Raw genomic sequence first — 144179 nt, 5'->3', positions numbered from 1 at the left:
CCTACAGGTACATGCCCCTGTCATACTGTGGCCAGAGCACATGCAACTAAGAGTCCAGGAATTGGCTCATCTACTCCTATGGGCTCAGTCTGTACCTCTACCCCTTCTATTGGCACACAGGCCTGCATCAGCATGGTGAGTACGGTCTGTCCGGCATGCAAGGTCACAGTGGCTTCTGAGGGTATGACCACTTTGCCGAGGAGCTGGGAGGTAATTTCTGGACCTGACTCACTTGGATGAGTTGTTGGAACTCTGTTCGACTAGCATGATATCTGGTTACATGATTCCAGTCACCCCCTTACCGTCCGTCAGCCACAAATTCGTCTACCTCCTTGAAGATGTTCATCCCCAGGGTCACTATGGGCCACGGGCCCATGGTGTCTTTTACCAACAAAATCCCTTTTCTTCTCAGCTCTCTTCCGCACATCTAAACAGTCATCCACCCCAGCCACTGGGATAGGCAACTGATTGGCAGCCACCAGTCTAATATTCGTCTCTTTCCTAGACCGTCCGGTATCAGGAAAATAAATTTGAAAATACTCTTCTGGCATCGTGATCACCTGGGACCCTGTGTCCATCAAGCAGTGGATGCGTTCCCCATCAAACTCGGCCCAGGTGATTGGCCTTTCAGAAACAATATCATTAGAGTCTTCCTCTACCTTGTCCAAGGTATGGGGCCCCATGGTGTGCTTCTTGACTGTGGGGCACATTAGTTTAACTGACAGCTTTTGCTTTCAATGCCCCAGCTCGAATAGTCCCTTGCCGCCGCAGGTCCAACACTGCACTCTATGTTCTCCCAATAGGCGATGAACTTGAGATGACGGGCCAGGTGGGGGAGGATATTCTCCTTCATCTCTTCCTCTTTATCGAGTCGGGGTCACTTCTCTACAAGTTACCAGATGCTCCATTTATGATGTGTAATTCTCCTTGGATGTCGCTGCTCTCCTAATGTAATTCTTGGGAACAGTCAGGTTCCCTGTTAGCTACTTCCGAGGGTGTGGCCACCTGGTGGCTCCGGACTATGCCTGTTAGGGAGGATGCCTCTCTTTATCAGACTCGAGCATCAGTCCCGACTTCCAGGAAATTTATATCAGGAATAGATTGTAGCCGCACTTTCAGGGTCTTTCTTAAATAGGAATTTCTCAGGCCTGCAACTAATTGATCCTGCAACATTTCGTCTAAAGGCCCTAGCACCTGGTATTGTTCCTGAATCTTCTTGGTGATATAGGCCGTCACTTCCTGCAGGGCATTGACATACTACGCTGCAGTCTCGTCCTCCCTTTGGACCCATTGGAATAGGCACATCCGTAAATTGCCAAGGTCAGTAATTTCACTGTGCAAGTCTTCTAAGATCTTAATCACCTTATCTACAGTGTCGCAGTCCTTTGGCTGTCGGTACATAACTGTCTGTCGCGCCTCTCGATCAAGGGTTAGTAAGCCAGCTTTGGTTGTATGGAGCGGTCATGGAATACAAACACAACATGCTCCGCAGTCTCAGAGTTTACTGAGCATGGCCCCAAGGGGAATATTTCCCCTTGTGAAGCCCGTTTCAACCTGGTCCGCCATTTCCACACTGGAATGTTGAATCTTGCCGACTACTTCAAATGTAAAGCAGGTGACTTGATGCAACAGCAGAGGGACCAGATGAAAACATCAATTTATTTCTTAGATTAACAATATGAAATGTTAGCAGAGATACTGAAATTGACAAATCTCAAAAGAGCAATATTTACAGAGTATTCGACAAGCAATGGTATCATAGTGGTATATGAGTTAGTTACAATAAGGAAATCCTAAATAAGTTCTGCTCCTAAGGTCCAAACTGGTTTTAGTGAGGGGAAGGGGTAAACACAGAAATTGGCAGGAACAGTCTCTGGGAACTGCTGCGGCTCCCTGGGCCTTAATTAGGCCACTGCTCCATCTTATTAGCTGCATATCTCTCTTACAAAGTCTATTAACGATCTCTGGGCTGCTCTAGCATCAGCGGGACCTTGTCTGGTCCACAGCCCTCCCTCTGCCCACGCCTGGTACTGTAAGTCCATGCTGGAAGTGATGACCCATTTCACATGTCTCCGTCAAGGGGGCCCAGGCTAGAGTCTCTTACTGGGTGTTCTCAGGGCTTCTTTGGTGCTGGACCATCGACGAGCGTCTCCTTGGTCGGTAACAGTGGGGGGCTGGTCCTAAACTGTTTACTGGTGCAGTCTGGGTCGGGAACCTTGACCCGCATAGTTTGGGTCTTCCGTGCTTGATAGTCGTCATCTAAGACCAGGCCTGACTGGTATCCGCGGCTGCAGCCTGTTATCTTGGCTGCTGGAACTGCAGCGAGAGCATTTGTCACCTCTCTTGGCACCAAATCTCCTCCTTTTTTTGGCACCCTGACCTTTTATATCGAAAGCTGGCATCATAACAGTCACCTGATTGGGCGTACTGCCTAATTCTCCTTGGGAATAGTTTTGCAGGGTTTTGTTCGAGTCTGAGTGTTGCACGGCTTTGCAACACTTTGTCTCCTATGCTCTGTTCTCCTACATATACACAATATTTCTTATATGACAGGACTGTACTTATGCTTTTTATTGCCCAAAGCTTAGTTTTTTGGTATGAAATAATAAGGAATTACTTTATTCTGTTTGGTGGTTCAAAAATATAAAATTTTTATTGATTGTAGTGTGAGAAAGTACTTTCTTTACAGCACAGAGATATTGGCATTTGGACCACTAAACAACCTCATTCATGTGAAATCACTAGGACAGTTGTGGAAAATCATATTGATAGTATGCGAAGGTAACTCAGTCCAACAGTGCCCACCTCTGTGCCCCATAACAGCACCAATTACAATCCCCTAGCATAGGTGACAAAAATTGCTCACCATTAAAAGCCACTGAATCCCCAGTAACATTCACAGATGCTAATACTAATCATAGACTCCCCACTATTAACTATAGACCCATAGTAAATGATAGTCAAAGTCCTCCATTATTATTTATAGTCATAGACCCCACTAATAAACTGCCTTTTCATTCAGTAACTGTGCTGCCACAGATCCCCAGTGCCATTGACCACCTTTCCCCATTAAAAAATACTATGAGGACTCTGGCAGTGGCAATAAATCAGAGGTGTAGTCTGAACACATCATAGCATAGGAAGTGTTACTTCTATAGCGGTCTTGGACAGTTGAAAATCTTCAGTATCTTATGCTTAAAAAAAGTCATATAAAACTCTTCCAATAAGCGTATATTGTAGATCAAGGAAACAGACTTTCCAATTGCCTTCTCACCTATCCTGCAGCACTAATAACAAACTACATTATGCATCATGAAGCTAAAAAAAAAGAAAAGAAAGAAATCATCATAAAGCTATAAAAGATAGGAGCTTTTTGGTAATTGTCCCAATATGCTGAATAGACATGAACTTGAATGTAACCTTCAACCTTCATAACAGTGAAACCTGCTGCCAATATCAGTATGTATAATGCTTTAATAGATTTCAGATTCTATTAGTTGTAAAAAAAACACAGTTTCTCTGTTCATTGCAAATTGCTCAAAACTATTCCCACTTTGCACACCAGGAAATTCACTTATATATCTTGTCTTTCATCACTTCTGGAAACTTAACCTCAATTTCCATACCTCTAATGCCATACTGCTGAATATTCATGCTGAATAAATCAGAATGAAAGTAATCATTTAACATGTCCTACTATTTGAAAAGAATTATGAAATACATGTTCTATTATGCTTCCTCATTGTTACTGCTCATTGTTACATCATTTTATACAATTTATAGCAGGTAGCATTTTATTCAAAATGAATCTAGCACTACTTGTGTCTTTATCTCTTACCTAAACCACATATTTAAAATAAGTAAATGCTCTTTTAAAAATAACTACGGTAAATGTTATATTTTTTTCAACATACAGGCAGTGATCATGAAGGGAAAGTCAGACACAGGATGATGTGCCTATGATTTTGGAAGGTTTTTTTTGTTTGTTTGTTTAGGTACTTTAACGGTTATTAGATATTAGCTAGGTATTAAGAGCAGAAATTCAAAAGACAAATGGTCTCTTAATAATCCCAGGGAGTTGATCATGTACTAAGGATGTGTTAGTTGTGGCCAATCATTTGTGATGTGAAGCCCTACTGGAGTATGGCCTAATAGGCAAATACACTGTGTGCAGAATTATTAGGCAAGTTGTATTTTAGAGGATTATTTTTATTATTGATAAACAACTATGTTCTCAATCAACCCAAAAGACTCATAAATATCCAAACTTAATATTTTTGGAAGCTGGAGTGTTTTTTTTTTAGATTTTGCTATCTTAGGAGGATATCTGTTTGTGCAGGTAATTATTACTGTGCAGAATTATTAGGCAACTTAATAAAAACCAAATATAATCCCATCTCACTTATTTATTTTCACCAGGTAAACCAATATCAGTGCACAAAATTTAGAAATAAACATTTCTGACATGCAAAAACAACAAAAAAAAAATAGTGATCAATATAGCCACCTTTCCTTATGATGACACTCAACAGCCTTCCATCCATAGATTCTGTCAGTTGCTTGATCTGTTTTCGATCAACATTGCGTGCAGCAGCCACCACAGCCTCCCAGACACTGTTCCGAGAGGTGTACTGTTTTCCCTCCCTGTAGATCTCACATTTTATGATCGACCACAGGTTCTCTATGGGGTTCAGATCAGGTGAACAAGGGGACCATGTCATTATTTTTTCTTCTTTTAGACTTTTACTGGCCAGCCACGCTGTGGAGTAGTTGGATGCATGTGATGGAGCATTGTCCTGTATGAAAATCATGTTTTTCTTGAACGATATCGACTTCTTCCTGTACCACTGCTTGAAGAAGTTGTCTTCCAGAAACTGGCAGTAGGTCTGGGAGTTGAGCCTCACTCCATCCTCAACCCAAGAAGGTCCCACAAGTTCATCTTTGATGATACCAGCCACTACCAGTACCCCACCTCCACCTTGCTGGCGTCTGAGTGGAGCTCTCTGCCCTTTACTGATCCAGCCTCTGGCCCATCCATCTGGCCCATCAAGAGTCACTCTCATTTCATCAGTCCATAAAACCTTTGAAAAATCAGTCTTAAGATATTTCTTGGCCCATTCTTGATGTTTTATCTTATATTTCTTGTTCAAAGGTGGTCGTTTTTCAGCCTTTCTTACCTTGGCCATGTCCCTGAGTATCGCACACCTTGTGCTTTTTGATGCTCCAGTAATGGTGCAGCTCTGAAATATGGCAAAACTGGTGGCGAATGGCATCTTGGCAGCTTTACGCTTGATTTTCCTCAATTCATGGGCAGTTATTTTGCGCCTTTTTTGGCCAACACGCTTCTTGCGACCCTGCTGGCTATTTGCCTTGAAACGCTTGATTGTTCAGTGATCACGCTTCAAAAGTTTGGAAATTTCAAGACTGCTGCATCCCTCTGCAAGACATCTCACAATTTGGGACTTTTCAGAGCCCGTCAAACCTCTCTTCTGACTCATTTTGCCAAAGGAAAGGAAGTTGCCTAATAATTAAGCACACCTTATATAGGGTGTTGATGTCATTAGTCAACACCAATCCTCATTACAGAGATGGACTTAATTGGTAGTTGGCTCTCAAGCCTATGCAGCTTGGAGTAGGACAACATGTATAAAAAGTATCATGTGATCAAAATACTCATTTGCCTAATAATTCTGTACACAGTGTAATTAAAGTATACCATGGGTCTTCTATCAGGTTTCAGATAGCAAAGATGGGGTAGTCTTCAAACTGAGAAAGGGAGATCTTTCCGTCTAACACCTTAGATGCCACAATAAATAGCAACTGAAGAGCTTAAGCACCACTCCAGCGATTTTATTGCAGTACTGGACTACTGCTACTAATGTAAGGTCCCTGCACTTAGTCTTATACTTACCTGTCATCGTCTTCATCTTTTATCCGCACTGCTTCCGTCTGTCTCCAGCAGGTTGTGGCTCGCCAGATGGCTCAGTGTTTATTGGAGCAAGCTAGAGGTCACTTTTTGATGCAAGTCTATGAGAGCCTCATTCTGGCTCTCATAAACTTGCATTGAGTGCTTGTGACCATTACCTCGGACTTCCGGGTTGTCAGAAGTTGCGGTCACAAGATGGCGGCACAGGACCAGTGGGACACTGGGAAGAGCTGAAGACAGCAGGTGATGAGTATGATAGTAGGTGCAAGGACTTTAGATTAGTAGCACCACTCCAGCTCTGTAATAAAAAAAACTAATATTTTATGCTAATTTATTACATCGCCCAGTAAACAGTAGTAAAAATAAAAAATAAAACAAAGCCAGAGTTGCTGTTTTATGTTTAACTTTTTCAAAATCTTATATTGTAAGAGTTACGACTCTTACAATATAGAAAGACATAGAAGCATTTTTTGTTAAAAAATATGTTTGTTTTTTTTAAATAATAAATTATATGATGATGTGTATTTGTGTAGTGAGGGAGGGAGTGTGTGGCCTAAAGATATCAAACCCCTTCATCAAGGTGTGCAGAATTACTTTGCAACTTCCTTTCCTCAGGCAAAATGGGCCAAAAAAAAGATTTAACTGACCCTGAAAAGTCAAAATTTTTTTATAGAGGGATGCAGCACTATTAAAATTGCTAAGATATTGGGATTAGTGATGGGTGAGAACTAAAATGCTCGGGTGCTTGATGCTCGGGTTGAGCAAATTGGAATGCTTGGGTGCTCGACCCGAGCAACGAGCCCAATGTAAGTCTATGGGAAACTCGAGCATTTTTCAAGCGGCTACCCCCGGCGGTCTGCTGAGGGCCTAAAAATTGCCCAAATCAATGGGAACAGTGCTCAAATGACATGGAAACAGCATGGGGAAGATCCCTGGAAGCATTTCTGACGGCCAGGTTACTGCAGTCAACAACGTTGTCAGAGGTATTATGCCACTTTTACGGACTCACAATAAAACATACAAAAACAAAACCAAAATGGATTTTCCTGGGAAATATGTTAAGGAACATCCTTTCCAGGGTAATGACTTGTATATAAGGCAAAATAAATAGCCAGAAACAAAAATACTCCTCCACACATTGGACTATGTTCACACGTAGCGTTTTTGATGCGTTTTTGCACTTTTGCATTGCTTTCAACCAAGACAAATGCATTCACTGGCAAATGTAATTTTAACATTTTACAACCTTATCTGGCCATGTGGTGTGTGAGACATCATCAGACGCATGCATATGTGGCACCAAAGGAGTCCGGTTGCCACAGTGGCATTGCCTCCTTCACAGGGGGTGATGCCATGCCTGGAAGCAATCAGGGGTCCACTAGTCAGTTATACTAGCATGCAACACTTTCCTGGCTCCAGACCAGCAAGGGGAACTCCTCCCCTTAGCTACTGGAATCTGGAGGTGGGGTTAGTTACAGTTAGTGAGAGGAGTTGAATACAGGACAGCGACAAGGAAAGACCTGGGGAGTGGAGCTGCACTGCAGTTCACCCCAGAGAGGAGCGTAGAAGAACAGGACACCGGAGTCCGAGGTTGTGGGGCACTGAAGGCCCAGCAGCAGAAACTGGAGGGCAGGAGACTGCAGGTCTCCTGGCCCCATCAGACGCCCGGAGGCTCAGCAGCACATAGGGCCCAGCACGGCGACACTCCAAGAAGGTCCGAGCTGCCTGCCATATGGGTGAGCACAAAGACGTTTTACTCAGGGACGAGGGCCACAGCACAGCTATAAGCAGCAGGGCCAAAGAGATTAGCGCAAAGGGAAGGCCTCCAACTTCACCTGGTGAGGTGGATTCCCAACTTGCTTCCAGGCCACCCGGACCTCTACTACCAGCTAGTACCCGTGCCCCCAGTCTGCCTAACCACCGCAAGCAAAGATAAGAGGAAACCGCCATTAAGTTGTGGACTGATTATTAACTGCGCCATGCCCTGCACTACACTGCACAGCAACATCTATCACATCACCATTTCCTGCCCTGGAGCTAAGCTCTGCCTGTGGAGAGCTGAACCAACTCTGCTGCGTCATCATCAGCTCCAGTGGATCTGCACCGCAGAGGCGGCTCCATATAGCTGCATACCACAGGTGGCATCACAAACATTATATATAGAAACTCTATTCCCTTTTCTTTAAAACCCCTTTTATTGACCGCCCAGGGTAACGGACCGGGTCACCGCCACTGTGACATCCCCCAGCTTCGACCGACCCAGCTACCAAGTACCCGACGGCCCAGGGGGCACGTCAACTTGGCGTCACGAACATTAAATATAAAAACTCTATTCCCTTTTCTTTAAAACCCCTTTTATTTACCACCCTGGGTCATGGACCGGGTCACCGCCACTGTGACATCCCCCTGCATCGACCGGCCCGAGTACCCCACGGCCCAGGGGGTGCGACACATACAGTGCTGAAAAGACATGGGAACAGCATGGGGAAGACCCCTGGAAGCATCTGACTCCCAGGTCACTGCCTAAAAGTGTGCCCATCACAAGTGAATATGGCCAGGGACGGTACAGAGCCAGTCCACAGCTTGACAGTGAGTTGTATTTCACCACAGCCACATTTTTTAGCTTGGTGAAAGGACTGACTTCTGGGAAACCGTATCTACTCCAGCTGTCATTTTTCCCAGGAAGTCCTCTAAAGCTGTTTGCACTTGAAATGTGGCCTTTTAGGCTCGTGGAGGCGGAAGCTTTTCACAACCTCATGGCGGCGGCAGCTGGGTGTCCATACTCGGTCCCCAGCCGCCACTATTTCTCCTGGTATCGTCTCCGCCTTCCACAAGCAAGGGTCCCTGAATATTACTGCTGGTACTTTTCTGTGGGAATCTGCTTGCCTCCTACCAGCCTGTAATATTTCCAGTGAACTATGGTACGACAGCATGGTATTAGCACTGCCACCAGTACCAGTAGCGAAGCCATCCCCAATTTCCTTCTCAGGAATTCTATTTGGTAGACTGAGTGGCTGCCAAATACATTAGTTTCTCACAAAGGAGCTGAAAATAGAGTGGCAGTAGGTGCAAGTTTCTCCAGCCTGTTAGATATCAGAGGGTGAACGGCAGCACATTGGCTCAGTGGTTAGCACTGAAGTCTTGCAGCGCTGGCATCTTGGGTTCAAATCCCAGCAAGGACAACATCTGCAAGGATTTTGTATGTTCTCCCCGTGTTTGTGTGGGTTTCCATCTCAGTAAAAAAGGAGCCATAGACTGTCCGGGAACCTTCCCACACACTTTTCTTAGCCAGGACTGCTTTTTGCCAGGGTTGGACAGTCCCACAAGAGAATCCTCGGGTGGGCCCTGGCTTCTCCATCAGGAGAGTTCATTATAGCGCAAACTTTGCAGCAGCTATGGGGCACTTGAGCGGAGGAGAAAAGTGAGCCCTCAGAATCAAATCCTCTGGTGGGCCCAATGTTTTTCAGTCTGAAACTGCTTCTCAGTGGGAGTTGTATTTCGCCACAGCCATATTCTTTAGCTCGGTGAAAGGACTGGCATAGAGAGAAACCGTATCTACTCCGGCTGTCATTTCTCCATCACCAGGTTCCGCCCATTGTCACACATGACCATGCCTGGCTGTATGTTCAATGGTGAGAGACACAGATCAGGCTGCTGTGTTACAGTTTTCAACAACTCTGCAGCGCTGGGCGGTTTGTCATCTAAGCATTAAGCATGTTATCTTCAGCACAGCCTGTTGCCGCTTGACCAAGGCAGTGCTGCAGTGCTTTCAGCTTGTGACTAATGTGGTCATTTCGGAGATGGATGCCGAACTGGAGGAGGAGGTGCAGGAGCTGAACAATGTGATTACATTGAGGTTACATTGGCGACTTTGGTTTTTATACTAAAGAAAGATCCTACTGTTTTGTTTTTTTTTACTTTTTCTTTTAAGCCAAATGCATTCACCAGGAAATGTCATTTTAACATTTTACAACCTTATCTGGTCATGTGGTGTGTGAAACATCATCAGACATGCTGTTTAATTTATGATGGAGGGAGTCTGAAAGTCACAAAGCCTATTCTTGTAGGGCCGTCAGGCGGCCCTTACTATTCTTAAAGGGCCAGCAGTCGGCCCTCACTATTGTTAGAGAGCCATCAGCCGCCTATGCTTTGTTGTTCCCATTAATTACAAGTGGGTCTCCTATACTGTCATTGTGTATGCAGTGACTGCAAGGGCTGCCAAAAATTCAGACGCAACCCAATACCCCTTTGAAGAGACAGAGAGGAGGGTCTCAGTAAAAAAAATGTTCCCATTATAAAGGAGCGGGTCTCCTGTAGTGGTAATGCCCATGCTGTGACTGCAAGGGCTGCGAAAAATTGGGAAAAACCCCACTAACAATTTAAAGACACATAGAGCAGGGCCACAGAAATGACATGTTTCCATTACAAAGGAGCGGGTGTGCTATACAGTTATAGGGTATGCAGTGAGTCCAATGGCTGACAAAATTTAGGAAAAACCCCACTAACAATTTAAAGACACATAGCGCAGGGCCACAGTAACGACACATTCCCATTAGAAAGGTGAGGGTCTCCCATCCTGTTTGCCAATGCCCTTTGCAAGAGATGTAGAGGGCCTCATGAAAAATGTTCCCATTATTAGGAAGTGGGTCTCCCATAGTGTTTGCCTATGCAGTGAAGCAACGGCTGCCAAAAATTTGGAGGCATTCCAATGCTCCTTGCAAGACACGTAGAGGAGGTGATATGGTAGATATGGTGGTGAATGATATGTGACACGTGCTTGTGTATTGCGGGGACGGCACATCGGGAGAAATAGTGATGGCTGGGACTGAGTACCGAGGTACGGCCATCACCATCAGGTTGCGGAAAGCTTTCATCTCCACGAGCCTAAAAGGTGACATTTTGAGCGCAAGCAGTCGCGAAATGCATGAATTTAGTACTGAGGCCTGAGGGGCGTTGGCTGCGTATTTGCGCTTGCGTTCCAAAGACTGGGGTAGGTGTAGCACCCCGAGGGCTCGGCTGCTACAGGGGTATTGCACCTCGAACCAGAGGTGTGGTATTCCACTCCCGGGTAAGGATGGAGTGTGGACTAGAACTCAGTTAGCTGCATGCACCACACACACCCCATTTCCGAGGAACAGACCGACGGTACTCCCACTAGAAAGATGTGCAGGTACGACAGCTTCTGTTCCTGGCTGGAGTGGGGAGGGGGGGGAGGAATATCCCAGTGGTGTAGGGGCAGATGGGAGTGGGTTTCTGGGCATAGGAAGGAGCCCATTGGTTGCTAGTCACCTGGGCTCGGGTGTCAGAGGGAGTATAAAAGGTGGGCACCATCTTAGGAGTGAGTTCAGTCAGATAGAAGAAGAGTGAGAAGAGGAGTGACAGGGAGCAGCAGCCCTGTCTGGGTGCTGCCCCTGGAGGGAGCAAGAGTGAAGAAGAAAGGAACAAGAAGCAAGGAAAGAATGAAACATAAGGAAAGGCCCAGAGACATGAAGCAAGAAGGAACCCGAACACGCTAGGAGTCAGCGGGTGAAGGGTTGGCAGATCAGGGTACCGGATCCCAAACTGGTGGAGGCCAATTATCCTCAGCCAGGAACCGGAGGTCGTGGCCACGTCTTGGTGCGACCACTCACTACACCCACCACGAAGGCACGCCGCATAGGGTCAGGGAGACCGGAGAAAGGTTTCGCCACCAGAAGGCCCGAGGAAGCTGGACATGGGTGGGTCCCTAGTGGGGACGGCAAGAGAAAGGAACGGGGAAAGGAGTTCAAGGTCACACTCTGGAACTGCCTGGGGGTTGGTCGAGCCCCGTACCTGGTGGACGCAGCATGGCTCGGGTCGTCATCACCTGCAGGACTGACGTTAATAACAACTGTGAGTAAAGCATTGAAAACTGCAATCAGTCTCTGTGTTCCATCGCACCACCAGCACCATAGGTACCGGGACGCTCTTACTATCACTCCCTTCACCCGCACCAGCTGCCCTGAGGCTATACCTCTCCCATTGGGGGTTATACCACCATAGCTGCACATTTATACCATCGGCCTCAGCGGACTGTTTAGCAGTGGCGGCCTTGCGACCGCAAATCAACGGGTGGCGTAGTCGGACACTAATACCATCATACCAATAACTGCCACTTAGTTTGACCACCCTGGGCACGGACCGGGTCACCGCCACGGAGAACTACAACCCCCAGCGATCCGGTTCCGGGTATTCCCCCTGCACAGCAGCAGCGCACAGGCCCAGGGGGCGCGTCAACTTTGGCGTAGTCGGCAGGATCGTTACCAACCCGCCACAAACGGGTATTGCGTGCCTGAAGAAAACTGCACATGTACCTTAAAAAAGAAGTCTCCCGCCATTTCCAGAAGTTTCCCGCCGTCCGGAGTCGTTTCCCGCCATCCGGAGCCGATTCCCGCCATCAGACGCCATCTTGGACCGTTTCCCGCCGTCTTCTGCCTTCTTCCCGCCATCCGACGCCATCTTCTGCCTTCTTCCCGCCATCCGTGGAGCTTTCCCGCCATTGGACGCCATCATGAGGACACCGCGCGGGAAGAAGAGGGGCGTGGACTCCGAAAGCCCGCGAGAATTGAAGCCCCGCCTCACGTCCGGACGTTGCGTCGGGTCCTGGAGGGAGCCCAGCGACGCCGACGTCACAGGAGCGCGACGGAAGGTCCTCGACCCTGACGATCCACTGCGGAGCCGCGGCCTACGGAAGAGGATCATCGCAAGGTAGGCCACGGTCCACCAGGGGGGAGGAGGATGTCGGATACGGAGGAGAGCTTCACTGCCGCAGCCACCATCCAGCACCGCGTCCATCCCGAGAGGCAGCAGAAGCGGATCGGAGGCCGAGGACGACGCCGCGGGGGAGGCCGCAACGACAAGTAAGGGGGACGCCGTTACTCCGGGCCCTGAGGCCGCGGACCTGCCCCTACCTCCCGCCGCGGAACCCGAAGCGCTGGGTGCCGCGCCACCCGCCGTGCCTCCACCACCAGCAGTCAGCCCTCCAGCAGCAAGCTCTGCAGCGGAGCCTCGCCCTGGACCGTGCTCCCCAACATCGGGCACGATCAGAAAGTCACCGGCCAGGTTAAAAGGCCGAGTGCCCGCGGGCGCTGCACCCCAGCCGGGGCCCGCCAGGACCCCCCATACAGCTCACGGTCCCCGAGTCACCGGGACTGTTGTTAAGTTTCACATGGCATGTGGCTGGGGCATCATCTAAGACCCGAAGACCATGAGCCAGGTGTTTGTAAACAGAAGCGATGTAGAGTCCCACCTACCGGAGGGGCACAGTGGACGGGACCTGGTGCCTGGAGATACAGTCACCTATACCAGGCATAAGGGAGTGAAGGGATGGTACGCCCTTCATGTCCACCGGGTCAAGGAGGAGGAGGAGTTATCGTACCAGGAGGAGAAGAAAGAGGGCCCGGACGGGTCTGAACCTGAGGAAGAGGAAGGAGCGTGTGGAGGACACCGTAAATCGTAAACGGTAAAAGAGATGTAAATAGTTACCCGATCGGGTATAAGGACTGTTGTGGGACTGTTTCCACAAAGAGTGTGGTCCCCGTTGGGACAGAAGGAGAACTGTTGCCTGTTTTGCCCTAATCCCTAACCTGACCGAGGACTGAGAGCGGTCATCCTTTCCCTCTACCTGGCTGAGGACTGAGAGCGGCCGACCCTGTACTTAGTTGCGCTTCCTAAAGCGCCCCCTATTGGTTTTGTAAGAACCCTTCCCAATCTCAAGATACAGTGACTGTTGCACTTTATTAGGTCGTGAGTTGCACAGCGGCCAGATCCCAAGAAGTCAAGAATGTTGAAAATGTTTTATATGAAAAATGTCTAAATGTGAAAGTTTTATAATGCTGCTAAAAGTAACGATGCTGAAGTTTTGTATATCGTGTTTTCTACAAAAGAGTTCCCGTGGCATTAGCAAAAGCGTTGATATCAGTAACGTTAAGAGAAAGAAGAAAAGAGTATCTCCCATAAAGGGATGAGTTTTTGGTTAACGTCTTATATATGAGTGCACTTTAAAATTTTTGTAAGTTCGTAATAGTGTTGAGCCACCCCCGTAGTGTTCGAGTTCGGTTCGGTTCGTCGAACACCCGTGTGTTCGCCGAACTGTTCGTCGAACTGTTCGTCGAACACCTTCGAACACCGTTAAAAACAATGGCAGGCAAACAAAAACAAATAGAAACACATAGAAAACACCTTCAAAGGTGTCCAAAAGCTGACAAACTGCTCAGAAGACATAACTAACACATGGAAAAGTGACAAGTACATATAGTCATGCGAAAATAAAAGAGGTGGAGGAGTAAAAGGAGGGGGAGACACAGATATAGGCATGTCATGCCCTTCTAAAATCCAAAAAGTGAGAAGCCGACACGGCCAGTCCGCTCCTGCCCATGCCACCTCCGTGTCGCCGGGTTTGTGCCAGAGCCGCGGTGAACCCTGACGGCCAGCCCCCCTCTCCCAATACTGGTGCCTGTCCGCTGGTGGGTCGAGCGAGCCCCCCTGTGGTGGAGGCAGCTCTAAGCTTTTTAATTTAAATTGTCTCTCTAATTTGAATGAATACACTTTAAATCCATTTACAAGGATCTATTGGAGGGCAAGTCTCATGCCAGCAGCCGCGTAATTCCAGCTCCAGTAGCGTCCACTAAAGCTGCTGCAGTTAAAAAGCTTTTATAAGGATCGAGCTCGGCTGTCCACCGCAAGGCATCCTACTGCCAGTCCCAGCCCCTATGCCTTGGGGTGCCTCCTGATGCTCTTCACTAAGTATCCCATGGTCCCGAATCATTTCCTTTGAAAAAATTAAGTTTCTAAACTACAGGTGGTGTAGCTTGCTTAACAGCCGGGATAATCCGCTGACTAGCAGACACTGCTACTAGGCACAAAGTATTTCCTGGGCTAGATGCAGTTAAAAATTTGTAATTAGATACTCTCGTTGGATGCTGAGAAAGCATTCCATAGAGTCTCCTGGCACGCCATATATGATTCTCTTAAAAAGCTTGGGGTAGGGGTCTAGGGGACCCTTTTATAGCCAAAATCACGGCCCTGTATCGCAATACGTCACCTAGGCTGAAGATAAATGGAACTGTAGCACCTGAGGGCTCGGTTGCTACAGACGTATTGCACCTCACCCAGAGGTGTGATATCTCACTCTCAGGTAAGGATGGAGTGTGGATCAGGACCCGACACCTGCATGCATTACACCACATTGCCGTGGGGCAGGGCGACCAATATGCCCCTGAGATGGGCACGACAGTCCCTGTCCCTGGCTGGAGTGGGGGGAGGGAACACTGAGGAAGGGGAACCCTGTAGTGCAGGAGCAGGGAGGAAGCAGTTCCTGGGTGCATTGAGAATGGAGTATAAAAGGTGGGCACCATCTTAGTTCAGTGCAGAGAAGTCTGAGCAGAAGTGGCAGGGAGCAGGGGCTCTGCATGAGCTCTGCTCCGGAGGCGGGCCTAGTAACAGAGGCCCAGGCCTGGAAGAGGGAGAAGGAAGGAAGAGGAGCGGAGAAGGCTCCAGGAACGAGGAATGAAGGGATCCCAGGGGTGCGGACGGGCGAGTCGCCACCGCACGCCCGAATCCACCTGCGTGGAGGGGTCAGGCCATAGGGGGAGACCGGTCCCCGAACTAGTGGAGGCAGGAAACGACCCTCAGCTAGAAACCGGAGGCTCTGACATTTTATGTGGCGCAGCCCCTCGCTACACCCGCTAGGAAGGCACCACATAGGGTCAGGGAAACTGGCGCCAAGTTTACCAAGAGGAGGCCCGAGGCAGCCGGACAGAAGTGTTGGTAAGAAAGGCAAGACAAAGGACACACAAAGGGGGTCCTGTGAAGTGCTCCAAAGTTATCTGGGAGTTGTCTGAGCCCCTCACCTGGTGAGCACAGTACGACGTGGGCAGCCGTTACCTGCAGACGTGGTCTGGATAATAAGAACTGTGAGTAAAGGCCCTGGACTGCATCACTGACTCCGTGTCATTACTGCTGCTGCCCTGCACCATCACCCCCATCCTCCGCATACACTGCCCTGAGGCTATACTCCTCCCGTGGGGAGTTATGCTACGCTCTGCTGCACCCACAACACCAGCCTCAGCGGTCTGCCCTGTAGCAGCGGTTCACTCTGACCGCAATCCACGGGTGGCGTAGTCGGACATTTAAACATCAAAACCACATAAATAGTTCCGCCACTGGTTTGACCGCCCTGAGCCACGGAACCGGGTCGCCGCCACGAAGACTACAACCACCAGCATCCACCAAAAAGGGTCCGGCTCCGGGTGTCCCAAGGCCCAGGGGGTGCGTCAGAACATTTTCATCACCTTTCACAATCACCAATGGGACAAGGCAGGGATGTCCTCTGTCCCCTCTCTTATACATCCTAGTGACGGAGCACCTGCTCTCATCAATTCGCCATAACCCCAATATTAGGTGGATTGAGGTGGGAGGCACCGAGTACAAGTGCTCTCTATTTGCTGATGATGTCCTAGTATATATCACTCAATCACATATATCCATCCCTGCTGTTATGGCTGAAATAGATCACTTTGTTACATGGTCAAATTTTAAAATCAATGCAGCGAAGTCTGAGGCCCTCGATGTCTCCCTCCCCAAATCCATATAGGATTCCATCCAGTCCAACTTTCCCTTTGCCTGGCCCTCACAGGGTATCAAATACTTAGGAATTCCTATTCATAGAGACCTCTCCCATCTATGTTATCTTAATTTTGGGCCCTTTATTGAACAACTCCATACAGACCACGGTTGGCCAGTTAGAACTGTAAGATTCACTACGTGAACCGCTGGTGTTTTGTGGAAAAGCACATGTACACTGCGTTCCAAATTATTATGCAAAAAGTGTTTAGGAGTGATAAGGGAAGAATTTGTTTGTTTGTCAGTTAAACTCATTGATGGTGATGTGTGTCAGGGCTCTTTATATCACTGCAAGCAATTGCAGACACCTGTGCTAATTAGTTTGGCAGGTGTGTCCAATGAAAGGCAAGACTACTTAAGAAGGCTCTCTCACATTATTAAGCAGCCTACATTTTCTGCCAAAATGGGAAAGAAAAAGGATGTGTCGGCTGCTGAGAAGCAACAAATTGTGGAGTGTTTAGGTCAAGGCATGACTACAATCAACATTGTGCGATGATCAGGATGAAGTGTCTTGGCAATCAAGAAGTATGTAGCTGATTCACAGTACACACGTGTGCGTGCTGATAAGGGCAAATTGAGGACTCTTTCCTACAGGCAATTACGTCAGGTTGAAAGAGCAGCGGCCAAAAAGCCTTGTCATAGCAGCAGACAAGTTTTTGAAGCTGCTTGTGCCTCCAACGTCCCCCGAACAACAAGATGCAGGGTCCTTCAGAGGTTTGCAGCTGTGCATACGCCATCCTGTCGACCTCCTCTATCCACTTCACACAAGCAGAAACTGCTCCAGTGGGCCAAACATTACATGAAGACTGATTTCAAAACAGTTTTGTTCACGGATGAGTGCCGTGCAGCGCTCGATGGTCCAGGTGGATGGAGTGGAGGATGGCTGGTTGATGGACACCCCACGCAAACACGGCTACAGCGCCAACAAGGAGGAGGTGGAGTAATGTTTTGGGCTGGAATCATGGGGAGAGAGATTGTCGGCCCCTTTAGGATCCCTGAAGGCGCTAAAGATGAACTCCATAATGTATGTGGATTTTCTCAAACAGCACTTCCTGCCATGGTTCAAGAAGAAGAACTGTGTATTTCACAGCAAGATCATTTTTCTGCATGATAATGCACCATCTCATGCTGCACATAAAACATCTGCATCTCTGGCTGATATGGGCATAAAAGGGGACAAACTTATGGTGTGACCCCCATGCTCCCCTGACCTCTACCCCATTCAGAACCTTTGGAGCATCATTAAAAGGAGTGTCTATGATGGCGGGAGGCAGTTCACATCTAAGCAACAGCTCTGGGAGGGTATTCTGTCCTCATGCAAAAAAATTGAAGCAGAAACCATCCAAAACCTGACAAATTCAATGGACGAGAGAGTTCAGAAGCTCCTTTCGAACAAGGGGTCCTATGTGAAAATGTAACATCACCTAGAATAAAGTTTTGAGTTGAAAACTGTTTGATTTCAGTTTCTAACAACCTGCTAATGCTTATAATTTCAAAAATGACCATTTTTTTGGTCTTTATTAAAATGAAAAGGTTGATCGAAAAGTTTGGGGGATCTAAGAGTGTGGCAACCCAGTAGCCATGATTACTTCGAATTCTGACAATATGAGGGTCATGCTGCAGGTAGTGCAGCAAGAAGGCACTTATGTGTCTTGCGCATCTCGGAGCCCCAAAATTATTTTCCGGGCTAAATGCAGCTAAAAATTATTTTTAATTTTAAATCTGGTGAAGCTTTAGTATAGATGGCCTAATAGGATCAGTGCTGCACACTGCTACAAAGCCCAAATTATTTTCCAGTCAAGATACAGATAAACATGATTAGTAATTTGAAAGCTTAAAACGGTTGGTAGGGTGATTTTAACCAATCATCAAGCTTTTACTCTCCCCAGGATGACACAGGGGTAGAAAAGTCGTTTCGGATCCATGATTTGTTCATCTTTATGAACGTGAGTCTGTCTACATTATCAGTGGAGAGCCGCGTGCGCTTATCTGTCAGCACACCACCAGCAGCGCTGAACACACGTTCAGACAGAACGCTGGCTGCGGGGCATGACAAGATCTCCAAGGCGTAAGTGGCTAGCTCCGGCCATTTATCCAGATTGGAAGCCCAAAAAGAGCAAGGGTCCAGTGACACAGTCGTGGCTTCAATGTTTACTTGGAGATACTCCTGTACCATCGTCTCTAGGCGTTGACTATGTGTCAGACTTCTTGTCTCCTGTGGCCTTGCAAAGGATGGGCTAAAAAAGTGGTGAAATGATTCCGCAAAATTGATGTTACCAGCAGATACTGTGGTTCTGTTACGGTTTGAGTGCTGAACACTTGACGGTCCCATGGTTGGCAAGTTGGAACTGTGAGATTCACTACGTGCACCACTGGTATTTTGTGGAAAAGCACATGTAAGATTCTGCAACAGTCTCTGCTGATACTCCTGCATGCGTGCATCCCTTTCTATGGCAGGAATAATTTCTGCAAATTTACTTTTGTACCGGGGATCTAACAGTGTGGCAACCCAGTAGTCAGGATTATTTCTAATTCTCACAATTCGAGGGTCATGTTGCAGGTAGTGCAGCAAGAAGGCACTCATGTGTGTTGCGCATCCAGGAGCACCAAGTCCCTGTTGTGTTGGTGGCGAGGTAACAATCATGCTTCCTTCCTCTGTCCTCTCCCCACAACCTCGCACAACAGAAATGTGATCAAGGTCTCCCTCATCTGATGAGTCTTCCATCAGTTCGTCCTCCACTTCTTCCTGGGCTCCTGCACCTTCCTCACTAGTTTGGCTGCTACCATGCGCCCTGGTAAAACCATCTCCCCCACCCTCACATGCCTGCCGCCTTGGTGCTGCCGACCGTCTGGACCTTGCAGATGTTAGCCCTTCCGCATACAACTCCTCCTCCTCTACTTCCTCCACCTCCTCTTGTGCCACCACCTGACTCCGAATTCTGTTTAACATGTGCTCCAGCATGTAAATCACCGGAATAGTCATGCTGATAATGGCATCGTCAGCACTAAACATCTTCGTCGCCATTTCAAAACTGTGCAGAAGGGTGCATAGGTCCCTGATCTGAGACCACTCCTCCAGCGTGATTTGCCCCACCTCTGAATCTCGTTGGCCCAGGCTATACGTCAGAACGTATTGCACCAGGGCTTGTCGGTGCTGCCACAGTCGCTGCAACATGTGCAGAGTTGAATTCCACCGGGTAGGCACATCGCATTTTAGCCGGTGAACTGGCAGGCCCAACGACTTCTGTAGAGATGTAAGTCGCTGAGCTGCGGGATGCGAACGGCGGAAGTGAGCACACAGCGACCGTGCTCTCTGCAGAAGGCCATCTAGTCTGGGATAGTGGGCTAAAAATTGCTGGACAACCAGGTTCAACACGTGAGCCATACAAGGCACGTGTGTGACATTGCCCCGGCGAAGGGCCGCACCCAGGTTTGCAGCATTGTCGCACACGGCCTTCCCTGGTTTCAGGTGCAGTGGAGACAACCATTCATGAAATTGGTTCTCCAGAGCTGACCACAACTCCTCAGCTGTGTGACTCACATTTCCCAGACATTTCAATGTAAAAACCGCCTGATGACGTTGAGCCCTACTGCCAGCATAGTAAGGAGGTGTGCAGGATCCCTTCTGCGCAGTTAGAAAGCTTGTGGCATGACCAGACAGGCTTTGGGTGCAGGTGGAAGACCGAGAGGAGGTTGAGGAGGCAGAAGCAGTGGAGGAACTTTGACATAAAGAGGATTGACGCACAACTCGTGGGGACGGCAAGACTTGGACAGCAGCCCCTTGTCCTGCTGTCACCATAGTTACCCAGTGCCCAGTCAGCGACATGTAACTCCCCTGTCCATGCCTACTCGTCCAAGTGTCTGTGGTGAAATGCACCCTGTCACACACAGAGTTTCTCAAAGAAGCGGTGATGTTGTGTGCGACATGCTGGTGGAGCGCAGGCACACCTTTCTTTGAGAAGTAGTGCCGACTGGGCATCTGGTACTGGGGCACTGCGACGAACATAAGGTCTCGAAAATCCTCTGTGTCCACCAGGCGGAAAGGCAGCATTTCTGTAGCCAAGAGCTTGCAGATGGTGAAATTCAACCTCTTAGCTTTCTCATGGCTAGGAGGAAATGGTCTTTTACTTGTCCACATCTGAGGGACCGAGGGCTGGCTATTGTGCTTAGACGGGGTTGATAAGGGTGTCCCCGGCAAACTGCCGGTCTGTGAGGAAGATGCAGGCGGACATGTTAGGTTGCCTTGATCCAAAGGTGGTGCTATCGATGTCGGACAGCGCTCAACACCAGCTGGTGTTCCCACCTCCAAAGAAAATGATGACCTGCCAATCACGCTGGCTGTTGCGGGTAAAGAGGTGGCAGGTCTGCGCCCCAAAACAGGTGTGACTGCTGTCCCCCCAGTCACAGAGGATGAAGAGGCCGCGGATGCACAAGATATGGCAGACGGTGGTTGGCCCGGCCGGCTAGGCCGCATTGTAGCACACTGAGCTTCCCACTGCAACTTATGCTTCATGTCCATGTGCCGGTTCATGCATGAAGTACTCAAACTATGTATTTTTTGGCCTCTACTTAGCTTTTGCTGACAAATGTTACAGATAACACGAGTTGGGTCATCTTTATCGATCTGAAAAAATTCCCAGGCTATGCAAGGCTTAGCACCCATGCGACCTGAAGAGCCACCACGACTTGTGGTGAGAGGCAGAGTTGTGTTTGAGGATGCAGTTGTTGACGTGCTTCCAGTACTACGTCTCTGTCCAGGAAGGCGCAACCTGACCTCGTCGTCACTAGCATCTTCCTCCACCTCCTCTGCTGACCTCATCTCTTGGCTGACTGTGGGTTGACAGTAAGTGGGATCTCCAACCTCATCATCATCACCCTGTGCGTTATCACACCCGTCGTCCTCAGAGCCAACCTGTTCCTGCCCTGACAAAAAACTAAAGTTGTCGCTCCAATCAGGTATTTGAGTCTTATCATCGTCTTCCTCATTGTCTCCACCAACAGGAGTTACAGTTTGGGAATGAGGGTCTACATTATGGTCAGAACCTTCTGCGTCTGGTCCTGGATCCGACTCATAAAGATTCTGGGCATCAGTGCAGATCATTTCCTCGTCTGGATTCACAGAAGCGCTGGAGTCGACCTCTGATTCCCAGGCTATAGCATGAGTAAACAGCTCTGCAGACTCAACCATCTGTTCTACCTCATACTCAGACGGGCAGCTGGAGATTTGGGAGCTGTGAGGAAGCAAGTGCGATTTGGGTGACACCTTTGAGGACTGGAGTATTTGTGATGTTGAAGTTGATGTGGAGGAGAGCCCACTTAAAGGAGCACTTGATATCCGTTGAAGCACCTGCTATTTTTGTGCCTCATCTGGAATTTGTAGCGATTGGCGTGGCCGTAAGAAAGGGATCTTATCACATTGTTCGCTAAAAGAAGTAGACATTTTAGTTTGGCTGCAAGATGGTCTTTCTTCTGCAGATGTTACTGTTGCTTTAACACCTACCCCACGGACACAACCTTTTTTCCCCTTCCCAACACGCCTATTCCCCTTTCCACCAGCAGCAGGCCTTTTTCCACTCATTTTGGTGGTTAACTAATTCACAACTCTGGAGTTGTTTGCACAAAAGAACAATGGATGGTAACCGAGCAGAGCTGAGTGGCCAAACTGTGGTATTAGGCCAAAACTATTGGCTGGGTTAGATGCAGAAAAAAATTATATTCAATTTGCAACCTGATGGAGGTCAGTATAGATAGACTAATACAACAAGACCCACACACAGCTAGAAGCCCAATATTTTTTCAGAGGTAGATGCAGAAAAAAATATATTCAGTTTGCAACCTGATGGAGGTCAGTATAGATGGACTAATACAACAAGTCCCACACACAGCTAGAAGCCCAATATTTTTTCAGAGGTAGATGCAGAAAAAAATATATTCAGTTTGCAACCTGATGGAGGTCAGTATAGATGGACTAATACAACAAGTCCCACACACAGCTAGAAGCCCAAATATTTTTTCAGAGGTACTGTAGATGCAGATAAAAATTATTTTTAATTTGCAACCTGATGGAGGTCAGTATAGATGGACTAATAGAGAAAGTCCGACACACTACTAGAAGGCCAAATATTTTTTCAGAGCTAGATGCAGAAAAAAATTATATTCAGTTTGCAACCTGATGTAGGTCAGTATAGATGGATTAATAGAACAAGACCCACATACAGCTAGAAGCCCAATATTTTTTCAGAGGTAGATGCAGAAAAAAATATATTCAGTTTGCAACCTGATGGAGGTCAGTATAGATGGACTAATACAACAAGTCCCACACACAGCTAGAAGCCCAATATTTTTTCAGAGGTAGATGCAGAAAAAAATATATTCAGTTTGCAACCTGATGGAGGTCAGTATAGGTGGACTAATAGAACAAGTCCCACACACTGCTAGAAGGCCAAATATTTTTTCAGAGCTAGATGCAGAAAAAAATTATATTCAGTTTGCAACCTGATGGAGGTCAGTATAGATGGATTAATAGAACAAGACCCACACACAGCTAGAAGCCCAATATTTTTTCAGAGCTAGATGCAGAAAAAAATTAGATTCAGTTTGCAACCTGATGGAGGTCAGTATAGATGGATTAATAGAACAAGACCCACACACAGCTAGAAGCCCAATATTTTTTCAGAGCTAGATGCAGAAAAAAATTATATTCAGTTTGCAACCTGATGGAGGTCAGTATAGATGGATTAATAGAACAAGACCCACACACAGCTAGAAGCCCAATATTTTTTCAGAGCTAGATGCAGAAAAAAATTAGATTCAGTTTGCAACCTGATGGAGGTCAGTATAGATGGACTAATAGAATGATGCTATGCCCAAAAGATTTTACTTCACTAGGTGCAGTAAAAAAATTGGTATTCTATACACAGGTGGTATATCTTGCAACACAGATAGGCTACTCCACTGACTAACACACTCTGCAATAGGCCAAAAAGGATTAGCTTTGCTAGATTCAGCCAAATGCTGTGAAAAAAACTTGCACAGCACTGGCACAGACCTGCCTGGCAAAAACTGATAGGAACTGATGTAACCTAGTCCTGAAAAGGACTCCAATTACAATTAGTCTTTACTCCCACAACCTATCTATTTAAGAGCACAGACTTGCCTGATAAAAGTCATAGGAAATGCTGTAACCTAGTCCTTAAAAGGACTGCAATCACAACTATTCCCTACTCCCAAGCTATCTGTATATTTGTGCGAAAATTGGCTTGAAATTAACAAGGTATAGCGCACACAGCAACAGCGGTGCCGTCTAACACGCATCTGCAGCAGTGAGAAAATGGTGGCGACGGGGAAAATGGCTTGGTCTTATAGGGCAAGGACATGTGACATACACTGCCAATGACACATGCCCTTGCTTGTGTGAAAAAAAGCACTTCGCTCCGTGTGTGCGCTGCTGATAGGCTGACAGATTGCACCTCCCCACTGTAAATGCGGGAAAGAGAAAAAAAATGGAGATCTTCATTGTTCCTGCAGAGATCCATCCCCTGCCCCTCCCCCCACCCCGCTGTACACTCAAACTGCGTATTAACATTAATTTTCATCATTACTGAGAAAAAATCCAGTTATGATTTTGGTGCACGAACAGTTATCGAACATAACCTCGAACAGCCGAATTTTTATCAAATTGTTCGTGTTCGCCGAACGGCTCGAACACCGCCCAAAACAGCTCGAATTTGAGATTGGCGAACAGTTCGAGTAGAACAACGCTCATCTCTAGTTAGTAATTGTTTTGCTCTGTTTCAGCCCGAGGACGTGCTGTGGTTTACCAGGGGGGAATGTAGCACCCCGAGGGCTCGGCTGCTACAGGGGTATTGCACCTCGAACCAGAGGTGTGGTATTCCACTCCCGGGTAAGGATGGAGTGTGGACTAGAACTCAGTTAGCTGCATGCACCACACACACCCCATTTCCGAGGAACAGACCGACGGTACTCCCACTAGAAAGATGTGCAGGTACGACAGCTTCTGTTCCTGGCTGGAGTGGGGAGGGGGGGGAGGAATATCCCAGTGGTGTAGGGGCAGATGGGAGTGGGTTTCTGGGCATAGGAAGGAGCCCATTGGTTGCTAGTAGTGTTGAGCCACCCCCGTAGTGTTCGAATTCGGTTCGGTTCGTCGAACACCCGTGTGTTCGCCGAACTGTTCGTCGAACTGTTCGTCGAACACCTTCGAACACCGTTAAAACCAATGGCAGGCAAACAAAAACACATAGAAACACATAGAAAACACCTTCAAAGGTGTCCAAAAGCTGACAAACTGCTCAGAAGACACAACTAACACATGGAAAAGTGACAAGTACATATAGTCATGCGAAAAGAAAAGAGGTGGAGGAGTAAAAGGAGGGGGAGACACAGATATAGGCATGTCATGCCCTTCTAAAATCCAAAAAGTGAGAAGCCGAGACGGCCAGTCCGCTCCTGCCCGTGCCACCTCCGTGTCGCCGGGTTTGTGCCAGAGCCGCGGTGAACCCTGACGGCCAGCCCCCCTCTCCCAATACTGGTGCCTGTCCGCTGGTAGGTCGAGAGAGCCCCCCTGTGGTGGAGGCAGCTCTAAGCTTTTTAATTTAAATTGTCCCTCTAATTTGAATGAATACACTTTAAATCCATTTACAAGGATCTATTGGAGGGCAAGTCTCATGCCAGCAGCCGCGTAATTCCAGCTCCAGTAGCGTCCACTAAAGCTGCTGCAGTTAAAAAGCTTTTATAAGGATCGAGCTCGGCTGTCCACCGCAAGGCATCCTAGTGCCAGTCCCAGCCCCTATGCCTTGGGGTGCCTCCTGATGCTCTTCACTAAGTATCCCGTGGTCCCGAAGCATTTCCTTTGAAAAAATTAAGTGTCCAAACTACAGGTGGTGTAGCTTGCTTAACAGCCGGGATAATCCGCTGACTAGCAGACACTGCTACTAGGCACAAAGTATTTCCTGGGCTAGATGCAGTTAAAAATTTGTAAGTAGATATTCTCGTTGGATGCTGAGAAAGCATTCCATAGAGTCTCCTGGCACGCCATATATGATTCTCTTAAAAAGCTTGGGGTAGGGGTCTAGGGGACCCTTTTATAGCCAAAATCACGGCCCTGTATCACAATACGTCACCTAGGCTGAAGATAAATGGAACTGTAGCACCGAGGGCTCGGTTGCTACAGACGTATTGCACCTCACCCAGAGGTGTGATATCTCACTCTCAGGTAAGGATGGAGTGTGGATCAGGACCCGACACCTGCATGCATTACACCACATTGCCGTGGGGCAGGGCGACCAATATGCCCCTGAGATGGGCACGACAGTCCCTGTCCCTGGCTGGAGTGGGGGGAGGGAACACTGAGGAAGGGGAACCCTGCAGTGCAGGAGCAGGGAGGAAGCAGTTCCTGGGTGCATTGAGAAGGGAGTATAAAAGGTGGGCACCATCTTAGTTCAGTGCAGAGAAGTCTGAGCAGAAGTGGCAGGGAGCAGGGGCTCTGCATGAGCTCTGCTCCGGAGGCGGGCCTAGTAACAGAGGCCCAGGCCTGGAAGAGGGAGAAGGAAGGAAGAGGAGCGGAGAAGGCTCCAGGAACGAGGAATGAAGGGATCCCAGGGGTGCGGACGGGCGAGTCGCCACCGCACGCCCGAATCCACCTGCGTGGAGGGGTCAGGCCAAAGGGGGAGACCGGTCCCCGAACTAGTGGAGGCAGGAAACGACCCTCAGCTAGAAACCGGAGGCTCTGACATTTTATGTGGCGCAGCCCCTTGCTCCACCCGCTAGGAAGGCACCACATAGGGTCAGGGAAACTGGCGCCAAGTTTACCAAGAGGAGGCCCGAGGCAGCAGGACAGAAGTGTTGGTAAGAAAGGCCAGACAAAGGACACACAAAGGGGGTCCTGTGAAGCGCTCCAAAGTTATCTGGGAGTTGTCTGAGCCCCTCACCTGGTGAGCACAGTACGACGTGGGCAGCCGTTACCTGCAGACGTGGTCTGGATAATAAGAACTGTGAGTAAAGGCCCTGAACTGCATCACTGACTCCGTGTCGTTACTGCTGCTGCCCTGCACCATCACCCCCATCCTCCGCATACACTGCCCTGAGGCTATACTCCTCCCGTGGGGAGTTATGCTACGCTCTGCTGCACCCACAACACCAGCCTTAGCGGTCTGCCCTGTAGCGGCGGTTCACTCTGACCGCAATCCACGGGTGGCGTAGTCGGACATTTAAACATCAAAACCACATAAATAGTTCCGCCACTGGTTTGACCGCCCTGAGCCACGGAACCGGATCGCCGCCACGAAGACTACAACCACCAGCATCCACCAAAAAGGGTCCGGCTCCGGGTGTCCCAAGGCCCAGGGGGTGCGTCAGAACATTTTCATCACCTTTCACAATCACCAATGGGACAAGGCAGGGATGTCCTCTGTCCCCTCTCTTATACATCCTAGTGACGGAGCACCTGCTCTCATCAATTCGCCATAACCCCAATATTAGGTGGATTGAGGTGGGAGGCACCGAGTACAAGTGCTCTCTATTTGCTGATGATGTCCTAGTATATATCACTCAATCACATATATCCATCCCTGCTGTTATGGCTGAAATAGATCACTTTGTTACATGGTAAAATTTTAAAATCAATGCAGCGAAGTCTGAGGCCCTCGATGTCTCCCTCCCTAAATCCATATAGGATTCCATCCAGTCCAACTTTCCCTTTGCCTGGCCCTCACAGGGTATCAAATACTTAGGAATTCCTATTCATAGAGACCTCTCCCATCTATGTTATATTAATTTTGGGCCCTTTATTGAACAATTCCATACAGACCACGGTTGGCAAGTTGGAACTGTGAGATTCACTACGTGCACCACTGGTATTTTGTGGAAAAGCACATGTAAGATTCTGCAACAGTCTCTGCTGATACTCCTGCATGCGTGCATCCCTTTCTATGGCAGGAATAATTTCTGCAAATTTACTTTTGTACCGGGGATCTAACAGTGTGGCAACCCAGTAGTCAGGATTATTTCTAATTCTCACAATTCGAGGGTCATGTTGCAGGTAGTGCAGCAAGAAGGCACTCATGTGTGTTGCGCATCCAGGAGCACCAAGTCCCTGTTGTGTTGGTGGCGAGGTAACAATCATGCTTCCTTCCTCTGTCCTCTCCCCCCAACTTCGCACAACAGAAATGTGATCAAGGTCTCCCTCATCTGATGAGTCTTCCATCAGTTCGTCCTCCACTTCTTCCTGGGCTCCTGCACCTTCCTCACTAGTTTGGCTGCTACCATGCGCCCTGGTAAAATCATCTCCCCCACCCTCACATGCCTGCCGCCCTGGTGCTGCCGACCGTCTGGACCTTGCAGATGTTAGCCCTTCCGCATACAACTCCTCCTCCTCTACTTCCTCCACCTCCTCTTGTGCCACCACCTGACTCCGAATTCTGTTTAACATGTGCTCCAGCATGTAAATCACCGGAATAGTCATGCTGATAATGGCATCGTCAGCACTAAACATCTTCGTCGCCATTTCAAAACTGTGCAGAAGGGTGCATAGGTCCCTGATCTGAGACCACTCCTCCAGCGTGATTTGCCCCACCTCTGAATCTCGTTGGCCCAGGCTATATGTCAGAACGTATTGCACCAGGGCTTGTCGGTGCTGCCACAGTCGCTGCAACATGTGCAGAGTTGAATTCCACCGGGTAGGCACATCGCATTTTAGCCGGTGAAGTGGCAGGCCCAACGACTTCTGTAGAGATGTAAGTCGCTGAGCTGCGGGATGCGAATGGCGGAAGTGAGCACACAGCGACCGTGCCCTCTGCAGAAGGCCATCTAGTCTGGGATAGTGGGCTAAAAATTGCTGGACAACCAGGTTCAACACGTGAGCCATACAAGGCACGTGTGTGACATTGCCCCGGCGAAGGGCCGCACCCAGGTTTGCAGCATTGTCGCACACGGCCTTCCCTGGTTTCAGGTCCAGTGGAGACAACCATTCATGAAATTGGTTCTCCAGAGCTGACCACAACTCCTCAGCTGTGTGACTCACATTTCCCAGACATTTCAAAGTAAAAACCGCCTGATGACGTTGAGCCCTGCTGCCAGCATAGTAAGGAGGTGTGCAGGATCCCTTCTGCGCAGTTAGAAAGCTTGTGGCATGACCAGACAGGCTTTGGGTGCAGGTGGAAGACCGAGAGGAGGTTGAGGAGGCAGAAGCAGTGGAGGAAAAATGACATAAAGAGGATTGACGCACAACTCGTGGGGACGGCAAGACTTGGACAGCAGCCCCTTGTCCTGCTGTCACCATAGTTACCCAGTGCCCAGTCAGCGACATGTAACGCACCTGTCCATGCCTACTCGTCCAAGTGTCTGTGGTGAAATGCACCCTGTCACACACAGAGTTTCTCAAAGAAGCGGTGATGTTGTGTGCGACATGCTGGTGGAGCGCAGGCACACCTTTCTTTGAGAAGTAGTGCCGACTGGGCATCTGGTACTGGGGCACTGCGACGGACATAAGGTCTCGAAAATCCTCTGTGTCCACCAGGCGGAAAGGCAGCATTTCTGTAGCCAAGAGCTTGCAGATGGTGAAATTCAACCTCTTAGCTTTCTCATGGCTAGGAGGAAATGGTCTTTTACTTGTCCACATCTGAGGGACCGAGGGCTGGCTATTGTGCTTAGACGGGGTTGATAAGGGTGTCCCCGGCAAACTGCCGGTCTGTGAGGAAGATGCAGGCGGACATGTTAGGTTGCCTTGATCCAAAGGTGGTGCTATCGATGTCGGACAGCGCTCAAGACCAGCTGGTGTTACCACCTCCAAAGAAAATGATGACCTGCCAATCACGCTGGCTGTTGCGGGTAAAGAGGTGGCAGGTCTGCGCCCCAAAACAGGTGTGACTGCTGTCCCCCCAGTCACAGAGGATGAAGAGGCCGCAGATGCACAAGATATGGCAGACGGTGGTTGGCCCGGCCGGCTAGACCGCATTGTAGCACACTGAGCTTCCCACTGCAACTTATGCTTCATGTCCATGTGCCGGTTCATGCATGAAGTACTCAAACTATGTATTTTTTGGCCTCTACTTAGCTTTTGCTGACAAATGTTACAGATAACACGAGTTGGGTCATCTTTATTGATCTGAAAAAATGCCCAGGCTATGCAAGGCTTAGCACCCATGCGACCTGAAGAGCCACCACGACTTGTGGTGAGAGGCAGAGTTGTGTTTGAGGATGCAGTTGTTGACGTGCTTCCAGTACTACGTCTCTGTCCAGGAAGGCGCAACCTGACCTCGTCGTCACTAGCATCTTCCTCCACCTCCTCTGCTGACCTCATCTCTTGGCTGACTGTGGGTTGACAGTAAGTGGGATCTCCGACCTCATCATCATCACCCTGTGCGTTATCGCACCCGTCGTCCTCAGAGCCAACCTGTTCCTGCCCTGACAAAAAACTAAAGTTGTCGCTCCAATCAGGTATTTGAGTCTTATCATCGTCTTCCTCATTGTCTCCACCAACAGGAGTTACAGTTTGGGAATGAGGGTCTACATTATGGTCAGAACCTTCTGCGTCTGGTCCTGGATCCGACTCATAAAGATTCTGGGCATCAGTGCAGATCATTTCCTCGTCTGGATTCACAGAAGCGCTGGAGTCGACCTCTGATTCCCAGGCTATAGTATGAGTAAACAGCTCTGCAGACTCAACCATCTGTTCTACCTCATACTCAGACGGGCAGCTGGAGATTTGGGAGCTGTGAGGAAGCAAGTGCGATTTGGGTGACACCTTTGAGGACTGGAGTATTTGTGATGTTGAAGTTGATGTGGAGGAGAGCCCACTTAAAGGAGCACTTGATATCCGTTGAAGCACCTGCTGTTTTTGTGCCTCATCTGGAATTTGTAGCGATTGGCGTGGCCGTAAGAAAGGGATCTTATCACATTGTCCGCTAAAAGAAGTAGACATTTTAGTTTGGCTGGAAGATGGTCTTTCTTCTGCACCTACCCCACGGACACAACCTTTTTTCCCCTTCCCAACACGCCTATTCCCCTTTCCACCAGCAGCAGGCCTTTTTCCACTCATTTTGGTGGTTAACTAATTCACAACTCTGGAGTTGTTTGCACAAAAAAACAATGGATGGTAACCGAGCAGAGCTGAGTGGCCAAACTGTGGTATTAGGCCAAAACTATTGGCTGGGTTAGATGCAGAAAAAAATTATTTTTAATTTGCAACCTGATGGAGGTCAGTATAGATGGACTAATAGACCAAGTCCCACACACCGCTAGAAGCTCAAATATTTTTTCAGAGCTAGATGCAGAAATTTTTTTTATTCAATTTGCAACCTGATGGAGGTCAGTATAGATGGACTAACAGACCAAGTCCCACACACTGCTAGAAGCCCAAATATTTTTTCAGAGCTAGATGCAGAAAAAAATTATTTTTAAATTGCAACCTGATGGAGGTCAGTATAGATGGACTAATAGACCAAGTCCCACACACCGCTAGAAGCCCAAATATTTTTTCAGAGCTAGATGCAGAAAAAAATTATATTCAATTTGCAACCTGCTGGAGGTCAGTATAGAAGGACTAATAGAACAAGTCCCACACACTGCTAGAAGCCCAAATATTTTTTCAGAGCTAGATGAAGAAAAAAATTATTTTTAATTTGCAACCTGATGGAGGTCAGTATAGATGGACTAATAGACCAAGTCCCACACACTGCTAGAAGCCCAAATATTTTTTCAGAGCTAGATGCAGAAAAAAATTATTTTTAATTTGCAACCTGATGGAGGTCAGTATAGATGGACTAATAGACCAAGTCCCACACACTGCTAGAAGCCCAAATATTTTTTCAGAGCTAGATGCAGAAAAAAATTATTTTTAATTTGCAACCTGATGGAGGTCAGTATAGATGGACTAATAGACCAAGTCCCACACACTGCTAGAAGCCCAAATATTTTTTCAGAGCTAGATGCAGAAAAAAATTATTTTTAATTTGCAACCTGATGGAGGTCAGTATAGATGGACTAATAGACCAAGTCCCACACACTGCTAGAAGCCCAAATATTTTTTCAGAGCTAGATGCAGAAAAAAATTATTTTTAATTTGCAACCTGATGGAGGTCAGTATAGATGGACTAATAGACCAAGTCCCACACACCGCTAGAAGCCCAAATATTTTTTCAGAGCTAGATGCAGAAAAAAATTATATTCAATTTGCAACCTGCTGGAGGTCAGTATAGAAGGACTAATAGAACAAGTCCCACACACTGCTAGAATCCCAAATATTTTTTCAGAGCTAAATGAAGAAAAAAATTATTTTTAATTTGCAACCTGATGGAGGTCAGTATAGATGGACTAATAGACCAAGTCCCACACACTGCTAGAAGCCCAAATATTTTTTCAGAGCTAGATGCAGAAAAAAATTATATTCAGTTTGCAACCTGATGGAGGTCAGTATAGATGGACTAATAGAATGATGCTATGCCCAAAAGATTTTACTTCACTAGGTGCAGTAAAAAAATTGGTATTCTATACACAGGTGGTATATCTTGCAACACAGATAGGCTACTCCACTGACTAACACACTCTGCAATAGGCCAAAAAGGATTAGCTTTGCTAGATTCAGCCAAATGCTGTGAAAAAAACTTGCACAGCACTGGCACAGACCTGCCTGGCAAAAACTGATAGGAACTGATGTAACCTAGTCCTGAAAAGGACTCCAATTACAATTAGTCTTTACTCCCACAATCTATCTATTTAAGAGCACAGACCTGCCTGATAAAAGTCGTACGAAATGCTGTAACCTAGTCCTTAAAAGGACTGCAATCACAACTATTCCCTACTCCCAAGCTATCTGTATATTTGTGCGAAAATTGGCTTGAAATTAACAAGGTATAGCGCACACAGCAACAGCGGTGCCGTCTAACACGCAGCTGCAGCAGTGAGAAAATGGTGGCGACGGGGAAAATGGCTTGGTCTTATAGGGCAAGGACATGTGACATACACTGCCAATCACACATGCCCTTGCTTGTGTGAAAAAAAGCACTTCGCTCCGTGTGTGCGCTGCTGATAGGCTGACAGATTGCACCTCCCCACTGCAAATGCGGGAAAGAGAAAAAAAAATGGAGATCTTCATTGTTCCTGCAGAGATCCATCCCCTGCCCCTCCCCCCGCCCCGCTGTACACTCAAACTGCGTATTAACATTAATTTTCATCATTACTGAGAAAAAATCCAGTTATGATTTTGGTGCACGAACAGTTATCGAACATAACCTCGAACAGCCGAATTTTTCTCAAATTGTTCGTGTTCGCCGACCGGCTCGAACACCGCCCAAAACAGCTCGAATTTGAGATTGGCGAACAGTTAGAGTAGAACAACGCTCATCTCTAGTTGCTAGTCACCTGGGCTCGGGTGTCAGAGGGAGTATAAAAGGTGGGCACCATCTTAGGAGTGAGTTCAGTCAGATAGAAGAAGAGTGAGAAGAGGAGTGACAGGGAGCAGCAGCCCTGTCTGGGTGCTGCCCCTGGAGGGAGCAAGAGTGAAGAAGAAAGGAACAAGAAGCAAGGAAAGAATGAAACATAAGGAAAGGCCCAGAGACATGAAGCAAGAAGGAACCCGAACACGCTAGGAGTCAGCGGGTGAAGGGTTGGCAGATCAGGGTACCGGATCCCAAACTGGTGGAGGCCACTTATCCTCAGCCAGGAACCGGAGGTCGTGGCCACGTCTTGGTGCGACCACTCACTACACCCACCACGAAGGCACGCCACATAGGGTCAGGGAGACCGGAGAAAGGTTTCGCCACCAGAAGGCCCGAGGAAGCTGGACATGGGTGGGTCCCTAGTGGGGACGGCCAGAGAAAGGAACGGGGAAAGGAGTTCAAGGTCACACTCTGGAACTGCCTGGGGGTTGGTCGAGCCCCGTACCTGGTGGACGCAGCATGGCTCGGGTCGTCATCACCTGCAGGACTGACGTTAATAACAACTGTGAGTAAAGCATTGAAAACTGCAATCAGTCTCTGTGTTCCATCGCACCACCAGCACCATAGGTACCGGGACGCTCTTACTATCACTCCCTTCACCCGCACCAGCTGCCCTGAGGCTATACCTCTCCCGTTGGGGGTTATACCACCATAGCTGCACATATATACCATCGGCCTCAGCGGACTGTTTTGCAGTGGCGGCCTTGCGACCGCAAATCAACGGGTGGCGTAGTCGAACACTAATACCATCATACCAATAACTGCCACTTAGTTTGACCACCCTGGGCACGGACCGGGTCACCGCCACGGAGAACTACAACCCCCAGCGATCTGGCTCCGGGTATTCCCCCTGCACAGCAGCAGCGCACAGGCCCAGGGGGCGCGTCATAGGGACATCTGAACGGTGCGCTGGGACAAGGACGTGGACGTGCTTGCTAATGGTGCTACTTGAGGGTAACAACAGGTGCAGGGCAGGAGGCATCTTTGCATGCGCCATGGACAGAGGATTGGCTTGCACGCACAGCAGCAGAAGAAGCAGTGGTGACACCCGCGAACAATGTTACTGGACCCTAGGGTTCGGCCACTGAGTCGGGTGCTTTGATGCCATGTGCTTGATCATGCTGGTGGTGGTCAGGCTGGTAGTTTTGCTACCCCTGCTGATACTGGCCTGGCAGGTGGTGCAAATGATCTTTTTGTGGTTATCGGGAAAGTCTTTAAAAAACAACCAGACTCGAGAAGACCTAACAGTTGTATTGTCAACTTCCGTCGTGTTGATGTTAAGGGGAACGGTTGCCCGCTTTCTGTATGCAGCCACCACACTGCTTCTTCCTGCCTGTTGTGATGCTATGCCTCCCTCCCCCTGTGTGCTGCTGTCCTTGCTCTGTATGTCCCCCTGCCAGGTTGGGTCAGTTATTATATCATCCACCACCTCATCTTCCACTTCCGCACCCTTGTCCTCCTCCTGACTTTCTGGCAATTGTGTCTCATCATTGTCCACGTCTTGTGACAGTTTCCCACTGTCGCCTTCGTGTGACTGTTGCTGCTCAAATATTTGGGCATCGCTACATGCAATCTCCTCTTGCCCCACTTCAAGTGGACCGAGCGAGAGGCCCGAATCTATAAAAAAAACTGTACAGCTCTTTGGAGTGTCCAAGTGTGGAATCAGTTGTCTCCGGGCACTCAGCATGGTGGGAGGAAGGAGGATCAGGGTGAGGAATATGAGGTCCAGACTCATGGCTACTGAGACTTGACCGTGTGGAAGACAGAGTGGTGGTGGTGGTGGCTAAGTGACTGGAAGCATTATCTGCTATCCAGCAATAACCTTTTCAGACTGCTCTGTGTTCAATAGTGGTGTTCTGCGGTCCACTATTAATTAGGACAGGAAGGTCGAGCGTGAAGATGTGGGTGTTTGTTGTGGCACAATTTCTGCTAGCCCACGGCCTCGGCCTCGTCCTCTGCATGCACCATCATCACCATCATGTCCAGAGTGCCAAGAGTATGCAAAGCAGTCATCAAAGCAAAAGGTGGCTACTTTGAAGAACCTAGAATATAAGACATATTTTCAGTTGTTTCACACTTTTTTGTTAAGTATATAATTCCACATGTCTTAATTCATAGTGTTGATGCCTTCAGTGTGAATGTACAATTTTCATAGTCTTGAAAATACAGAAAAATCTTTAAATGAGAAGGTGTGTTCAAACTTTTGGTGTGTACTGTATATTTGATCTGTGTGACGGACAAACCACAGTTTTAAATAGCTTGCCTGTAGGTAACTATTTTTAACAGCAACCTTGTGTCAATAACTTCGCTGACACACTGCAACAAAATTTCAATGGAGGCCAGAAATGGTTGAATTATCAGCGCAATTATATGTGATCCGTGTGACGGACAACCCACAGCTTTAAATAGCTGGCCTGTAGGTAACTATTTTTAACACCGACCTCATGTCCATAACTTGGCTGACACACTGCAACAAAATTTCAATGGAGGCCAGAAATGGCAGAATTTTCAGCGCAATTATATGTGATCCATGTGACGGACAAACCACAGTTTTAAATAGCTGGCCTGAAGGTAACTATTTTTAACAGCGACCTCATGTCAATAACTTCGCTGACACACTGCACGAAAATTTCAATGGAGGCCAGAAATGGCAGAATTTTCAGCGCAATTATATGTGATCCATGTGACGGACAAACCACAGTTTTAAATAGCTGGCCTGAAGGTAACTATTTTTAACAGCGACCTCATGTCAATAACTTCGCTGACACACTGCACGAAAATTTCAATGGAGGCCAGAAATGGCAGAATTTTCAGCGCAATTATTTGTGATCCATGTGACGTACAAACCACAGTTTTAAATAGCTTGCCTGTAGGTATCTATTTTTAACAGTGACATCGTGTCAATAACTTCGCTGACACACTGCAACAAAATTTCAATGGAGGCCACAAATGGCAGAATTTTCAGCGCAATTATATGTGATCCGTGTGGCAGACAAACCACAGTTTTAAATAACTGGCCTGTAGGTAACTATTTTTAACAGCGACCTCGTGTCAATAACTTGGCTGATACACTGCAATAAAATTTCAATGGAGGCCACAAATGGCAGAATTTTCAGCGCAATTATATTTGATCCATGTGACTGACAAACCAGAGTTTTAAATAGATGGATTTTTAGCGCTATAATATGGAAAGGATCTGGCTGTATTCTGCAGTGCCAACAAGCAAATGGAGCAGAAAAATGGTGTTCTCTGGATTGCTTTTTAAGCAAATGATCAGAATTATGATCCAAAAAAAATTATTCCTGGCCCCTGATACCTGGGGTTATTTCTGTGTATCTGTAAAAGCACCAGCAGAAAGAACTGGAATGGACCATCTTGCTATATGTACTGCAGTCTGCCACATACACTGGCTGCCTGCCTAGCACTGATATCTATGCAGCTGGATTAGTCCTCAGAAGGACTGTTAGTTGAGATGGATATGTGTATAATATGTTGTGGTATACTACACTAACTAAAAAACAAGCTCATCTCTTCCTAGCTCAGCAGCACCTCTTCCTACACTACCTGATTCCGGAGTAGAATATGATGAGCATGGCAGCGCCAGGTCAGATATAGACCTGATGACGCTGTGTGGCCAGTCAATCCCTGTGATGCCACAACCAACATGGCTGCGGCCTTCCAGTGTGTGGCAGACAATCCCTGCATGTTCATTGGTGCTCTAAAGAGCTCCAAACATGCAGGGATGGGACCCAAGCACCTGCCGAGCAATCCCAGAAATACTCAGCGAGTGCCAAGCATCTCGAGCAGTGAGACGCTCGAGTGAGCACCGAGCAGTAGCGAGCATGCTCGCTCATCTCTAATTGGGATGTTATCACAGAACCATCAAAAGTTTTGTTGCAATAGTCAACAGGGTTGCAAAAAATGAGTTGAGAGAAGAAGACGGACATTAACCGCCAAAACTTTGAGAAGAATCAAACTTGAAGGGACAGGAACCCATTATCCTCCAATTCTGTAATATTCCAGAACCTCAACCTCCCTGGAGTGCCCAGAAGTACAAGGTGTTCAGAGCTCAAAGGCATGACCAAGGTAAGGAAGGCTGAAACACGACCACCATTGAACAAGCCACAAAAGTTGAAACGACAAGATTGAACCAAGAAAGAGCTGAAAACACTTTTTCAAAGGTTTTGTGAACTTAATGAGATGAGAGTGACTTTTGACAGACCAGATGGATGGGCTCGTGGTTGAATCAGTAACGGCCACAGACCTCCTCTTCGACTCATAAACCAGCAATGTGGTGGTGGGGCACTGCTATAGGCTAGTAGTTTTAAAGATAAGCTATTTGGACCTTTTTGGGTTGAAAATAGACTGCCAAACCTACTGCCAGTTTTTAAATGACATTTTCTGCAAGTAGTGATACAGAAAAAAGTCTGAATCTTTCAAGAAAACTATAATTTTTATGCAGGACTGTGTGCCAGTACATGCATCGAAGTACTCCATTGCTTGTCTAGCCAGTAAAGGCCTTAAAGATGAAAGAATAATGACATAAACCACTTCCTCAACTGACCTAAACCCTATTGAGAACTTGTGGACCCTTCTTATGTGGGAGCTTTATAGTCAAGGAAAACCCTAGATCTTTCAGAACATTGGATGGCTGTGGTTGGTGCTGCCCGAAAAGTTGATTTTCAACAGACTGAGAAACTGACAGACTCCATAGATGAAAGGCTTATGACTGTTATTGAACATTTCTACAAAAGATAATAAGAATAAATCTACCCTGTATTTTATAACCCAATTGCTCCTGAATATGTCAATACCCTACATTTGGTTATGCACCACTGAGTGGGCAAACGCCATTACTCAGAAGGGAAGGAGCTGTATGAGGACTTATGAAGGACAAGTTGTTTTATTCGTTCATTTTATTGGGTTCATGTGACTTTTTGATTGTTTTTTATTATATCTTTTGTATGACAATGTGACCTACTCTGCTTGTACAATTATTAGACAATTTGTATTTTTGATTATTAATTTTATTATTGAACAACAGTGCTGTTAGTCAATCAAAAGGTTAATAAACCTAAACCCTGAATATTTAAAAAAGTTAAATTGGGGTTTTGTTTTTCTTAGGCGAATATCTATGTGTGCATAATTATTGGGCAATTATTAGTGTGCAAAATTATTATTCATCAAAATTAAAAAGGATATACATTTTTCATTTTCACAGAACAGTGGTAAGGAAATCTGCCAAACACCTTTGTAGTAAAAAATAGAGATGAGTGAACTTCGCCAATCTCAAAGTCGGCCCAAACATTGCACATTCGGATTCTGTTTGGATTCCCAAGCATTTTCCTCAAAATAGGCAAAATTCTGCCGAAGGTTGGTAAATGATCAAGCTTCCACTAATGCTTTTGTTAAGACTTTGGCTAGGATAGTGATGCTGCATGATTAGCGAGGGGATATGTTTGATTAGGGGTAGAGGTGGGGAGAGGTCAGAGGAGCATCGGACTGTTACTCTTTTTTTTTTTAAATTAACCACTTCCCGACTGCCCACTGTAAATAAACGTCGGCGTTGGTTGGGCACTATGCAGCGCCGACGTTTATAAACGGTCGGTGGTCCTGCAGCGCTCAGGACCCCCAGGGTCCTGCAGGCACTGCGGTTGGGGTTCAGATCAGTAGCAGTGACAGGGGACATCATTGGGACCTGATTGGATCAGGTCCCAATGATTTTAACCCTTTGCTATCTTCTAGATGCTGCAATCTATAGCGATCGCGGCATTTAGAAGATAGTGAGAGGAGAGGGGGTTGTCCACTTACCTCTCCGACGGCCCCCTGATGTCTGAGAGGACCTGGCGTTGTCATGGCAGCTGGAGGTCACATGACCGCCTCTGGGTCTGCCATGTACAGTGTCCTGCTAGGCTCAGCCTGCAGCTGAGTCTAGCAGGAGATGATGACAGTTTTACACTGTCAGCAGAGTTCTCATGCAATGCAAAACATGTCTATTGCATTACATGAGAACAGTGATTAGAAAAATAAAAATTAATGTCCCATACAGGGACTAAGTAAAAATATTAAAATAAAAGTCTAAAAAATGTTTTCAAACTGTTAAAAAAATCACAAAATAAATAAAAATAAATAAAATATTAAACCAATAAATTCATATATTTATGCAAAAACAAAAAAAGTACACATATTTGGTATCGCCGCGTCCGAAACAACCCGATCTATAAAACTGTCACACTAATTAACTCCTTCTGTGCACACTATAATAAAAATAAATAAAAAACAGAGCCAAAAACTATGCTTTTTTATCATATCGCCAAACAAAAAGTAGAATAAAATGCAATCAAAAAGCAAAATGGAAATAAAAATGGTACCGCTGAAAACGTTATCTTGTCCCGCAAAAAAAAAGCCGCCATACAGCTCCATCAGCCAGAAAATAAAAAAGTTATAGCTCTCAGAATAAAGTGATGCAAAAAAATTATTTTTTTTATAAAATTGTTATACGGTAAGTGTAGTATTGCTGTAAACGTACTGACTCAAAAAATAATGCTACCTATCACTTTTACCACACGCAGAACGGCATAAAAAAATCTCAAAAAACAATTCCTGAATTGTTGGTTTTTGTTATTTTTACCTCCCAAAAAATGGAATAGAAAGCGATCAAAAAATGTCACGTACCCAAAAATGGTACCAATAAAAATGTCAACTCGTCCCGCAAAAAACAAGCCATCACATGACTCTGTCGGCCGAAATATGGAAAAATTATAGCTCTCAAAATGTGGCGATGCAAAAACTAGATTTTGCGAAAAAAAGCGTCTCTTAGTGTGTGACAGCTGTCAGTCATAAAAACCCGATATAAATCTGGTATCTCTGTAATTTCACCGACCCGAAAAATAAAGTAATCTCATCACTTATACTGCACGAGAAACGGTGTAAAAAATAAATAAAACCAATTCTTCACCTGCTACTGATTTGTTCATTATGTCTCGCAAAGATCGCAGTAAGACTCTCCTCACATTTATCCTGCACTCTGCGCTGAGCACTTACACCAGAGTTTCCATGTAAATCACTGAAATACATGATTCAGACGGAACCCATGACGGAAGAATCCCTGTAATGAGGCAGATATAGGCCACTTTGAACACGTCTGGCCTGTGATCCCACGGTGTCAGTTTTTTTAGGCGTGCATAAAAGTGCGGTTGGCCACAGTTTTGTGTACTTCTGAAAAAAAGGACACCGCTAAACAGAGGCCAAACGGAGTCCAGAGTAACTCTGCTGCCTCATTACAGTGAATGGATCCCGCAGGGGCTTCATCTGAATTACATCACTTGGAAATTTAGATGGAAACCCCGATGTAAGTGCTCAGCATAGAGTGCCGGATAAACAATATGTAAAATGTTCCCAATAAAAGCTTCAACTCAGTCCTCAAAAAAAGCTAGTCCCCACTCATGTCCGTTATCTGTTAAAAATATAAGGGACTTCCAAGTTACTGGTAGCAGAAAGGCTCTGGAAAAGCAAAATGGCCCTTGCCCCCCAAAAGAAATTCAGAAAATGTTGTGCTCCCAAATCCAAATGCCTATTCTATAATAATTTGTTCTCCAATTGTCAAATAGCGCTCCGTCCCTCCCAGATCTCGCCCTATGGCTAAGCGGTACGGTACAGCCACATATGAGGTATCGCCACGTTTAGAAGAAATTGTCTGACACATTTCGGCACCATTTTTACCCATTGCCCTGTGTGAAAATGTAAAATCTGAGGGTAAAACATTTTTTTGTGGTAAAAATATAATTATGGTATAAATTTAAAAATTAAAAAATACTCACCATTTCCCTAGATGAATTCCTTGAGAGGTGTAGTTTACAAAATGGGGTCACTAGTGGGGGTTTCTGCTGTTTTGGCATGTCAGCGACTCTTCAAATGTGACATGGTGTCTGCAACCTATCCCAGCCAACATAGCGCTCCTTTCTTTTCCGAACCCTGCCGTACACCAAAGCAGTGGTTTTCCCCCACATATGGGGTATCGGCGTACTCAGGAGAAATTGCACAGTAAATTTCATGGTGCAATTTCTCCTGTTACCCTTATGATAATGCAAAATTAGGGGATAAAAACATTTTTGTGGGAAAAATGTGAAATGTTATTTTTATGCCTCAATATTACAAGCTTCTGTGAAGCAGCTGGGGGTGCAAGGTGCTCACCACACATCTAGATAAGTTCCCTAAGGGGTCTAGTTTCCAAAATGGTGTCACTTGTGGGGGGTTTCAACTGTTTAGGCACATCAGGAGCTCTCCAAACGCAACATGGCGTCCGCTAATTATTCAAACAAATTTTACATTCAAAAAGTCTAATGGTGCTCCTTCCCTTTTGAACCCTGCAATGCGCCCAAACAGTGGTTTTCCCTCACATATGGGGTATCAGCGTTCTCATGAGAAATTGCACTACAAATTGTGTAGTCCATTTTTTCCTGTTATCCTTGTGAAAATAAAAAAATTTGGTCTAAAATAATATTTTTGTGAAAAAAAGTTAAATGTTCATTGTTTACTTTCACATTCCCCAAATTCCCGTGAAACACCTGAAGGGTTAATAAACTTCTTGAATGTGGTTTTGAGCACCTTGACGGGTGCAGCTTTTAGAATGGTGTCACTTTGGGGTATTTTCTGTCATAAAGGCCCCTCAAAGTCACTTCAAATAAGATGTGGTCCCTAAAAAAATGTTTTTGTAAATTTTGCTGGAAAAATGAGAAATCGGTGGTCAACTTTTAACCCTTAGAACTTCCTAACAAAAAAAATGTTGGTTCCAAAATTGTGCTGATGTAAAGTAGACATGTGGGAAATGTTATGTATTAACTATTTTGTGTGTCATATCTCTCAGATTTAAGGACATGAAAATTCAAAGTTTGAAAATTGCAAAATTTTCAAAATTTTTACCAAATTTCCGATTTTTTCACAAATAAACGCAAGTGATATCGAAGAAATTTTACCGCTATCCTGAAGTACAATATGTCACGAAAAAACATTCTCAGAATCAGGGGAATCCGTTGAAGCGTTCCAGAGTAATTACTTCATAAAGTGACAGTGGTCAGAATTGAAAAAAATGGCCTGGTCACGAAGGCAAAGACAGGCTCTGGCACGAAGTGGTTACCTTAATGTGTGGAGATTCCGAAGTCACATGTCTGTCTCTATATAAAAATTGGACATGTGGCATCAGCGCCATTTTGTCAGTGTAATAACATACTGAAGCGTCTTCTGCTGCAAGTAGTCAGATAGTTACAGTTGAAACCAGAAGTTTACATACACTATATAAAAAGACACATATGCATATTTTTCTCAATATCTGACTTGAAATCAGAGTAAACCTTTCCCGTTTTTGGTCAATTAGGATTTCCATTGTTTTTAATATTTGCCAAATGCCAAAATAATGAGAGAGAGATAGAAAGTTTTAAGGCATTTTTATTACTAATTGAAAAATCAAAAGTTTACATACACTAAGATTACTATGCCTTTAAACAATTCTGGACTGCCCATATGATGATGTAATGTGTTTGAAAGATTCTATCATGTGTTTAGAAGCTTCTGGCAACATCTGAGTTAATTAGAGACACACCTGTGGATGTATTTTAATGCACACCTGAAACACACTGCTTCTTTGTGTAGCATCATGGGAAAGTCTAAAGAAATCAGTCAAGATAACAGGAAGAGAATTGTGGACTTGCACAAGTCTGGCTCATCCTTTGGTACAATTTCAAGTTACCTTAAGGTGCCTCATTCATCTGTACAAACAATTATACGCAAGTACAAACAAGATGGGAATGTCCAGTTATCATACCGCTCAGGAAGGAGACTGGTTCTGTGTTTCAGAGATGAACATGCTTTGGTCCATCATGTGCATATCAATCCAAGGCAAAAGCAAAAGACCTTGTGAAGATGATGGCGGAAGCTGGTAAGATTGTATTAATATCCACAGTGAAACGAGTACTGGATCAACATGAGCTGAAAGGCCACTCTGCCAAGAAGAAGAAGCTCCAAAAGAAACATAAAAATGCCAGATTAATGTTTGCAAATGCAAACAGGAACAAAGATGTTAATTTTTGGAGACATGTTCTGTGGTCTGATGAAACTAAAATTGAACTTTTTTGGCATAATGAACATTGCTACATTTGGAGGAAAAAGGGAGAAGCTTGGAAGCCTAAGAACACCATCCCAACTGTGAAACACGGGGGTGGCAGCATCAAGTTGTGGGGCTGTTTTGCTCCAGGATAGACTGGTGCATTTCGCAAAATAGATGGCATCATGAGAAAGGAAGATTATGTGGGAATACTGAAGCAACATCTCAAGACATCAGCCAGAAAGTTAAAGCTTGGGCGGAAATGGGTCTTCCAAATGAACAATGACCCGAAGCATAATGCCAAAATGATAACAAAGTGGCTTAAGGATAACAAAGTCAATGTTTTGGAGTGGCCATCACAAAGCCCTGATCTCAATCCTATTGAAAATTTATGGGCAAAGCTGAAAAGGCAGGTGCAGGCAAGGCGACCAACAAACCTGGATCAGTTACACCAGTTTTGTCAGGAGGAATGGGCCCAAATTCCGACCACTATATTGTGAGAAGCTTGTGGAAGGATATCTCAAACGTTTGACCCAAGTCATTCAGTTTAAGGGCAATGGTACCAAATACTAATGAAATGTATGTAAACTTTTGACTTTGCAGCAAGTAATAAAAATGCCTCTCTCATTATTCTGACATTTGGCAAATATTAAAAATTATGGTAATGCTAATTGATCTAAAATGGGAAAGGTTTATTCTGATTTCATGTCAGACATTAAGAAAAACATTCATATGTGTCTTTTTATATAGTGTATATAAACTTCTGGTTTCAACTGTAGTAGGCGGTTTATTTTCAGCTAGTTCAGATAGATAGGATCCTATGTCAAATCATCCTTTCAGCATATCAATCCTTTGTGCTAATTGTGTGGTTCAGCCAGCAGTCCACATTTCAGCATCTAAATCCTTTGTGCTAATTGTGTGGTCCAGACACCCGTCCACATTTCAACATCTAATTCCTTTGTGCTAATTGTGTGGTCCAGACACCAGTCCACATTTCAGCATATAAATTCTTTGTGCTAATTGTGTGGTCCAGACACTACTCCACATTTCAGTATCTAAATCCTTTGTGCTAATTGTGTGGTCCAGACTAGGCATGAGCGAACATTTCAATGTTCGGTTCGTAAAAATTAAACGAACAAATTGATATTCGCCGAATTTATTTGCCGAATGTTCAACGAACATTTCCAAATCCCATAGGAGTCAATGGGGGGACCAAACAAATGCATAGACAACACCTAGAAACGGGACCAAAAGCTGCAAAAACACATCAAATTAGGTGTCGACACCAGGGAAGTGCCATCAATTGACCCAGAGTACAAGTACTGTAATTATTATTACTGTGACAGCGACATTTATTCAGTTGCGCATTACATGTCAAAAGGGGTCACCAACTGGTACAACAGGAGAGAGGACCCTGGGGGGGTGCACTTTCATGGACGTGGTTTGTGAAACCACTGTGTCCCGGACCCCGGAGAGCCTGGTAGGGCGTGACTAAGCGAGCACCGGACTGTTCACTAGAGCCTCTGACGGTGAGGTTAGACTTAGCTCCCGATGAACACCAGGTGCCACTCCTGAACAGACCAATGGACAAGCAGCAGCTGGATCCAGCAGGACAGACTAGATGGTGCAGCAGGCAGAGTCTGTATCAGGAGTGCAGCAGGCAGAGTCTGTATCAGAGTGCAGCAGGCAGAGTCTGTATGAGAAGTGCAGCAGGCAGAGTCTGTATCAGGAGTGCAGCAGGCAGAGTCTGTATCAGGAGTGCAGCAGGCAGAGTCTGTATCGGAGTGCAGCACGCAGAGTCCGTATCGGAGTGCAGCAGGCAGAGTCCGTATCGGAGTGCAGCAGGCTGAGTCTGTATCAGAGTGCAGCAGGCAGAGTCTGTATCAGGAGTGCAGCAAGGACTTGTACGCAACCTTACATAGACTGCAGAACAGGAAGGTTCCACTACGGCCAACTCAATAAATGGAGACCCAATCAGGATTCCCCACATTTAAAAAAATTCGTGGCAGACACTAGCAATGTCTAATCAATTTCACTACAGTAGAAATAGTGTAAATAAGACCCACACCTCTTCCAGTACAGCCAACCCAGAAGATGGACACCTAACCAGGAGTATTCACATTGCCCTAAATGAGGGCCTAACACCACCAAAGTGGCATCAATGTCATCAGGCTACAAGCAGTTTAATGCAGACCCATACCTGTCCCACTACAGCCAACACAGGAGATGCAGACTCAATCGTAAGAGTTTACATTAAAAAAAATAGGGCCTAAGACCACCATTTCTGTGGCCAACACATTGGATATGGTGGAGTTCAACCTTTTAGCTTTGTCATGTGTAGGATGAAACAATCTTTTATGTGACCACAACAGCGGGATTGAGGGCTGGCAGCAGTGCTGAGAGAGGGCAGAGTACGGTGAAATGGACAAACCGATAGACCGTGAGTGAGGTGCAGGCAGAGATGTTACGATGGATTGAGAAACGTGTGATGTGCTCAGAGAAACAAGCACAGCAGGCATGTCCGCTTCACTTACAGCTGACGGCCTGTCACTCAGCCTAACTGCAGTGAGTATACAGCTGGTTCTGTCGGACACCTGCGTGACACAACTTGGCATGGTAACCGAGGAGGAAGAAGAAGCAGCAGAGGTGTTTGATGGGGCGGCTGATGGTTGTTTATTGAAAATCAATTTAGAGTTTATCACGTTTGGGTACCCGTTTGGAGAGAACAATATCTGCACCAAATGCTCAATTTCACTACAGTATAACTATAGAAATGCATGGAGACCAAAACCTCTTCCACTACAGTCAACCCAATGGATGGAGACCCATTCAGGATTCCCCACATTTCCAAAAATTAGCGGCAGACTCCAGCACAGTGTAATCAATTTCACTACAGTAGAAATAATGTAAATGAGACCCACATCTCTTCCAGTACAGACAACCCAAGAGATGGAGACTTAACCAGGAGTGTTCACAATGCCCTAAATAAAGGCCTAACACCACCGAAGTGGCATCAATTTCACTAGAGTATATGTATTGCAAAGGAGGCAAAATCTGTTCCTCTACAGCCAACCCAATAGATGGAGACCCAATCAGGATTCTTCACATTTCAAAAAAATTAGTGGCAGACACTAGCAATGTCTAATCAATTAGAAATAGTGTAAATAGGACCCACACCTCTTCCAGTACAGCCAACCCAGGAGATGGAGACCTAACCAGGAGTGTTCACATTGCCCTAAATTAGGGCCTAACACCACCGAAGTGGCATCAATGTCATTAGACTACAAGTAGTTTAATGAAGACCCAAACCTGTCCCACTACAGCCAACCCAATGGATGGAGACATAATCAGAATTCTCCACATTTCCCAAAATTAGGGCCTAAAACCTGCAGCAGAAGCAGCAGCAGCAAGAGCAGTGCATATCACATATCACAGACTGAAATTTCAAGAGATCAATGCAGCACACTCAAAACGACAACATCGCCTACTCTGTACAGTCTGCAATTGGGGTGCAAAAGTCCTTGGAGATCCATGACTTGTTCATCTTGATGAAAGATAGGCGGTCTACACTTTCAGGGGACAGTCGGGTGTGCTTACCCGTCAAGACACTACCAGCAGTGCTGAAGACACGCTCAGAGAGAACGCTGGCTGCCGGGCATGATAAAACCTCCAAGGCGTGAGAGGTGAGCTCAGGCCATTCATCCATTTTTGAAGACCAAAATGTAAAAGGGTCAAAATCCTCCCTGATGGTATTCATATTAAGCTCTAGATTAGAGATGAGCGGTGTTCGAATAGAACTGTTCGCCAATCTCAAATTCGAGCTGTTTTGGGCGATGTTCGAGTTGTTTGGCGAACCCGAACGATTTGCAAAAAATTCGGCTGTTCGAGGTTATGTTCGATAACTGTTCGTGCACCAAAAGCGTGTCCTGCATGTCTGGTGCTATTTAGAGCACCAATCATGCAGGGATTGTCTGCCACTCACTGTAATGCCACAGCCATGGTGGTTGTGGCATTACAGTGATTGCCAAAATCGATGGGAACAGTGCCAACAGTGAAACATGAAAAGCCGGCAATTCAGCAGCGGCATACACCGGTACCCGACAATTTAGAAACGAAAGAATAGAGCTTCACACATAGATTAGATAGATAGAAACATGTCAGCCACATATATACGAAGTACAGGGAAAGTGCTGCTTACTGTACTTGTCATTTAGCGTAAAGGATTTATCAAAAAAATAATAGTGTTTTCATGCACCGTCTCTTTAAAAAAGCCGGCCGGCAATTCAGCAGCGGTACCCGACAATTTAGAATAGAAGGAATAGAGAATCACACATAGATTAGATAGATAGAAACATGTCAGTCACATATATATGAAGTACAGTGACAATGTTGCTTACTGTACTTGTCATTTAGTGTAAAGGATTTATTAAAAAAAATAATAGTGTTTTCATGCACCGTCTCTTTAAGAAAGCCGGCCGGCAATTCAGCATCTGTACCCGACAATTTATAACAGACAGAATAGAGCTTCACACATAGATTAGATAGATAGAAACATGTCAGTCACATATATATGAAGTACAGTGACAATGTTGCTTACTGTACTTGTCATTTAGTGTAAAGGATTTATTAAAAAAAATAATAGTGTTTTCATGCACCGTCTCTTTAAGAAAGCCGGCCGGCAATTCAGCATCTGTACCCGACAATTTATAACAGACAGAATAGAGCTTCACACATAGATTAGATAGATAGAAACATGTCAGTCACATATATATGAAGTACAGTGATAGTGTTGGTTACTGTACTTGTCATTTAGTATTAAAATAAAGGATTTATTATTAAAAAAATTGGCGTGGGGTTCCCCTTAATTTTAGGCTCTAGCGGAGGTTAAGCAGACAGCTGGGGCAGATGTTTGAAGCCTGGGAAGGGGGTAATACCCACGGAGCTTCCCAGGCTACTAATATCAGCCCCCAGCTGAATACATAGCCTTTACTAGCTATTAAAATGGGGGACCCCCCAAAAAAAATGACGTGGGGTCCCCCCTAATTTAATAGCTAGCAAAGGCTAGGCAGACAGCTGGGGGCTGATATTAATAGCCCAGGAAGGGAGCCATGAATATTGGCCCCCTCCCAGGCTAGAAACACCAGCCGTCAGCCGCCCCAGAAATGGCGCATTCATAGGATGCGCCAATTCTGGCACTTAGCCTCGCTCTTCCACGCTGCCCTGGTGCGGTGGCAGGGGGTAATAGGGCTGGGGTTGATGTCAGCTTATAATGCCAGCTGACATCAAGCCCAGGTTAGTAATGGAGAGGCGTCTATAAGACACCCCCATTACTAACCCCATAGTCAAAGTTAAAAAAAACACAAACACCCAGAATAAAGTCCTTTAATTGAAATAAAGACACAATTCTTTATTGTTCTAAATTAAACCATACTTACCGTCACGCCCATTCCAGCTGAAGCCAACGATCTCCTGTAATAAAAATAAAATAATAAAGCAACCTCATCCTTACCTTTCCATGGTTCCCACGACAGCTTCAGCTCTGCTACATCGAGATGACAGGCTGGACCGCAGCAGAACGCTGCCATCCAGCCTGTCATCCCGCAGACACTGAGAAGCGTAGGCTTGCTTGCGCTCCACATTGTCTCTCTGTGACGGCATAAAGATGAGCCGAGGTCATGTCCAATGAACTCGGCTCACCTCATGCACGTCACTTACAGCGTGGGAGAATTCTCACGCTGAAGCGCTGAGTGCAGGAGAATTTTCCCACGCTGTCAGTGAGGTGCATGAGGTGAGCTGAGTTCATTGGACATGAGCTCACCTCATGCACGTCACTGACAGCGTGGGAGAATTCTCCTGCACTCAGCACTTCAGCGTGAGAATTTTCCCACGCTGTCAGTGACGTGCATGAGGTGAGCCGAGTTCATTGGACATGACCTCGGCTCATCTTGATGCCGTCACAGCGAGACACTGAGGAGCGCAAGCATGCCTGCTCTTCTCAGTGTCTGCGGCATGACAGGCTGGATGGCAGCGTTCTGCTGCGGTCCAGCCTGTCATCTCGATGTAGCAGAGCTGAAGCTGTCGTGGGAACCATGGAAAGGTAAGGATGAGGTTGGTTTATTATTTTTCTTTTATTGCAGGAGATCGTTGGCTTCAGCTGGAATGGGCGTGATGGTAAGTATAGTTTAATTTAGAACAATAAAGAATTGTGTCTTTATTTCAATTAAAGGACTTTATTCTGGGTGTTGTGTTTTTTTTAAATACTTTACTAGAAATTCATGGCGGTCATGTCTAATACTGGCGTGACCCCATGAAATTTGGGCTTGGGGCCAGCTGATAATACCAAGCTGGCCCTAACCCCTTTATTACCCAGTGAGCCACCGCACCAGGGCCCTGGATGAGTTGGGTACAGCGCCAGAAGATGGCGCTTCTATGAACGCGCCTGATAATACCAAGCTGGCCCTAACCCCTTTATTACCCAGTGAGCCACCGCACCAGGGCCCTGGATGAGTTGGGTACAGCGCCAGAAGATGGCGCTTCTATGAACGCGCAATTTTCCGGGGTGGCTCCCACGCTGTCAGTGACGTGCAGGAGGTGAGCTGAGTTCATTGGACATGAGCTCACCTTATGCACGTCACTGACAGCGTGAGAGAATTCTCCTGCACTCAGCGCTTCAGCGTGAGAATTTTCCCACGCTGTCAGTGACGTGCATGAGGTGCGCCGAGTTCATTGGACATGAACTCGTCTCATCTTTATGCCGTCACAGCCAGACACTGCAGAGCGCAAGCATGCCTGCGCTTCTCAGTGTCTGCGGGATGACAGGCTGGATGGCAGCGTTCTGCTGCGGTCCAGCCTGTCATCTCGATGTAGCAGAGCTGAAGCTGTCGTGGGAACCATGGAAAAGTAAGGATGATGTTGCTTTATTATTTTTCTTTTATTGCAGGAGATCGTTGGCTTCAGCTGGAATGAGCATGATGGTAAGTATGGTTTAATTTAGAACAATAAAGGATTGTGTCTTTATTTCAATTAAAAGGACTTTATTCTGGGTGTTTGTGTTTTCTTTTAACTTTGACTATGGGGTTAGTAATGGGGGTGTCTTATAGACGCCTCTCCATTACTAACCTGGGCTTGATGTCAGCTGGCATTATAAGCTGACATCAACCCCAGCCCTATTACCCCCTGCCACCGCTACAGGGCAGCGTGGAAGAGCGAGGCTAAGTGCCAGAATTGGCGCATCCTATGAATGCGCCATTTCTGGGGCGGCTGACGGCTGGTGTTTCTAGCCTGGGAGGGGGCCAATATTCATGGCTCCCTTCCTGGGCTATTAATATCAGCCCCCAGCTGTCTGCCTAGCCTTTGCTAGCTATTAAATTAGGGGGGACCCCACATCATTTTTTTGGGGGGGTCCCCCATTTTAATAGCTAGTAAAGGCTATGTATTCAGCTGGGGGCTCATATTAGTAGCCTGGGAAGCTCCGTGGGTATTACCCCCTTCCCAGGCTTCAAACATCTGCCCCAGCTGTCTGCTTAACCTCCGCTAGAGACTAAAATTAAGGGGAACCCCACGCCAATTTTTTTTAATAATAAATCCTTTATTTTAATACTAAATGACAAGTACAGTAACCAACACTATCACTGTACTTCATATATATGTGACTGACATGTTTCTATCTATCTAATCTATGTGTGAAGCTCTATTCTGTCTGTTATAAATTGTCGGGTACAGATGCTGAATTGCCGGCCGGCTTTTTTAAAGAGACGGTGCATGAAAACACTATTATTTTTTTTAATAAATCCTTTACACTAAATGACAAGTACAGTAAGCAACATTGTCACTCTACTTCATATATATGTGACTGACATGTTTCTATCTATCTAATCTATGTGTGAAGCTCTATTCTGTCTGTTATAAATTGTCGGGTACAGATGCTGAATTGCCGGCCGGCTTTTTTAAAGAGACAGTGCATGAAACACTATTATATTTTTTAATAAATCCTTTACACTAAATGACAAGTACAGTAAGCAACACTGTCACTGTACTTCATATATATGTGACTGACATGTTTCTATCTATCTAATCTATGTGTGAGGCTCTATTCCTTCTTGTCTAAATTGTCGGGTACCGGTGTATGCCGCTGCTGAATTGCCGGCCGGCTTTTTTAAAGAAAGCGTCTTCTGAGCAGTTTGTCAGCTTTTGGACACCTTTGAAGGTGTTTTCTATGTGTTTCTATGTGTTTTTGTTTGCCTGCCATTGGTTTTAACGGTGTTCGACGGTGTTCTAAGGTGTTCGACGAACAGTTCGACGAACAGTTCCTCGAACATCCCGGTGTTCGACGAACCGAACCGAACCCGAACACTACGGGGGTGGCTCAACACTACTCTAGATACTCCTCCACCATCCTCTCCAGTCGTTCACCATGTGTCAGACTTGTACTCTGTTGTGCTGGTGCACGTGCTGGTGCAAAAAAATGTGTGAAAGTGTCAAGGTAAAATATATATTATAGAAAATCAATTAGTTTATTTTAACAGATTACCTACCTAATCAGTGTGAATCAATATAGAGATGATGGAATAATCTATGTGTATGTATCTATGCAAATGTGTATATGCACATGGATTATGTTAATAGTTAATGAATATATAACTAACAGATTCTGTTCTAATTTGTAGACATGAACAACTAAATGATTTCCTGGGAATGACGTATGCATATGCATGGTTGATAACAGAGAGATTCATGTCGAGTTGGCAAAGATGGAGCTGAAACACAAACTCACTTCCTCCCATCGGAATTCCTAAGGCGTTACTCAGACCAAGAGATACATAAAAGAACAAATTACAGTGTGCCAAATTATCAGAAAAGAGCAATAAATTTTACTAATCCCACCTAGAAGGAGAATACTGTATAACCCCATGTCTATGTAATAAAATATGCCATTTGCGTGGTTCAGTCTCTGAGTGAAGTTTTTCAACCAGATTAGCAGATTTGGTTAGTTAGCTTCTCTGCATGCACTCGGACATCTTTAATTTGGAGGAGAGCAGTTACCTAGTGTATCTTAAATTGCTGAAACCTCCACAAATGGTGCCGTGACTCGGATCACACTCGAGGGGAACTCTAGGTCTCGGGGTGCCCATCACCGGACCACATACGGATGAGCCGGGACTGCTCAAAGCGAGAGCCTGATCAACTCTCATCACTGAATACGGAAAGTCTGCAGATTTAATGAAGCCGTAGCACTTACTCATATTTTGAGCGGTCTCTGGTGAGTTTGTGGTGTCTAGATTGGCCCATAGGGACAGCCCCGTGCGACTGGTCGGGTCCCCACTGTGTGATTCCAATAACTCTGGTGTGTAGTCGCTCCTGGCTAACTGCTGCTCTGTGGAATCTTAGGCATCCCGTCCCATTAGAATGATCTTTGTACGCAGGGGTGTACACATATACACTTGAGAATTTAGGAAAATTTCTTTGTTTATAACGTGGGCACGCGGGGAGTGACATTGTTGCTGATAAGTCATGTATTAAGTCGTCATTAGGACGCGGGCGCGCGGGGCAGACCATTCCTCTATTAAGTCATGTAATAAGCGTGGGACACGCGGGGAGTGAAGTTACTGATAAGTTGTGTATTAAGACGTCATTGGGACGCTAGGCTAATGAATCCTCTATTAAGACGTGGAATACGCGGGGAGCCAACTGCATCATTAAGTCGTATATTAAGACTAGGACATGGGTGCGCGGGGTGTTCATTGCTTCATTAAGTCATAAAAGAATCAATTCAGATCTTGGTAGGGAGTGTAGGGACCTGTTACAATTCTACTTGTGTATCAGCTGCCTGGTCTGATCATAAGTCTAAGGGGACGGAACGCCTGAGCCAAAATCATGAAAAAAACTAAAGACATTGTGTCGCTGGGGTCGCTCGATCTGGTGCGACAGGACCACAAAGATATAGTTGCTAGAAGAGAAGGAAGGAAATATGTAGAGAAAACCAAAAAAGTAATGTCATTGTGCAGGTTGTCCCCGGGGTGTAGATTACAGTACAAGATGTTGAATGAAGCAATTTGTGAAAACCTCGGAAAACTGGCAGATAATGCGTCGTTGCAAAGTGAATACATGTGGAAAAAGGCTGCACTGAGTTTATCGAAAGAAGGGAAAAAGTATGTGCAGAAACTTAAACAGTTAACTAAAATATGCGAGCTACCAGATAAGGGCCGGTTACAGCCGCTGGAATGGCAAAAGAAAAAGGGCAAGCTAGAAGATAAAGGATTGTTACAAACAGCCTTGGCTTGGTATAGAACAGCAGAGAATTTGTCAAAAGAAGGGTGGGTGGAGGAAGAAAATACAGACAATAAGGGAAAGACGCCATGTTATGTGTATTACAAAGATACATACTGCTCTCCAGCCACCGCCCGATAATGGCGGAAGGGGGGGTGGACCTGTACAAATTGCAGTCAGCAGAATCCTGATAATAGAGATACTTCTGTAGCATGCGGGGCACCATGTCCCAGACTTCACACTGTTCCTCCCCTCCCCACCATGCCTCCGCCACCGCCCTATAATGGCGGCGCAATGAATTGTTGGCGGTGTTCTAATTTTGGCCAGCAGAATCCATTGTCAGCAGATTATTGTGTTGCATGTCACGCGCCCCGTCCAGGAGGCCCTGCCTTGCTATTACCCAAGCCACTCCTAGTGCCACATCCTCATCTGTTATACCTATGTCCGCCCAAAGTTTCAACCCTTCTTGCAGCGGCCATGTTGCTACACCCATTGCATCACCTCCGGCCTCTGACCAGATGTCCCTTTCGGTGGCGGCCATCTTGGCGCACCCTTCCTGCAGTGTGCTTCCTTCCGGTGGCGGACATCTTGGCGCACCCGGAATACAGGCCACAATACACACTACACCCGGAACATCAACAGCAACATTTACTCCTATATCAGTGTGTCCGGTTGTCACTCCGGATGGTGCGTACTATGTCCCAAAAGACTATGTCCCTCACTATCTTCATTTGCCCAACGAAACTCTTTTTAATAGTCCGGAGTTCCGGCAGGCCCTTAACCAACGGAGAAATAGTGTTGAACCGGAGGAGCCGTGGCATGAAGAGGTGGCAGCACCACCACCACCATCAGCGTCCACACCAATAAGCGATCCAGAAGGTAAACCGGCTCGTGTGACATTTCGTACACCAGTATCAGAATTCCCTCCGGATCAGGAGGATCCCTGTGCCATCCTTTCAGATGAAGAATACCAACATGTGTGGAAACCATGGACAGAAAGAATGATTTGGAAGTCATCAACAATACTCTCAGAAGGTCTGGAGGATCTGGTAACACAGCGGGTGGATGCAATAGTTAATGCAGCAAACCCTAGATTACAACATAGGGGAGGAGTGGCTAAGACTATTGTGCGAATCGGAGGTAATGCTATTCAGGAAGACTGTAACAGCATTGTACATTCTTCAGGACCAGTCGAGGAAACAGACCTGGTAGCCATCAGACCAGGGAAATTACCATGCAGGCTTATCATTCATGCAGTAGGTCTAGTATATGATGAAGATCATCATGATTAGTGTGTGTCACAACTTAGAGCTACAATCAACAATATTCTGAACTATGTTGGAACAAGGAACCTTACTTCTATTGCTCTCCCTGCCATAAATTCTGGAATGTATGGATTTCCTATGCAAGCCTGTGCCCAAGCAATAGTCCAAGCTATACAGGAGTATAGAGGACTAACTACGTCGGAGGAGATAAGACTAATCAGTAATGACTATCATAAATCTCTAATTCTCACTAGAGCTGTTGAAAGTGCCACAGCTAGATCAGACTCACTCAGCCGCCAGATGACCTCAGAAGATAACCCGAATGAACTATTTCCTGGACGAACAAGTCCTCCTCCTGTGGCTGTGTTGCCAGTATCTCCCTCAACATCTTCTCAGTCAGAATCTCCATTGCCAGATTTACAGAATAGATATGTGGCATTCACACCTTCACAAGTTTATCGCGTGATTAGTCAACTACCTGACCCAGACAGACACCCTATGGCGTTCTACAGAAGAATCAGACAAATTCAACAAACTTATTCAGCCACTTGGAAAGATCTTCATGAAATCACTAGCATTAAAGCGGGAGATGCCTTCTGGCCAATAGTTCAAGTAGCTCTGAATGACAGACAAGTGACAGACAAGAAGACTTACCAATCAAGAGGAGCTTTTTGTCAACAACTGTCAACAGTAATGGGCCAAGGAGAAGCTCACAGACTCATCTACCAGTGTATCAGACTGTACTCAAGAATCAGAGGAGATTGTCAAAAAATTTTACACCAGAATCTATACTCTGTTCAAGGATCAAGGGTTCGATGAAGGTCAGAGGATCCAACAGAATCTGCTAGTCACTTCATTTGTTAGGGGACTCAGAGAGGAAATCTCAGCGAAGCTTACAGACTCCAGACCAGAATATGTGGACATGTCCCCGTGAAAGGTACTCCTCATTGCTAAGGCTATAGAGAAACAAATGTACAGAGGACCGAGTTTAAGACTAAGGGAACCAATCTGTTACCGTTGTAACCAACCGGATCATTTCAGAAGAGGATGTCCAGAGAAAAGAGAGAATCCTTTCTATGGCTCAATGCCACTCTCCTACAACCCGCAATTTAAAAGAAGAGATTCTCCACGCTACTAAGGAAATCCACTGTACTCCCGCCAAGAGTATAGACAGCCATCACGGCAGCCACCAAAGAGAGAGTATGAAACAATGCCAAGAGAACCTGTGCAGAATTACAGAGACCAGCCACCGCAACAGATGTACCAAAATAACAGGGACCCACCACGCCGGTTTGCGGGGCAAGACCAGAATTACCCCGCATAGGACAGTGGCAAACCCCTGCTCACCTTGACCTCAGTTGAAAACGCCCCCACTAAATCTGGACTGATTTCTACTCTCAAAATTGATGTAAAGGACAGAACTTTACCTTTCCTAGTAGACACGGGTGCAGCCAGATCAGTAATACAGTCAAGAGATTTTCCCTATGAATCGTTTATATCTAATGATTTCTTTTCATGCATGGGAGTGGATGGAAAACCACACATCCCGACTAACATTTCCATTGCCTATTGGGAAAGAACAGAAGCTGCTGGCCAGATTGCTCGTTTCAGACACCTGCCCGCTTAATTTGTTGGGAGCAGATCTACTCCAGAAGTTAAATGCTCAGATATCATATGATGAGAATGGAATGCATCTAGATGTCTCTACTCCGTTATCATTAGAGAAACAAAGAAAGGTACATGCCCTCCCATTGTGTGTCATCCAATTTGCAACAACCACCATACCACAGCATTATCTTGACTGCATACCACCTGAACTCTGATCTCAAGGTCCTGATGATATAGGCCGGCTGCCTGTCCCGCCAGTCCAAGTTTTCCTGAAAGAAGGTGCCCGGATTCCAGACTCCCACAGCACCCACTGAAAGCAGCCCAAGAAGCGTCATTAGAAGCCCAGAGCCAAGAAGTACTCAAGAAAAGAGCATTAATTCCCTGTGTTTCTCCTTCTAATACTCCATTGTTTCCAGTGAAGAAGAAAACTGCAAGAGGAGAACTGGATAAATTCAGGATGGTGCAAGATCTTAGAGCTGTGAATGCATTTACAATCCGGGAGACTCCAGTGGTGCCAAATCCACATACATTTCTCAGTGAAATTCCCCCTGAGGCAACGCATTTTACAGTAATCGACTTGGCAAATGCCTTCTTCAGTGTGCCTCTGCATCCAGACTGTCAGTATCTTTTTGCTTTTACTCACGCAGGAGTACAGTACACCTGGACCATTATGCCTCAAGGAGCTCAGAACTCCCCTCATCACTTCACACTGGCCTTAGCTACCTGTCTCCAACCCTGGAAGAGTGAGAACCCTGAAGTCACATTGATACAATATGTCGACGATCTACTCCTCTGTTGTCCTGACGACCAAACTTGCCACAGGTTCAGCTATTCTTTGCTCCAACTTCTGGCCACCATCGGATGCAAAGTTACTCTGCGAAAGCTACAATGTTGTTGTACCAAAGTTGTATTTTTGGGTCATTGCATATCCCAAGGTACCAAGCATCTCACTGAAGAGCAGAAAGCTGCCATCCGTGACATCCCATACCCGAGAACTGTCAAACAACTCCAAGCTTTCCTGGGAATGGTCACATACTGCGGCAGTGGATCCCTAACGCGTCAGCTCTCATGCAACCTCTATATGATCGGGTCCACTCTTCTGAGCTTGACCTGCATTTTGACCAAGAAACTGAAGATGCAATGGACCAATTGAAAGAACTCATCATTTCAGCCCTTGCACTGGGGATTCCCAACTATGAATTTCAATTCTATTTGTCTCTGAAGCATGTGGCCATGCCTCAGGAGTTCTGGCACAGAAACATTGAGGCCACATGAGACCCATCGGATATTATTCCAGTAAATTGGATCCAGTGGCGCAAACAGCTCCAACATATCTCAAAGCAGTGCTGGCAGCTACAGAACTCCTCCACAGAACAGCAGATGTTGTACTTGGCCATCCTACAATTATATTAGCCCCTCATGATTTGAAAGCTATCCTTGCACAAACCCACCACAACCATCTATCTTTGCAACGTCATGTCAGAATCCAATGTGAGCTCCTTTTACCAGAAAATATAGCGCTTTGGAGATGTACTGTCTTGAACGCCTCCACTCTGCTTCCTCTGTCAAGGGGGGACTGCTCTGAAGACTTAGGGGGGTCCTCAGAAGACCATGAATACCCTGATTCAAGTGACCATGATTGCCTTGAGGTCATGAAGGCAGGAACCTCTCACCTACCTACTGTCTCTGAGCAGCCACTGCCTGAAGTGGATCTGATACTGTATACTGATGGGTCCAGATACGCAGATGAATATGGAACTTACCATACCGGATATGCGGTGGTGTCCCCACCAACGGTTGTTTCTGCTGGACCATTGCCATCTTATATGTCAGCTCAAGAGGCCGAATTGTATGCTCTGACCGAAGCCTGCGAGTGCGCAGAGAGTCGAGTGGCCAATATCTACATGAACTTGAGGTACGGATTCGGGATTGCCCACCACTTTGGCCTGATATGGGCCCTGAGGGGCTACAAGACAGCCAGTGGAGCTCCAATCCGGAATGCAGCGGCAGTGAGAAGTCAGCTAGAAGCTCTGAAGATACCTAGGCAAGTGGCTGTGATCAAAATTAAGGCTCATGGGAAACTGAATTCAGAGGAAGCCAAGGGGAATCATCTGGCTGACATTACAGCAAAGCAGCAGCTATGGAACCAATATTTCTAGAGGAAGCAGAGGTGTCGGGGGGAACGGAGGTGTTTGTGCTTACCAGAAGTCAGAGACAATGAGGGGATGAGGAAGAAATGGGAATGAGAAATTTGGGGTTGGAAGAAGAAAAGGAGGAAGATGAAGAGGAGCAAAGACAGGAAGAGAATCCGACACACAGTGGACCAGCAGAATGCGGTAACGGAAGAAGGAAAACAAGGATGGATCGGAGGGGGAGGAACGTTTTGTAATGACGGAATCTGGAGAGTGGGAAGAAGAATATGCCTGCCATGAGCACTATATCCTGCAGTGGTTTAGTGGGCTCATGGAAAGGTACATAGAGGGAAGAATCAGATGATTTCAGCTATCAATAAACTCTATATTGCACCCAAGATCTCAGCTCTTGCTACAAACTATACTAGGAGCTGTGAGATTTGTAACACTTGTAATCCCGGAAGAACAGAACATGTGAAAAAAAGAAGAAATTGGCAAAGTCACAGTATCCTTTCCAGAGAATCCAAATTGATCATATGCAATTACCTGTCACACTGTCACAGAATACTGGAGGTAGGGGGCCTAAGCTGACCCTAAGCTGGGACCCTGACTAACCCCTCAACCTGGAGGTACTGTTAAAGGTACAGAGGTCCAGGCCGCCAGCGTAACCCCTACCTCCTGAGGATCCCTGCACCTAAGTAATCTAGTCCTGAGAAGGACCCCGATCACAACAATAGGGAACCAGAAATAATATGCCCACACACAGTATTTAGACGAACGAGACAGTACAAGGGAAAAACCAAAACCACCTTGCATACAACTTCTACACAACTACAACAGAGGGAACACCAACGGGAAAGGAGATAAATGATAAAGCGAGGAAAGGGAAAAAACACTTCCAAATACACTTATCTCAGCAACTCCAAACACCACGATCCGCTCTGTAAGTCTGAATGAAAAGCTTTCACCGACACCTCCCAAACAGACCTGCAGGAATATAAAGGAGTCTCACTAAAGAAGCATTGATTGCAGCTGGGCGAGGCTGGACCTCAGCTAGCCCAGAGAGAGAGAGAATTAACTCCTACACTGCCGAGAAAACACAAAGCACCAACAAGTCAGCTGCGAGAAGTCAGGCTGTGTACTCGTGACGATCTTCGTGGCAACACACCCGTGACAGTACCCCCCCTTCTACGAGGGGCCTCCGGACCCTCAGGGCCAGGTTTATCCGGGTGAGTCGAGTGGAAGGCCCGAACTAATCGGTCTGCGTTAATATCCGATGCAGGAACCCACATCCTCTCCTCAGGACCATACCCCTTCCAATGAACCAAGTACTGAAGGGACCGGCGATTAAAGCGTGAATCAATAACCCTCGATACCTGGAACTCCAAGTTACCATTGACAACCACAGGAGGGGGAGGTAAAGGTGACGGTACCACCGGCGCCACATACCTCTTAAGCAATGATCTGTGAAACACGTTGTGAATTTTAAACGTAGGGGGGAGGTCAAGACGGAATGCCACCGGATTAATAACAGAACTGATTCTGTACGGCCCGATGAACCTGGGACCCAGTTTCCAGGAGGGAACCTTAAGTTTAATATTCCTGGTAGACAACCATACCTGATCGTTCACACTTAGGTCCGGACCAGACACTCTCCTCCTATCAGCCATACGTTTGTATCGGTTCCCCATAGTATTCAGATTCTTCAGCACCCCTCTCCATACTGAAGCGAGAGATGAGGAAAATCGTTCCTCCTCCGGAACCCCCGAAGAGCCCCCCCTACTGAAAGTACAAAACTGGGGGTGAAAACCATATGCCCCAAAAAACAGGGACTTACCAGTGGACTCGCTCCGCCTATTATTGAGAGCAAACTCTGCCAGAGGTAGGAAAGAAGCCCAGTCCTCCTGGTTCTCTGACACAAAACACCGAAGATATGTCTCCAAGCTCTGGTTCATACGTTCCGTCTGACCATTGGTCTGAGGATGAAAAGCCGACGAGAATGACAAATGCATCCCCCGCCGAGCACAAAACGCCTTCCAGAACTTGGACACAAACTGAGACCCCCGATCAGACACCACCTCGGAGGGTACCCCGTGAAGCCTCACAATCTCCCCAATGAACACCTGCGCAAGAGTTTTAGCATTAGGGAGAGCCGGAAGAGCGATAAAATGTGCCATCTTGCTGAACCTGTCCACTACAACGAGTATGACCGTTTTACCCGAAGACGGAGGGAGGTCCGTAATAAAGTCCATAGACAGATGAGTCCAAGGACGCTCCGGGATCTTCAAAGGTAAGAGGGCCCCAGACGGACGGGTATGTGAGGTCTTAGAGCGCGCACAAACCCCACAGGACGCGACAAAAGTTACCACCTCTTTATGTAAGTTAGGCCACCAAAACCGACGCGAGAGGAGATCCACAGTTGCTTTACTCCCCGGGTGTCCTGCAAAAACTGAGTTATGGTGTGCCTCGATCACCTTTTGTCGCAACTGATCTGGAACGAACAGTCTCCCCGAAGGTCCAACAGGGGCGTCCCCCTGAGCCTCCAATATCTCCTCCTCCAGCTCAGAGCATACTGCCGAAACCACCACCCCCTCCTGAAGAATAGGAATCGGGTCGTCCGTATTCCCGGCCCCAGGGAAACTGCGAGATAAGGCATCCGCCTTTACATTTTTAGACCCAGGACGATATGTAACGACGAAATTAAACCTGGTAAAAAACAATGACCACCTAGCTTGTCTGGGATTCAGACGTTTAGCGGACTCCAGATATAGCAGGTTCTTGTGATCGGTGATGACGGTGACCGGATGAACTGCCCCCTCCAAAAAATGGCGCCACTCCTCAAAAGCTAACTTAATGGCCAAGAGTTCCCTATTGCCGACATCGTAATTCCTCTCAGCGGACGACAACTTTTTAGAGAAAAAGGCGCACGGATGCCACTTACCAGGGGACGAACCCTGTGACAATACTGCTCCCACCCCTACCTCGGAAGCGTCTACCTCTACAAAGAATGGCTGAGACGCATCAGGTTGAATGAGTATGGGTGCCGAGGCAAAACATTTTTTCAAGGAGGAGAATGCTTGACAAGCCTTGTCAGACCACCTAGAAAAATCCGTCCCCTTTTTAGTCATGTCTGTGAGAGGCTTAACCATGGACGAGAAATTACGAATGAACTTCCGGTAATAGTTAGCAAACCCCAGGAAACGTTGTAGTGCCTTAAGATTCTCCGGCCGATCCCACTCAAGAACTGCCCGCACTTTCCCAGGGTCCATACGAAAACCGGACGCTGAAACCAGGAAGCCTAAAAACTGGAGTTCCTGTACGGCGAACACACACTTTTCCCACTTGGCATACAGTTTATTATCCCGCAAGATCTGTAACACCTGTCTAACGTGCTCCTGATGAGACACCAGATCCGGCGAGTAAATTAAGATATCATCAAGATATATGACAACAAACTGTCCCACCAGGTGGCGAAAAATATCATTAACAAAGTGTTGAAACACCGCCGGGGCATTAGTCAGACCGAATGGCATGACAAGGTTCTCATAATGCCCCTCCGGAGTGTTAAAAGCCGTCTTCCACTCATCCCCCTCCTTCATCCTAATCAGATTGTACGCCCCCCTGAGATCCAACTTAGAGAACCATTTGGCGCCCACGATCTGATTAAAGAGATCGGGAATAAGTGGGAGCGGATACGGATCTCGGACCGTAATCCGATTAAGTTCACGGAAATCCAGGCAAGGGCGTAGGCCTCCATCTTTCTTCTTAACAAAGAAGAACCCCGCGGCCACCGGTGAAGATGAAGGTCTAATATGCCCCTTAGCCAGACTTTCAGAAATATAATCCTTCATGGCCTGCCTCTCAGGACCAGAAAGGTTATACAACCTAGCTTTAGGTAACTTGGCCTCAGGGAGCAGTTTTACAGAACAGTCATACTCGCGATGAGGAGGTAGTTCCTGACACCCATTCTCCGAGAATACATCCTCAAAGTCCGCCAGAAATGGAGGTAAGACCCAAGGAGTAACCGCACCGATGACCGTGTTCATGCAGTTTTTATTACAGAATTTACTCCATTGGCTTATCTCTCTGGTTTGCCAATTAATAACCGGGTTATGCTTAGCTAACCAAGGAAGGCCCAACACTATAGGAGTGGGAAGACCCTCCAACACGTAGCAAGACAACAGTTCTTTATGTATTGCCCCCACTTGAAGTTTTACACCATGCACAGCTTGCAAAAAACTTCCCTGACCGAGAGGCCTGGCATCGATCGAGAATATGGGGATGGGTTTAGCCAACTCACTCAATCGCATACCTTGAACCCGGGCAAACCGAGCATCAACCAGATTAGCCCCGGCCCCACTATCCAGAAGAACAGATATCCTCTCAGTTCTCGTACCCACCACCACCTCCGCCGGTACGAGAAACTGAGACGAACCTAGGGACGAAATACCTACTCCCAGATTGCCGTCCACCACACAACCTGGGATCAACAGTTTTTTCGACGACTCTTTACTCTGCAAGGGACGGGATGGACACCCCCCAATAAAATGTCCCTTTTTCCCGCAGAGGAAACACCTTCCTGTCTTATGGCACACCACCGGTCCCCTTCCCCGAAATGATGTCCCTCCTAATTGCATAGGCTCCTCCGGACTGACCAGGGGAACCACCATATGAGGGGACCTTGTAGGAGGTGGAGACATTACAGGGGGTAGAGTTATCCCGCACCTCTCCCGAAGCCGTCTGTCAACACGAATAGCAAGGGCCATAGCGGCTTCCAGTGACGCGGGAGAGTCATACTGTGCCAACACATCCTGTAATTTGTCGGATAAACCATGACAAAACTGGCTCCTAAGAGCCGGGTCATTCCACTGGGTGTCCGTGGCCCACCTACGGAACTCCGAACAGAATTCCTCCGCCGGACGATCTCCCTGCTGAATCCTACGTAACTTAGACTCAGCAAGGGAGATCCGATCTGGGTCATCATATACGAGTCCCAGAGCAGCGAAAAACCTATCCACTGACTGGAGAACCGGGGAGCTGGGGGGAAGAGAGAACGCCCAAGATTGAGGGTCCCCTTGTAGGAGCGAGATGACAATTCCCACCCTTTGTTCTTCACTGCCCGATGACCGAGGCCGCAGCCGAAAGTACAATTTGCATGCCTCCCGGAAAACAAAAAACTTGTCCCGCCCCCCAGTGAACTTGTCAGGGAGAGCTACTTTAGGTTCTGGTCCGGCTTGCTCCAGAGGATGCAAAACCTTGGACTTAACGTCCGCCAGCCCCATGGACAAACTCTGCAACTGCCGAGCTAGACCGGCTACTGGATCCATGGTAGCTGGAGAAAACTAAGTGGGTCGGTGAAAATGTCACACTGTCACAGAATACTGGAGGTAGGGGGCCTAAGCTGACCCTAAGCTGGGACCCTGACTAACCCCTCAACCTGGAGGTACTGTTAAAGGTACAGAGGTCCAGGCCGCCAGCGTAACCCCTACCTCCTGAATGTCACACTGTCACAGAATACTGGAGGTAGGGGGCCTAAGCTGACCCTAAGCTGGGACCCTGACTAACCCCTCAACCTGGAGGTACTGTTAAAGGTACAGAGGTCCAGGCCGCCAGCGTAACCCCTACCTCCTGAGGATCCCTGCACCTAAGTAATCTAGTCCTGAGAAGGACCCCGATCACAACAATAGGGAACCAGAAATAATATGCCCACACACAGTATTTAGACGAACGAGACAGTACAAGGGAAAAACCAAAACCACCTTGCATACAACTTCTACACAACTACAACAGAGGGAACACCAACGGGAAAGGAGATAAATGATAAAGCGAGGAAAGGGAAAAAACACTTCCAAATACACTTATCTCAGCAACTCCAAACACCACGATCCGCTCTGTAAGTCTGAATGAAAAGCTTTCACCGACACCTCCCAAACAGACCTGCAGGAATATAAAGGAGTCTCACTAAAGAAGCATTGATTGCAGCTGGGCGAGGCTGGACCTCAGCTAGCCCAGAGAGAGAGAGAATTAACTCCTACACTGCCGAGAAAACACAAAGCACCAACAAGTCAGCTGCGAGAAGTCAGGCTGTGTACTCGTGACGATCTTCGTGGCAACACACCCGTGACATTACCCAAGAGTGGAAGATATCAATATGTTCTGGTGGTGGTGGATATGTTTTCCGGCTGGACAGAAGAACACCCAGTAGCCAACATGACTGCTAGAACTACAGTGAAAAGGCTTCTGGCAGAACTTATTTGCAGATTCGGGAATCCAGAAGTGATTGAAAGTGATCAAGGACCTGCCTTCACTGCAGAAGTTACCAAATCAATCTGGGAGATGATTGGGGCGGATGTGGGCCTGCATACTCCTTATCATCCTCAAAGTAACGGCAAAGTTGAAAGGATGAATGGCATTTTAAAAAACAAAATTCTTAAAGCCAGTAAAGAATTGTCACTTCCATGGCCGGAGGTGCTGGCTATTTCCCTATACTCAGTCCGAAATACCCCGAGACAACCCACAGGGCTCACACCATATGAGATCTTGTTTGGGGGGCCACCTAGAATGGGTCGATATTATCCACAGCAGCTTAGTTCAGGGAATGCTAAGCTTGTGAAGTTTGTTGTCGGACTTGCTAAACAGTTAAAACTAACACATGCTCCAGTGTACTCTTCTATTCCAGACTCAGATCTTGAACCAGGTACTCACAGCATCCAGCCTGGAGATTTTATCTGGATAAAGAATCAGGTGCGAGGCACACTGGATGCCAGATTTGAAGGGCCCTACCAAGTGCTGCTGTGGCACCCCAGGGGTCTGGTTACCACAGTAATAGAAATATTACGTCTGAGAGCAGGTGGGAGGTTTCTCTGGTCAGGAGCCCTAAGGATGCAACACCACCCGCCCAGACCTGGGAGGGGAGGAATCTGCCCTTATAAACTGGGTCTGGGGCGGGATTAGGAGAGAGAGTCCCAGACAGAGACGGAGTCTGGTCTGGAGGACAGCAGACACAGGGAAAGGAAGAACCAGGAGCTCTGTAGGAGCAGGAGTGAGAGCCAGGGGCTGGAAGCCAGATAGCTCGCCCTGGCTGGAGACACTAATACCGGACACGGAGTCCGAGGCTGTGGGCAGAATCCAACCGGCAGGGGATTCCAGGTCCTCTGGCCATAGAAGCCCGGAGGAACGGTCACAAGCAAGGGACCAGCACCGCCGTCGTGGAGCGGAGGCTAACAGAAGGCCCCAAGTCACCGGCCATACGGGTGAGCACCACACGGTATACTCACGGGCTACTTCTACCCGCATACAGCAAGGTAGCCAGGAAAGAGTGCAGATAGACGGGGAGGCCTACAACTCCACCTGGCCAGGGGAGATCCTACTTGCTCACAGACTGACCAGGCCCCTACTGCTAACCAGTACTCCTGGGAGGGTCTGCCTTATAACACCAGTAAAGACCCTGAACTGCACTGCACGGACTCTGAGTTATTCTTGCTGCGCTCGTGTACTATCACTCCCATCATCCACACTAACTGCCCTGAGGCTGTACTCCTCCCGTGGGGAGTCATCCCATTCTTAGCTGCACACATAACACCGGCCTCAGCGGTCTGCACTGCAGCGGCGGTCCCCACTGACCGCAATCCACGGGTGGCGTAGTCGGACTATCATCATACCAATAACCCTGCCTCTGATTTGACCACCCTGGGCATGGACCGGGTCATCGCCACGAGGACTATAACCCCCAGCATTCATCCTAAAAAGGCCCGCTTCCGGGTTCCCCACAGGCCCAGGGGGCGCGTCAACTTTGGCGTAGTCGGCAGGATTCAGACCAACCCGCCCCAACGGGTATTGCGTGCCTGAAAAAAGACTTTTTGCACTTAACTAAGAGAAGTTTCCCGCCGTCCAGAGCCGTTTCCCGCCATCGGACGCCATCTTGGGTCATTTCCCGCCGTCTTCTGCCATCTTCCCGGCATCCGCAGCTGCTTCCCGCCATCGGACGCCATCTCCAGGACGCCGCACAGGAAGAAGAGGGGCGTGGACGCCGAAAGCGCGCGAGATCCGAAGCTCCGCCCCACGCTCCGACGCTGCGTAAGGTACTGGAAGGGAGGAAGAGCGACGCTGACGTCACAGGAGCGCGACGCAAGGTCCTCGACCCCGACGATCGACTGCGGAGCCGCGGCCTACAGAAGAAGAGCATCACAAGGTAGGCCATGGTCCACTAGGGGGGAAGGAGGATGTCGGACACCGAGGGGAGCTCCACCGCCACACCGGCCACCAGCGCAATCGCTGCTGCGGTCATTCCATTCACCATGCCCTATATCCCGGGGGCAACCTGGCTACCCCAATACTCAGGGGAGTCACATACCCTAAGTGACTTTAGGGAAAGACTGGATAGCCTCTTCCAGGTATACTCCCTCACGGAAGAGCAAAAAGTGAGCATCCCGGAGGCTCAGTTAACCGGGGCAACCCAAAGGGAGGTAAAGTCCTGGCCACCTAGGAAGAAGAGGACTGTCAGAGAGATACTAGCCCGTCTGAAAGACACATTTGATACCCGAACCTCAGCTGAAATAAAACTCAGATTTTACGGGTGCAAACAACGGGCACATGAAAGTATAAGAGACTATGCTCTAAACCTACAAGAGGCCCTGAGAGCCATTAAGCAGGCAGACCCTGACAGCGTGGGAAATGAAGACAAGCTGTTGACCGAACAATTTATTGAGGGTCTACTGTGCAATGCCCACCGAACCCAGTTGCGGGCAATGGCCTTACAGGACTCTGACCTGGACTTTGCACAGTTCAAGGACAGAGCCATGCGGGTGCTCCGAGAACTGGCACCAGGTGGCGCTGTGACCCACAAGCGCCCTGCTATCACTTATCACCAGGACGCGGCACCCTTGTCTGCAGGGCCTGTGGGAGCTGATGCGCAGGCTTTGAACAATAACCCGGCTACAGACCGGCACCATCAGGTCCAAGAGCTGACTAAGAGCGTTGCCGCGCTAACCAGAACTGTGCAGTCTTTACAGGTCTCTTCTCCAGGAAAGATCCAGCTGACATCCGGACCGGAGGACGTCCCGTGGCGCCGACTGAGGAGGACCCCACCGGCCAGAGGGAGACCCAGCGACAGATACAACGAGGATGGATGACCCATCTGCCGCCGCTGCAATCAACCCAGACACATGGCAAGGTACTGTCATTTAAACGGGAACAACCTGGGGTAGAGGGCCAACCCCCTGGCATAAGATCATCAGGCCCATCGAACTGGCATGATAAATACGTAGGGGGACGTCCGGTCTTGCCTGTGGTACTGGATGGCATTCCTATGAGTGCCCTACTAGACACTGGGTCACAGGTGACTACTATCCCGTACGTGCTCTTCAAGCGGTACTGGAATGACTCGGACATAACCCGCTACCCAGATGACGACCTGAGCATTATAGCCAGCAATGGTCAGCCCGTGCCCCAGATAGGATTTAAAGAGGTGACCATCAAGGTCGGTAAAGTTGAACTGCCAGCACAAGGACTGATCATTTTGGACATTGAAAGTCGCGAGAGTCATCCAAAGATAACCTTATGTACTAACGTAATTGAAAACTGTCTTGCAGAGGTGATTCTTATTTTGCAACAGGTTGCCAAGAGCACCAGTTCCAGCCAGCAGCGTGTCCTCCAAAAAGAGATCCAGGCACTGATGAAACGGCAACAGGTGGAACTATCTGGTGGTGAGATTGGTAGCGTGAGAATGTGTGACCCGTTCCCTATTGCCATGCCCCCGAAAAGTGAGATGATGATTTGGTACCGGGCAGCTATTGGTCTAAGAGGTAGAGACTACCAAGCAATGGTAGAACCCGTCTACTCAGACAGTAGGCCCACCATTTTGACAGCACGGGGGGTAGTCGTTGTACGCCATGGGAGGGTGCCCGTCCGCATCATAAATATCGGGGAGAGAGAAGTATACCTGCCCCGGTATGCCACGCTAGCCAAATTGTTCACCATCAACCAGAACTCTGTACAGGCCGTGGAACCCTTGCCTCCATCTCAACCAGAGGAAGGTAACGGCTCTAAGAAACCAATGGAGGACTGGTGTCAGCAACTGCATTTGGGTACTGACTCCACTCCCTCACACCAAAAACAGGGAGTCTATCTGGTGGTTCAAGAGTACGAGAGAGTGTTTAGTAAACACCCGCTGGACTTCGGGCGAGTAAAGGGGGTAGAACATCACATCCCCACGGGAGACCATCTTCCCATAAAGGAGAAATACCGACCCGTACCCCCTGCACACTATCAACACGCCAAGGGGATGCTAAAAGACATAAAGGAGGCTGGGGTAATTAGGGACAGCTGTAGGCCCTGGGCAGCTCCACTAGTCCTAGTGAAAAAGAAAGACAACACCATGAGAATGTGTGTAGACTACAGGAAGGTCAACCGTATCACACACAAAGATGCGTACCCGTTACCAAGGATAGAAGAGTCCTTAGCTGCGTTAAAATCTGCTAACTTCTTCTCTACTTTGGATCTCACTAGCGGGTACTGGCAGGTTCCTGTAGCAGAGGCGGACGGGGAGAAGACCGCATTCACCACCCCGATGGGACTCAGCGAATTTAACTGTATGCCGTTCGGGCTCTGCAACGCCCCAGGAACCTTCCAACGGTTGATGGAATGCTGTCTGGGACACCGGAACTTCGAGATGGTCCTATTATACCTGGACGATGTCATCGTCTATTCCAAGACCTATGAGGACCATCTGGAACACCTGGCAGAAGTGTTTGAAGCACTGGCGAACTATGGCCTAAAGGTAAAACCCTCAAAGTGTCATCTACTGAAGCCAAAGGTACAGTACCTGGGACATGTGGTGAGTGCTGACGGAGTGGCCCCCGACCCTGACAAGATCACCGTGATTAAGGACTGGCCAAGACCATCCAGCATAAAGGAAGTGCGGCAGTTCCTCGGGTTGGTAGGCTACTACCGTAGATTCATTCCCTGTTTTACCAAGAAGGCAGCTCCTATGCAGGACCTCCTGATAGGCCAGTCCAGGAAGGCCAAAAACCAGAAGCCACCCTTCAGATGGGAAAAGCTGGAAGAGCAGTCATTCCACCAGCTGAAGATGGCCCTCACGGGGGATGAAATCCTGGCGTACCCTGATTACAGCCAGCCCTTTATCCTCCACACGGATGCAAGCAACATCGGGCTAGGAGCCGTACTGTCCCAGATCCAGCAGGGGAGAGAATGGGTAATTGCTTAAACCAGCCGAAAACTGCGACCCACGGAAAGAAACCCTGAGAATTACAGCTCGTTCAAGCTAGAGTTCCTGGCAGTGGTGTGGGCAGTAACCGAACGTTTTAAGCATTACCTTGCCTCTTCCAGGTTCACCGTGTACACGGACAACAACCTGTTGACACACCTGGACACTGCAAGACTGGGTGCCCTGGAGCAGAGATGAATGGCCCGCCTGTCCAATTATGTGTTCACGATCAAATACCGGGCAGGACGCTCCAATACCAACGCGGACGCCCTGTCCAGGATGCCAAACCTACCGGACGGAGGGGAAGATCCAGAAGAACTGGAAGAGGTCGAACTCCCTGCGTTCCACCGTCATGGGATTACCCAGTATTCCCACCGTGTGAGGGGCCAGCGATCCGCTACGTTCAACCCCTTACCCCACTACAACTGGGCGGAGATGCAAGACAGTGACCCCGCAGTCCGTCTGATGAAGGAGATGCTGACCCAGCCTGACGCCCGCCTGGACCCAGACGCTCCGGAAGAGACCAAGCAAATGTGGACGGAGAAAAGCAGACTGTTTCTCTACAAGGAGAAGTTGTGCCGCAGAATGGTCAATTCCCGGACACATGAACTGATCTGGCAGGTTGTGGTACCAAGACGGGACGCAGCTCTGGTGCTGGAGGCCTACCACAATGGGGCAGTGCACTTCGGATGGAAGAAGCTGGAGTTCCTGCTGCGTGAACGGTTCTACTGGATAGGCATGAGAGGAGCCATTGAGAGATGATGTAGAGACTGTGGCCCGTGCAATCTAAGAAGGAGGGACCGTGCCAGCCAGAGGACTCCCCTGCAGCCCATCCTCACCAGGCAGCCGCTGGATCTGGTCGCTCTGGACCATGTTAAACTGGCTCCAAGCAGAAGCGGGTATGTCTACGCCCTAACCATCGTGGATCACTACTCCCGGTTCCTGGTGGTGGTCCCTGTCAAAGATTTGATGGCTTAGACAGCAGCCAGAGCCTTCCAGCTGCACTTCTGCCGCCCACACGGGTATCTGGACCAAGTGCTGACGGACCAAGGACCAGCCTCCGAAGCGGAGGTCTTCCAGGAGTTCTGCAACCTGTATGGCTGCAAGAAGATAAGAACAACGCCCTATCACCCCCAAACCAATGGACTCTGCGAGAAGATGAACCAGGTGGTGATAGATCTGTTGAAAACATTGCCCTTGGAAGAACGCAGTCTGTGGCCTGAGAAACTGCCCGATCTGGTGGACCTGTATAACCACATCCCGGTAGGTTCCACCCACTGTACCCCGGCTTACCTAATGCGAGCAAGACCTGGTAAGCTGCCTGTTGACCTGGATATGGGAGTCCTGACACCCGAGGACACCTCGCCAGAGGCAGACTGGGATACAGAACGGCAGCAGCAGTACCGGAAAGTACAGGAGAGCGTCGAGCGAAGTCTCTGTCAATCAAGAGAAAGGCAGGAGAGGACTTATAACCAACATGCTCCCGCTGTTCCCCTGGTACCTGGAGAGCAAGTCTTGAAAGGAAAAAGACGGCTCCATAAATTGGACGACCAGTGGGAAAAGGACCCGTACACCATACTGCCCTCAAGCCACAATAATCCAAAGGTGTACGTCATCAGCAAGGATGGAGGAGTGACCACAGCCACTGTCTCCAGAGACCACCTGAAAAAGTGCCCCGAGAAGTTGCAAAGCACGGATGAAGATCAGGAAGACCCTCAATCCGTAGAGGAAAAGGAGGAAATGATCAGCACCGTACTCGGAGACTTTCCCCGGTCCTGGACACAAGTAAACAACGCTATAGTGGTGCCCGTCCTCACCTTTCTCCAGCCAGCCCCTCAAGTGCCTACAGAAGACCAGGTACAGCTGGAAGAGCAGCCGGCCCAGGAGGCAGAAGAATCCATACCAGCAGCCCAGGAGAATCAACCCTCTGCTAGTAGTGAGCCTGCCGTGCCCCTAGTGAGCCAAAGAGTACGCAGACAGCTGCCCAGCTTACCCATAACACCTCCTACACCCTGTAGCGCAGACCCAGTTAGTGAGCTCCGTAGGTCCACTAGAGTCACTAAAGGTCAGATGCCCGCTCGCTGGAGAATATAAAGTAATGCACTGTAAATTTACCTGTTTCCTGAAAATGTTTATGGTTTTTGTTGTTGCCTGATATTAATTATGTTTCTCAGTTGCCCTGCAGATTTCTTTGGACTAACAGGTTATGGACGCTGGATAACCGGAACAATTCTTGTAGATAGTTGCACATTGTGCCTCTTGCGAAGACGGCCGCGGAAGAGAAAACCTGTCTGGCGTGGCCTCCTTGCGGCCCAAAGTAGCTAGCTTCAGCCTTGCAGCCACGCCCAAGGCCAACGCAAGGGGTTTTCTTTGGACAGGTCCCCTACCTCGCTTAAGACTTCACCTTGGGTGACATGGACGCCCTCTTGTTTCACAAACTTCACCTTGGGTGATATGGACACCCGGTTACGGAAACGCCGTGACCACAAAATGTACTTTTTTCATCTTGACTTGTTATTGTAACACCCTGCATTTATGTTTCTTTAAAAATGTGTTTAGTCCCGGAGTACTAAAATTTACTAGGGGGGAATGTGGCACCCCAGGGTTCTGGTTACCACAGTAATAGAAATATTACGTCTGAGAGCAGGTGGGAGGTTTCTCTGGTCAGGAGCCCTAAGCATGCAACACCGCCCGCCCAGACCTGGGAGGGGAGGAATCTGCCCTTATAAACTGGGTCTGGGGCGGGATTAGGAGAGAGAGTCCCAAACAGAGACGGAGTCTGGTCTGGAGGACAGCAGACACAGGGAAAGGAAGAACCAGGAGCTCTGTAGGAGCAGGAGTGAGAGCCAGGGGCTGGAAGCCAGATAGCTCGCCCTGGCTGGAGACACTAATACCGGACACGGAGTCCGAGGCTGTGGGGACATCCAGGTCCAGCAGCAGAATCCAACCGGCAGGGGATTCCAGGTCCTCTGGGGAATGTGCCTTAACTAAAGCAATAATGTCGGTTTACCTTATATTTCTGAGTCCCAGGAATCCAAAGAGGAAATAAACGCTGCGTTTGAAGATATATACAGGGCCAAGAGAGAAGTTAACCAAAGGCAGTTTTGACCCACATATATATATATTAATGTTCTCGGAGTGCTTAGGGGGGTGCCAGATGAATTCAAGGTCCGAGACCAAGTGAAGGTGGGATTTGAGTCCATAATACCCATAATAACCATTAACAAGAACATAGATTGGATAAATTACAAATATTATAACCAACAAAGATTTGTCAATTACACCAAAGATGCCTTACAAGGGATAGCTGACCAACTAGCACCCACATCTACCATGGCCTTCCAAAACAGAATAGCTCTGGATATGTTACTTGCAGAAAAAGGAGGGGTATGCAAAATGATAGGTGAGTATTGTTGTACTTATATCCCAGGCAATACCGGCCCCACAGGGAAAGTTACTAAGGCTCTCAAAATCTATGAATAAACAGTTCCCCTTAGAACAAAAGTGTTGTACCAGAAAGATTACCGGAAGCAAATGAGTTTGTAAAGTTAATATCCATATTTCTGTGTTAGGGGTGGCCCTCGATTACCCAGTCACTAGATCTTTTAGGGTCTCCATTTCTTTCCTGTAGGTCTTTGTATGAGTTAGCTTAGAGGAACGTCGGTGGGTCTGTCTAAAAGGGACGGGGCGCCCGTCACATCGTAGGGTTCCAGAATAGCCTTAACATAGGGTCAATTCTTCTCCCCCTCTGATTTTTAGCATATGGATATTAAAAGCAAATAATTGATTTTAGGGGGGTCTGTCAAGGTAAAATATATATTATAGAAAATCAATTAGTTTCTTTTAATAGATTACCTAATCAGTGTGAATCAATATAGAGATGATGGAGCAATCTATGTGCATGTATGTATGCAAATGTGTATATGCACATGAATTATGTTAATAGTTAATGAATATATAACTAACAGCTTCTGTTCTAATTTTTAGACATGAACAACTAAATGATTTCCTGGGAACGACATATGCATATGCATGGCTGATAACAGAGAGATTCATGTCGAGTTGGCAAAAATGGCGCTGAGAGACAAACTCACCCCCTCCCATCGGAATTCCTAAGGCGTTACTCAGACCAAGAGATACATAGATGAACAAATTACAGTGTGCCGAGTTATCAGAAAAGAGCAATAAATTTTACTAATCCCACCTAGAAGGAGAACACTATATAACCCCATTTCTACGTAATAAAGTATGCCATAATAATAATAATAATAATAATAATAGTTTATTTTTATAGCGCCAACATATTCCGCAGCACTTTACAAATTTTAGGGGGGACTTATACAGACAATACAGAATAAGCATATCTCATATCGAACGGAGTGAGGGCCCTGCTCGCGAGCTTACAGTCTATGAGGAAGTGGGGGAGACACAAAAGGTAAAAAGTACATATATTGTATAATGCAGCCTTGATATACTGAATAGGATAAATAATAATACATGGACTGGTCGCCAGCCAGTATGTGTGCAGTCCTGACAGAGGCTTTTATGTGCATGGTTGGTTTGAACCCGAAGTTGAAGAAGATTTTAATATGGGGGAAAGCTGGGATGGACAGAGTGTGTTTAGGTGATACGCCAGTCTAAAGAAATGTGTTTTTAGGGTTCGCTTGAAACTGTGGGTATTGGGAATTAATCGAACTGTCCTGGGTAGTGCATTCCAGAGAATTGGCGCAGCACGCGAGAAATCTTGGAGACGGGAGTGGGAAGTTCGGATTATGGAGGATTTTAGTTTCAAGTCATTTGCAGAACGGAGGGCACGTGTAGGGTGGTAGACTGAGACAAGGGAGGAGATGTAGGGGGGTACTGAAGCATGGAGCGCTTTGTGGGTAAGCGTGATAAGTTTAAAACGAACTCTATATTGGATGGGCAACCAATGTAATGACTGGCACAGGGAAGAGGCATCTGAGTAGCGGTTGGCGAGGAATATGATCCTGGCTGCTGCGTTCAGGACGGATTGGAGAGGGGAGAGTTTAGTAAGAGGGAGACCGATTAGTAGAGCGTTGCAATAGTCAAGACGAGAATGAATAAGAGCGACAGTAAGAGTTTTTGCCGAGTCAAAGGTGAGAAAAGTCCTGATTCTTGAGATGTTTTTGAGGTGTAGATGACATGAACGAGCGAGTGATTTGATGTGAGGAGTGAAAGAAAGATCTGAATCAAAAATGACCCCAAGACAGCGGGCTTGTAGCTGGGGAGTAATGGTTGAGCCACAAACGGAGATGGCAATATCGGGCACAGGTAGATTAATGGAGGGAGGAAAGACGAGTAGTTCAGTTTTTGACAGATTCAGTTTTAGGTAGAGGGAGGACATAATGTTAGACACAGCAGAAAGACAATCACTGGTCTTTTGTAGTAATGCAGGGGTGATGTCCGGAGCAGAGGTGTATAATTGGGTGTCATCAGCATAGAGATGGTACTGAAAACCGAATCTACTGATTGTTTGTCCAATAGGAGCGGTGTATAAGGAGAAAAGAAGGGGGCCTAGGACTGATCCTTGAGGAACCCCGACAGTAAGAGGAAGTAGGGAGGAGGAGGAGCCGGCAAAAGACACAGAGAAGGAGCGGTCAGAGAGATAAGAGGAGAACCAGGAGAGAACCGTGTCCTTGAGGCCAATAGTGCGGAGCATAGTGAGGAGGAGCTGGTGATCCACAGTGTCAAATGCTGCAGAGAGATCCAGGAGAATCAGCAGGGAGTAGTGACCATTAGATTTAGCTGTTAGTAGATCATTAGAGACTTTAGTGAGGGCAGTTTCAGTAGAATGTAAAGAGCGGAAACCAGATTGTAAAGGGTCAAGAAGAGAGTTGTCTGAGAGATAGCGGATTAGACGGGAGTGGACCAGGCGTTCCAGGAGTTTAGAGATAAAGGGAAGATTGGAAACAGGTCTGTAGTTGGCCGTGCAGTTCTGGTCGAGGGATGGTTTTTTTAAGTAATGGTTGTATGCTGGCGTGTTTAAAAAAAGAGGGAAAGATACCAGATGAGAGGGAAAGGTTGAAAATTTTAGTTAGGTGAGAGGTGACAGCTGGAGCAAGGGACTGAAGGAGATGTGAGGGAATAGGGTCGCTGGTGCAGGTGGTAGGGCGAGAAGATGCAAGGAGCCTGATCACTTCATCTTCCGTGACTGGTTCGAAGTCAGAAAATGAGCAAGATACAATGTGGCGGGGGGGAGCATGCATAACATTTGGGGATTGGGAGAAAATTTCCTGTCGGATATGGTCAATTTTTTCTTTGAAATAGTTAGTCAGATCGTCAGCGCTGAGGTCGGTGGTCGGGGCCTGTGCTGTTTGATTGAGGAGAGAATGAAACGTGTCAAAGAGTCGTTTAGGATTATTGGAAAGTGAGATGATGAGGTTGTTAAAGTAGGTTTGTTTGGAGAGGTGAAGGGCAGAGTTATATGTTTTCAGCATAAATTTATAGTGGAGGAAATCTTCGGGCAGATTTGATTTTCTCCACAGCCGTTCAGCGCACCTGGAGTACCTCTGGAGAAGACGTGTTTGAGGCGTGTGCCAGGGTTGTCGCCGTCTATGCCGAATTGTTCTTTGTGTAGGAGGTGCGGCTTCATCCAGGGCGCATAGCATTATTTTGTTATAATGCTTCAATGCAGATTCGGGACATGAGAGGGAGGAGATTGGGGCCAATGATGATTGAAACCTTTTTATAAATTTCTGGGTGTTAATGGCGCGTAAATTTCTATAAGTGTGGACGGTGGGAGTGTCTTGAGTAGAGTCACAGTTCTTGACAGAGAATGAAAGAAGATTATGGTCAGAGAGTGGAAGGGGAGAGTTAGTAAAGTCATGTACTGAGCAAAGCCGGGAGAAGATCAGGTCCAATGTGTTCCCGTCCTCATGTGTAGGAGAATTAGCAAGCTGTGAAAGGCCGAAGGAGGAGGTTAATGATAAAAGATGCGTGGCAGATGGGGAAAGAGGATCGCCAATTGGGATGTTAAAGTCTCCCATGATTATCGTGGGGATGTCGCAGGATAGAAAATTTGTAAGCCAGGCAGCAAAGTGATCCAGGAATTGACGGGGGGGCCTGGGGGGCGATAGACAACCGCCACTCGCAGGGAGAAGGGCCGGTAGAGTCTGACTGTGTGGGCCTCAAAGGACGGGAAGATAAGGGAGGGTACAGGGGGGATAACCTGAAAAGTACATTTTGTTGAAAGAAGCAGACCAACACCTCCACCTGATCTGTTGTCAGGTCGCGGGGTATGAGAGAAATGTAGGCCACCATAGGAGAGAGCTGCAGCGGCGGTGGTGTCCGACTGCTGGATCCAGGTTTCAGTGAGAGCCAGAAGGTTGAGGGAATTAGAGAGGAAAAAGTCATGGATGTAAGAGAGTTTATTACAAGCTGAGCGTGCATTCCAAAGGGCACAGTTGAATGAGACAGAAGATATGCAGGGAATATTAATGAGATTAGCAGGGTTTCTGAATGTAACAGGGAAAGAGTTAGTGTTATTATTACTGGAGGGTCCTGGGTTGGGAGAAATATCACCTGCGACTAATAGAAGGAAGATACAGAGAGTGAGCAGATGATTGAGTGATTTGTGAGAGCGTTTCCTGCGTTGTATGGTGGGAATGAATGGATCTGCGTGGTATAACATTGTGAAGAGAGCATGACAACTGTACATAGGAGAAGAGAGGAGTGAGGGATTAATATGGATGAAGTGTGCCGCATTTGTGGGTGAACGGTGAATGTGGATGATTGTAGCAACCAGAGTATAAATGGCACAGATACAAATGGTGAATACTGTTTGCCAAAAAGATGACCTGGAAGCAAGTTTGTTTAATTGTCTTGCATGTCTTACCTGTCTCCTGCCCTGTCCAACTGCCATTTTCTAACTGCCAGGGCACTTTGCTAAATTATGGCACTTCGATAAAGTATGCATAAATGCCCCCGCATAAATGCCTCCCCTTAACTAAGTCTCAATATATAGGGACGTATCTGCTTAGATCTGCACAGATTTAACTCATTAACAATCAATCACTAGCTTAAAAGACAACAGGAGACCATAAAGTGCAGGGAAAAAAAAAAAAAAAACAGACTAGTAAACTCGGCATGGATCATAAACTCTTAAAGTAAGTGTGATGACCTTTAAGTATCATGGAATAAAAAAGCTAGAGGAGTGAAAAAATATATACCAGAAATTGATAGGCTGCAGAGCATTGCATGGAGATATAATGCAGTTTTCAGGACAGATCACACAAGCAGTGAAAAATATATACCAGAAATTGATAGGCTGCAGAGCATTGCATGGAGATATAATGCAGTTTTCAGGACAGATCACACAAGCAGTGAAAAATATATACCAGAAATTGATAGGCTGCAGAGCATTGCATGGAGATATAATGCAGTTTTCAGGACAGATCACACAAGCAGTGAAAAATATATACCAGAAATTGATAGGCTGCAGAGCATTGCATGGAGATATAATGCAGTTTTCAGGACAGATCACACAAGCAGTGAAAAATATATACCAGAAATTGATAGGCTGCAGAGCATTGCATGGAGATATAATGCAGTTTTCAGGACAGATCACACAAGCAGTGAAAAATATATACCTGTAAGAAGAGAAGAAAGATGAATATTAGCAATGCCATTTTCTAACTGCCAGGGCACTTTGCGTGGTTCAGTCTCTGAGTGAAGTTTTTCAACCAGATTAGCAGATTTGGTTAGTTAGCTTCTCTGCATGCACTCGGACATCTTTAATTTGGATGAGAGCAGTTACCTAGTGTATCTTAAATTGGTGAAACCTCCACAAAAGTACTCCCACTTACTTTTGCCACTCTGCTGCTGCTGCTAATGTTTTGGTGTGCCAGAAGTTGAAAGACTACAGCTGCGATGCACACTGTGTGCCTCACTGTTATCTTGGGGAAAACCTCTATTAAGGTTGCTTAAAAGCTTGTTTCGATACTACAACATAAGCGAGTCCCTTTCCAGGGCGGGAAGCATCTGGCAAAATTGACTCTTATAACACGGATCTAACAGAGTGGCAACCCAGTAGTCAGCATTATTTAGAATCCTAACTATACGAAGATCATGTTGCAGATAGTGAATCAAGAAGGCACTCATATGTCGGGGTCTTCCAGGAGGTCCAAAGCCAGGCTGTATTGTGGGCTGCGTAACACTGATGCTTGTTTCCTCCGTCGCCTCCTGCCAACCACGTTCAAATGAGATGACATGATTATCCTCTTCATCCTCTGACAGCTGCTCGCCCATCACCTCTTGCTCCTCCATTAGTTCCTTGGCTCTTGCACCTTCACTAACAGTTTGCCTGGTAACACCAAACCCCCTTGATCGCTGTAATCCACCGTCACTTGGCATCCGCCTGTGTGACGACAGTCTGGAAATTTGAGACATTGGTATCCCTTCCGCATCCTCCTCTTCTTCTGGGGCCACCACCTCTTGCCGCAGGTTATTCAAAGTTTGCTCCAGCATGTATATTACCAGAATAGTGATGATGATGATGGCATCATCAGCGCTAACCAATTTAGTGGCCATTTCAAAACCGTGCAGAAGAGTGCAGAGGTCCTTAATCTGTTCCCACTCCGCAAAAGTGATATGCCCCAAGTCCGTACTGCATTGACCCAAGCTATACATCATGACATTCTGTGTCTGAGCTTGTTGCTGCTGGCACAGTAGCTGCAACATGTGTAGAGTGGAATTCCACCATGTCGGCACATCACAGATCAACCAGTTAACTGGCACGGACAAAAACCTCTGTATCAATGCAAGTTGATGACATGAGGGGTGCGAACGGTGGAAGTGAGCACACAGCTTCCATACTTTGTGAAGCAGCTCATCCAGGTCAGGAGAGTGGCGGAGAAATCACTCTACCACCAGGTTGAGGACATGAGCCATGCAAGGCACGTGTGTGAGCTTGCCTCTGCCTAAGGCTGCCAACAGGTTCGCACCGTTATCGCACATGGCCTTCACTGGCTCTAGGTTCAGCAGAGACAGCCATTACTCAAACTGAGCCTGGAGAGCTGCCCACAACCCTTCACCTGTATGACTGCGATCTCCAAGGCATTTTAATTTGAAGACTGCCTGATTACGGTGAGCCCTGACTGCTCAGTACAGAAGTGGTGTAAATTCGCTCCGCACCCTTGGAACTCATGTCTCTTTAAGGCAGAGGTTGAGTGCGCAGGTGGAAGCCCTAGAGGAGGTGGAGGATGCAGAAGCAGCAGAGGAAGTGGGAAATACAGAGGTTTCTTCTGCAAGCCTTGGGGATTCCAAGATTTGTGGAGCAGCCCCTTCCCTGCCTGCGCCCAAAGCCACCAGAGTCCAGTCAGTGAGATGTAACGCCCTTGGCCATGCTTACTCGTCCAGGTGTCTGTTGTGAAATGCACTCTACACACATAAATTTAGACAAGGAATGGGTGATGTTGTCTGCGATATGCTGGTGTAGCGCAGGCACAGCTTTCTTAGAGAAGTAATGGCGACTGGGCAACTGATACTGGGGGACTGCGACGGCCATCAGTTTTTGGAAACCGTCTGTATCTACCAGGCAGAAAGGCAGCATTTCCGTGGCCAACAGATTGGAGATGGTGGAATTCAACCTCTTAGCTTTGTCATGCGTAGGATGAAACAATCTTTTACGTGACCACAACTGCGGGACCAAGGGCTGGCTAAGGTGCTGAGAGAGGGCGGAGTATGGTGAAACGGAAAAACTGGTGGAGCGTGAGTGAGGTGCAGATGTTACAGCGGATTGAGAAACATGCGGTGTGCTCGGTGAAACAAACACAGCAGGCGTGTCTGCTTCCGTTACAGCTGACGGGCTGTCACTAAGCCTGACTGGAGCAGGTAAAGAAAAGGAGTTTCTGCAATGGGAGACCTGCGCTACAATACTTGGCACGGTAACAGAGGAGGAGGAAGAAGCAGCGGATGCGTTTGATGGGGCAATTGATGGTTGTTGAGGTGCGCTGGTCCGCATTTCAGTGCGGTAAGATTTCCAACGTAAAGAATGTTGTTTGAGCATGTGAACGTTCATGCATGTGGTAGTCAAATTATTGCAGTTTTTCCCTGTACTGAGTTTTTTATTGCAAAGTTTGCAGATAATGTGAGTTGGCTCATCCTTTGCAGTGACAAAAAAGGGCCATTCTAGGCAACCCTTACTGCCCATGTGTGAAGCTGCAGACCCGTGACCGCTGCTGGCCACAGCCACGGTTGTGGCTAAGGATGCAGTGCTCCTCATGCTTGCATCAGTCCGTGTCTGCGCCGTAGGGCGAAATGTAACCTCCTTGTCTTCCTCCTCCATCTCCTCAGATGAGCTACTCGGCTGCTTGACTCTGGGTTCACACCAAGTAGGATCTTCCACCTCGTCATCATCCAATGTGTTATCCTATTCCTCGCCCTCAGAGTGACCCCTCTCCTCTTGTTGCCCTGACAGCACAGTACAGTCCGCATGAGCGTCAGGTATCTGATTCTTATCGGGATCACCTCTCTCCCCTGTGCTTAACGTCTGGTGATGAGGGTCAGGAACCTGCTGGGACCCTACTTCGTCCTGCCCCGAATCCAAGCTAAAAAAAATTTGGGCATCGGTGTAGATACTTTCCTCCCAATGACTCTGTGACTGTTTGGAGTACGCTTCTGGTGTAGAATGGGTGAAGAGTTCTACAGACTCGCCCATCTCTTGTTCGCTACAGTCAGTTGGGCAGTTGTGACATGGGGGGAAGCATCGGTAATTGGGGTGCCACCTCTGTGGGCTATACTGCGTGTGATGTTGAGGTGGAGGAAGGAGAGGAGAGGCCACTGGAAGCAGAGCTTGCCATCCACTGGAGCACCTGCTCTTTCTGGGCCTTATCAACAAGGCGTATCGCTGTGCGGCTGCCAAAGGAAGGGAGTGTAGTAGGCCGTCCACTAACATAAGTTGTCAGTTGTCTTTGGATAGGACCTGTGTTTGTGTTGGTTCACTAGTGCTTTCACTAATATTATCATGTACCCCACGTACACCTTGAACACCAAGCCTATTCCCCCTTCCACAACGCTCTCTCTTTTTCCCACTCATGTTGGTCAGATACAGTGGTAGGAGCATGCAATTAACTAAGGAAAATACATTTTTTTCGTGGGCAATAGCTCAGCACACACCTGAATTTCAGCGACACTAAATGACAAGGTAAGATATGGCCTGCCGTATAACGTTACTAACAGACAAAAGAAATTTGTTAGTGTGCATGAGGCCGATAAAACCTACGAGATATTCTCCAAACAATTTCAAACTGAGATGTCCCCTGCTGTATTACTTTAGGAACAGAAGACATTTTTTTTTAATGTGGATGAGGCTAGTATGACATAGAATATATGCTTCAAAATATTTCAAGCTCAGATGTAGCCAGATGTATAACTTTACTCAGAGCAAAAAATATTTTTGGATACTCTGCATAAGCTCTGCGTCCACCTGACTTTGACCGCCACTGACATAGTAACTAGCTTATAGCACTGTATGACTTTTGGCACAGGAAAAAATATTTTTTGGACTGGGCCTAGTAAGAGAAGTTTTTTTTTTTTACTGTGAAACCAGGACAAGTTCAACACCACTAAAATAGGATCTGCCTTTTAGCAGACTGGATCAACTTTGTCACAGTAAAAAATCTTTGGTGGACTCTGCCTGCCAACCAAAAATATATATAGGTTTGACTGTGCGTACAAAATAAAAACAGATTTTGTGGTCTGTAATAAGAAGCTCTGCAGACTGTGCAGAGCACAATTTCAACCCTACTAAATGAAAAGGTGCACTTGCACTTGCTTGATCACATTAGCAAGTGCAAAAAAAGATTCAAGGTATACTGAGACATGGAGCTTTATACCAGCGGTGCACAGCATTATTGTATGGCATGGGCCCTTGTCAGAATCTCAGTACTTACACAAGAACACCAAAAATGTGCTGCATCAGCGGTTGCAGAGGTACACAGGCCAGGAATTATCTACACTCTCTGACTACCACACAAGCGCCCATCTATCTAGCTAATATCTGTCATTACACAGGAGAACACTGAGCTGTGTCCGTCTCCAGCAGTGACATGGATATAATGGTGCTGAGGGAACATGGCCGCTTTTTATATTGAGAGGACATGTTATTTCTGCAGCCAATTGCAAAAGCCCTTATGTCTGGACAGTGTAGATGCTTCCTGCGCTATGATTGGCTGGCCATGCTTTCCTCAGTTAAAGTTACTGCCCACAGGAAAAAAAAAAAAAAAACAGTGCGCCGCTGATCTGCACTCTCCACAGCCCCCACACCCACCTGGCACATGTCACCGCTCATCATACACTTGCACTATGTTGACAAAACTGTTCAAAACGCCATGGTTGCCCTGTATTCACGGTCCTGCGCAAATTCGTCAAACTTTTCAGATTTTAAGAAAATTTGCTCGCTTTTGCAATCACAAATTCGAATGTGCCGTATTCGTGCCGAATTTGAAACTTTTAAACACTCGCCGAACAAATTCGCTGAACATTAGTGCAGACACCAGTCCACATTTCAGCATCTAAATCTTTTGTGCTAATTGTGTGGTCCAGCCAGAAGTCCACATTTCAGTATGCGACAGGGCCAGGGACAGGGCTTGAACCAGCATTTCTAGCTTAAACATTGATCAGTAACAGGTGGATGAGTGACAGGTGTAGGCCTGGTGCTCTGAGATCCCTGCCAAATTCAGGCAACACACATGAAGGAGAGCCAACCTGCAGTCCAAACATTTCCAAAAATTAGGGGCAGACACCAGGAAAAGTGGCATCAATCGATCTACAGTAGAAATGTTATAATGACAGCATAAGTCAGGTTTGAGACTGAGTCTGGCCAGCATTTACAGCTTTGAATTTAAGTTCAAATTAAGAGGTAGGTGAGGGGCCTTGCTACCTCATGCAACAGCTTAAACTGCTTTTCTGCTAAGCCACTCTCAGGTGGTACAAATATCAGCTTCATAGACTACTATTGTTAGAAAAATTTAAGGATAGTAACACAGATAGTTGACTGAAAGTAAGTGCAGGCCTGCTGTTCTGGGTGCCCTGCTGCTACAGGCAACACACATGAAGTAGACCCAACTTGGAGTCGAAACATTTCCAAAAATTAGGGGCAGACACCACTAAATTGGCATCCAATTCACCAGAGTAAAAATAGTATAATGGAGATTTGACACCTCTTCCACTACAGGCAACCCACCCAACTTGGAGTCAGCACATTTCAAAAATGTATTGCCTCACACCACAAAAGTGGCATCAATTTTCCTAGAGTAGAACTAGTATAATTGAGCTCTGGCACCCCTTCCACTACAGGCCATCCAGCAGATGGAGACCTAACTTGGAGTTTCCACATTTCAAAAAATTGTTAGTAACATCAGCAGCAGCAGCAGCAGCAGCAACAGCAGGCACAGAAGCAACAACAAAGGTGTTATAAACTGCAATAACACAAGATCAATGCAGCACACTAAAAACTACACTATCGCTTAGTCTGCCCAGTGTGCGGTTGGGGTGTAAAAGTCATTGGAGATCCATGACTTGTTCATCTTGATGAAAGTTAGGCGGTCTACACTTTCAGGGAACAGTCGGATTCGCTTATCCATCAGGACACCACCAGCAGCGATGAAAACACATTCTGAGAGAACGCTGGTTGCTGGGCATGACAAAGCCTCCAAGGTGTGACAGGCGAGCTCAGGCCACTCTTCCATTTTTGAAGACCAAAATGCAAAAGTTTGCAAACCCCCTTGATGGTATTGATATTGAGTTTGAGATACTCCTGCACCATTCTCTCCAGTCGTTCAATACGTTTCAGACTTGTGCTCTGTTCTACTGGTACACTGTCTGCTCTAAAAAATGAGTGAAACGACTCACAGAAATAGTTTCTGCCACTTACACTACTGCTGCTGCTAATGTTATTGCATTGATGACTCGATGTTCCCGAGGTTGGAAGTCTAGAACTGCGATGCACACTGTGTGCCTCACTGCTGTCTTGGGGAAAACCTCTCTTAAGATTATCTGCTTAAGTGTGTTTCGATACTCCAGCATGCGTATGTCTCTTTTCCAGGGAAGGAAGCATCTAGCAAAGTTTACTCTTGTCATGGATCTAACAACCCAGTAGTCAGCACTATTTCAAATTCTAACAATACAGGCATCATGTTGCAGATAGTGCAGCAAGAAGGCGCTCATGTGTTGGGCGCTTCAATAAGGTCCAAGTCCATGGTGTGTTGGTGATGGAGTAAAACAGAAGCTTGCTTCCTCCGTCCCCTCCCACCAACCACGAACAACAGAGAGGGGATCATTACCCTCTTCATCTCCTAACTTTTGCACGCTAATCACCTCTTCCTCATTATCCTCCATTTGTTCCACCTTCACTAACAGTTTGTCTGGTACCATGAGTTCCCTTCGATCACTGTAATCCACCCTCCTATGGCACCCACCTGTGGGACGACAGTCCGGAACTTAGAGATATTGTTATCCCTTCCACATACTCCTCTGCTTCCTGCTCTTCCTCTGGGACCACTGCCTCCTCCCACAGACTAATCAAAGTGTGCTCCAGCAAGTAGATGTCCAGAATAGTGATGCTGATGATAGCGTCGTTAGTGCTAACCATCTTAGCAGCCATTTTGAAACTGTGCAGAAGGGTGCAGAGCTCCTTCATCTGTGCCCACTCCGCAAGCGTGATTTACACCACGTCCGTTCTGCATTGGCCCAGTCTATGCAAAATGACATACTGCACCAGGGCTTGTCACTGCTGCCACAGTCAGTGCAACATGTGCAGAGTGGAATTCCACCACGTCGGCACATCGCATATCAACTGGTTAACCGTTAGGCCGAAAGACCTCTGTAGCGGTGCAATTCGATGACCTGCAGGGTGCAAACAGCGGAAGTGAGCCCACAGTGACCTGACCGAGCTTTCTGCTTCAGTGCATCCAGGCCGGGATAGTGGCAGAGAAATTGTAGTACCATCAGGTTGAGGACGTGAGCCATGCAAGGCACGTACAGTATGTGAGTTTGCCAAGGCGTAGGGCCGCCAACAGGTTCGCACTGTTATCGCTCATGACCTTCCCTGGCTCAAGGTTCAGTGGAGACAGCCATTGCCCAAACTCAGCCTGGATAGCTGTCCACAACTCTTGAGCTGTGTGACTGCAATCTCCAAGGCATATTAATTTAAACACTACCTGATTGCGGTGAGCCCTGGCTGCGCAGTACAGAGGTGGGGTTGATTCTCTCTGCACTGTTGGAATGCGTGTCTCATTAAAGGAGAGGTTGAGGGCACAGGTGGAGGCGCTAGAGGAGGTGGAGGAGGCAGATGCAGTGGAGGAAGTGTTAGATACAGAGGTTTGTCCCGCAAGCCTTGGGCATTCCAAGACTTGGTGTGTAGTGACACCTTTGTGTCTAGTGGCTTAGTTCCCCATCCCTTGGTGTGTAGTGGTTCAGTTCTCCATCACCCGGTATCTAGTGGTTTAGTTCTCCAACCCTTGTTGTCTAGTAGTTTAGTTCTCCATCTTCTGGTGTATAGTGGTTTAGTACTAGATCCCCTGGTGTGTAGTGGTTTAATACTCCATCCCCTGGAGTCTAGAGGTTTAGTTCTCCGCCCCCTGGTATGTAAGAGTTTAGTTCTCTATCCCTTCATGTTTATTTTTCCATCCACTAGTGTCTAGTGGTTTAGTTCCACATCCCCTGGTGTCTAGGGGTTTAGTTCCACATCCCTTGGTGTGAAGTGGTTTAGTTCTCCATCCCCTGGTGTGTAGTGATTTAGATCTCCACCCCCGTTGTCTAGCGGTTTAGTTCTCCATCCCCTGATGTGCAGTGGTTTAGTTCTTCATCCCCTAGTGTCTAATGGTTTAATTTTCCAACCTCTGGTGCGCGCATGTTTAATTCTCAATCCCCTTGTGTGCCGTGGTTTAGCTCTTCATCCCCTGGTGTCTAGTGGTTTAGTTCTCCATTCCCGTGGTTTAGTTCTCCATCCCCAAATGCCCTGTGAACTGCAGACCCGTGACTGCTGCTGGCCACAGAGTTGTGGCTGAGGATGCAGTGTTCATCATGGTTGCATCACTCCGTGTCTGTGCAAGAAGCCGCAAAGTAACCTCCTCGTCTTCCTCAAGTAGCCCATCCAGTAACAGAAGTTGTCAAAATGCTGCGCAATTATGCTATTTGTACTCTGGGTCAATTTCTACCACTTTTCATGGTGTCTGCACCTAATTTGAGCTGTTTTGGCAGCTTTTGGGCCCCCCTGAAGGTGTTGTCTATGTGTTTGGTTTTGACATCCATTTAATTCAATGGGGTTCGAATATGTTTGCTGAACTATGAGGCAAACATCGGGACATTTGTCGATCCGAACCGAACCTCGCTTATCTCTAGTTAAAATGTCCACTACACCCTTAGGTGGATTCTTTTGGGGTGGAGTAGTTTCCAAAATGGAGTAGTTTATGGGGATTTCATCTGTACTGCTACCTCAGGGGCTCTGCAAAACACGACATAGTGAATGAAAACCAATCCAGCAAAATTTGCACTCCAAAAGCTAAAAGAGGCCCCTTCATTTCTGAGATGTGCTGTGCACCCGAAGAGTAGCGTATGAGCAGTAAAGTATGGTTAACAATTTTCTATCTCCAATTACTTCTTGAGAAATGAAAAATGTAGAGCTAGAACTACATTTCAATGTAAAAAAATGAATTTTTAATTTTTTCTTATGCAAATTTCTTCTTCAGAGAGAAAGAAAAAGAGGACTTAAACTCTATAGTGCCACCTACTGGAAGCAGCAATCCTACAAGTCACAATAAACCCTTAACGAGTCGTGCAGTATGACTTAGGATAAAAGGCAAATCAGAATCTCAAGTTGCAGACACGGTGTTTGGGGCTGTTGGCCCTCGTCAGTATTTTTTCTTTAAATTTTGTAATAGCTCATGCGAAGCACCTGTGGTTTTCAAACTTCCAAAATACTATCTTGAATAATATAAGAGGTGTACTTTTTAAAATGGGGTAACTTGTTCTAGATTTCTAAATTCTTGGCCTTTTAAAGGTACGTGACAATCAGAAAGATGTATGGGCCCCAAAATAGAACCTTTAAAAATTACAGCTCACAACCTGTAAATAACAAAGCATCATACATCGCTATTGACCAAAAAATATAAAAAGCTACATCTAATGGAACAGTGAAGGTTGATGAGCAGCCGCTGACTGACTTTTATGTGGCATAACAACATCATGTGACCACTGGCAGACAAAGTGCTGACATTAATGGAATAAGGCCAGTAACGGAGGTGACAATGTGCTTTTTTCTATTTAATTGAGGCTACTTTATCATTTTAGAAGGGGTTGTTCAATAGTGGCAAAATCATCTATAGAAAGTTACAGTTAAATTAATGAGGGGAGAAAAATCATGTGGATGTCATATACAATGATGCTTGAAAGTTGGTGATCCCTTCAAAAATTTACATATTTCTGCATAAATTTGACCTAAATCTACATCAGAATTTCACAGCAGTCCTAAACATTAGTGATAAGCGAGAACTAAAATGTTCGGGTACTTGTTGCTCGGGCCGGGCAAATTGGAATGCTCAAGTGATAGGTCCGAGTAACAAGCCCAATGTAAGTCTATGGGAAACTGGAGCATTTGTCCGGCGCCCCCCCACCCACCTCAGCGGTCTGCAGAGGGCCTAAAAATTGCCCAAATCGACAGGAACAGTGCTCAAATAACAAGGGAACAGAATGAGGAAGACCCCTGGAATCATCTCTGACTCCCAGGTCACTGCTGTTAACAATGTTGTCAGAGTATTACGCCACTTTTACAGACTCACAATAAAACAAACAAAAACAAAACCAAAATGGATTTTCCTTGAAAAAATGTTAAGGAACATCCTTTCCAGGGTAATGACTTGTATATAAGGCAAAATAAATATACAAAAACAAAAATGTTCCTCCACACCTTGGGCTATGTTCAAACGTAGCGTTTTTGATGCGTTTCTGCACTTTGGAATTGCTTTCAACAGTGAAAAATACATTCACCGGTAAATGTCATTTTAACATTTTACTACCTTATCTTGCCATGTGGTGTGTGAGATATGATCAGACACATCCTGTTTCATTTATGAAGAAGGGACACTGAAAGACACAAAGACTATTTTTGTAGGGCTATCAGGTGGCTCTTACTATTCTTAAAGGGCCAGCAGTTGACTATGCTTTGCTGTTCCCATTATTAAAGAGTGTGTCACCTATACTGTTATTGGGTATGCAGTGACTGCAAGGGCTGCCAAAAATTTGGACACACCCCAATACCCCTTTGAAGAGACATAGAGGAGGGCCTCAGTAAAAAAAAAATGTTCCCATTATAAAGGAGTGGGTCTCGTGTAGTGGTAATGCCCATGAAGTGACTGCAAGGGCTGCCAAGATTTCAGAAAAACACTAATACTAATTTAAAGACACAGAGAGCTGGGTCTTAGTAACAACATGTTCCCATTAGAAAGGAGTGAGTCTGCTATACAGTTACAGGGTATAAAGTGAGTCCAATGGCTGCCAAAATTTAGGAAAAATCAAAATACCAATTTAAATACACATAGAGCTGGGCCTCAGTTACGACATATTCCCATTAGAAAGTAGCGGGTCTGCTATACAGTTATAGGGCATGCAGTGAGTCCAAAGGCTGCCAAAATTTAGGAAAATCCCCAATAACAATTTAAAGACACATAGAGCTGGGCCACAGTAACAAAATGTTCCCATGAGAAAGGAGCAGGTATGTTATACAGCTATAGGGTATGCAGTGAGTCCAACGGCTGAAAAAATGTAGGAAAAACCCCAATACCAATTTAAAGACACGTAGAGCTGGGCCTCAAATACCTGCTCCGGTCCCAACTGGCCCTTCAAGCGCTCAATAGCTCCAGACACCTCTGCTGCTTTGCTCACAGCCATCACGGTACACTGTTCACACTTGAACTTCACCGCTCTCCCCAAAAAATTTTCGAGATCCCGCCGAGCCACCGCAAAACAGGATTTGAGTGCGATGTCAATCTTCGCAACCCCGCCGAGTTGCAGCAAGATGCTTTGAACTTCGTGAGCCCCGCCGAGCCACAGCAAACCAGGTTTGAGTGCGACGACGACCTTCACAACCCCGCCGAGTTGCAGCAAGAGGCTTTAACCTTCGTGAGCCCCGCCAAGCCACAGCAAACCAGGTTTGAGTTCGACGACAACCTTCACAACCCCGCCGAGTTGCAGCCAGATGCTCAACCACACTCGTCGACCTGTACAGTTGCTCCCAGCAACCAGACTGCAATTGCCCCTAGCAACCAGACTGCAATTGCTCCCAGCAACCAGACTGCAGAGTGCCCCTAGCAACCCGACTGCAGTTGCCCGCACTCTCAAACCACATGTAAGGCAGCGCTACTTATTATCCTGGGGGATACTCGCTTTGCTGCGTCAATCAATGCACACCAGCAACTACTTTGCCGTGTTTCACAATCCACAATTTATTATCTCATCATAAACCGCATTTCACACACATAATGTCAAACAAGTTCAAGTGGCAGACAGGCCCACTTGGTTCTAATAACAGCCTTCCGCAAGGTAATAATAAAGCAATGTCTATGTGAATGTCCATAACACAAAGAGTATTACCTTTAGTCGGTTTTAGCTGCTTCAGTCCGCCACCACTGTGGCTCTAAGGCTTGACCACACGTGGTCTCCAGCCTTCCACCCGTCCAAGGCCACTGGCATCTCTCACATACTCAGATCCAGGCTCTGCCCTCCAGGACGCTTGTCTGGCACTCCGAGGCTTACTGGCATCCCCCACACACACACAGGGATCCAGGCTTCACCTCCACCGGAGTCCACCAGGCCTCACCAGGCCTCACCAGGCCTCACACGAGCGGTGTTCCCCACACACACAGGGAACAGCCTCGTGCCTCTCACACGGTGCCCACACAGGAGCTCCCAACACACAGGAACTCCTACACACCGGAACACACCCACACAGGAACACACAGGGTTTATATATATTGCAGCACACACGCACACTCACAGATAGGACCTTAACTGTGTGCAAAAGGACCTGTGTGATGTCACGGTCATGTGACCAGTCAGTTAAAGGGGAAGGTACATGGTCATTCAAAACACACTGAACCATTAAAGGGATGTCTGCTACATCACATATTCCCCCCCCTCTGTTCAAACTTGTGGGGTTGAACACATTACATACACAAACAGTCTATATCCCACAGTTCACACTGAGACCATGCACTTGACCCTTGCGTTGTCCAGCCCCTGGAACATTAGTCATTGACATTAGCCCACTCCTTAGGGACCTACCATCTGTCAATGTCATTGACTCCGTCAAGTCACATTTCCGGGTCGTAAACTTGTCACACTTTCACCGCTCCCAGCGGCTCCCCTGCTCCCAGCGGTCAGTCGTAACCTTGTCAGGTCTCCCCCGATCCCAGCGGTCAATTGAAACCCTACCAGGTCTCCCCCGCTCCCAGCGGTCAATACAACAGTGTGACTCCACGTAGTTCCGTCCTCTATTGGGTCGATTGTATGGGCCACTCAACCCTGAGTCACTGGAGGTCTCACTACCTCCAATCCCACTCCCAGGACATCTTGAAAGGTCCCTAACCTCCGCTGCTCTGATATTTAGGGAGCCCTTTCTCTGTCTGGTCTCACACTTTCTAGACGGCTGCCATATTCTGCTGCTCAGATGATGCTGTCTATCCACTCGCAGTCTAGCGAGATTCAACTTTTCCACCTCTTGCAGGTAGGTCACTCGGTACTCCACCAGCATGCTCATATCTGCAAGACTTTCTTCCGTTCCTACAGCGTAGAACGACACCATGCCGTCTTTATCCGGCATCCAGTCCCGACGATCACGTGGACTGCTTACTTTTACCACACCAAACTTCTTCACCATCATCTGCATGGCTCGGCCATTTCTCCCAATGAGCTCTCTCACCAGAACACGAGGCACACGGATGACCTCTTCTCGCAGACTGTGAGCCTTTCTCATCAGCTCCAGTTGTCTAGCGGCTTGCTCCGTCTTCAACCGGAGAAACCGCTTCGTGCGAATACATCGCCAGTGTATGTCACTTAGGATAGCCACCCTCTCCACTGTGACTTCAGTCGTGGACAGGACCACCAGCTGTCTAGCCTCTGAGGTCAAGTACACCTTACAGGCTCCCACGGCCTTCTTAAACTCCTCATGCACGAACTCACGGGTGCATTCTTCCCTCAAGTCCTCGGGTACATCTACGAGACACTTATACCGAGACGTTTCGGTCTCATCAGTGGTTTCCAGACGATCAACCAGCTCAGGTTTCAGGGACAACTGACTTCCAGCTTCTTCACCCTGGATGATTCCCCCGAGTTGACTCACAGTTACAACTTCACAACTTTTCGTCTTAACCACCTCCACTTCACCTTTATCTTCCAACACCACACTCTTAGCTCTCTTCAGGTCCACCTTCTCATGGTCTAAGGGAGTAAGTGCAACTTGTTTGCCTTTTCCCTTCTCCAAGGAGACCTCATTCACCACGTGACACTTTGCTAGGCGACCTTTGAGCTCTAAAACTTCTCCTTCCAGCTCAGTTACTCGCCTCTCAGCAGTCCATCTCTGAAGCTCTTCCTGCTTCAACTGCTCTTCCAGCAGCAGAGCTCTCTCAGACCTCTCAGTCTCCAATGCGCCCACTCGGCTCTCAATAGCCAGTCTCTCATGCTTCTCTTGTGTCCACTGGGCTTGTAGCAACTCCTTGAGCTGCTTGATCTCGGCTCCGACATCCACCGAATCCTCCGAACCCACATCACTCGAGGAGGTTTCTGCTTCATACCTCCCATCACCAGCGGTCAACTCCTGGCCCTGGTCTGTGGCTTTTCCGATGGACTCCTCCATCTTCTCTTGCTCAGCTTCCATCTTGCTGACTGTTTCCTTAAGGTACGTCTCCGCCTTCTGGAGAGTATCACAGGACATCTGTAGCTCCTTCACCTGAGCTTCCAGATCTAGGGTCTTTTCCCGGAGATCATCATTCTCCTCACGGATATCTTGCAGAGTGGTCTCAACCACTTGGCGCACTTGCTCTGCATCCACCTTCTCCTCCTCTAGTTTTTCCTTCACCTTGAGGAGATCCTCATAATCTCTCTTACTCTGTTGCAGTTCCCTACTGCGTTCACCACACTCCTTCCTGGAGTCACACAGCTCCTGGCTGAGCTGTTTGCGCAGTCGTTCAAGGATTTGTTCACGTCCAGAACCTCCATCCTGCCGCTCCTCCTTCTCAAGCTTCAACTGCAAAACCTCTTCCTTGATTTTGCGGCGGTCCTCCTTAATTGCGTGGAACATCTCCTTCCACTGGACAACTTCCTCGTTGCTTCCCTTCAGATCTCGCTGCAAGTTCCTCACAACCTGGCATACCCTCTGCCGTTCAGACTCCAGGCTCCGCTGGTCTGAGGACACGTTCTCCAGGTCCGTCACCTCCTCTTCTGCCTCTGAAGGAGGATCCACACTTGAAACAATGGCACACACCATTACATTTTCTTTACTTTCACTTTCAGCAAAGGGTACAGGAGCAACCTTTTTGTGGCCCCTGCGCCGTCTATGACGAGAGGTGGACTCTCTCCCCTCGTCTAGCCCCTCCTGACTGCCCTCTCCCTCTACTTCCGTAGTGTCACCGTCAGCTATGGGGTCTGTGTCACTCCCCATGATGTTGTGGACTACCAGGTCACCTCCCACTTTGACTTCACCCCCTTCCACTGGAGATACCCCGTTATTAACGGTCACCTTGTCATTTTTAGGAGGTACCCACCCACAATCATCAACAATTTCCAGTTTTCTACACTCCACACTCTTGTGAAAATCCGCCCCCTTTTTAGACTCCACCCCCTTTTTAACAACCACACCTGTAAGGGAATTTTTACAAAAAACATCAGCGACAGTCTTAGGACTCAGTTCACAAGACCTCTTACCACCTCCCCGGGCACTCTGGGACAACACGGGCGCCCCCGGAGAGTCCATAGAATGGTCCACTGTCGCCATTCTATATGGTGCCCACAGCTCCTGCGGTTCCCGCACCATGTCCAGTAAGAGTTTCTCAAATACCTGCTCCGGTCCCAACCGGCCCTTCAAACACTCAATAGCTCCAGACACCTCTGCTGCTTTGCTCACAGCCATCACGGTACATTGTTCACACTTAAACTTCACCGCTCTCCCCGAAAAATTTTCGTGGCCCCGCCGAGCCACCGCAAAACAGGATTTGAGTGCGATGTCAATCTTTGCAACCCCGCCGAGTTGCAGCAAGATGCTTTGAACTTTGTGAGCCCCACCGAGCCACAGCAAACCAGGTTTGAGTGCGACGACGACCTTCACAACCCCGCCGAGTTGCAGCAAGAGGCTTTGACCTTCGTGAGCCCCGCCGAGCCACAGCAAACCAGGTTTGAGTTCGACGACAACCTTCACAACCCCGCCGAGTTGCAGCCAGATGCTCCACCACACTCGTCGACCTGTACAGTTGCTCCCAGCAACCAGACTGCAATTGCCCTTAGCAACCAGACTGCAATTGCTCCCAGCAACCAGACTGCAGAGTGCCCCTAGCAACCCGACTGCAGCTGTCCCTAGCAACCAGACTGCAGTTGCCCGCACTCTCAAACCACATGTAAGGCAGCGCTACTTATTATCCTGGGGGATACTCGCTTTGCTGCGTCAATCAATGCACACCAGCAACTACTTTGCCGTGTTTCACAATCCACAGTTTATTATCTCATCATAAACCGCATTTCACACATATAATGTCAAACAAGTCCAAGTGGCAGACAGGCCCACTTGGTTCTAATAACAGCCTTCCGCAAGGTAATAATAAAGCAATGTCCATGTGAATGTCCATAACACAAAGAGTATTACCTTTAGTCGGTTTTAGCTGCTTCAGTCCGCCACCACTGTGGCTCTAAGGCTTGACCACACGTGGTCTCCAGCCCTCCACCCGTCCAAGGCCACTGGCATCTCTCACATACTCAGATCCAGGCTCTGCCCTCCAGGACGCTTGTCTGGCACTCCAAGGCTTACTGGCATCCCCCACACACACACAGGGATCCAGGCTTCACCTCCACCGGAGTCCACCAGGCCTCACCAGGCCTCACACGAGCGGTGTTCCCCCACACACACAGGGAACAGCCTCGTTCCAGCCGACACTCCCTTTAAGGCTTACTGGCATACTACCCATATCCAGGCTTCACCTTTCAGAACGCTTGTGTGGCACTCCGAGGCTTACTGGCATCCCACACACACAGGGATCCAGGCTTCACCTCCACCGGAGTCCACCAGGCCTCACCAGGCCTCACACGAGTGGTGTTCCCCACACACACAGGGAACAGCCTCGTGCCTCTCACATGGTGCCCACACAGGAGCTCCCAACACACAGGAACTCCTACACACCGGAACACACCCACACAGGAACACACAGGGTTTATATATATTGCAGCCCACACACACACTCACAGATAGGACCTTAACTGTGTGCAAAAGGACCTGTGTGATGTCACGGTCATGTGACCAGTCAGTTAAAGGGGAAGGTACATGGTCATTCAAAACACACTGAACCATTAAAGGGATGTCTGCTACATCACAAGTTATAGAATATACAGTGAGTCTAATGGCTGGCAAAATTTAGGAAAAATTCCAAAACCAATTTAAAGACACATAGAGCTGGTCCTCAGCAACAACATGTTCCCATTAGAAAGGAACGGGTCTGCTATACAGTTATAGGGTATGCAGTGCTTCCAACAGCTGCCAAAATTTAAGAAAAACCATAATAATGACGTGCCCCCTGGGCCGCGCGTGTGTGGGGATACCCGGAACCGGACCTGTTGCGGATGCTGGGGGTGGTAGCCCTTGCGTGGCGGGGACCCGATCCCGTGGCTCAGGGTGGTCAACTGAAATGGCAGTCTATTTGTGTGGTTTTAGTGATTAATAATGTCCGACTACGCCACCCGTGGATTGCGGTCAGGATGAACCGCCGCTGCAGGGCAGACCGCTGGGGCTGGTGTTGTGGGTGCAACAGAGTGTAGTACAACTCCCCACGGGGGGAGTGTAGCCTCAGGGCAGTGTATGCGGAGGATGGGGGTGATGGTGCAGGAGTAGCAGTGACGACACAGAGTCAGTGATGCAGTCCAGGGTCTTTACTCACAGTTCTTATTATCCAGACCACTTCTGCAGGTAACGGCTGCCCACGTCGTACTGTGCTCACCAGGTGAGGGGCTCGGCTGACTCCCAGGTATCTCCGGAGTGTTTCACAGGACCGCCTTTGTGTGTCCTTTCTCTGGCCTGTCTTACCCCGCCAGTGACCTCGCTTCTGTCCGGCTGCCTCGGGCCTTCTCTTGGTAAACTTGGAGCCAGTCTCCCTGACCCTATATGGTGCCTTCTTAGCGGGTGTAGCGAGGGGCTGCGCCACATGAATTGTCACAGCCTCCGGTTTCTAGCTGAGGGTAGTTCCCCGCCTCCACTAGTTTCGGGGACCGGTCTCCCCCTTTGGCCTGACCCTTCTACGCAGGTAGATTCGAGCGTGTGGTGGTGACTCGCTGGTCCACACCCCTGGGGTCCCTTCTTTCCTTGTTCCTGGAGCCTCCTCCACTCCTCTTCCTCCCTTCTCCTTCCTTCTCCTTCCTTCTGCTTCCTCCAGGCTCCGGCCTCTCTCTTAGACCTGCCTGCGGAGCAGAGCCCATGCAGAGCCTCTGCTCCCACCTCCTGCTCCCTCTTCTTCTGTCTGACTGAACTAACCACTGATCTAAGATGGTGCCCACCTTTTATACCTCCCTCTAGATGCACCCAGGAACTGCTTCCTCCCTGCTCCTGCACTACAGGGTTCCCCCTTCCTCGGTGTTCCCTCCCCCCACTCCAGCCAGGGACAGGGACTGTCGTGCTCTACTTGGAGCATATCGGTCGCCCTGCCCCCAGAAATGTGGTGTAATGCATGCAGGTGTCAGGGTCCTGATCCACACTCCATCCTTACCTGAGAGTGAGATGTCGCACATCTGGCTGAGATGCAATACCTCTGTAGCAACCGAGCCCTCGGGGTGCTACAATAACAATTTAAAGACACATTGAGCTGGGCCACAGTAACGACATGTTCCCATTACAAAGGAGCGGGTCTGCTATCCAGTTACAGTGTATACAGTGAGTCAAACAGTTGCTAAAATTTAGGAAAAACCCCAATACTAATTTAAAGACACATAGAGCTGTGCCTCAGTAGTGACATTTTTCCATTTGAAAGGAGCGGCTCTGCTATACAGTTGTAGAGTATGCAGTGAGTCCAACAGCTGCCAAAATTTAGGAAAATCCATAATTCCAATTTAAAGACACATGGATTTGGGGCTCAGTAATGACATGTTCCCATTAGAATGGAGCGGATCTGCTATACAGTTATAGGGTATCCAGTGAGTCCAACCGCTGCCAAAATTAATGAAAAATCCCAATACCAATTTAAAGACACATAGAGCTGGGCCACCGTAACAACATGTTCCCATTAGAAAGGTGCGGGTCTTCTATACAGTTATAGAGTATACAATGAGTCCAACTGCTGCCAAAATTTAGGAGACACCCCAATACCAATTTAAAAACACATAGAGCTGTGCCTCAGTAACGACATGTTCCCAATAGAAAGGAGCGGGTCTGCTACACAGCTAGGTATGCAGTGAGTCCAATGGCTGCCAAAATTTAGGAAAAACACCAATAACAATTTAAAGATACATAGAGCTGGGCCACAGTAAACCCATGTTCCCATTAGAAAGGAGTGGGTCTGCTATACAGTTATAAGGTATGCTGTGAGTCCAACGGCTGCCAAAAGTAAGGAAAAACCCCAATAACAATTTAAAGACACATAGAGCTGGGCCAGCGTAACGACATGATCCCATTAGAAAGGAGCAGGTCTGCTATCCCGTTATAAGGTATGCAGTGAATCCAACGGCTGCCAAAATTTAGGAAAAACCCCAATACCAATTTAAACACACATAGAGCTGGGCCTAAGTAACGACATGTTCCCATTAGAAAGGAGAGGGTCTGCTATACAGTTATGGGGTATGCAGTGAGTCCAATGGCTGCCAAAAATTTAGGAAAAACACCAATAACAATTTAAAGACACATAGAGCTGGGCCACAGTAACGACATGTCCCCATTAGAAAGGAACGGATCTGCTATACAGTTATAGGGTATGCAGTTAGTCCAACGGTGGTCAAAATTTAGGAAAAACCACAATACCAATTTAAAGACACATAGAGCTGGGACACAGTAACAACATGTTCCCATTAGAAAGGAGCGGGTCTGCCATACAGTTATAGAGTATGCAGAGGGTCCAACGGCTGCCAAAATTTAGGAAAAAACTCAATAACCATTTAAAGACACATAGAGCAGGGCCACAGTAACGACAGGTTCCCATTAGAAAGGAGCGGGTCTGCTATACAGTTATAGAATATACAGTGAGTCTAATGGCTGGCAAAATTTAGGAAAAATTCCAAAACCAATTTAAAGACACATAGAGCTGGTCCTCAGCAACAACATGTTCCCATTAGAAAGGAACGGGTCTGCTATACAGTTATAGGGTATGCAGTGCTTCCAACAGCTGCCAAAATTTAAGAGAAACCATAATAACAATTTAAAGACACATAGAGCTGGTCCTCAGTAATGACATGTTCCAATTGCAAAGGAGCGGGTCTGCTATCCAGTTATAGGGTATGCAGTGAGTCAAACGGTTGCTAAAATTTAGGAAAAACTCCAATACTAATTTAAAGACACATAGAGCTGTGCCTCAGTTGTGACATTTTTCCATTAGAAAGGAGCGGCTCTGCTATACATTTGTAGAGTATGCAGTGAGTCCAACAGCTGTCAAAATTTAGGAAAATCCATAATTACAATTTTAAGACACATGGATTTGGGGCTCAGTAATGACATGTTCCCATTAGAAAGGAGCGGATCTGCTATACAGTTATAGGGTATGTAGTGAGTCCAATTGCTGCCAAAATTTAGGAAAAATCCCAATACCTATTTAAAGACACATAGAGCTGGGCCTCAGTAAAGACATGATCTCATTAGAATGAGCGGGTCTGCTATCCAGTTATAGGGTATGCAGTGAGTCCAACCGCTGCCAAAATTAAGGAAAATCCCCAATAACAATTTAAAGACACATAGAGCTGGGCCACCGTAACAACATGTTCCCATTAGAAAGGTGCGGGTCTTCAATACCGTTATAGAGTATACAGTGAGTCCAACTGCTGCCAAAATTTAGGAAAAACCCCAATACCAATTTAAAAACACATAGAGCTGGGCCAGCGTAACGACATGATCCCATTAGAAAGGAGCAGGTCTGCTATCCCGTTATAAGGTATGCAGTGAATCCAATGGCTACCAAAATTTAGGAAAAACCCCATTACCAATTTAAACACACATAGAGCTGGGCCTAAGTAACGACATGTTCCCATTAGAAAGGAGAGGGTCTGCTATACAGTTATGGGGTATGCAGTAAGTCCAATGGCTGCCAAAAATTTAGGATAAACGCAATAACAATTTAAAGACACATAGAGCTGGGCCACAGTAGCGACATGTTCCCATTAGAAAGGGTCGTGTCTGCTATACAGTTATAGGGTATGCAGTGAGTGCAACAGCTGCCAAAATTTAGGAAAAACCCCAATAACAATTTAAAGACACATAGAGCTGGGCCACAGTAGCGACATGTTCACATTAGAAAGGTTTGTGTCTGCTATACAGTTATAGGGTATGCAGTGAGTGCAACAACTGCCAAAATTTAGGAAAAACCCCAATAACAATTTAAAGACACATAGAGCTGGGCCTCAGTAACGACATTTTCCCATTAGAAAGGAGCGATTCTGCTATACAGTTATAGGGTATGCAGTGAGTCCAACAGCTGCCAAAATTTACGAAAAACTCCAATAACAATTTAAAGACACATAGAGCTGGGCGTCAGTATCGACATGTTGCCATTAAAAAGGAGCGGGTCTGCAAAACAGTTATACGGTATGCAGTGAGTCCAACAGCTGCCAAAATTTAGGAAAAACCCCAATAACAATTTAAAGACGCATAGAGCTGTGCCTCAGTAACGGCATGTTCCCGTTAGAAAGGAGCGGGTCTGATATACAGTTATAGAGTATTCAGTGAGTCCTACGGCTGCCAAAATTTAAGAAAGACCCCAATAACAATTTAAAGACACATAGAGCTGGGCCACAGTAACGTCATGTTCCCATTAGAAAGGTGCGGGTCTTTTATACAGTTATAGGGTATGCAGTGAGTCAACCAGTTGCAAAAATTTAGAAAAAACTCCAATAACAATTTAAAGACACATAGAGCTGGGCGTCAGTATTGACATGTTGCCAATAGAAAGGAGCGGGTCTGCTTTACAGTTAAAGGGTATGCAGTGAGTCCAACAGCTTCCAAAATTTAGGAAAAACCCCAATACCAATTTAAAGACACATAGAGCTGGGCCTCAGTAATGACATGTTCCCATTAGAAAGGTGCAGGGTCTGCTATATAGTTATAGGGTATGCAGTGAGTCCAACGGAAGCTATACAGTTATAGGGTATGCAGTGAGTCCAACGGCTGCCAAAATTTAGGAAAAAACCCAATACCAATTTAAAGACACATAGAACTGGTCCTCAGTAATGACATGTTCCCATTAGAAAGGAGCGAGTCTGCTGAACAGTTATAGGGTATGCAGTGAGTCCAACGGATGCCAAAATTTAGGAGAAACCCAATCAATTTAAAGAGACATAGAGCTGGGCCTCAGTAATGACATGTTCTTATTAGAAAGGTGCAGGTCTCCTATACAGTTATAGGGTATGCTGTGAGTCCAACGGAAGCCAACATTTATGAAAAACCCCTATCACAATTTAAAGACACATAGAGCTGGGCCACAGTAACGAAATGTTCCCGTTAGAAAGGAGCGGGTCTGCTATACAGTTATACGGTATTCAGTGAGTCCTACGGCTGCCAAAATTTAGGAAAACCCCCAATAACAATTTAAAGACACATAGAGCTGGGCCACAGTAACGTCATTTTCCCATTAGAAAGGGGAGGGTCTGCTATACAGTTATAGGTTATGCAGTGAGTCCAACGGCTGCCAAAATTTAGGAAAAACTCCAATACCAATTTAAATACACATAGAGCTGTGCCTCAGTAACGACATGTTCCCATTAGGATTGAGTGGGTCTCCCATACTGTTCTTGCTTATGCAGTGACTGCAACAGCTGCCGAAAATTTGGAGGAATCTCAATGCCCCTTGCAAGAGACGTAGAGATTGGAGGGTTTCCTGAAAACAAAGTTCCCATTATTAGTAAGTGATTCTGCCATACTGTTTGACTATGCAGTGAATGCAACTGCTGTCAAAAACTTGGAGGAACTCCATTGCCCCTAGCAAGAGACGTAGAGGTTGGAGGGCTTCCTGAAAACAATGTTCCCATTATTAGGAAGAGGGTCTCCTAAATTGTTTGCCTATGCAGTGAATGCAACGGCTTCCAAAATTTTGAAGGAACTCCAATGCCCATTGCAAGAGACGTAGAGGTCAGAGGGCCTCCTGAAAACAATGTTCCCATTATTAGGAAGTGGGTCTCCCATACTGTGTACCTATGCAGTGAATGCAACGGCTGACAAAAATTTGGAGGAACTCCAATGCCCTTTGTAAGAGATGTAGATATTGTGATATGGTAGATATGGTGGAAATATGGTGGTGGAGGATGAGTCTGAGGAGAAGGAGGAGGACAAGAGCAAATAGACAAAATCAGGAAGCGTATACCCATGTCTGGGTGTGAAGACAGAGGTGCATGGGAATAGAGATAGACCTTCCAAAAAAAAGACAATGTATTTGAGTTTATGTTATGCTGCTTTCATTCGGTGGTGTTGAGAAGTCTGGCCCAATTCAGCCTTGTTCATTTTTATAAGCCTGTCAGCATTTTCAGTTGACAGGCTGATGTGCCTATCAGTTATAATTCCACTAGCGGCACTAAAAACCCGCTCTGACAAAACCCTAGCGGCAGGGCAGGTCAGGACCTACAAGGCATAGAGAGCCAGTTCATGCCAATTGTCCAGCTTGGATACCCAATAATTATAAGGCACAGAGGAATCATAGAGGATGTTGGTACGGTCATCAAGGTACCCTCTCAGCATCTTCCAAAACTTTTCCCTCCTTGAGAGAGTACCCCGCGCCTCAGTGCCTATGCGATGGGAGGGTCTGAGAAAACTGTCCCAGGTACTTTGACAGTGTTCCCCTGCCTCTGCTGGATTGCATTTGTGTCTCTGTCGCCTGTACTCCTTGGTTGTCCAATGAACTGTGGCCTCTGCTGCCAGCGTTTTCAGATGGGATTTTTTTAATAATTCCCCAACAAGGGAATTCTGGTACTGCCCCATTTTATTATGCCTGTCAGGCGTGGGAATAAGAGACAGAAAGGTCTCCTTGTAGCGTGGGTCTAGAAGTGTCACCAACCAGTAATGACTGTCACCCATAATTTGTACAACACGAGGGTCATGGAAAAGGCAGCATGACATAAACTCAGCTATGTATGCCAGACTGCTAAGAGGTAAGACTTCGGTGTCCTTACCAAGAGGATGACTGACCATGCTCTACTCCTCATCCTTCTCCTTCTCCTCCTCCTCCGTGTTCTTAGGCCATCCATTCTGAACAGGCTGTATGACAATTGTGCAGGTAGTACCATCTATAGTGCAGGAAACTAGCTCCTGTTCTTCCTCCTCTTCCTCTTCCTCATTGTCACCCAATCCACGTTGGGATGAGATGAGGTTGGGCTGTGTGGAATCACCCTGTATGGTTCCTTGCTCCATCTCATCGTGCTCCGCCTGCAACGCATCCTCTTTAATTGTGAACAGAGAGCATTTCAGAAGACAGAGAACCGGGATGGTGACACTAATTATGGCGTCATTGCGGCTCACCATCTTGGTGGAGTCCTCAAAGTTTTGGAGGATGGTACAGATGTCTGACATCCATGTCCACTCCTGAGGTCTTATGAGTGGAGTCTGACGTGAATACCGACAGCCTTTTTGATGCTGGTAGTCAACAACTGCCCTCTTCTGCTCACAAATCCTTCCCAACATCTGCTATGTAGAGTTCCAACATGTGGGGACATCACACACCTGTCAGTGATCTGGAAGCTGCAAACGCTGCTGAAGCATGGCAAGGGAGGCAGAAGCTGTAGCTGACTTTCTAAAATTGGCACACACATGGCGTAATTTAAAAGTAGATGTGGCAGATCTAGGTAGGTTTAGAGAAACCGCTGTACCACGAGGTTAAGCACATGGCCAGGCATGGTACGTGTGTGAGCTCGCCTTGCCTCACAGCCACCACCAGGTTCCGGCCATTGTCACACATGACCATGCCTGGCTGTAGGGTCAGCAGTGTCAGCCACAGATCTGCCTGCTGTTTCAGACCTGTCCACAACTTTTCATTGTTGTGTGATTTGTCACCTAAGCATATTAGCTTTAGCACCGTCTGTTGCTGCTTGGCTGAGGCAGTGCTGCAGTGCTTCCAGCTTGCGACTGATGTGGTCATTTCGGAGATGGAGGCTGAAGAGGAGGAAGAGGTGCAGGAGCTGTAGAATGTGGGGGCAACCCTGATTGACTCAGGGCCCACAATCCTCGGCGTTGGGAGGACGTGTTCCGTCCCAAGGTCCGACTGGGTCCCGGCTTCCACTATATTAACCCAGTGTACGGTCAGCAAGATGTACTGTCCCTGCCAACAAACACTTGTCCACGTGTCCGTGATTAGGTGGACTTTCCCAGTAACTGTATTGTTGAGGGCACATCTAATGTTGTGTGACACGTGTTCGTGTAATGAGGGCATGACACACAGGAAGAAATATGACAGCTGGGGACCGAGTACCAAGGAACGGCCATAGCCATCAGGTTGCAGAAAGCTTCCGTCTCCACAAGCCTAAAAGGCAACATTTCGAGTGCAAGAATGCGCGAAATGTGTAAATTTAGTAGTGTGGCTGTTATGCACACGCCCGGACGGACTGGCGTGTGCGTGTTTATGTAGTGATTCCACTGTGCCATGAACCGGAGAGTGCCTGGAGGGGCGTAACTAAGTATCTGCCCGATCCGACCAAGGTGGCACGACGGCATACGACGCCAGTGCACCAAGGAGGAACCGAGCAGAGGGACCAGGTGCTACTCCAGGACAGACCCAGGACACGGCTGTTGACCCACACAGGGGAATACAGGAACAGACTGGTAGGCTGGCACACAGACTGGTGGGTATAGGCAGGCACGACTGGTATGCAGGCAGGCGGGTATGCAGGCAGGGGGGTACAGGAAAGCACAGCTAGAGTGCAGACAGGGAGGCACTAGCAGGTAGGAACACAGGCGGGATAGGACCCAGTACACACTGGGACTCAGGAACAATACAGGCAGAGGGGTACAGGCAAGCACAGCTAGAGTGCAGACAGGGAGGCACTAGCAGGTAGGGACACTGGCGGGATAGGACCCAGTACACACTGGGACTCAGGAACAGAACCACAGATGTGGCGGACAAACACAGCAGAGTGAGGCCGCCCAGAGAGGTGAGAGAGAACAGGGCAGGACAAGGCCGCCTGGAGCGGTGAGCAAGAGTAGAGCAGGACAAGGCCGCCAGGAGCGGTGAACAAAGGATCAGAGCTGAGCGAGACTGCCGGAGCAGTGAGCAAGAGTAAAGCAGGACGAGGCCGCCTGGAGCGGTGAGCAAGAGTGGAGCAAGACTGCCGGAGCAGCGAGCAAAAGGGTCAGAGTGGAGCAAGGCTGCCGGAGCAGCGAGCAAAGGAGTCAGAGCAGGCTAGAACCGCCGGAGCGGTAAGCAAAGGAGTCAGAGCAGACTAGAACCGCCGGAGCGGTAAGCAAAGGAGTCAGAGCAGACTAGAACCGCCGGAGCGGTAAGCAAAGGAGTCAGAGCAGACTAGAACCGCCGGAGCGGTAAGCAAAGGAGTCAGAGCAGACTAGAACCGCCGGAGCGGTAAGCAAAGGAGTCAGAGCAGACTAGAACCGCCGGAGCGGTAAGCAAAGGAGTCAGAGCAGGCTAGAACCGCCGGAGCGGTGAGCAAAGGAGTCAGAGCAGGCTAGAACCGCCGGAGCGGTGAGCAAAGGAGTCAGAGCAGGCTAGAACCGCCGGAGCAGTGAGCAAAGGAGTCAGAGCAGGCAAGGCTGAGTAGTGGGGACAGGGCTCTGTTCACACGGAACAGACAGGAAGGGAAAGGCAGAGCCAGACACCCACAGGGTACTTGCAGTGAAGTAGCGAGTGGACCACAAACTCACAAACGGGAGTACAGAGACAACAGGCAGGAGTTAGGTACGAGTTCAGACTCTGCAGAAAAAGGAAAGGAACGGACATAGAGAAAAGACAGATGAAAGATAGGAGAGAGTACAGACTGGAACTGAGTGTACGGACGAGACCGACACTGCAGCGGGACACAGGAGCGGGTCTGGGAATACGGCCCCCAGAGAGGCAGGACGAACAGGCAAGGAGCGTGTTCAGACAAGATACAGGAGCAGGTCTGGGTAATCGGCCCCCAGAGAGGCGGGACGAACAGGCAAGGAGCGTGTACAGACAGGACAGACAAGATACAGGAACGGATCTAGGTAATCGGCCCCTAGAAGGCGGGAGGAACAGGCTAGGAGCGTGTTCAGACAGGCCTGGAAATACAGCCTCCAGGAAAGGCAGCAGGCAAGAGTACACAGACAGGACTCAGTTCAGACACGGGAACTGATACCGCAAGGCAGGAGACAAAGACAGGACTCAGCTCAGACACGGGAACTGATACCGCAAGGCAGGAGACATAGACAGGACACAGTTCAGACACGGGAACTGATACCGCAAGGCAGGAGACAAAGAACGGGACCTGGCACCTTCAGAGTGAAAGCACACACTGAAAGAAACACTATGCTCAGGCAGGGATAGATGGGAGCAGCTGAGCTATATACCAGGTGACAGACAGCAATAGGCTGAGGACGCACAAGGGGTGTGACCCACAGCAGGTACAAAAAGCAGGAAGTGATCAGGCGCCGCCCTTAAGCAGCAGAAGCAGACACAAACAGACAGCATGGAGGGAAGCCAGAGAGACATTCTGGACTGGAGATCAAGTGCGCGCTCTTGCACAGTGGGAGATGGACCACCATGCAAGGACGCCGCCAGGTATGTTACAGTACCCCCCCCCTTACGCCCCCTCTTCTTCAGGCCTGCCAGAATCTTCCGCAGGGAATTCGAGGACCAGTCGTTCACTTCAAGGAGATCACTTCCACTGTCCACAGGAAAAACTGATCTCATCTGGTTAGCTAGGATGCTACCTCCTATCCAGCCATCCTCAGCAACAGACGAAACGGGTGGAGTACCAGGAACAGCACACAAGGAAGTCTCTCTCCACATATTTTCAGGTGGCACCCCAGAGGGTACAGAAGACAACTGGAAGTCCTTCACCGGGTTGGAGGGGGACAGAGACTTGAGGGTAATCTCTGCTTCGAGGTACATCTTGTCAAGCTCACAGGAAGAAATAGACGGGTTATCAGGTACATAATGAGGAAAAGTCACTGTCTCTTTGTTATCTGGTGGTACCCCGGAGGATTCAGGAAACAACTGGAGGTCCCCCGCCGGGTCAGAAGATTGCAGAGGCTCAGAGAAAACATCTGCTTCAGAGTACACTAGGTCGGACTCACTGGACGAAGCAGGCGAGGTATCGGGTACCGAGTATAGGAAAGTCTCTGTCCATTCACCACCAGGTGGCACCCCGAAGGGTTCTGGAGACAACTGGCGGTCCTCCGCCTGGTCAGAGGGGTGTAGAGACTCACGGGTAACCTCTGCTTCAGAGTACACTAGGTCGGACTCACTGGACGAAGCAAGCGAGGTATCAGATCCAGGATATAGGAAAGTCTCTGTCCATTCACCACCAGGTGGCACCCAGAAGGGTTCTGGAGACAACTGGAGGTCCTCCGCCTGGTCGGAGGGGTGTAGAGACTCGGGAGTAACCTCTGCTTCGGAGTACACTAGGTTGGACTCACTGGACGAAGCGAGCAAGGTATCAGGTACAGAGTATAGGAGAGTCTCTGTCCTTTCGCTACCAGGTAGCACCCCGAAGGGTTCAGGAGACAACTGGAGGTCCTCCGCCTGGTCGGAGGGGTGTAGAGACTCGGGGGTAACTACCACTTTGGGGTACCCATTGTCAGGCTCACAGGACGAAGCGGACAAAGTATTGAGTACCGGGTGTAGAGAAGTCTCTCTCCATGTGTCATCGAGTGGTATCCCGGAGGATTCAGGAGGCAACAGGGGGTACTCCACCAGGTAGCAGAGGTGCACAGACTCTGAGGTAACCACAACTTTGGAGCATCCTTGGACATGCACACCGGTAAAAGTGGGTGAAGCATCTGATGCCGGGTGCAGGAAGTTCTCCTGTGTGAAGTCTGGATGGGCAGAAGTCTCTTCGGGCAGGAGAACTGGTGCACTACCCACGCACATTACCCGTTGGGGCTTCTCCAGGATACAGGGAGATGAAGCTTCAGTAGGGACTTCAAGGTTGGGGTCAGGAGGTCTCAGGGAGGACAGACCCTGGCGTGACGGCTTGCCTCTACGTCTAGCACGTCTGGACTGCCTCTTGAGGTTGGGAGAAGTATTCCGGAAAGCGTAGTCACCCTGTGAGGATTCTGGGTGGGCAGTAGTCTCATTGGGCTGGAGGACTATTGCGCTACCCACACACATTACCCGTCGGGGCTGCTCCGGGATATTGGGAAGTGAAGCTTCAGCAGGGGCTTCAGGGTTAGGGTCCTCGAAGACCATACGAAAGGCCACCAGGAAGGCCTGCAGGTCAAGAACGACAGGATCCCATGCTTCCCATAGGGGGGTGACCCATTTCAAGGCATCACCCGCTAGGTAGTCAATCATAAAGGCCACTTTAGCCCAATCGGAAGGAAAATAGAGAGGGTAGGCCTTAAAGTGTAGCATGCATTGCTCCACAAATGCACGACACTGTCTTGGATCCCCATAGTAACGTGGCGGATCCGCAGGAACGAGAGCTGATAGATCCATCTGGACGGTGCGTAATTCGCCTGGAACTCAGCTAAGGAAAAAAAAAATTAATTTATTTATTTTAATGCATGTATTCGCTGGAAAACTTCTCAGAGAGCGAAGGCCGTGGGGCTCAACGGGAACCATGGCCTGAGCATGCTGTTATGCACACGCCTGGACTGACTGGCGTGTGCGTGTTTATGTAGTGATTCCACTGTGCCATGAACCGGAGAGTGCCTGGAGGGGCGTAACTAAGTATCTGCCCGATCCGACCAAGGTGGCACGACGGCATACGACGCCAGTGCACCAAGGAGGAACCGAGCAGAGGGACCAGGTGCTACTCCAGGACAGACCCCGGACACGGCTGTTGACCCACACAGGGGAATACAGGAACAGACTGGTAGGCTGGCACACAGACTGGTGGGTATAGGCAGGCACGACTGGTATGCAGGCAGGCGGGTATGCAGGCAGGGGGGTACAGGAAAGCACAGCTAGAGTGCAGACAGGGAGGCACTAGCAGGTAGGAACACAGGCGGGATAGGACCCAGTACACACTGGGACTCAGGAACAATACAGGCAGAGGGGTACAGGCAAGCACAGCTAGAGTGCAGACAGGGAGGCACTAGCAGGTAGGGACACTGGCGGGATAGGACCCAGTACACACTGGGACTCAGGAACAGAACCACAGATGTGGCGGACAAACACAGCAGAGTGAGGCCGCCCAGAGAGGTGAGCGAGAACAGGGCAGGACAAGGCCGCCTGGAGCGGTGAGCAAGAGTAGAGCAGGACAAGGCCGCCAGGAGCGGTGAACAAAGGATCAGAGCTGAGCGAGACTGCCGGAGCAGTGAGCAAGAGTAAAGCAGGACGAGGCCGCCTGGAGCGGTGAGCAAGAGTGGAGCAAGACTGCCGGAGCAGCGAGCAAAAGGGTCAGAGTGGAGCAAGGCTGCCGGAGCAGCGAGCAAAGGAGTCAGAGCAGGCTAGAACCGCCGGAGCGGTAAGCAAAGGAGTCAGAGCAGACTAGAACCGCCGAAGCGGTAAGCAAAGGAGTCAGAGCAGACTAGAACCGCCGGAGCGGTAAGCAAAGGAGTCAGAGCAGACTAGAACCGCCGGAGCGGTAAGCAAAGGAGTCAGAGCAGACTAGAACCGCCGGAGCGGTAAGCAAAGGAGTCAGAGCAGACTAGAACCGCCGGAGCGGTAAGCAAAGGAGTCAGAGCAGGCTAGAACCGCCGGAGCGGTGAGCAAAGGAGTCAGAGCAGGCTAGAACCGCCGGAGCGGTGAGCAAAGGAGTCAGAGCAGGCTAGAACCGCCGGAGCAGTGAGCAAAGGAGTCAGAGCAGGCAAGGCTGAGTAGTGGGGACAGGGCTCTGTTCACACGGAACAGACAGGAAGGGAAAGGCAGAGCCAGACACCCACAGGGTACTTGCAGTGAAGTAGCGAGTGGACCACAAACTCACAAACGGGAGTACAGAGACAACAGGCAGGAGTTAGGTACGAGTTCAGACTCTGCAGAGAAAGGAAAGGAACGGACATAGAGAAAAGACAGATGAAAGATAGGAGAGAGTACAGACTGGAACTGAGTGTACGGACGAGACCGACACTGCAGCGGGACACAGGAGCGGGTCTGGGAATACGGCCCCCAGAGAGGCGGGACGAACAGGCAAGGAGCGTGTTCAGACAAGATACAGGAGCAGGTCTGGGTAATCGGCCCCCAGAGAGGCGGGACGAACAGGCAAGGAGCGTGTACAGACAGGACAGACAAGATACAGGAACGGATCTAGGTAATCGGCCCCTAGAAGGCGGGAGGAACAGGCTAGGAGCGTGTTCAGACAGGCCTGGAAATACAGCCTCCAGGAAAGGCAGCAGGCAAGAGTACACAGACAGGACTCAGTTCAGACACGGGAACTGATACCGCAAGGCAGGAGACAAAGACAGGACTCAGCTCAGACACGGGAACTGATACCGCAAGGCAGGAGACATAGACAGGACACAGTTCAGACACGGGAACTGATACCGCAAGGCAGGAGACAAAGAACGGGACCTGGCACCTTCAGAGTGAAAGCACACACTGAAAGAAACACTATGCTCAGGCAGGGATAGATGGGAGCAGCTGAGCTATATACCAGGTGACAGACAGCAATAGGCTGAGGACGCACAAGGGGTGTGACCCACAGCAGGTACAAAAAGCAGGAAGTGATCGGGCGCCGCCCTTAAGCAGCAGAAGCAGACACAAACAGACAGCATGGAGGGAAGCCAGAGAGACATTCTGGACTGGAGATCAAGTGCGCGCTCTTGCACAGTGGGAGATGGACCACCATGCAAGGACGCCGCCAGGTATGTTACAGTGGCCTGTGGGGCGTTGACTGCGTATTTGCGCTTATGTTCCAAGGACTGGGGTAGGGACTACTGAACCCTGCGCTGGGACAAGGATGTGGATGTGCTTGCTGATGGTGTTAATTGAGAGTGTGCAATGACACGTGCAGTGGGAGGCATCCTGGCATGCGCAATGGACAGGGGATTGGTGTGCACGCACAACAGCGGAAGAAGCAGTGGTGTCACCCGAAGACACTGCTTCTGGACCCTGGGTTTCGGCCCACTTAGTCGAGTGCTTTACTGCCATGTGCCTGATCATGCTGGTGGTGGTCAGGCTGCTAATTTTGCTACCCTTGCTGATGCTGGCATGGCAGGTGGTACAAATGGCCTTTTTGCGGGTTATCTTCAGAGTCTTTAAAAAACAACCAGACTTGGGAAGACCTAGCAGTTGTACTGGCAACTTCCGTCGTGCTGGCGTTACGGTAAACACTTTCCCGCCTTGTATCTGCGGCCACCACACTGCTTCTTCCTGCCTGTTGTGTGCTATGCCTCCTTCCCCCTGTGTCCTCGCTCTTCATGTCCCCCTTCCAGATTGGATCAGTTCCTATATCATCCTCCACCTCGTCTTCCACTTTCGCACCCTGGTCCTCCTGACTTTCTGGCAATTGAGTCTCATCATCATCATCATCCACCTCTTGCGACAGTAATTGCACTTTCCCACCGTTACCTTCATGTGCCTGTGGTTGCTCAAACATTTGGACATCGCTACATGCGTTCTCCTCTTGGCTCGCTTGAAGCTGGCCGGGCGAGATGCCCGAATCTACAAATAGAAAAGTGAACAGCTCTTCTGAGTGTCCAAGTGTGGGATCAGTTGTCTCCAAGCAATTGGCATGGTGGGAGGAAGTAGGATCATGGTGAGGAATATGCGGCCCAGACTCACCGCCACTGAGACTTGACTGTGTGGCACAATTTCAGCTTGACCATGGCCACGGCCTCGGCCTCTGTATGCACCTTCACCATCATGTCCATTTCCCCGTCCCTTGCCACACACCTTGCCCATTTTTAATGGAGGACAATATTTTCCACATTCACTAGAAATGGCTGATTTTGGAACGCAGTTATATGTGATACGTCTGACAGAGAACCGCTGTTTTAAATAGCAGGCCTGTAGTTTACTAATACTGTTTTTCACAGAGACCTAGTGTGAATAGGTTGTCTAACACACTGCAACAAAATAAAAATGGAAGCCAGAAATGGCTGATTTTGGAATGCAGTTATATGTGATAAGTCTGACAGAGAACCATGGTTTTAAATAGCAGCCTGTAGTTTACTACTAATACTATTCTTCACAGAGACCTAGTGTGAAAAGCTTGACCGTCGCACTGCAACAAAAGGAAAATGGAAGCCAGAAATGGCTAATTTTGGAACGCAGTTATGCAGTTATATGTGATACGTCTGACAGAGAACCACAGTTTTAAATAGCAGGCCTGTAGTTTACTAATACTATTCATCACAGAGACCTAGTGTGAATAGCTTGACTGACACACTGCAACAAAATGAAAATGGAAGCCAGAAATGGCTGATTTTGGAATGCAGTATGTGATACGTCTGACAGAGAACCACATTTTTAAATAGCAGGCCTGTAGTTTACTAATACTATTCTTCACAGAGATCTCATGTGAATAGCTTCACCGACACTGCAACAAAATGGAAATGGAGGCCAATATTTTCCACGTTCAGTTCAAATTTCTGGATTTTTATCGCTGTAATATGGAAAAGATCTGGCTGTATTCTGCAGTACTAACAAATGGAGCAAAAGAATGGTGTACTCTGGATTGCTTTTTAAGCAAATAACTAGGATTAAGATAAAAAAAATAGCCCTGGCCCCTAATACCGGGGGCTATGTCTACAAATATTTGTCACAGCAGGATCAGTCAGAAGTTGAACATGCAATGGACCTTCTTGTGCAGTATCATGCACTGCAGTCTGTCACATGTTGTGGAATACCTATACTAACTATAAACAAGAAAATCTCTCCCTGACTCAGCAGCAGCTCTCCCTACTCTCCCTGTTTCCGGGGTACACTGTGACGAGCATAGCGGCGCCAGGTCTTATATAGACCTGATGACGCTGTGCGGCCAGCCAATCACTGTAATGCCCACAATCAACATGGCTACGGCATTACAGTGCGTGGCAAGCAATCCCTGCATGTTCATTGGCTCTCTATAGAGCGCCAAACATGCAAGGTGGGGACCCGAGTTCCCGTTCAAACAACCCGGAAATACTCGCCGAGCTTGTCAAGCACAGTGATGCTTGAGCGAGTACCGAGTAGTGGCGAGCACGTTCGCTCATCACTACTAAACATAAAGAGAACCAAATGAGTCACAAATTTTAAACCTTGTCATTTTTTATTGAGAAAAATTATCCAATATCATATATACACTGTATATGATTGCCAAAAGTATGGAAACCTTTAGAATTAGCATATAATTTGAGGGTGCTATTAGGGTCTGGTGTTTTCAATCAATGGGATAACAATTAAGTGTAAGTAGAAGAATTGTCTTATTTAAAAACAGAGATCTCTCAAAGCCTGATCTTCACAACACTTTAATGTTTATCATGGCACAAACAAAGACTTCTTAGGACTTTAGGAGAAGAGTATCCGATGGTGATCAAGCTGGAAAAGGTTACAAAACCATCTCTCAATAGTTTGGACTTCACAAATCCACAGAACCACTTGAAGACAGCTCTCCTTAGGAAGTTTCATATATAAATTCTTTATTCTTCCATATAATGACAGCAACAATGTTTTGACCTGTATGGTCTTTTTCAAGCTTGAAACATTGCTGCTGTCTAATGCCTAATGTGTGTTGTAGACATGCTTATTTCTAGTCTACAAATCCACAGTCAGAGAGATTGTGTAAAAACAGAGGAAATTCAAGACTAGTGTTGAGCCACCCCCATAGTGTTCGAGTTCGGTTCGGTTCGTCGAACACCCGTATGTTCGCCGAACTGTTCGTCGAACTGTTCGTCGAACACCTTCGAACACCGTTAAAACCAATGGCAGGCAAACAAAAACACATAGAAACACATTGAAAACACATAGAAAACACTTCAAAGGTGTCCAAAAGCTGACAAACTGCTTAGAAGACACAACTTACACATGGAAAAGTGACAAGTACATATAGTCATGCGAAAAGAAAAGAGGTGGGGGAGTAAAAGGAGGGGGAGACACAGATATAGGCATGTCATGCCCTTCTAAAACCAAAAAAGTGCGAAGCCAACACGGCCAGTCCGTTCCTGCCCGTGCGACCTCTGTGTCGCCGGGTTTGTGCCAGAGCTGCGGTGGACCCTGACGGCCAGCCCCCCTCTCTCAATACTGGTGCCTGTCCGCTGGTGGGTCGAGCCCCACCGCGGTGGGGGGGAGTAACATCTGCAGAAGTAAGACCATCTTCCAGCCAAACTAAGATGTCTACTTCTTTTCGTGGACAATGTGATACGATCCCTTTCTTACGGACCCACCCATCGCTACAAATTCCAGATGAGGCACAAAAACAGCAGGTGCTTCAACGGATATCAAGTGCTCCTTCAAGTGGGCTCTCCTCCACCTCAACTTCAACATCACAAATACTCCAGTCCTCAGAGGTGTCACCCCAATCGCACTTGCTTCCTCACAGCTCCCAAGTCTCCAGCAGCCCGTCTGAGTATGGGGTAACACAGATGGTTGAGTCTGCAAAGCTGTTTACTCATATTATAGCCTGGGAAACGGAGGTCTGCTCCAGAACTTCTGTTAATCCAGACGAGGAAATGATCTGCACTGATGCTCAGAATCTTTATGAGTTGGATCCAGGACCAGATGAAGAAGGTTCTGAGCATAATGTAGACCCTCGTTCCCAAACTGTAACTCCTGTTGGTGGAGACAATGATGAAGATGATGATGAGACTCAAATACCTGATTGGAGCGACAACTTGACATTTTGGTCAGGGCAGGAAGAGGTTGGCTCTGAGGACGACGGGTGTCAGAACACACAGGGTGATGATGACGAGGTTGGAGATCCCACTTACTGTCAACCCACAGTCAGCCAGTCGATGACGTCAGCAGAGGAGGTGGAGGAGGATGTGACTAGCCCAGGGGATAGGGATGACTCGGTACCCGGGCCTTTGCCTGGCCTTTGGGATGTCGCGTTGGTCAGCTCCCGGGCCCGTACCCTGGGGTCAGTCTTTAAAAGGGTGGATAATTGTTAATTTTATAAGAGTTCGTGACGCAACCTGTGGTATCTGGTGAGAAGCACCAGCGCTGCAGTAGTCCACTGAGGCCGGTGATAAGGAGGCTCGATGGTATAGCTCCCTACAGGTGGAGCTAGGCCTCAGAAAAGCGTATGCAGGGGGAATGCAGGACAGGCGAGACCCAGCTGGGTCAGAGCAAGAACGGGAATGGACACGGTAGTCACTTCAGTACCTTTTACTGGTGAAAATTCAGGCACATCCCGGAGCACTGTAGAGTGAAGGGTGCATATCAGGATCCTCCCCAATGAGCGGGTGTAGGGCCTCCTGTTTCTTGCCTCTGCGTAGTAAGTTTCTGACCTGCCTGGAGCTAGGCCTAACTTTGTCTCTGTCCTGCGCTGGCTGACCTTGTGGTAGGGCCTTGTCTTGGTGTTCACGCTCCCAGTATGCGGGGCCTAAGCATCTCCTGGCTCTGTTACATATCAGCACCTTAGCGATCCTGGGACTTGTAGTTCTCCAGGGATTCCGGTTATGCCTTACTGGGTCATAGAGATCCCGGAAGCTCGGATCCGGTGTCCGGTAAATGCTTCGGGGAGAGCTGGTTTAGCTCCTCTGCCCCCTATGTACTAACTCTCCACTCACCTTCAGCCTACACGGGCCCTCACTAGGCTATACACACTAACGGCAACTTGCCGCGCTTCACCGATCTTATGGCGCCGGCACACCTTAAGCTCTAACTGGGCTCCCTGAATCTAGCTAACAGGAGCCTCGTGCTCCACTGCTGAACTATTAACTGAGTTCTCTAGACTAGACTGAGCTCCACTGCAGACTGACCTCTCATAGGCTTCTCTACTGCAGGAACTCTTCAGAGGAACTGAACTGCCTAGCTCCACCTTCCCTATTTATATCCCTAACGGGCTCCCTCTGCTGGTCTGAGGTGGAAGGTGGAGATGTGTGAATGTTTACGGGGGCCTCTTGTGGAGGATTCCATCAATGCACTCTTCTAGGATCTGTGATAACAAGCGCAGCTGGGCGTCACAGATGCTATTGACGACGAGGTTAGGTTGCGCCTTCCTGGACAGAGATGGAGTACTGGAAGCACGTCAACAACTGCATCCTCAACCACAACTCTACCTCTGACCACAAGTCGTAGTGCCTCTTCAGGTCGCATGGGCTCTAAGCCTTGCATAGCCTGGGTATTTTTTCAGATCGATAAGGATGACCCAACTCGTGTTATCTGTAATATTTGTCACCAAAAGCTAAGAAGAGGCCAAAAAATCCATAGTTTGAGTATTTCATGCATGAACAGTCACATGGATATGAAGCATAAGTTGCAGTGGGAGCTCACTGTGCTACAATGCGGCCTAGCGGGCCGTGCCAACCACCGTCTGCCCCATCTTGTGCATCCGCGGCCTCTTCATCCTCTGTGACTGGGGGGACAGCAGTCACACATGTTTTTGGATGCAGACTAGAGATGAGCGGTGTTCGACTAGAACTGTTCGCCAATCTCAAATTCGAGCTGTTTTGGGCGGTGTTCGAGTTGTTCGACGAATCCGAACGATTTGCAAAAAATTCGGCTGTTCGAGGTTATGTTCGATAACTGTTCGTGCACCAAAAGCGTGTCCTGCATGTCTGGTGCTATTTAGAGCACCAATCATGCAGGGTTTGCCTGCCACTCACTGTAATGCCACAGCCATGGTGGTTGTGGCATTACAGTGATTGCCCAAATCGATGGGAACAGTGCCAACAGTGAAACATGAAAAGCCGGCAATTCAGCAGCGGCATACACCGGTACCCGACAATTTGGAACCGAAAGAATAGAGCTTCACACGTAGATTAGATAGATATAAACATGTCAGCCACATATATACGAAGTACAGTGAAAGTGCTGCTTACTGTACTTGTCATTTAGCGTAAAGGATTTATCAAAAAAAATAATAGTGTTTTCATGCACCGTCTCTTTAAAAAAGCCGGCCGGCAATTCAGCATCTGTACCCGACAATTTATAACAGACAGAATAGAGCTTCACACATAGATTAGATAGATAGAAACATGTCAGTCACATATATATGAAGTACAGTGACAGTGTTGCTTACTGTACTTGTCATTTAGTGTAAAGGATTTATTAAAAAAAATAATAGTGTTTTCATGCACCGTCTCTTTAAGAAAGCCGGCCGGCAATTCAGCATCTGTACCCGACAATTTATAACAGACAGAATAGAGCTTCACACATAGATTAGATAGATAGAAACATGTCAGTCACATATATATGAAGTACAGTGATAGTGTTGGTTACTGTACTTGTCATTTAGTATTAAAATAAAGGATTTATTATTAAAAAAATTGGCGTGGGGTTCCCCTTAATTTTAGGCTCTAGCGGAGGTTAAGCAGACAGCTGGGGCAGATGTTTGAAGCCTGGGAAGGGGGTAATACCCACGGAGCTTCCCAGGCTACTAATATCAGCCCCCAGCTGAATACATAGCCTTTACTAGCTATTAAAATGGGGGACCCCCCCCAAAAAATGACGTGGGGTCCCCCCTAATTTAATAGCTAGCAAAGGCTAGGCAGACAGCTGGGGGCTGATATTAATAGCCCAGGAAGGGAGCCATGAATATTGGCCCCCTCCCAGGCTAGAAACACCAGCCGTCAGCCGCCCCAGAAATGGCGCATTCATAGGATGCGCCAATTCTGGCACTTAGCCTCGCTCTTTCATGCTGCCCTGGTGCGGTGGCAGGGGGTAATAGGGCTGGGGTTGATGTCAGCTTATAATGCCAGCTGACATCAAGCCCAGGTTAGTAATGGAGAGGCGTCTATAAGACACCCCCATTACTAACCCCATAGTCAAAGTTAAAAAAAACACAAACACCCAGAATAAAGTCCTTTAATTGAAATAAAGACACAATTCTTTATTGTTCTAAATTAAACCATACTTACCGTCACGCCCATTCCAGCTGAAGCCAACGATCTCCTGTAATAAAAGAAAAATAATAAACCAACCTCATCCTTACCTTTCCATGGTTCCCACGACAGCTTCAGCTCTGCTACATCGAGATGACAGGCTGGACCGCAGCAGAACGCTGCCATCCAGCCTGTCATCCCGCAGACACTGAGAAGAGCAGGCTTGCTTGCGCTCCACATTGTCTCTCTGTGACGGCATAAAGATGAGCCGAGGTCATGTCCAATGAACTCGGCTCACCTCATGCACGTCACTTACAGCGTGGGAGAATTCTCACGCTGAAGCGCTGAGTGCAGGAGAATTTTCCCACGCTGTCAGTGAGGTGCATGAGGTGAGCTCAGTTCATTGGACATGAGCTCACCTCATGCACGTCACTGACAGCGTGGGAGAATTCTCCTGCACTCAGCACTTCAGCGTGAGTATTTTCCCACGCTGTCAGTGACGTGCATGAGGTGAGCCGAGTTCATTGGACATGACCTCTGCTCATCTGGATGCCGTCACAGCGAGACACTAAGGAGCGCAAGCATGCCTGCTCTTCTCAGTGTCTGCGGCATGACAGGCTGGATGGCGGCGTTCTGCTGCTGTCCAGCCTGTCATCTCGATGTAGCAGAGCTGAAGCTGTCGTGGGAACCATGGAAAGGTAAGGATGAGGTTGGTTTATTATTTTTCTTTTATTGCAGGAGATCGTTGGCTTCAGCTGGAATGGGCGTGATGGTAAGTATAGTTTAATTTAGAACAATAAAGAATTGTGTCTTTATTTCAATTAAAGGACTTTATTCTGGGTGTTGTGTTTTTTTTAAATACTTTACTAGAAATTCATGGCGGTCATGTCTAATACTGGCGTGACCCCATGAATTTTGGGCTTGGGGCCAGCTGATAATACCAAGCTGGCCCTAACCCCTTTATTACCCAGTGAGCCACCGCACCAGGGCCCTGGATGAGTTGGGTACAGCGCCAGAAGATGGCGCTTCTATGAACGCGCCATTTTCCGGGGTGGCTGCGGACTGCAATTTGCAGCGGGGGGGGCCCAGAAAGCTTGGGCCTCCCTGCGCTGCAGATTCCAGCCCCCAGCTGCCTAGTTGTACCTGGCTGGACACAAAAATAGGGCGAAGCCCCACGTATTTTTTTTTTAATTATTTCATGAAATTCATGAAATAATTAAGAAAAAAAGGCCTTCCCTATATTGTTGTGTCCGGCCAGGTACAAATAGTCAGCTGGTGGTTGGGGGCAGCCCGTTCCTGCCTGCTGTACCTGGCTGGACACAAATATAGTGCGAAGCCCCACTTCAATTTTTTTTAATTATTTCATGAAATTCATGAAATAATTAAGAAAAAAAGGCCTTCCCTATATTGTTGTGTCCGCTCAGGTACAAATAGTCAGCTGGTGGTTGGGGGCAGCCCGTTCCTGCCTGCTGTACCTGGCTGGACACAAATATAGTGCGAAGCCCCACTTCAATTTTTTTTAATTATTTCATGAAATTCATGAAATAATTAAGAAAAAAAGGCCTTCCCTATATTGTTGTGTCCGGCCAGGTACAAATAGTCAGCTGGTGGTTGGGGGCAGCCCATTCCTGCCTGCTGTACCTGGCTGGACACAAATATAGTGCGAAGCCCCACTTCAATTTTTTTTAATTATTTCATGAAATTCATGAAATAATTAAGAAAAAAAGGCCTTCCCTATATTGTTGTGTCCGGTCAGGTACAAATAGTCAGCTGGTGGTTGGGGGCAGCCCGTTCCTACCTGCTGTACCTGGCTGGACACAAATATAGTGCGAAGCCCCACTTCAATTTTTTTTAATTATTTCATGAAATTCATGAAATAATTAAGAAAAAAAGGCCTTCCCTATATTGTTGTGTCCGGCCAGGTACAAATCGGCAGCTGGTGGTTGGGGGCAGCCCATTCCTGCCTGCTGTACCTGGCTGGACAGAAATATAGTGCGAAGCCCCACTTCAATTTTTTTAAATTATTTCAGGAAATTCATGAAATAATTTAAAAAAAATTGACGTGGGGCTTAGCACTATATTTGTGTCCAGTCAGGTGCAGCAGGCAGGAACGGGCTGCCCCCAACCACCAGCTGCCTATTTGTACCTGGCCGGACAGAACAATATAGGGAAGCCCTTTTTTTCTTAATTATTTCATGAAATAATTTAAAGAAAATTGACGTGGGACTTCGCCCTGTTTTTGTGTCCAGCCAGGTACAACTAGGCAGCTGGGGGCTGGAATCCGCAGCGCAGGGAGGCCCAAGCTTTCTGGGCCACCCCCGCTGCAAATTGCAGTCCGCAGCCACCCCGGAAAATGGCGCATTCATAGAAGCGCCATCTTCTGGCGCTGTACCCAACTCATCCAGGGCCCTGATGCGGTGGCTCACTGGGTAATAAAGGGGTTAGGGCCAGCTTGGCATTATCAGCTGGCCCTAAGCCCAAAATTCATGGGGTCACGCCAATATTAGACATGACCACCATGAATTTCTAGTAAAGTATTTAAAAAAAACACAACACCCAGAAAAAAGTCCTTTAATTGAAATAAACACACAATTCTTTATTGTTCTAAATTAAACCATACTTACCGTCACGCCCATTCCAGCTGAAGCCAACGATCTCCTGAAATAAAAGAAAAATAATAAAGCAACATCATCCTTACCTTTCCATGGTTCCCATGACAGCTTCAGCTCTGCTACATCGAGATGACAGGCTGGACCGCAGCAGAACGCTGCCATCCAGCCTGTCATCCCGCAGACACTGAGAAGCGCAGGCTTGCTTGCGCTCCACAGTGTCTCTCTGTGAGGGCATTCAGATGAGCCGAGTTAATGTCCAATGAACTCGGCTCACCTCATGCACGTCACTGACAGCGTGGGAAAATTCTCCTGCACTCAGCTCTTCAGCGTGGGAGAATTCTCACACTGAAGCGCTGAGTGCAGGAGAATTCTCCCACGCTGTCAGTGACGTGCAGGAGGTGAGCTGAGTTCATTGGACATGAGCTCACCTTATGCACGTCACTGACAGCGTGGGAAAATTCTCCTGCACTCAGCGCTTCAGCGTGGGAGAATTCTCACGCTGAAGCGCTGAGTGCAGGAGAATTCTCCCACGCTGTCAGTGACGTGCAGGAGATGAGCTGAGTTCATTGGACATGAGCTCACCTTATGCACGTCACTGACAGCGTGGGAGAATTCTCCTGCACTCAGCGCTTCAGCGTGAGAATTTTCCCACGCTGTCAGTGACGTGCATGAGGTGCGCCGAGTTCATTGGACATGAACTTGTCTCATCTTTATGCCGTCACAGCCAGACACTGCAGAGCGCAAGCATGCCTGCTCTTCTCAGTGTCTGCGGGATGACAGGCTGGATGGCAGCGTTCTGCTGCGGTCCAGCCTGTCATCTCGATGTAGCAGAGCTGAAGCTGTCGTGGGAACCATGGAAAGGTAAGGATGATGTTGCTTTATTATTTTTCTTTTATTGCAGGAGATCGTTGGCTTCAGCTGGAATGGGCGTGATGGTAAGTATGGTTTAATTTAGAACAATAAAGGATTGTGTCTTTATTTCAATTAAAGGACTTTATTCTGGGTGTTTGTGTTTTCTTTTAACTTTGACTATGGGGTTAGTAATGGGGGTATCTTATAGACGCCTCTCCATTACTAACCTGGGCTTGATGTCAGCTGGCATTATAAGCTGACATCAACCCCAGCCCTACTACCCCCTGCCACCGCTACAGTGCAGCGTGGAAGAGCGAGGCTAAGTGCCAGAATTGGCGCATCCTATGAATGCGCCATTTCTGGGGCGGCTGACGGCTGGTGTTTCTAGCCTGGGAGGGGGCCAATATTCATGGCTCCCTTCCTGGGCTATTAATATCAGCCCCCAGCTGTCTGCCTAGCCTTTGCTAGCTATTAAATTAGGGGGGACCCCACGTCATTTTTTTGGGGGGGTCCCTATTTTAATAGCTAGTAAAGGCTATGTATTCAGCTGGGGGCTGATATTAGTAGCCTGGGAAGCTCCGTGGGTATTACCCCCTTCCCAGGCTTCAAACATCTGCCCCAGCTGTCTGCTTAACCTCCGCTAGAGACTAAAATTAAGGGGAACCCCACGCCAATTTTTTTTAATAATAAATCCTTTATTTTAATACTAAATGACAAGTACAGTAACCAACACTATCACTGTACTTCATATATATGTGACTGACATGTTTCTATCTATCTAATCTATGTGTGAAGCTCTATTCTGTCTGTTATAAATTGTCGGGTACAGATGCTGAATTGCCGGCCGGCTTTTTTAAAGAGACGGCGCATGAAAACACTATTATTTTTTTTAATAAATCCTTTACACTAAATGACAAGTACAGTAAGCAACATTGTCACTGTACTTCATATATATGTGACTGACATGTTTCTATCTATCTAATCTATGTGTGAAGCTCTATTCTGTCTGTTATAAATTGTCGGGTACAGATGCTAAATTGCCGGCCGGCTTTTTTAAAGAGACAGTGCATGAAAACACTATTATATTTTTTAATAAATCCTTTACACTAAATGACAAGTACAGTAAGCAACACTGTCACTGTACTTCATATATATGTGACTGACATGTTTCTATCTATCTAATCTATGTGTGAGGCTCTATTCCTTCTTGTCTAAATTGTCGGGTACCGGTGTATGCCGCTGCTGAATTGCCGGCCGGCTTTTTTAAAGAAAGCGTCTTCTGAGCAGTTTGTCAGCTTTTGGACACCTTTGAAGTTGTTTTCTATGTGTTTCTATGTGTTTTTGTTTGCCTGCCATTGGTTTTAACGGTGTTCGACGGTGTTCTAAGGTGTTCGACGAACAGTTCGACGAACAGTTCCTCGAACATCCCGGTGTTCGACGAACCGAACCGAACCCGAACACTACGGGGGTGGCTCAACACTAATGCAGACCTGCCACCTCTTTACCTGCAACAGCCAATGTGATTGGCAGGTCATCATTTCATTTAGAAGTGGAAACACCAGCTGGTGTTGAGCGCTCTCCGACATCGAGAGCACCACCTTTGGATCAAGGCAACCTAACTTTTCTGCCTGCATCTTCCTCACAGACCGGCAAGTTTGCCGGGGACACCCTACTCAACCCCGTCTAAGCACAACAGCCAGCCCTCGGTCCCTCAGATGTGGACAAGTAAAAGACCATTTCCTCCTAGCCATGACAAAGCTAAGAGGTTGAATTTCACCATCTGCAAGCTCTTGGCTACAGAAATGCTGCCTTTCCGCCTGGTGGACACAGAGGATTTTCGAGACCGTATGTCTGTCGCAGTGCCCCAGTACCAGATGCCCAGTCGGCACTACTTCTCACAGAAAGGTGTGCCTGCGCTTCACCAGCATGTCGCACACAACATCACCGCTTCTTTGAAAAACTCTGTGTGTGACAGGGTGCATTTCACCACAGACACTTGGGTGAGTAGGCATGGACAGGGGCGTTACATGTCGCTGACTGGGCACTGGGTAACTATGGTGACAGCAGGACAAGGGGCTGCTGTCCAAGTCTTGCCGTCTTCACGAGTTGTACGTCAATCCTCTTTATCTCAAAGTTCCTCCACTGCTTCTGCCTCCTCAACCTCCTCTCGGTCCTCCACCTGCACCCAAAGCCTGTCTGGTAATGCCACCCACTTTCTAACTGCGCAGAAGGAATCCTGCACACCTTCTTACTATGCTGGCAGCAGGTCTCAACGGCATCAGGCGGTGTTTACTTTGAAATGTCTGGGAAATGTGAGTCACACAGCTGATAAGTTGTGATCAGCTCTGGAGACCCAGTTTCATGAATGGTTGTCTCCACTGGACCTGCAACCAGGGAAGGCCGTGTGCGACAATGCTGCAAACCTGGGTGCGGCCCTTCGCCGGGGCAATGTCACACACGTGCCTTGTATGGCTCACGTGTTGAACCTGGTTGTCCATCAATTTTTAGCCCACTATCCCGGACTAGATGGCCTTCTGCAGAGGGCACGGTCGCTGTGTGCTCACTTCCGCCTTTCACATCCCGCAGCTCAACGACTTACATCTCTACAGAAGTCGTTGGGCCTGCCAGTTCACTGGCTGAAATGCGATGTGCCGACACGGTGGAATTCAACTCTGCACATGTTGCAGTGACTGTGGCAGCACCGACAAGCCCTGGTGCAATACGTTCTGACATATAGCCTGGCCAAGGAGATCCAGAGGTGGGGCAAATCACGCTGCAGGAGTGGTCTCAGATCAGGGACCTATGAAGTTGACGCGCCCACTGTGGCGATGACCCGGTCCGTGACCCAGGGTGGTCAATCCAAGGGTAATTTGTATATATGGGTTTTATAATGTCCGACTACGCCACCTGTGGAGTGCGGCCAAAGGGGCCGCCGCTGCGGAACAGTCCTCTGAAGCTGGTGGTTTTGCAGCAATGGTATTGTTACTCCCCACAGGAAGAGTGTAGCTTCAGGGCAGTGTGGGTGGATGATGGTGGTTGTAGTGCAGGGAGTCAGTAATGAACACAGAGTCCATGTGATGCAGTCCCAAGATCTTTACTCACAGTTGTTGCAGTCCAGATTACAGGTACCAGAGCAATCTCCCCCGCTGTGCTGTGCGTACTCAGTGAGGGGCTCAGTCCACCCCCAGATAGCTCCGGAGTACTTAGCAGGACCCCCTTCTGTGTGTCCTTTGTCTGGCCTTCTCCCTGCACCTCACTCCCAGTGACACTTCTATCCGGTATCCTCGGGTCTTGGCGGGCGACGTGTGTTCCGTCCCCTGGGTCCTATGTGGCTACCTTCTTAGTGAGACTGGTGTGGACTTTGGCCTGCAGTACATGAAATGCTGCAGCCTCCGGTTTCTAGTTGAGCCTTGCTGTTTCTCCGCTAGTTGAGGGACCCGTTCCCCTTATCTGGCCTGACCCCTCTACCTCCTGGTAGCAGCGGGAGTACGGGTGGCCTTCTGCACGGCCCGTACCCCTAGGGTCCCTTTGGTTCCTGGAGCCTTCCTGCTCCCACTCCTCTCTTCTCTCCTTCAGTCCTGGGCCTCCCAGGCTAGGCCAGCCTCCGGAGCAGAGCTCATGCAGAGCCTCTGCTCCTGTCACTTCTCCTCCTCTGACTGGCTTGCTCTTTCTAAGATGGCTTCCTATTTATACTCTCCCTGTCATGTGCTCTCCTAAGCTGCTCCCCTAAGCACCCACTACATAGGACCCTCCCGCCAGCTAGGGGCCTGGGACTGTGCTCTCCCTTAGGAGCAATCTCGCCCTACCCCCACTGCAGGTACGTGTTGGATGCAGGTGTTAGGGTCCCGAGCCATACACCTTCCATACCTGAGGGTGAGATACCACACCTCTGGGTGAGATACAGTAACTCTGTGGTGACTGAACCCTCAGAGGCGCCACACACCCTACTGCACAGTTTTGAAATGGCGACGAAGATGTTTAGTGCTGACGATGATGCCATTATCAGCATGACTATTCGGTGATTTACATGCTGGAGCACACATTAAACAGAATTCAGAGTCAGGTGGTGGGACAAGAGGAGGTGGAGGAAGTAGAGGAGGAGTCATATGCGGAAGGGATAACATCTCCAAGGTCCAGACGGTCGGCAGCACCAAGGCGGCAGGCATGGGAGGGTGTGGGAGAGGAATTAACCAGGGCGCATGATAGCAGCCAAACTGTTGAGGAAGGTGCAGGAGCCGAGTAAGAAGTGGAGGACGAACTGGCGATGGGCATGGAAGACTCATCAGATGATGGAGACCTTGATCACATTTCTGTTGTGTGAGGTTGGGGGGAGAGTGCAGAGGAAGGAAGCATGATTCTTACCTCGCTACCAACACAACAAGGACTTGGTCCTCCTGGATGCGCAAGACACATGAGTGCCTTCTTGCTGCACTACCTGCAACATGACCCTCGGATTGTCAGAATTCTAAGTAATCCCGTCTACTGGGTTGCCACACTCTTAGATCCCCGGTACAAAAGTAAATTTGCCGAAATAATTCCTGCCATAGAAAGGGATTTACGCATGCAGGAGTATCTGCAGACGCTGTTGCAGAATCTTACATGTGCTTCTCCACAAAACACTAGTGGTGCACGTAGTGAATGTCACAGTTCTAACTTGCCAACCGTGGGACTGTCGAGTCTTCATCACTCAAACCGTAACAGTAACACAGTATCTGCTGGTAACAGCAATTTTGTGGAATCGTTTCACCACTTTTTTAGACCATCCTTTGCAAGGCCACAGGAGACAAGAAGTCTGACACATAGTCAACACCTAGAGAGGATGGTACAGGAGTATCTCCAAGTGAACATCGAAGCCATGACTGTGTCACTGGACCCTTGCTCATTTTGGGATTCCAATCTGGAAAAATGGCCGGAGCTCGCCACTCACGCCTTGGAGAGCTTGTCATGCCCTGCAGCCAGCGTTCTCTTTGAACGTGTGTTCAGCGCTGCTGGTGGTGTGCTGACAGATAAGCGCACGCGGCTGTCCACTGAGAATGTAGACAGACTCACGTTCATAAAGATGAGCAAATCATGGATTCGCAAGGACTTTTCTACCCCTGTGTCATCCTGGGGAGACTAAAAGCTTGAGGATTTGGTAAAATCACCTCACCAACCGTTTTAAGCAACTATGGGGCAATTGATGCCACTTAACCCTAGAACGCATGACCATAAAAATCTACACTTTCACATACCTGGGGCCTTTTAGGCCCGTGTGCAAATAACATGGAATAACTCAAACTCAAATGACAAACAACTATATACATGAAGAATACCTAGAGTTTCAAAATTCTAACTAAAGTAATCTTGCAGAAAATAGAAAACAATTAACAGGGCGGGCCTGCGAGGCCCCAGGTATGCGTTCTAGGTTTAAGTGGTGTCTGTCCCACAATTTTGGGAAAAAATGGAGACTCTTTCTGGAGTCCCCTTGCTGTGTCTTACGTGACATTGGCATCGTCAATTTTAGGTGGGTTGGGTCGCTCCCCCCCCCCCCTTTTAACTGTAAGAAACTACATACACTATGGCTTTGGGTAACACAGATGGTTGAGTCTGAAGAGTTGTTTACTCAGAGGTCTGCTCCAAAGCTTCAGTGTCTGCTAGTCAGCGTAGAATTTTTAACTGCATCTAGCCTAGGCAATACTTTGGGCGTAGTAGCCCAGCTGCGAAGCAAGCTGCACCGCCTGTGTATCTAATAAGAATTTTTAAATGCATATAGCCTAGGCAGACTGTGGGAACCAAACCCAGACGCTCGGCCCCCCTACCGTCCCCCTTTCCTTGACAATACAATAATGTAACTCTTACAACTGGATGGGTGAGGATCGGTCACAGCTTTATTAACTCTTTATACTCATTCCATTAGAAAGGCATTTTATTTCTAAAATATTTCAGCTTGTTGCTGCATGCCCTGGGTCTCCACTCTGGCAAGTTGGCCAACAAGTGTAACTCTCCAACATGTCCTTTCTATTTCCAGGCCACGGAGGATCCTGCGTACTCGTATGCAGGACTCTGACCCCCACCCATCACTCTTAACGCTTGTTCCACTCCGTCCTGGAGTCCTGACAGGAATATGTCCAGTCCAATATCCATTAAGTGAACACCGTCGGGCCGTATGAGGCCTGCTTTATCTCCTTCCAGTTGTCGGTGTTGTATCACTACACCGCCTCTGTCTCTTCTAAATTTTGCCATCCGAATGTTTATTACCCGCCTTGTCCGTTCGATGGTCGTGATGTCTCGCTTACCTTGCCATACCGCTATAGGCACAATCTCTGACCATACTATAGCTAGTTTTGTGAAAAATTCTCTGAAGCGCTCAGTGTCTAGTTTCATTATTTCCATTAGTTATGCGCTCTTGTGATGACCTAGGTTGTTTCCCCCGGCCTGTATAACTAAGATGACCAGAACTCTTGCCTCTCTCCCTACCTTGTGTAACATACCTGGCGGCGTCCTTGCATAGTGGTCCATCTCCCACTGTGCAAGAGCGCGTACTTGATCTCCAGTCCAGGGTGTCTCTCTGGCTTCCCTCCATGCTGTCTGTTTGCTTCTGTGTCTGCTGCTTAAGGGCGGCGCCCGATCACTTCCTGCTTTTTGTACCTGCTGCAGGCACACCCCTTGTGCGTCCTCAGCCTATTGCTGTCTATCACCTGGTATTTAAATCAGCTGCCCCAATTAACTGATGCCTGAGCATCTTGCCCTGTCAGTTGGCTTTTGTCTCTGACATGCCAGGTCCTGTCTATGTTACCTGCCTTGCGGTATCAGTTCCCGTGTCTGAACTGAGTCCTGTCTATGTCTCCTGCCTTGCGGTATCAGTTCCCGTGTCTGAACTGAGTCCCGATTATGTCTCCTGCCTTGCGGTATCAGTTCCCGTGTCTGAACTGAGTCCTGTCTTTGTCTCCTGCCTTGCGGTATCAGTTCCCATGTCTGAACTGAGTCCTGTCTTTGTCTCCTGCCTTGCGGTATCAGTTCCCGTGCCTGAACTGAGTCCTATCTATGTCTCCTGCCTTGCGGTATCAGTTCCCGTGTCTGAACTGAGTCCTGTCTGTGTTCTCTTGTCTGCCTATCCTGGAGGCTGTATTTCCAGGCCTGTCTGAACACGCTCCTAGCCTGTTCCTCCCGCCTTCTAGGGGCCGATTACCTAGATCCGTTCCTGTATCTTGTCTGTCCTGTCTGAACACGCTCCTAGCCTGTTCCTCCCGCCTTCTGGGGGCCGTATTCCCAGACCCGCTCCTGTATTCCGCTGCAGTGTCGGTCTCCTCCGTACACTCAGTTCCAGTCTGAACTCTCTCCTATCCTTTACCTGTTTTGCCTCTATGTCCGTTCCCTTCCTTTTTCTGCAGAGTCTGAACTCGTACCTAACTCCTGCTCGTTGTCACTGTACTTCCGTTTGTGAGTTTGTGGTCCACTCGCTACTTCTCTGCAAGTACCCTGTGGGTATCTGGTTCTGCCTTTCCCTTCTAGTCTGTTCCGTGTGAACAGAGCCCTGTTCCCACCGCGTCTGCGGTTTTCGCTTTGCTCAGCTCTGTCCGCCGCGTCTGCGGTTTTCGCTTTGCTCAGCTCTGTCCGCCGCGTCTGCGGTTTTCGCTTTGCTCAGCTCTGTCCGCCGCGTCTGCGGTTTTCGCTTTCCTCAGCTCTGTCCGCCGCGTCTGCGGTTTTCGCTTTCCTCAGCTCTGTCCGCCGCGTCTGCGGTTTTCGCTTTGCTCAGCTCTGTCCGCCGCGTCTGCGGTTTTCGCTTTGCTCAGCTCTGTCCGCCGCGTCTGCGGTTTTCGCTTTGCTCAACTCTGTCCGCCTCGTCTGCGGTTTTCGCTTTGCTCAGCTCTGTCCGCCGCGTCTGCGGTTTTCGCTTTGCTCAGCTCTGTCCGCCGCGTCTGCGGTTTTCGCTTTGCTCAGCTCTGTCCGCCGCGTCTGCGGTTTTCGCTTTGCTCAGCTCTGTCCGCCGCGTCTGCGGTTTTCGCTTTGCTCAGCTCTGTCCGCCGCGTCTGCGGTTTTCGCTTTGCTCAGCTCTGTCCGCCGCATCTGCGGTTTTCGCTTTGCTCAGCTCTGTCCGCCGCATCTGCGGTTTTCGCTTTGCTCAGCTCTGTCCGCCGAGTCTGCGGTTTTCGCTTTGTTCAGCTCTGTCCGCCGCGTCTGCGGTTTTCGCTTTGCTCAGCTCTGTCCGCCGCGTCTGCGGTTTTCGCTTTGCTCGGCCCTGTCCACCGCGTCTGCGGTTTCGAATTTGTCTCCCAGTCTGTACTGGACCCTACCCAGCCTGCGCTCTAGTCTGCCTGTTCCAGTATTCCCCGGTGTGGGTCAACAGCTGTGTCCGGAGTCTGACCTGGAGTAGACCCTGGTTCCTCTGCTCGGTTCCTCCCTGGTGCACTGGCGTCGTATGCCGTCGTGCGACCTTGGTCGGATCGGGCAGATACTTAGTTACGCCCCTCCAGGCACTCTCCGGTTCATGGCACAGTGCAATCACTACATAAACACGCACACGCCAGTCAGTCCGGGCGTGTGCATTACACCTTGATTACCTCCATTAGTACCTGTGGCCATAGCTGACCTCTAATACGTCTCCAGTTGAAATATGTGTTATGAAACACTAATTTCCTCCCGCCTGGGCGGACTTTCGCCCTTTTTTCTGCCCAATATATATGAGTGGCCTATCACCCACACTGTTGGCTTAGCGTCACCTGTAAAAGAAACAAACCACGTTAGGATAACAAGTCCGGTCTTATGTATCTCGCCAAACACGTGGATCGCCATCTCTCTATCCTCTGAACTTCCGTTTCTGACAGTCCTGCTCTTGCTGCTTCCGTGGCCGCGCTTATACGGAATGAGTATGTACCGTAATCTTTGGGGTGGTTCCCTACCGATGTTATGCATTTATTAAATATAGCTTGGAACTGGTATCTTGATAATGGCGTTCCATCAATGTGTGATAGGAAGAAATTACTTTGTGATCTGATGGTTAGATATGTTTTTACTATTGTTGCCCACTCAGTGTATCGTTTGTGGGTTGTAGAAGTACCCAAGTGCCTCTGCCCGCTGGAACCCTTTTCGATTGGCGTATGCGTAGACGTATTGCATTATTGGCTATGACTACGTCCTGGTGTAATAAGCCTCCACTGGTGGTAATTTTGGACTGAGGGACTAATTCGCTTATGCATAGCGCCCCGAAGAAGGTGATCACAAATGCAGTAGACAGTAGTGTTGCTTCAAATTGTGAGTGTCATGTTAATGGTGTTAGGGATATGATGTGAGAAATCAGTTTTAGTGACACTGGATGGGACGTCTACACTTCTGACTTGGCTGACCCCTTTTCCACCCTTTTATGGATTGTCTGATGATGAATCTTTGTCTCATCTCCCCAATTCAGTAGTTGGAAGTGAAATGCTACTCCGGTCAGACACCGCTGCACTGACGCCCCTGATATGCCCCTCATCATTAGCTGGTGGAGAAATTCTATGGTGACTTGTGATCTGGCTTGTTCGCATTGGTCAACCCGTCTGCCTGGTACTAGCCGTGTCTACTCTTCCCATGCCTTACCGTATGCTTGCCACGTAGACGGGGCAACTGACGCTCTGATTAATGGCATCAACTATTTGCCACTAGATCCCATAGGGAGGGTGGGCAACTGTTGCCCGATGGGTGGGCGTTGGGGAAGAGCTCTGTGAAAATCTGCCAATTGAATTGTTAGAAAGCGTTAGCAGCAGCTTTAGACCCCTCAGCATAGTGTCTAGCGCGGACCCATACATTGTGTTTTAGGCACAGGAATGCTAGCAGGCAGAGTAGGCCTAGCACTGGGAGAGACGATGATGACATCTTATTAATGCAATGCGATAGGCTGGTGTTTTTTGTTACGAAGCGTATATTTTTGTTAGCCAGGCGCGCTCCCCATATTTCTATTGCTACCACTATTGGGAAGAAAAATTATTTTCAGCGCTAGATGCAGCTAAAAATTATTATTAATTTCAAAGCTGTTGGAGCTTGGTATAGATGGCCTAATACAATGAGTACCACACACTGATACAAGCCCAAATATTTTTTCAGAGCTAGATGCAAATAAAAATTATTTTTAATTTGCAACCTGGTGGAGGTTAGTATAGATGGACTAATAGACCAAGTTCCACACACTGCTAGAAGCTGAAATATTTTTTCAGAGCTAGAAGCAGAAAAAAATTATATTGAATTTGCAACCTGATGGAGGTCAGTATAGATAGACTAATAGAACAAGTCCCACACACTGCTAGAAGCTGAAGTATTTTTTCAGAGCTAGATGCAGAAAAAAATTATATTGAATTTGCAACCTGATGGAGGTCAGTATAGATGGACTAATAGAACAAGTCCCACACACTGCTGGAAGCTGAAATATTTTTTCAGAGCTAGATGTAGAAAAAAATTATATTGAATTTGCAACCTGATGGAGGTCAGTATAGATGGACTAATAGAACAAGTCCCACACACTGCTAGAAGCCTAAATATTTTTTCAGAGCTAGATGCAGAAAAAAATTATATTGAATTTGCAACCTGATGGAGGTCAGTGTAGATGGACTAATAGAACAAGTCCCACACACTGCTAGAAGCCTAAATATTTTTTCAGAGCTAGATGCAGAAATTTTTTTTATTGAATTTGCAACCTGATGGAGGTCAGTATAGATGGACTAATAGAACAAGTCCCACACACAGCTAGAAGCTGAAATATTTTTTCAGAGCTAGATGCAGAAAAAAATTATATTGACTTTGCAACCTGATGGAGGTCAGTTTAGATGGACTAATAGAACAAGTCCCACACACTGCTAGAAGCTGAAATATTTTTTCAGAGCTAGATGCAGAAAAAAATTATATTGAATTTGCAACCTAATGGAAGTCAGTATAGATGGACTAATAGAACAAGTCCCACACAATGCTAGAAGCCTAAATATTTTTTCAGAGCTAGATGCAGAAAAAAATGATATTGAATTTGCAACCTGATGGAGGTCAGTATAGATGGACTAATAGAACAAGTCCCACACACTGCTAGAAGCTGAAATATTTTTTCAGAGCTAGATGCACAAAAAAAATTATATTGAATTTGCAACCTGATGGAGGTCAGTATAGCTGGACTAATAGAACAAGTCCCACACACTGCTAGAAGCCTAAATATTTTTTCAGAGCTAGATGCAGAAAAAAATTATATTGAATTTGCAACCTGATGGAGGTCAGTATAGATGGACTAATAGAACAAGTCCCACACACTGCTAGAAGCTGAAATATTTTTTCAGAGCTAGATGCAGAAAAAAATTATATTGAATTTGCAACCTGATGGAGGTCAGTATAGATGGACTAATAGAACAAGTCCCACACACTGCTAGAAGCTGAAATATTTTTTCAGAGCTAGATGCAGAAAAAAATTATATTGACTTTGCAACCTGATGGAGGTCAGTTTAGATGGACTAATAGAACAAGTCCCACACACTGCTAGAAGCTGAAATATTTTTTCAGAGCTAGATGCACAAAAAAAATATATTGAATTTGCAACCTGATGGAGGTCAGTATAGCTGGACTAATAGAACAAGTCCCACACACTGCTAGAAGCCTAAATATTTTTTCAGAGCTAGATGCAGAAAAAAATTATATTGAATTTGCAACCTGATGGAGGTCAGTATAGATGGACTAATAGAACAAGTCCCACACACTGCTAGAAGCTGAAATATTTTTTCACAGCTAGATGCAGAAAAAAATTATATTGAATTTGCAACCTGATGGAGGTCAGTATAGAAAGAGTAATAAAACAAGTCCCACACACTGCTAGAAGCTGAAATATTTTTTCAGAGCTAGATGCAGAAAAAAATTATATTGAATTTGCAACCAGATGGAGGTCAGTATAGATGGACTAATAGAAAAAGTCCCACATACTGTTAGTAGCCTAAATATTTTTTCAGAGCTAGATGCAGAAAAAAATTATATTGAATTTGCAACATGATGGAAGTCAGTATAGATGGACTAATATAACAAGTCCCACACACTGCTAGAAGCCTAAATATTTTTTCAGAGCTAGATGCAGATAAAAATTATTTTTAATTTGCAACCTGGTGGAGGTTAGTATAGATGGACTAATAGACCAAGTCCCATACACTGCTAGAAGCTGAAATATTTTTTGAGAGCAAGATGCAGAAAAAAATTATATTGAATTTGCAACCTGATGGAGGTCAGTATAGATGGACTAATAGAACAAGTCCCACACACTGCTAGAAGCCTAAATATTTTTTCAGAGCTAGATGCAGAAAAAACTTATATTGAATTTGCAACCTGATGGAGGTCAGTTTAGATGGACTAACAGAACAAGTCCCACACAATGGTAGAAGCCTAAATATTTTTTCAGAGCTAGATGCAGACAAAAATTATATTGAATTTGCAACCCGATGGAGGTCAGTATAGATGGACTAATAGAACAAGTCCCACACACTGCTAGAAGCTGAAATATTTTTTGAGAGCAAGATGCAGAAAAAAATTATATTGAATTTGCAACCTGATGGAGTTCAGAATAGATGGACTAATAGAACAAGTCCCACACAATGCTAGAAGCCTAAATATTTTTTTCAGAGCTAGATGCAGAGAAAAATTATTTTTAATTTGCAACCTGGTGGAGGTCAGTATAGATGGACTAATAGGCCAAGTCCCACACACTGCTAGAATCCTAAATATTTTTTCAGAGCTAGATGCAGAAAAAAATTATATTGAATTTGCAACCTGATGGAGGTCAGTATAGATGGACTAATAGAACAAGTCCCACACACTGCTAGAAGCTGAAATATTTTTTCAGAGCTAGATGCAGAAAAAAAATTATATTGAATTTGCAACCTGATGGAGGTCAGTATAGATGGACTAATAGAACAAGTCCCACACACTGCTAGAAGCCTAAATATTTTTTCAGAGCTAGATGTAGATAAACATTATTTTTAATTTGCAACTTTGTGGAGGTTAGTATAGATGGACTAATAGACCAAGTCCCACACACTGCTAGAAGCGTTAATATTTTTTCAGAGCTAGATGCAGAAAAAAATTACATTGAATTTGCAACCTGATGGAGGTCAGTATAGATGGACTAATAGAACAAGTCCCACACACTGCTAGAAGCTGAAATATTTTTTCAGAGCTAGATGCAGAAAAAAATGATATTGAATTTCCAACCTGATGGAAGTCAGTATAGATGGACTAATAGAACAAGTCCCACACAATGCTAGAAGCCTAAATATTTTTTCAGAGCTAGATGCAGAAAAAAATTATATTGAATTTGCAACCTGATGGAGGTCAGTATAGATGGACTAATAGAACAAGTCCCACACACTGCTAGAAGCTGAAATATTTTTTCAGAGCTAGATGCACAAAAAAAATATATTGAATTTGCAACCTGATGGAGGTCAGTATAGCTGGACTAATAGAACAAGTCCCACACACTGCTAGAAGCCTAAATATTTTTTCAGAGCTAGATGCAGAAAAAAATTATATTGAATTTGCAACCTGATGGAGGTCAGTATAGATGGACTAATAGAACAAGTCCCACACACTGCTAGAAGCTGAAATATTTTTTCACAGCTAGATGCAGAAAAAAATTATATTGAATTTGCAACCTGATGGAGGTCAGTATAGAAAGAGTAATAAAACAAGTCCCACACACTGCTAGAAGCTGAAATATTTTTTCAGAGCTAGATGCAGAAAAAAATTATATTGAATTTGCAACCAGATGGAGGTCAGTATAGATGGACTAATAGAAAAAGTCCCACATACTGTTAGTAGCCTAAATATTTTTTCAGAGCTAGATGCAGAAAAAAATTATATTGAATTTGCAACATGATGGAAGTCAGTATAGATGGACTAATAGAACAAGTTCCACACACTGCTAGAAGCCTAAATATTTTTTCAGAGCTAGATGCAGATAAAAATTATTTTTAATTTGCAACCTGGTGGAAGTTAGTATAGATGGACTAATAGACCAAGTCCCATACACTGCTAGAAGCTGAAATATTTTTTCAGAGCTAGATGCAGAAAAAACTTATATTGAATTTGCAACCTGATGGAGGTCAGTTTAGATGGACTAACAGAACAAGTCCCACACAATGGTAGAAGCCTAAATATTTTTTAGAGCTAGATGCAGACAAAAATTATATTGAATTTGCAACCTGATGGAGGTCAGTATAGATGGACTAATAGAACAAGTCCCACACACTGCTAGAAGCTGAAATATTTTTTGAGAGCAAGATGCAGAAAAAAATTATATTGAATTTGCAGCCTGATGGAGGTCAGTATAGATGGACTAATAGAACAAGTCCCACACACTGCTAGAAGCCTAAATATTTTTTCAGAGCTAGATGCAGAAAAAACTTATATTGAATTTGCAACCTGATGGAGGTCAGTTTAGATGGACTAACAGAACAAGTCCCACACAATGGTAGAAGCCTAAATATTTTTTCAGAGCTAGATGCAGACAAAAATTATATTGAATTTGCAACCTGATGGAGGTCAGTATAGATGCACTAATAGAACAAGTCCCACACACTGCTAGAAGCTGAAATATTTTTTCAGAGCTAGATGCAGAAAAAAATTATATTGAATTTGCAACCAGATGGAGGTCAGTATAGATTGACTAATAGAACAAGTCCCACATACTGTTAGTACCCTAAATATTTTTTCAGAGCTAGATGCAGAAAAAAATGATATTGAATTTGCAACATGATGGAAGTCAATATAGATGGACTAATAGAACAAGTCCCACACACTGCTAGAAGCCTAAATATTTTTTCAGAGCTAGATGCAGATAAAAATTATTTTTAATTTGCAACCTGGTGGAGGTTAGTATAGATGGACTAATAGACCAAGTCCCACACACTGCTAGAAGCCTAAATATTTTTTCAGAGCTAGATGCAGAAAAAAATTATATTGAATTTGCAACCTGATGGAGGTCAATATAGATGGACTAATAGAACAAGTCCCACACACTGCTAGAAGCCTAAATATTTTTTCAGAGCTAGATGCAGATAAAAATGATATTTAATTTGCAACCTGGTGGAGATTAGTATAGATGGATTAATAGACCAAGTCCCACACACTGCTAGAAGCCTAAATATTTTTTCAGAGCTAGATGCAGACAACGATTGTATTGAATTTGCAACCTGATGGAGGTCAGTATAGATGGACTAATAGAACAAGTCCCACACACTGCTAGAAGCTGAAAAATTTTTTGAGGGCAAGATGCAGAAAAAAATTATATTGAATTTGCAACCTGATGGAGGTCAGTATAGATGGACTAATAGAACAAGTCCCACACACTGCTAGAAGCCTAAATATTTTTTCAGAGCTAGATGCAGAAAAAACTTATATTGAATTTGCAACCTGATGGAGGTCAGTTTAGATGGACTAACAGAACAAGTCCCACACAATGGTAGAAGCCTAAATATTTTTTCAGAGCTAGATGCAGACAAAAATTATATTGAATTTGCAACCTGATGGAGGTCAGTATAGATGGACTAATAGAACAAGTCCCACACACTGCTAGAAGCTGAAATATTTTTTCAGAGCTAGATGCAGAAAGTTATATTGAATTTGCAACCTGATGGAGGTCAGTATAGATGGACTAATAGAACAAGTCCAACACACTACTAGAAGCCTAAATATTTTTTCAGAGCTAGTTGCAGATAAAAATTATTTTTAATTTGCAACCTGGTGGAGGTTAGTATACATGGAATAATAGACCAAGTCCCACACACTGCTAGAAGCCTAAATATTTTTTCGGAGCTAGATGCAGAAAAAAATTATATAGAATTTGCAACCTGATGGAGGTCAGTATAGATGGACTAATAGAACAAGTCCCACACACTGCTAGAAGCTGAAATATTATTTCAGAGCAAGATGCAGAAAAAAATTATATTGAATTTGCAACCTGATGGAGTTCAGAATAGATGGACTAATAGAACAAGTCCCACACAATGCTAGAAGCCTAAATATTTTTTTCAGAGCTAGATGCAGAGAAAAATTATTTTTAATTTGCAACCTGGTGGAGGTCAGTATAGATGGACTAATAGGCCAAGTCCCACACACTGCTAGAATCCTAAATATTTTTTCAGAGCTAGATGCAGAAAAAAATTATATTGAATTTGCAACCTGATGGAGGTCAGTATAGATGGACTAATAGAACAAGTCCCACACACTGCTAGAAGCTGAAATATTTTTTCAGAGCTAGATGCAGAAAAAAAATTATATTGAATTTGCAACCTGATGGAGGTCAGTATAGATGGACTAATAGAACAAGTCCCACACACTGCTAGAAGCCTAAATATTTTTTCAGAGCTAGATGTAGATAAACATTATTTTTAATTTACAACTTTGTGGAGGTTAGTATAGATGGACTAATAGACCAAGTCCCACACACTGCTAGAAGCGTTAATATTTTTTCAGAGCTAGATGCAGAAAAAAATTACATTGAATTTGCAATCTGATGGAGATCAGTATAGATGGACTAATAGTACAAGTCCCACACATTGCTAGAAGCTGAAATATTTTTTCAGAGCTAGATGCAGAAAAAAATTATATTACATTTGCAACCTGATGGAGGTCAGTATAGATGGACTAATAGAACAAGTCCCATACACTGCTAGAAGCCTAAATATTTTTTCAGAGCTTTATGAAGAAAAAAATTATTTTGAATTTGCAACCTGATGGAGGTCAGTATAGATGGACTAATAGAACAAGTCCCACACACTGCTAGAAGCTGAAATATTTTTTGAGAGCAAGATGCAGAAAAAAATTATATTGAATTTGCAACCTGATGGAGGTCAGTATAGATGGACTAATAGAACAAGTCCCACACACTGCTAGAAGCCTAAATATTTTTTCAGAGCTAGATGCAGAAAAAACTTATATTGAATTTGCAACCTGATGGAGGTCAGTTTAGATGGACTAACAGAACAAGTCCCACACCATGGTAGAAGCCTAAATATTTTTTCAGAGCTAGATGCAGACAAAAATTATATTGAATTTGCAACCTGATGGAGGTCAGTATAGATGGACTAATAGAACAAGTCCCACACACTGCTAGAAGCTGAAATATTTTTTCAGAGCTAGATGCAGAACAAAATTATATTGAATTTGCAACCAGATGGAGGTCAGTATACATTGACTAATAGAACAAGTCCCACATACTGTTAGTACCCTAAATATTTTTTCAGAGCTAGATGCAGAAAAAAATGATATTGAATTTGCAACATGATGGAAGTCAATATAGATGGACTAATAGAACAAGTCCAACACACTGCTAGAAGCCTAAATATTTTTTCAGAGCTAGATGCAGATAAAAATTATTTTTAATTTGCAACCTGGTGGAGGTTAGTATAGATGGACTAATAGACCAAGTCCCACACACTGCACACACTGCTAGAAGCCTAAATATTTTTTCAGAGCTAGATGCAGAAAAAAATTATATTGAATTTGCAACCTGATGGAGGTCAATATAGATGGACTAATAGAACAAGTCCCACACAATGCTAGAAGCCTAAATATTTTTTCAGAGCTAGATGCAGATAAAAATGATTTTTAATTTGCAACCTGGTGGAGGTTAGTATAGATGGATTAATAGACCAAGTCCCACACACTGCTAGAAGCCTAAATATTTTTTCAGAGCTAGATGCAGACAATTGTATTGAATTTGCAACCTGATGGAGGTCAGTATAGATGGACTAATAGAACAAGTCCCACACACTGCTAGAAGCTGAAAAATTTTTTGAGAGCAAGATGCAGAAAAAAATTATATTGAATTTGCAACCTGATGGAGGTCAGTATAGATGGACTAATAGAACAAGTCCCACACACTGCTAGAAGCCTAAATATTTTTTCAGAGCTAGATGCAGAAAAAACTTATATTGAATTTGCAACCTGATGAAGGTCAGTTTAGATGGACTAACAGAACAAGTCCCACACAATGGTAGAAGCCTAAATATTTTTAAAGAGCTAGATGCAGACAAAAATTATATTGAATTTGCAACCTGATGGAGGTCAGTATAGATGGACTAATAGAACAAGTCCCACACACTGTTAGAAGCTGAAATATTTTTTCAGAGCTAGATGCAGAAAAAGTTATATTGAATTTGCAACCTGATGGAGGTCAGTATAGATGGACTAATAGAACAAGTCCAACACACTACTAGAAGCCTAAATATTTTTTCAGAGCTAGTTGCAGATAAAAATTATTTTTAATTTGCAACCTGGTGGAGGTTAGTATACATGGACTAATAGACCAAGTCCCACACACTGCTAGAAGCCTAAATATTTTTTCGGAGCTAGATGCAGAAAAAAATTATATAGAATTTGCAACCTGATGGAGGTCAGTATAGATGGACTAATAGAACAAGTCCCACACACTGCTAGAAGCTGAAATATTATTTCAGAGCAAGATGCAGAAAAAAATTATATTGAATTTGCAACCTGATGGAGTTCAGAATAGATGGACTAATAGAACAAGTCCCACACAATGCTAGAAGCCTAAATATTTTTTTCAGAGCTAGATGCAGAGAAAAATTATTTTTAATTTGCAACCTGGTTTAGGTCAGTATAGATGGACTAATAGGCCAAGTCCCACACACTGCTAGAATCCTAAATATTTTTTCAGAGCTAGATGCAGAAAAATTTTTTATTGAATTTGCAACCTGATGGAGGTCAGTATAGATGGACTAATAGAACAAGTCCCACACACTGCTAAAAGCCTAAATATTTTTTCAGAGCTAGATGCAGAAAAAAATTATATTGAATTTGCAACCTGATGGAGATAAGAATAGATGGACTAATAGAACAAGTCCCACACACTACTAGAAGCTGAAATATTTTTTCAGAGCTATATGCAGAAAAAAATTATATTGAATTTGCTACCTAATGGAGGTCAGTATAGATGGACTAATAGAACAAGTCCCACACACTGCTAGAAGCCTAAATATTTTTTCAGAGCTAGATGCAGAAAAAAATTATATTGAATTTGCAACCTGGTGGAGGTCAGTATAGATGGACTAATAGAACAAGTCACACATACTGCTAGAAGCTGAAATATTTTTTAGAGCTAGAGGCAGAAAAAAAATTATATTGAATTTGCAACCTGATGGAGGTCAGTATAGAAGGATTAATAGAACAAGTCCCACACACTGCTAGAAGCCTAAATATTTTTTCAGAGCTAGTTGCAGATAAAAATTATTTTTAATTTGCAACCTGGTGGAGGTTAGTATAGATGGACTAAAAAACGAAGTCCCACACACTGCTAGAAGCTGAAATATTTTTTCAGAGCTAGATGCAGAAAAAAATTATATTGAATTTGCAAAGTGATGGAGGTCAGTATAGATGGACTAATAGAACAAGTCCCACAAACTGCTAGAAGCCTAAATATTTTTTCAGAGCTAGAAGCAAATAAAAATTATTTTTAATTTGCAACCTGGTGGAGGTTAGTATAGATGGACTAATAGACCAAGTCCCACACACTGCTAGAAGCCTAAATATTTTTTCAGAGCTAGATGCAGAAAACAATTATATTGAATTTGCAACCTGATGGAGGTCAGTATAAATGGATTAAAAGAACAAGTCCCACACACTGCTAGAAGCCTAAATATTTTTTCAGAGCTAGTTGCAGATAAAAATTATATTGAATTTGCAACCTGATGGAGGTCAGTATAGATGGACTAATAGAACAAGTCCCACACCCTGCTAGCAGCCTAAATATTTTTTCAGAGCTTGATGCAGAAAAAAATTATATTGAATTTGCAACCTGATGGAGGTCAGTATAGATGGACTAATAGAACAAGTCCCACACACTGCTAGAAGCTGAAATATTTTTTCATAGCTAGATGCAGAAAAAAATTATATTGAATTTGCAACCTGATGGAGGTCAGTATAGATGGACTAATAGAACAAGTCCCACACAATGCTAGAAGCTGAAATATTTTTTCAGAGCTAGTTGCAGATAAAAATTATATTGAATTTGCAACCTGATGGAGGTCAGTATAGATGGATTAATAGAACAAGTCCCACACACTGCTAGCAGCCTAACTATTTTTCAGAGCTTGATGCAGATAAAAATTATTTTTAATTTGCAACCTCGTGGAGGATAGTATAGATGGACTAATAGACCAAGTCCCACACAACACTGCTAGAAGCCTAAATATTTTTTCAGAGCTAGATGCAGAAAAAAATTATATTGAATTTGCAACCTGATGGAGGTCAGTATAGATGGATTAATAGAACAAGTCCCACACACTGCTAGAAGCCTAAATATTTTTTCAGAGCTAGTTGCAGATAAAAATTATTTTTAATTTGCAACCTGGTGGAGGTTAGTATAGATGGACTAAAAAACGAAGTCCCACACACTGCTAGAAGCTGAAATATTTTTTCAGAGCTAGATGCAGAAAAAAATTATATTGAATTTGCAAAGTGATGGAGGCCAGTATAGATGGACTAATAGAACAAGTCCCACAAACTGCTAGAAGCCTAAATATTTTTTTAGAGCTAGAAGCAGATAAAAATTATTTTTAATTTGCAACCTGGTGGAGGTTAGTATAGATGGACTAATATACCAAGTCCCACACACTGCTAGAAGCCTAAATATTTTTTCAGAACTAGATGCAGAAAACAATTATATTGAATTTGCAACCTGATGGAGGTCAGTATAAATGGATTAATAGAACAAGTCCCACACACTGCTAGAAGCCTAAATATTTTTTCAGAGCTAGTTGCAGATAAAAATTATTTTGAATTTGCAACCTGATTTAGGTCAGTATAGATGGACTAATAGAACAAGTCCCACACCCTGCTAGCAGCCTAAATATTTTTTCAGAGCTTGATGCAGAAAAAAATTATATTGAATTTGCAACCTGATGGAGGTCAGTATAGATGGACTAATAGAACAAGTCCCACACACTGCTAGAAGCTGAAATATTTTTTCATAGCTAGATGCAGAAAAAAATTATATTGAATTTGCAACCTGATGGAGGTCAGTATAGATGGACTAATAGAACAAGTCCCACACACTGCTAGAAGCTGAAATATTTTTTCAGAGCTAGTTGCAGATAAAAATTATATTGAATTTGCAACCTGATGGAGGTCAGTATAGATGGATTAATAGAACAAGTCCCACACACTGCTAGCAGCCTAAATATTTTTCAGAGCTTGATGCAGATAAAAACTATTTTTAATTTGCAACCTCGTGGAGGATAGTATAGATGGACTAATAGACCAAGTCCCACACAACACTGCTAGAAGCCTAAATATTTTTTCAGAGCTAGATGCAGAATAAAATTATATTGAATTTGCAACCTGATGGAGGTCAGTATAGATGGATTAATAGAACAAGTCCCACACACTGCTAGAAGCCTAAATATTTTTTCAGAGCTAGTTGCAGATAAAAATTATATTGAATTTGCAACCTGATGGAGGTCAGTATAGATGGATTAATAGAACAAGTCCCACACCCTGCTAGCAGCCTAAATATTTTTTCGAGTTTGATGCAGAAAAAAATTATATTGAATTTGCAACCTGATGGAGGTCAGTATAGATGGACTAATAGAACAAGTCCCACACACTGCTAGAAGCTGAAATATATTTTCAGAGCTAGATGCAGAAAAAAATTATATTGAATTTGCAACCTGATGGAGGTCAGTATAGATGGACTAATAGAACAAGTCCCACACGCTGCTAGAAGCCTAAATATTTTTTCAGAGCTAGATGCAGAAAAGAATTATATTGAATTTGCAACCTGATGGAGGTCAAAATAGATGGACTAATAGAACAAGTCCCACACACTGCTAGAAGCCTAAATAATTTTTCAGAGCTAGATGCAGAAAAAAATTATATTGAATTTGCAACCTGATGGAGGTCAGTATAGATGGACTAATAGAACAAGTCCCACACACTGCTAGAAGCTGAAATATTTTTTCAGAGCTAGATGCAGAAAAAAATTATAATGAATTTGCAACCTGATGGAGGTCAGTATAGATGGACCAATATGACAAGTCCCACACACTGCTAGAAGCCTAAATATTTTTTCAGAGCTAGATGCAGATAAAAATTATTTTTAATTTGCAACCTCGTGGAGGATAGTATAGATGGACTGATAGACCAAGTCCCACACACTGCTAGAAGCCTAAATATTTTTTCAGAGCTAGATGCAGAAAAAAATTATATTGAATTTGCAACCTGATGGAGGTCAGTATAGATGGATTAATAGAACAAGTCCCACACACTGCTAGAAGCCTAAATATTTTTTCAGAGCTAGTTGCAAATAAAAATTATTTTTAATTTGCAACCTGGTGGAGGTTAGTATAGATGGACTAAAAAACGAAGTCCCACACACTGCTAGAATCCTAAATATTTTTTCAGAGCTAGATGCAGAAAAAAATTATATTGAATTTGCAACCTGATGGAGGTCAGTATAGATGGACTAATAGAACAAGTCCCACACACTGCTAGAAGCTGAAATAATTTTTCAGAGCTAAATGCAGAAAAAATTATATTGAATTTGCACCCTGATGGAGGTCAGTATAGATGGACTAATAGAACAAGTCCCACACACTGCTAGAAGCTGAATTATTTTTTCAGAGCTAGATGCAGAAAAAAATTATATTGAATTTGCAACCTGATGGAGGTCAGTGTAGATGGACTAATAGAAAAAATCCCACACAATGCTAGAAGCCTAAATATTTTTTTCAGAGCTAGATGCAGATAAAAATTATTTCTAATTTGCTACCTGGTGGAGGTTAGTATAGGTGGACTAATAGAACAAGTCCCACACACTGCTAGAAGCTGAAATATTTTTTCAGAGCTAGATGCAGAAAAAAATTATATTGAATTTGCAACCTGATGGAGGTCAGTATAGATGGACTAATAGATCAAGTCCCACACACTGCTAGAAGCTGAAATATTTTTTAGAGCTAGATGCAGAAAAAAAATTATATTGAATTTGCAACCTGATGGAGGTCAGTATAGATGGACTAATAGAACAAGTCCCACACACTGCTAGAAGTTGAAATATTTTTTCAGAGCTAGATGCAGAAAAAAATTATAGTAAATTTGCAACCTGATGGAGGTCAGTATAGATGGACTAATAGAACAAGTCCCACACGCTGCTAGAAGCCTAAATATTTTTTCAGAGCTAGATGCAGAAAAGAATTATACTGAATTTGCAACCTGATGGAGGTCAATATAGATGGACTAATAGAACAAGTCCCACACACTGCTAGAAGCCTAAATATTTTTTCAGAGCTAGATGCAGAAAAAGATTATATTGAATTTGCAACCTGATGGAGGTCAGTATAGATGGACTAATAGAACAAGTCCCACACACTGCTAGAAGCTGAAATATTTTTTCAGAGCTAGATGCAGAAAAAAATTATAATGAATTTGCAACCTGGTGGAGGTTAGTATACATGGACTAAAAAACGAAGACCCACACACTGCTAGAATCCTAAATATTTTTTCAGAGCTAGATGCAGAAAAAATAATATTGAATTTGCAACCTGATGGAGGTCAGTATAGATGGACTAATAGATCAAGTCCCACACACTGCTAGAAGCTGAAATATTTTTTAGAGCTAGATGCAGAAAAAAAATTATATTGAATTTGCAACCTGATGGAGGTCAGTATAGATGGACTAATAGAAAAAGTCCCACACACTG

The sequence above is a fragment of the Phyllobates terribilis genome, unplaced genomic scaffold, assembly GCF_046119375.1.
Source record: "Phyllobates terribilis strain yellow unplaced genomic scaffold, ASM4611937v1 Scaffold_11__3_contigs__length_659146591, whole genome shotgun sequence".
Classification (NCBI taxonomy): Eukaryota; Metazoa; Chordata; class Amphibia; order Anura; family Dendrobatidae; genus Phyllobates; species Phyllobates terribilis.
Note: the sequence above shows the minus strand (reverse complement) of the source record.